A 143,026-nucleotide genomic window follows, 5' to 3' on the forward strand; every position below is an offset into this window, starting at 1 on the left:
AAAGCCTGTGTTGCTCCTACTTGGCCTTGTTAAGGAAGGTGAAGTCTGAATTAGTTTTAAGATTTGTTCATTCAGTGACTGATCCCGTGAGTGGGTTTATTTTGCTTAAAAAAAGAAAAGATTCTGTTTTGCAATATATTCAGTATGCTAATGTCATGGTAGGAAAACATTTACTGTGATCAGTGCAATGGCTTCCCTGACCCCTTTGTCTATATGAAAAGCACATGGTATGGCTACCTCATGTTTTACTGCTGTTTTATTAATTGAATCTCACCGAGCGAGTATTTTTTTAAACATTTCTGGCTGGGGATTGTAAAGATTTAGCACACTTTTTATTTTTTCTTTTTTTAATATTCCATGAACACCTGAGATGAGACCAGGCTGTATAATTTTCTTCTCACTCCCTGTGTGCAGCCACTGAATTCGTCTTAATTTCCTGCACCAGTGCCCTTGGACTGGGGGCCGGTTTCTGCCACCGGTGAAGTCGATGGCACCGTTCACAGGCTCAGGTGGTTAAAACGCTCAGACTCCAGCTATGCATAGAAAAGCTCGTTTTTCATGGATGCTCTCGCAGCGAAAGGCTGTGGGACTGTGGGTTGGTGCAGGGGGACAAATCCCAGCCAAAACCAGGTATGGGAAGAGCACGTTGTGTCCAAGCTGTGGTGCTGACCCGGGGAGTCTGTCTGATGCTCTTGCCAATATATGCTTCCGATTTCAGGCTCTGAAGTTTGCATGCTGGTCCTGAACCCAGCGCTTTTTCTCTCGTGAACGTCTAACAAGTTCTTGCTTCCTTAACAAGACTGTAATCCTGATCAAGTTCCCTTCTTTATCCTTGATTGGGGGGAAAAAAACCCCACTGTAACAGAGCCTCCCTTCCTCCCTTTGTGGGTGCCTGAATTCTTCATTTTACAAGCCCTTTTCCCCTGCTCTACCGCTGTATTTGTGGGATCTCCAGGGCGCTTTGCACGGGCAGTTGGCAGAAGGCTCATGCGTCTTGCACGCTGTTTGAATGGGTGTTTGCGTGGGAGGAAGAACATTCCCCTGTCCTGCTGAAGGATGAGCTCAACTTCCCTCCTCATCCTCAGACCCCTTGCTCCTCGGGGGCATTAGAATTTAATAGAAATAAGTAAATGACGAGTGTTTCATGGGCTACTGAAAGGTCAGCACAGATCACGCTGTATAATTTGCTGGTTCTTCAAACATCCTTTTCTGGCATCTTGTTAATCCCCAGACAGACAAGCCACAAGTGCATGAATCCTCTCTTTTCCCGCTCCAGCAGCACCCGCGGGCCCTGGATTGTCACCGCTGTAACCAGTTGCACGCTCTCCCCTGCCGCAGATATTAATTTTTTGTTTATAGAAAAATCCATAAGGTTTGAGTTATCAAAAGCTGTGTGCACTAGTGGGAAAGACACAAAATCAATGCTGAAATATTGCCTTATTTAATGGCTGCTGTAAATAGCTCTGTTATGATTGTTTAGTGGAGGTAAATGATGAAGCACAGAGAGGTGAGCTGTTTGCAGCCTGGCACCCTCCAGTGCGCTGGAGCTGGCACGACTCTGAGATCGCGCAGTTCATGGCTTTGCCATCTCTCACGCCAGAAAACAAAGGGCTGAGTGGGCTGAATCTGACGGCTCTCGGTGCTTTGCTCCGGTTCCTGGCACATCTGTGCTGCTCGGGGCGCTGAGCCCAGCCCCTCCTGCAGAGCGTTCTAGATGCCTTGCTTGAAAGTCATAAGGAATTAGGAAATCCTGCTTTGCACAGCTCTGTGAAGGTCAGACATGCTCACTCTGAGCAGCATTAGCCAGTCTGGTCATGTGCAAACTGGGGTCTGAAGGGCTCACGGAGCCTGACAAGGGATTTCCCTGAAGTGCTGCTGCAGCCAGTCAGGTAGCGCCGGCATCGCCTCCGTCAATATTTAACTCTGGGTCAATACAGCTTGATGTTCGGCTTAACAGAACTTAATATCTGCCTAATGTCAGCAGAGTTCTAGCAACTGCCTGGTATCTGCGGGGAGGGTTTCTCGGCGGTGGGGCCGAGGTGCTGGGAAGGAGCCGCGGTCTCGTTGCTCGCAGGTGAGGGCTGTGCGAGCGACTCTGGCTCCGGTTCACCCAGTGACTGGGATGCAAACCCAGAGAGCTTTACTGGGGCTGTGCTGGTCAGAGCCAGCTCCCAACTGGGAGATGTGCGGCGATGCGCCGGGCAGCGCTGCGCCATGCGTTAGCAGTGGCCTCTCCAGTCGGCCCCATCTGTCACCTGTCTGTGCAGCTCCAACAGGCCCTACACAGGGTCCTCTGCTTCCCATCAGCGTCTGCAGATGGGTGGTGCTGCTGGTTTTGGTTGTTTTGCTGTGTTCTCATGAGGGTTCCCTGTATCTCCAACCCACAGGGATGCACTGGGGCCGCTGCAGCGGCTCCATCCTGCCTCATGCTCCATGGCTTTCCTTCCTCCAGCAGACGTGTGTCTTTGGGCAGCAGTTACCCAGTTAAATTTTTTTCTTTTTATTATGGTTTTTAATATTCATGACACATGGAAGTTAGGAAAAAAGGTAATTGTCCCAATTAACACTAAATAGGTTTTTCTCACACATCTTGAGTAATTTGATGCTTCTGCTTATCTCATAAAAAGTTTCCTAGTGGAACTGCCTGAGACTCAGTGTTCATACAAGAGCCTGCTGAGCTTCTGTAATTAAGCTGTGATTAGCCAGCTATAAATACATGGTTTTGAATACAACATTGCACTCTTAGGGCAACTGGAGATAATCCAGTGGTGGGATCAGTGAACACCTCAGGTACGGCAGCGGTTTGTCCTTCCCACCCAGAACAGAGCACGTCTCCTGGGCCTGAAACCAAGGGCACGAGGTTGTGTTGGTCCAGCCAGAGACATGATGTATCCTGTGGCCTCTGGGCCCAACCGCCGCTGTTTGTAATGTCAGGGAACTGCTCTCAAATGAGTTACAGCTGATATTTCATCACATACATTATTCGGCTAAAGAATAAACTGGAGGGAGCCAGGACAATTCAATGAAGGAAGCAAGCTGACAGTTCTTGGGTAAATGATTCATTATTCACTCAGCTCTGGCTGTTTAGTGCACTTGTCCCGACTCCCGAGCAGGAGTCAGCTCGTTTCAAACCCTGCTGCATTTCCATTTCTCTGCTGTGACCCAGCGTGACAGATGAAATGTTCATGAACACACTTATCTTTCAAATTAGAAGTTCTGTCAAATCTGATTCCGTGAACTGCTTGCAGAAAATTCCTATCAGCTGCTAATTTTCATCCCCTCACATCTCAAATACCGTTTGTGAGCTCTCTAACTCAATGTTATTTCGGTTTTAAAAGCACTTCAGGAAAAACAAGGTAGGATTATTTGGCAAAAGAGGCAGTTGTCTAAAGCGCTGTCAGAACAAGCACTTTCTTTTCAGCAGCCTCTCCATACTGGAAAATGTTTGTGTCGTACTGGGAGAAGCGTCTGCCTGCCTTCCTATGACACACATGTTCCAAGCCAAGTCCCTGCTGTTGAGCTGAAGACAGTTTTCAAGGGGTTGAGAAGTGTCATGGATTTTGTAGAGTTTGGTGTGCCGTGGAAGTATTCCCGTGGATGTGGAAGCAAATGGGGAAATGTGAAACTTCGAAAGATTGTGCAAGAGCACAGAGTTGCATTAGAGAAAGCGCAGGACTGGAGAGGGGCTGGCAGAGCCTGCGCCTGGACAACAGAAGAGGAAGCGAAAGAAGAGCCTTGTGCAAGATCAGAGCTGAACAAAACACCCAAACAAAATCAGAGGAAGGAAAAGGAAGATCAACAAAGGAGTTCGCCCTGTGGACTCCGATGTGTAGGCAAATGTGGCATGTTCTGTGCCAGCCCTAAAGATCAGTGACGACACCTGTGAACGGTTGGATCCAAGCTGCCGGGAGGGCTGTGAGAGCATCCCCAGCACGCAGCACTGCTCGCTGGTCCAGCCTCGGGCAGAGCTACAACAGCCACAGAGCACAGGCGGGTGGTGGCTTCGCTTTGGGTGTTTTGCTGTGTACGTGTTTATTCAGACTGGGAGGAGAGATGCAGTGTAGATGGGCAACTTTCCTTTATTGCTAACTTGTCCGTCTGTTTTCCGTCTTTGCTTTGTTTGCTGGCAGTGCTGCGTGGGTGCTCCTCGGGAGAAGGGCGTTGCAGAGCCGTGGCACAGCTTTCCTTGGTAAACAGGATTTGATAGTCACTTCAAGTGAGGCTTTGCAGTAATTCTCGCGTTTCATTCCTTTATGCTCTGCCAGTCCAGCTGAGTCCCGCTGCTCCTCTTTGTCCCTCTGCTATTCCAGTCCAACCCTGCCCCCACATGAATGCACAGGGAAGTATTTTTTCCAATTTAAAGCTGAGCAATTTTATTTGTAGCTGTAAGTGGGTCCATTAGTGCTGGTCAGAGGAAAGCTGAAGAACATTTGGCAGATAATTGGGCCTGGGTCCATCAGAAGGTCTTGATGTGGAGCCTGTTGCAGCATGTGCTGGTGAAACATCTGTGTAAATGGCTCTGCAGCTGAGGTTTCATTAGAACTGCCCATCACGACAGTCCTCTGAAAGCTCTAAATACACCAGGGACTCCTCTGTGTCTGCCCAAAATAGCAAACTCTCCACTTAGCGGCCCTGCACTAAAACGGGGGTCGTCTCATTTAAATGTTCCCGGCTGTAGGCATGACCGGAGACTGTGTTGTAATGTGCTGAGCTATCAAAGCTTTGCTCTTCGTAGCATCTCATTAGTTGTGGAAGAGGTGAGGCTCGGGATGGCGTCCAGCTGTGTCCCTGAGCTGAGTATATAATTTTCCAGCCACATCTGGAAAGGGGGAGATATGTAATTGGATGGAAATGGTCATTTGTCACAGTGAAAAATGCCTTTTCCAATAGGATTTTCTTTGAAAACAAGAGTCTACCTCTGGCTAAGAGGAGATAATTCTAGTGTTTGTGGAATGGGATGACAGGCTTATATCATCTCGGACTCTTTCCCCAAGTGTGCTCTCATTCCGCTCACTTTCAGCCTAGGGCACCCATAGGGTTTCTCTAGGCACCTCCCCGCTCGTTCCCTCCGTTTCCCAGCCACGTGGTGCCCGCTCCGCTCCTCGCCCTGCTGCTCCAGCTGCCGCCTCGGGACACTTCTGCACCTTCATGTTTGTCCATGTCCTGTGTAGTCGCTCCAAAACGTTGAACACTGAACGAAGATGCAGAGCAGGACGCAGCTGCTGCCTCCCTGCATCTCTTGCGTGGCGCAGAGTGAGTTCTTCCTGGGTCCCCATGCCGGTGTTTGCCAGCCTGGGCACACCAGGCTGTCCTGTGACTGTCACCCAGCAGGTGGCTGGTTCTGCTGTTGTGTCCCTACCCTGTCCGCCCCATCAAGCCAGGCGAGCAGATGGGATCCCCCTTCCTTGTCCACCACCGGTGTGTGGCTGGGCTCTGCAGCAGGGCTGTGGGTTCCATCCCCACTGCTGAATCAGCGCGGGACACTATTTAAGACCATTGTTGCCCCACTGAGATGGGGTCGGAGGACTTGCTGTTAGCTGAGCCGCGGCTGGTGCTGTAGAGCAGCAATAGCAATGAGCAGGGAGTTTTCAGACATGCAGATTTGTTTTTCGGATCATCATCTGTTCCTTCCCTGTGCCACTTAAACTGCCTGTTGTTATGCAAATCCCGTAATGTATTTATGAGTGCTCTCCTGAGATTTCAAATGGCAACTAATCTGGTTAGGAGATCCATTCTGCAAGAGACCTGTGTAATGTATTCAACTGAAGATGAGCTATTGGTATTTTAGGCATTTGACTAGAGACAAAAGCTTTTTTGTCCCATTCACCAAGCATTACAACGCGCTTACAGACCTCAAACCCATGTAACCGCAAGGAGGGAAAATTAACTCAGAAGTCTCTTATTGAAATAAAAAATGTTAATTTAAAGTCTCTATGTTTTGACTCTAAAAATAACTTTTAAAAGGAAATGTCTCCAACAAAGGCAGCACAAGTGTTTGAATAATTTTGATATACATGAAGCACTTTATCAAATTAATCTTTCATTCGAAGACTATAAATATTGTAAAACTCTTCATTTTCAACCCCAGCCATTGTGTTTTCTAGCAAGGCAGAGTCTGGCGCGGTTCTGGTCTCGTGCTGCTGCACAGTGGGGCTGGGAGAAGGTGCAGATGGGGCAAAACCACCAGTGTCCCCATGTCCCCATTGCCTCCCTGTCCACATGTCCCTGGCCTTCTCTTCCCTTCCCCATGGTCTGATCTGGGTCCCTCCAGAACTGGCCACTTAATGTTCCTTGTCAGATGATAGATTTCAGGAGAGCATTAGTAATTAGGAACTCCACTCTCATCAAGGAAAATGATTAGCGAGAATGCATGCAGTTTACAAAAGCGGTTCAATTAAAGAGAATAACAAGCTTTTTACAGCAACAAAGGAAGGACTAAGTAGACCTCAGTGAGTAAATAAAGCTGTAATCAGTGTGATCAATTAAAAATCTCAGGAAGGCATGAATTAGATTGATATTCCAAAAGGCTAACGTGTCTCTTGGGACCACAAAAGAAATTGTTCCACGTTTTAGGGAGAACGTGGAGCTTCATTAATTGTAAACAACAAGAAAAAGTTAACAAACTGAGAAATGATATTTTGCTATAAATTTATTTGGAAACAGATTTTAACTGGTGTTTTCTTTGAGAGGCTGATAGAAACTCTATGGCTGGCTACAATGACATTGAAGAGAGGTTCGGAAATGGATTGGTGGCATTTCAACCCAGATCCTGAGCAGCTGAGGGCGGCTGGGAAGCAGCGGTGCTGGAAGGGATTTCTGTGGCAGGTTGGGCTGAGCAAACGGAGCTTTATAGCAGCAAGGAGCTGTACAAAGCACTCAGGGATTCTATTGCCACACGTGAGGACAGGCAGAAATTCACGGGCAGAGCGCAGACGGATGCAGAAGTGATGGTACATGACATTCATAGGATTATGAATGATTTCTCACACTTAAGCTTGCTGTTTATGTGAAGCTCATCTGTGCACTCTATAGCACCGTGTATCACGAGAACAGTAGCATGAAAATAACCTTTCCCCAAATAAATGCTGAATGCCGGGGAGCACCTGCAGCACGAATGACAAATCCGAGGTGATGGGGCTATTTTAGCAAGTTCAGATTCCAACCAGCCTCCTTGCAGCAGAGGCAAGTGCTGTATCGATACCTCCCCACACTATTCATTTGCACTGCAGAAGGATCGCTGTTCGCATTAAGTTTTCCAAAGTTTTGATAACCTTATTTCCCCGGAGGGAGTTTTCCGGCAGGGTAATGTATAGCCCGTTGTTGTATGTTCCGAATTCCATTTGCGAGAGATCAGTATTTTATTGCCAGACCAGCATTTAAAAAATTGCTCTTTATTTTCTGAGCTTCGTGGGAATTCACAGCCCCCAGAGTGGAAAGAAAATGATTTTTTGATAAGATTTGGGCTTGATTGTTATTTATGAGTTTGAATGGGAATCTTTCCCCCACAAATTAATGTTGCTGGTTCCAAAAAGCAGTTCCTCTTGGCTGCAGAGGTTGGCAGGGGGGGGGAATTGGTTCCCCAGGCACAAAGGGCTTTTCTGGAGTTGCAAGCACGTGTTTTCAGTGCCCGGCCACCGGCATCGCAAGGCAGCGCTTCCAGAGGCCAGTGCGCAGCTTTTCCTAAAATAGGACCTGTTTGAGGCGTTTCAAGTTTCCTCCTTTATTCCTCTCTCCGTGCCATCCTCCAGCAGTCGCTGGAGCAGCTGTGCGCCGTGCTCTCAAGCCTTTGATCGCCGATGCGGCGCCTTCAGATCCCCCGCAGCTTTCTGTTCAGCCGGGTGGTCCCGCAGAGCTGGGTGATGCGCCCCAGAACCTGGGGTTGTTCTCCTTCCTCCTCCTGCCGTCCCTGCCACACCGGCACCGTCCCTTCTCCTTGCCACGCTGTGCTCGGGGGACTCAACCACAGAATCACAGGATGTCAGGGGTTGAAGGGACCTGCAAAGCTCATCCAGTGCAATCCCCCCATGGAGCAGGAACACCCAGATGAGGTTACACAGGAAGGTGTCCAGGCGGGTTGGAATGTCTGCAGAGAAGGAGACTCCACAACCCCCCTGGGCAGCCTGGGCCAGGCTCTGCCACCCTCACTGAGAAGAAGTTTCTTCTCAAATGTAAGTGGAACCTCTTGTGTTCCAGTTTGAACCCACCGCGACCTGCTCTCTGTCCCCTGGGCTTTCAAAGGATGTGCAAGTCTCTAGGAATTTGCATCCATGCCTTGGGGAACCCGAATGTGTGAGAAAACACAGTCCCCCTGGGCTCTGCCTTCCAGCTGGAGATGGTGCATCACCTTGCTGCGATTTCCACTTGTTCTTGATGTACTGAAGCACGTCTCCTGTTCACTGGGCTCCTGAAGGATCGAGGCTTTGATGCGGAGCGCTGAAGTTATTCTTGGGCTGGCGGTTTGGGCTGCGTGCTGCTCCGGCACAGCTGCGCTCCCAGATCCTTCCAGCGCATGGGTTCCTTTCCTCAAGCTTTAACAGAGAAACACACTAATTGCTAATTGCTGCTAATTAATCCAGTGTATGGTTTATAAGCAGATGAAGTATAGCTTTCTTCCCCTCCTCAACAACTTGAGAACGTTTAAGCCTTTTGTGTGGCTTGTTATATCATCACAGTTTAGACTCCCCCCAGTTACTGAAATAGGTAGTAATTAGCTTATATCCCTGTGATCCTTGATAAATATGTGGGTTTTTTCCTAGTCCTGTGCTACTCCATGTATTTTCATGTCATATGGCAAATTAATTCCATTTTAGTTTGCAGATTTTTCTCTGAGCGCTTCCTGCAGCGTTGGTTACTGTGAATTGTGCATCTTTGCCTGGAGGTGTCTCTGCTCATCTTTGTAGCTCATTCCGAATCTCTTGTATGCTCTGCAAAGTCCGGATAACACGGAGCTAACCAGAGTTCTGTGCTTGCTCATGTGTGTTGGTGCTGTGGCTGCTGCAAATCTGAGAAGTAAAAGCCTCTTCTCAGTCTGGATATCAGGGGTACAGTTTGGTTTTGGGAGCTCCTGGAACAAAGCTGAGTTCTGAGGTTTTCTTCTTGCTGGTAAATAGAGGATATGGACATCATTTTAATTAGCATTTTTTGACCTTAACTTGCTGTCTGCAAGGGAAAAAAACCCTTTACCGAAGTGGTTTAGTCCTCTTGACAGCTCTGTGCTTCCAAACCAGCCATGGAACAGCAGCGCTGGCCCTGCAAATGGCATCCTACTTGTTGCTTCTCGATCGCAACACTAGATAAATGAATTTTCTCTTCCCTCCGGGGTAATGACAGTTTAAAAATGCCCTGTCCTGCCTCCGCTTCCTTCATTTGGCAGATTTTGGGTGGTTTATATAATTTGGCAGTGATCCTCTGTCTAAACCATGTCCAACATTTCATGCAATAAACTTAATGGACTTTTCCATCTTTGAACAGCTGAATTCTTTGTGAGCAGCTGCTCGGGGTTATTGATGGCCTCATTAGAGTGCTGCCCTAGGCTGCCACCAACCTCAGACACTTTTTGCCATATTCCAGCATAGAACTGGAACAAGGTGTTTCCCAATGACCCCGTAGAACTGCGTGGAGAGGCCGAGTTGTCACTGTGTGGGTCCCTGCAGCCCTGGCAGGGAAAGTGGCATTTCTCCCACCGCTCCATTTGAGAAAGGCTAAACAATTTTCGATTGTTTTTAAGTTTTCGTCGGAGGCTTTGTAATGAAAACGATTCCTTCCCTTGCTGCGAAAAACAATAACGTTGCCCTTTCCACCCGGCTTTGTTGTTTACTTCATCAATCATCCTTGCTTGGGAGCTCATTTCAAAGCACTGTGACAGAGCTCTTGGGTAGGAAAACTGGTATTTCGGTTCTTATTCTTGCATGCAGAAATCACCTGGCCTGTGTCCGTCGGTGACGTAGTCCGGACTATGTCATCAGACCTTGATTCTGAAGGGAGTAAAAATTTCAAATTTGCCTTCTGGAAGCATTCTGTAACATCCACCTAAATTGCACTATGCTAGAAAACATTTGGGATTGTGAATTTGCTTACCAGACCTTCCTAGCTCTCAGCATCCTCTGGAAAACAGGCTTGAAGGGAGTAAGACTGAATTCAAAAGGTTTTCAAGTCGCACATTTCACATGTAACCAGTTCCTTAGGTCTGAGCTGGAGTGCTCAGAGCTCCCCGGACAGACCCGCCTTGGCAGCCGAGGCTCCGAGAGATGAGCGGGACACAAAAGGGCTCAGTGGGGAAGGGTCAGGTCTTGAGGAGCCGTTGAGCGGGGTCTTTAAGGTATCACGGACCCGTGTTTGTGGCAGCGGGTGCCACAGGGCTGCACTTTTCAAGCCGCCTTGAAACCGAACGCGTGCCCATGGTGCGCACTGTAAATCCCGTTAGAAAGAAATAAATAAATCCACCAGCAAGCGACTCAGCCATCAGAATCTCAGACGCTTTTGTTTGTGTTATTTTCATGTGCCTGGGTAACCGAATTTGTTGGAATTAGGGGTTTGTCTGGATAATAACATTTTCTAACCCTCTGGAACAGAGGAGGGCTGTGGTGAATGCCGATGTGCGACGCGCTGTATTGATTGCAATAAACTGGCCCTAGATACCATCAATTACCCACTTGTGATGGATGCTCGCTGGCTGCCAGCGCTGGATCGCACAGCGCTGTGTCTGCTGGCTGGAAACGCTCCGGGCAGAACGGAACATGAAAACACGGACGTTCAGACTCGCGTGTGGATGATCAAGCTGGAGATGGGCGCAGGGCTTTGGGCTGTGGTTGTGTCGCAGGGCATCAAGAGGACCAGGATTCATTCTAAAAGACAAACCGGTCTAATTGCATTACCTAGTGTAGCTGCGTGATCGTCTGCAGGGCAGACTGGGATTAGCACTGTTGTAAGAACCTGTTGTGTCGCACCCGGCTCCTCCAGCCTCCGTAATGCTGCTGTGAGCTGGAGGAACCGCGCTCCGTTCCCGTCGGAGCGCACAGGAGTGGCAAAGCCATTAGCTGGGAGCATGTTCCTTAATGTGGCATAAGCAGCTAAAGAAGATGTATTTATGCTCCTTCATTTGCAATTGATAATCTCAAGAGGGAGAGGCTGGTAATAAATTTTCTCACTGGGGCTCCCATCCCTCTGCAGCCCACGCTGCAGAAGGGAACAGACAGCTCATTTACATAAGATAATGAAACTGCTGCGAAATAGTAATATTGCAAAGCAACTTAGTTTTAGTAATGACAGATGCTTCTTAAACACTTTAATTCTGGCTCTCAGAGCAGTTCTAGCTAGGCCACCAAAGGGGAGAGTGATACTGCTGAAGTACTTGGAATAAACCCCATTCCCTTCCCGCAACTTGGAATCGTGCAGGGTAAAAAAGCCCTAAAAGGATGGGGTGGTCTGAGCCTGAAACCTTTCTGCAGCACATTTCTGGGCTTTTTTGGTGATAATTCATCTAACTCTATACTCTGCCATGTTCCCATTTCTCCCTGTAATGATCCCGCTTTCCCTTCTGCCGGAGATCGTGTTCTGGTTCCACCTGCTTCCCTTTCATGCCCCCCAAAAAGAGCCTCTCCAAGCACCATCCTCCTCCCGGCCATTGCGCAGCATCTCTGGGGTCACGGAGCCTTCGCTGCTGATGTACAAAAACCATTTCCAGGCACATTATATCCAGAGCCCATATGTTACTTCAGTGCTGCCAAAAGAGTTCCTGTTTACTCAGCTCATGCTTTCAGTCGGTGTTCGGAGTGTACTAAATAGCACCATTGATACTACTTAAAATAAAAGGTGTCAGCGCCCTGTCTGCCCTAGCAAATTGCTCAGCACCATCAGCTCCGCGCCATCCCTGTGCCCAGCGCCTCCGCTGAGCTGCTCCCGAGCCGTCGGGGCCTTGCTGGCTTGGGTTTGGTGTCTTTTGTTACGCTTTTAAAGTCTGGAAATGCAGAGAAAAGACAAAAATCCAGTTCCTGTGACGTGTTGTGACCATCTCAGCCCGTTCCACCCGCCTCACGGTGCGTTAGAGGAGAAGCTGGATCTCCTGCCTTCATTTTCTCCGCTCCATCCCCTAAATTGCATTAAGGAAATCAGGTGTATTCTGCCTTTAAAAGCATTTAGGTCCAAATTTGCCTGAGTCCTTTCTGAGTGACACAGTTTTTGTTTGGTGTCGTTTGAGGAAGGAGTTGGTGTTGGTGTTGGTGTTGGTAGCTGCTGAGCAGGGATGCAAGGGAGGAGTCGTGGGGGTCCCTGTCGTCCGTCCTTCCCCACGCGCAGGCACAGGGACGTGTCACAGTGCTGGTGTTGGAGGCAGGAACACACCTGCTTGCAGATGTACAATTACTGCTGTAAAATGGGGTTTTGCTGCAAGAAACACAGATTAAAAACTGTTCTCTCTGCTGAGCTGAAGATCTACAATGTCTGAAAGCGCCTGTCTGGAACAGGACAGCGCGAGATGGGGCAGAGATGCCTCTCTCAACGTTTCTTGATTTCTTCCTCTTTTGCCCAGAGGGACTAATTGATGCTCAAAGGGAACCGATCTCCTTTTTTATGAGTGAAATCTGTTGTCCAATTAATTATTCATTTGTAGCATGATTGGCAGCTTTCAGGTGGCGGGTTCACAGTCGGCGAAGGTTGATCTGTTGACTGACAAGGTTAATTGCTGCCTGGCGTTATTGGTGATAACGATTAATGTTGACAATTCCTTTGTTTCTAGCGCCACTGGAGGTTTGCGGCGCAGGGTCAGCCCGCGCTGCCCGTCCTGCCCGTTCCTGTGCTGCATCCATGGGGTTTCGTTCCCAGAAGCGAGTCGCACGTGCTGAGCGATGCACAAGCAGCTGCGCAACGGCCTCAGTCGCTTTTACCTTTTCCCCCTTCTTCTTTTTGACATATTCTCGGCATATCGATCGGGGTTTAGAATATAAAAGCAAGACTCAGCTCTGCTCTCAAAGTCCTTCCTTGGCGGGAGTGTGAAAGCTGCGATTTTCCAGCGAGGTGGAGTGAGTAGGGATGAGAAAGATCGATGAGGGTGACCCTTAAAAATAAGTCAAATGGGAAAGAATTGTCTTTTAAACCTTGGTGTACAGGAAATGGCAATTTGCAGGGGTTATTTAATAAATGCACAAGCATAGTGCTGAAAATCACAGAATGGACTGGGTTGGAAAAGACCTCAGAGATCATCCAGTCCAACCCTTGGTCCACCTCCAGTCCATTTACTAGATCATGGCACTAAGTGCCATGGCCAATCTCAGTTTAAAACCCTCCAGGGCCGGTGACTCCAGCACCTCCCTGGGCAGCCATTCCAATACCTGACCACTCTCTGCAAAGAATTGCTTTCTAATATCCAGCCTCAATTTCCCCGGACAGAGTTGAAACCCATGGCCCCTTGTCCTATTGCTGATGCCTGGGAGAAGAGCCCAATCCCACCTGGCTAGAACTGCCCTTCAGGTAGTTCTAGAGAGTGCTGAGCTCAGCTCTGAGCCTCCTCTTCTCCAGACTGAACAAGCCCAGCTCCCTCAGCCTCTCCCCATAGGGCTTGTGTTCAAGTCCCTTCCCCAGTCTTGTTGCTCTTCTCTGGACCCTCCAGCACTTCAATCTCTTTCCTGAGCTGAGGGGCCCAGAACTGAACACAACACTCCAGGTGTGGCCTCCCCAATGCAGAGCACAGGGGAAGGGTCACTGCCCTTGTCCTGCTGACCACGCCAGTTTGGATACAGGATGCCACCGTTTGGCCCCAAGCGCATCTCTGTGCGGGAGCAGAGTCCCGGTCCCGGGCTGTTCTCATCCCTCCCCGCCTGCAAACCGCGGAGCTTTGCTCCCGCCTCAACGCAATAAAGCAGAGTCGTAAACATTTCAGCCTAATAAACATTGGCCCTGAGGGTGTTTTCAGCTTTTATCAGGCTAATAAGCTTTCTGGTTGCGTGCAGGGGCAGCAGGTGAGCAGAGCAGCGGTTGGGGGGGCTGGGGGATTCAACTTTCAACAAGAGTTCAGTATAAACAGGCATCAACTTTGTTATTTTCTAGAAATTCATTTTTATTTAAAATTTAAAACCATATTACTTCATACGGCAAACTGTGCACTTTTGATATATCACAGTGTCTTAAAAAGGAAAATAATCGGAATTTTTTTCTTTTGTTTTCTTTTTTTTCTGTAAATTTTATTTACATCGGCCTAGAATGATCAGCAAGTAACACAGTTACTATGAAACCAAAATTGTTACAAAATGTTTACAAAAAACTATATTCATAGAAATTCTGCATGTCCACAAAGGAAAAAATCCCCTGAATGTCATGGAGACCATTTTTTTCCTTTTTTTCCACTCTTTTCTGTTTTTTTTTTCCTTTTTCTTTTTTTTGTGTATGTGTCTTTTTTTGAGAAACGTGTCCCAATAAGGTACAGACGGGGGTTTGTGTTGCCCATGTCCCACCAGCCCTGGTGCCGTCGCTCCTGCGGTCACTGGGTGATGGGGTCCCCACGCGTTTGGTGGGTGCCCAGTGACACCCACCGGGATCTTGGGGGTCCTGTCACCATGACCGGGACCCCACCACGGGGGCGCAGGGGCTGCTCGGGGCTGGAGCTGCTTCCCCTTCGCCGTGGTCCCCGACTCGTGCCGCTGGTCAACTCCGAGCAGAAAAGCGACGCTGAGCAAAGCTGCTCCCTGTATAACGGGAGGGCTGGAAGGACAAAGCAAGCGATGGAGGGACAGTGAACTGAGGTGACAACAGTTTAGATACAGTTTAATAGCCCAAACCTGGGTTTTCTTCATTTCCTCCTCGCTTTTTCAGTCTCTCCAAGGTAAGGATGGAGCTGATTGAAACGAAGCTGGAAGCCAGATGGTTTCGAAGATGCGAGTTGCTGATAGTCACAGACAGGTCCCAAGTAACCAGCAGAGGCTTTGTCACCAGCTCTGTCCCAGCGCATTGCTGTGAAGTGTTGGGCGGCTCCTCTGTGTCACCTCAGGGGACACGGGGGACATGAGACCCAGGTCCTGCCGAGCTGAGCAGCCACCAGCCGGATTGCCCCTCCTGCGGTGGAGCTGTGCCGGGTCCCAGCAGCATGGCCGAGGGCTGGCACCAGTTCACCCAGTTCCCAGTGAGCAGGAGCTACTGGGAAGGGGAGGCGGGGGTCCCAGGGAGCCCCCAGCTCCCACACCGAATGTGTCCAACATCTCAGTGCTCAGGATTTAAACATAAAACCCTCGTGTGGCTGCACAACGTTGGCTGCTGTTTCGTGGCTGAGTAATGGTGGGTGCAGGGAAGGAAAAAGGTTCATCCGCAGGGTTTGGTCCTGCTGGTAGGTAGCACCAGTGATTCCACATTCTCATCCGGCACTCTGGGATGTTTGCGAGCAAAATCAAATCAAACTGGTGCAAAGGATGAATAAATGGTACTAGTAATATTTATTTATTTTAAAAAAATCGGCCAGGAAGCAAAATGAATGCTATTTTCTGTGGTATCTTACTCTCTCTGGATATTTAAAGCCGGTTTCAGGCTTTATTTTTCTCTCTGCCTTAACTGTAAAAATCTCGAAGAGTTTAGAAATCTGTAAAGGAAACATAAAACCTACTACTCTGCCAAGCCTAAGGATTTGCAAAGAAATACAGAAAGAATGTCATTAGCTTTGGGAAAGGGACCCACACTTCAATCCATCCTCTGCTGTAGGCGTCTGGTCAGCAAATTACTCAGAATATGGTGCCCGTCGAGTTGGCAGCTTTCACCCCTCATTTTTCATGGTTTCTGTGAAAAGGTGAAAATGTAACGTAAATTCTTTGCATGTCTTTACTTGAGTTAAAATATGGCAAATTACCTGCTTCTGTTTCGGGTCACTATGTTGCTTTTTTACATCATGGAAAAAAACAAAACAAGGACTAATTATGTTCTGCGGTAGCAGGGGAACAGCTATCTCCCCTGCAGCTCATTTATTAATTCTTATCAGCTCCAAAGACAACCTTCCTAACCGAGCCTCGGAAAGAGACAGGTGGGGAAAAACAACCAACCCTGAAATCAGCTACAAACAGGTTTGTTCCTTTGGGCAAGGATCGACTTTCCAGAAGGGCAGAGCAGGTGGGTTCAGGTGCCGGTTGCTGCGGTCACCGCGCTCACGACACGATGGAGTTTGGGGCTGCGGAGTTTGGGCACCATCCGTCACCGTCACCCTGACGCGTGCAAGGGCAGGACGTTGCTCTTCTCTTCAACACCAGTGTTTAAGTCAGAGCTTTTAAGCACCTTTGCAATACTCGCCATGAGATGCTCTGGGTAAGAACGGGCAGAGCTGTTTCTGTTTGTTTAATTAATCCGCAGAGTGTCCCCCTGGCCACACGTGCTGTTCCCTGTGGAGGGACAGAGCCGAGCGATGTTACTCGGGCGTTACTTTAGGTCAGCAGAGGGGTCTTTGGTAATTCTGACTAAATTCATCTGCAGGACCAGCCTTCTGGGTTAAGCAACCTAAAGAGAAGAACACAGTTCACGGAAGATTCCTTAAAAACATTTCGGTGTGTGTTTGCTGAAATGAGGTGGAGTTGCAGGCTGCAGTTCCTGGGGTGTCAGGCTGGGCTCGCACCGCGATGCTCGTCCCAGCCCAGCGCTGGCCGTGCGGGCTGAGCCTTGGCTGTTCAGGTCTCTGCTGCCACGGGGAGCGTTTAGTCCTGGTCCAGACAGATGGTCCTGTCCTGCTCCAGGTGCACATGCAGCGGTGCTGCCAAATTTCATGGGAATCGGTACTGTTCGCCTCTTGGAAACAGCTCCAGTCCTGTGCTGCAGGAGCCCGTGGGGTCGGCCACATTCTGCGGTTCTTTGCAGGAGAGACTGAGCTTTGTGGAAAGAGCGAAGGAGCAGAGGACCTGGAGATGTCACCCTGGGCCTGGGCTGGGGTTTGGCACAGGGTGTGGGTGGTGGCAGCAGCTCCGCGCACACCGCGCTGTCCCAGCCCTGCCCAGGTGCTGGGCTCCGCTCAGGCTCACTGGTGAGCTCTGTGGATTGGCCGTGCGCGGTGCCGTGTCCCCTGCACCCGGCACGGCCCCAGGCATGGTGTCACCGAGCTGCTCTCACAGCCGGCACGGCTGTGGCCACCGCGGCACTCACGGACCTTTCCGGGACAGCCGAAGCGTGCCGCGTGTGTCGATGTGGGACAAACGCTCGCACAGACGCCGTGCACGCCACACCTCACCAAGCGTCGCTTTTTATTGCCATGCTAAAGAGGGAGCTCGGGGGCTCCTCCTTACCCGCCGAGGGTCAGTTTGGCTCAACTCTGTTTGGCCTCCGTGTTTTCAGTATGTAAACATCAGACTCCTGGATGGTGGTGTGTTTGGACTCCATGAGGCCTGTGGGATCTAAGTGTTAAAAAAAAAGGAATGAAAAATAAGAAAAACAAAACAGAAAAGCCCCAAGCCCCACGTTACAGTCCGTGCTTTGAAGTTATTTCTCCTATGCCGGTGATCAATGCAGCTGTGTTGTAAAGGCCTTGTTCTTGAGATGAGCCAAACCAGGCTTTTTTTTTGTATTTTATTCCTCTTGTCTCTTAATCCGTTCTTCCCTAGTTAAGAGTGCATCCAGCCTCATCTGCCGCAGTTCTTCCCTCCCGCCCCCCCGTTCCCATTCCCTAGGGAAACACGGGGGTCAATCCGGTGTTGCAGGTCATGTTGTCCTTCCCGGGCAGCCGTCGGTCGTTGAACGTGTGCATGTTGATCACGGCGTCCGTCTTCACCATCACTGGGGCCTGGGGCTTGTGTTTGACCCGGCGCTGGCAGGTGAGCGACAGCCGGATCTCGTCGGCCATGGCACTGCAGAAGGAGCGCTGTGGACAAAAAGCATCGTTACTCCTCGTAAAATGTTCTGCTGACCTCTCTGCCAGCAGGAGGGCCCTGGAACCCAGCTCTGCAGAGGGCAAGCGTGAGGTTTAGGCTGCGTTTAAGGCATCAGCTGCGCTTAGTGGGACTTCAGTGATGTATGGGTGGCTGGCTGACCCCTCTCTCCTTTGGTGAGAATTGAACCTTTGAGGAATTAAACCCTGCGGAAGGCAGAGCTGCAGGCTCTGTCGGCGCACTGGTGCAGTGTGTGATCCCTGCTGGGGCTGCCGGCTCTTTGCGCTGGGGTCAGAGGGCTGGGGAACCCGCTGGGATTGCTGGGGGGCACTTTGCCTTCATCTGTCTAGTCCAGCACATGAGCAGCTTGCTTTGATTTCCAGTCATGTACGCAAATGTGCTTCCCATTTACTAAACCACAACATGCAAGGAAGAGGGAAAAGCATAACAACAATCCTCTGGTTTAATAAACGCTCACGTGTGGGATGAGCTGTTTGTGTAAGTGTTGTGAAAAGCTGGTAAGATAGTATGAGGCTTCCTGGTGGACCCTGACCAGTTCCTTACGGCTCTTTGAACAGGAGTGGGGAGAAGAGATGGAAACTTCATGCGTGTACATGTTACGCCTGGAATATGCAACGCGATTGCATGTGACAGTGGTGGGTGGATATAACAGTTCAGAAAGGTCCCTCCCAGGGTCCTCTGACTGTTTTGTTATGACTTACATGTCCTCTTGCTCAAAACTGTCCTACTAATGTTGACCAGTGTAGTTACTGCAGCAGCAGATGCCCCTGATCGAGGGGACAGGAGCTGGGGCTCGGGGAGCGGGACAGAGCAGCGAGCCCTGGGACAGCATTTTGGGCGTGCTGCATTTCAACACCCAGGCTGCGGCTGCTTGGGTTTCCAGGCAGCGCGGGCAGGGCTGGGTCCCTCTGCCCGTCTCCCTGCCTGGCTCTGGGGTACAAAACCCTCAATGACTGGGAAAATTGGTACCTGCTCACGCTCCGCCGTTTTGCGCAACTTGTAGATGAACTCCACCATGGCCACGAAGACGGACAGCACCAAGCCTGCTGCCAGCACGATGAAAATCCCACCGATGTTTTGGATACCCAGAGCGCTGGCCTCCTTGTTCTCATCCTCAGGGCAGCCATTCCCCCGCCACCACTTCTCCTTCATGACATGGAGCTTGTCCTCCTCCTGCAGCTGGAGGATGGCAATGGTGATCTTGTCCCTGTACGGTGACCCTGGGGAGAGGAAACACCGTTACACACAGCGGGAAGGTACTGCACAAAGTAGGGAACGGCTCTGCACCAAGCAAAGCTTTTCAGGCCTCTCTTCAACAGGCAGACAGCGTAAGCTTTGGGATTTGGAAACTCTCCGCTGGGAGTGGAATACCAGATCCCCATGGCTGGATTTGCGGTAACCAGTCCCCTCCTGCCCACAGAAGCCCTGCGGCTGTCACTTACCCATGGGCGTCCCGATGCCGTAGCCTTTGGAGTCGAGGAGCCCCCCGATCTGCGTGAGGTTGCAGTTGCGCTGGGTGATGTACTCGATGGTGGTTGACTCCATCAGCAGCGCGTAGTCGGCTGTCAGCGTTCGCTGGATTCCCTCCTCGTTGTTCTTAACCAGTGCTGTGGGTTTGCTGCTCATGAAAGCCCACATTTTTTCAAACGTGGATATTTTGGATTTCTGGAAAAACAATACCCCCCACCCCAATAAGAATTAGTCTTCTATTTGCTGAAACAGGGTTCTTTACCATATATTATAATACCAGTTTGAGAACAGATCACATAATGGACTCACTACCAATTTGACCGTGTCTTAAATATCTGCTTCCCTGCCCAGTGTTGTTTGGCATCACACTGGGTCTGTTTAAAGGTATTGGTCTCCTAACCAGAATTTGGTTTCTCCTGTAGTGTTTCCGCACAATGAGAAGACAGAGAACACTTCAGAGCGTTTGTTTTTCTCTTTTGCACACGCTCTGTTATATTTTTGTCTTTCCTCAAGCATCACAAGGAAACATGTCTCCTCTGAGATGTGTGCAACTGCCAAACAAATTTAACATAGCCACATAAACAGAGGATGGAAGTATTCAAGATTGTCTTACGGCTAAAAATAAGCATGTCTATTCTTTCACTATCAGCAGGCATTCTGTTAAAAAAGGAGGAATATGTTTTCTAGCTTGCTATTCATGTGAATGTTTTATTCTTCTAGAAAATGTGTTGGGTGGGAAGATAGATGGTTATTTTATGTCCTTCTATGACGTTTGAAATACAGCATTTAGCTATGGCCACCTCTTGGGCTGTCTCTGTGTAGGTTGTCAGGAAGATAACTGGCTTCAGTCTGGAAATCCTGCCTAGAAAGGCACTTGTGCTTTCTCTGAAGTGCCGCTTGCTGGTCACTGTGTCCGTCCCTCTGTCCGTCCCGGCTGGAAAAGCACTTTGACATTGAGGCTCATGTTCATTTCTTGTTTTCCCTGGTGTTTTTCCTGCATCTTTGTGCCTTTTTATTCTGGAAGAGGCAGCTCGGTCAGCCAAAACCTCCCCGTCCCCAATAGCACCGAGCAGGAGCTGGGTGGTAAACATGGGGCTCAGTCTTTGCGCTTTGCCTGGGGTCGGGTTAGGTGCTCACCTGCACCCCAAGCATAGATTCTTCTGATAAAAACACTAAATAAGGCTGAGTTAACTAAGAAAATCAGTCCCTTGCAGTGCTTTCTATTCCAAATGCTTTGCCTGCCCACCCCAGGCGTTTTTCAGCACGTTGAACAGAAGTTAAACGTTTTATGGCAGTCGCCACCACCAGCCCAGCGCTGGTTGGCGTAGTGCGGTGACAAAGGCTGTTCCTCTGGCCCTGCGGGCTCATTCTCCTGCCTGAAATATCCACAGACTCATTCAGTCTCAGTTAAAGCTCCTGTTTGTCATAATCCACCCGATGAACGTGCAGCCGTGGATGTGCCGGAGCAAATTCCATTCAAGAGGCAGTATAATCTCCCTCACTTGAAAATCTGGTCCAGTGCCTCTAAGGTAGATTTGTGGCATCTATCAAACCTCAAAGAGCAGCAAGAAATGTAGCCTCCAAAAGGATTATTAAATATCTGTGCATTACAATGGGTAATTGAAATGAATAGCATACTCGGCTTGCTGATAACGACTTGTTTAACATTTATACAGTTCACTTCAGAGGCCTCTGGGTTCACTGGCTCTCCCTTTCTCTCTTTCTCTTCCTTCATTTAATGCTCCTTGGGTGTTGACACAGAGCTCTTAAACAACATCAGTGTTCTCCCAGTTTAAAGCATAGAGCAAAATAAACTGGCAAAAAATCAATAGGCTGCATTTAGTGAAGCTAATAGGACTTGCATGAGGCATTGTTGCTCTTCGGGCAACTTAAATTACATGAGACAGGGCTCCCTGGAAGAGAAAAAACACTTTTCTCTTCTTAAATCACCGTTTCTGACCGGCTGAAAGGACTTAATTGTGGTTTGAAATGCAGGGAGGAGTCAAGGTTTGGCAGCTGTGCTGTGTCAAGCCCGCTCCGGGTGTCCCAGCTGGGGACGCTGTGGTAGAGGGGGACAGCGGTGACAGGGGGACACCAGTGACACGGGTACACAGGTGACAGGGGGACACCACGGTGGGGTGGGCACCCCCAGAGACGGCCTGTGTCCCCGCAGCAAAGCGCCACTGGTTGCGATGTCCTCGTGTCCCCGCAGATGAGGCCGTGGTGGCTCCTTCAGGCCGGTCAGGCCCTCGGTGCAATCTCGGGGTCTCCCCATGGTCTAAAACCTGCCATGTCCTCACTGGGAGCTTATTTCCTATTGGTTTAACTTAGCTGGCACGAGCCAAGAACATTCATTCCTTTTCCACGTGAAGATTGACCAGCTGTAGTTCTCGGCACAGCGCTGGCAGTCGGATGGACCTGGCTGGTTGTTACGAGTCCAATTTGGAAGCGATTGTGAGTCACAGTGAGAACAGTCATCAATCAGAAACCGCAGGGGCGGCTGCGGTGAGGCCCGCCCGTGCTCCAGCTCACACCTAATTCAACCACCAACCGTTTATCCTGTTGGGGAGAAGTTGTTCATTCCTCTGTCCTCTCAGAACACTTCAGCCCTACTGCAAACGCGGGTGCTTATTTATGGAATTTGGATGGCGTGACCTGAGAACATACCATTCAAATAAGCCAAACCACCATCTTCATTAGGCACAATACTATTAGTAGTCATTTAGTAGTCAGTAAAGGATTCACGTGAGGTTTTATTTTCCTGGGCTTTTTGTGGACATTTTATTTTGCTGGACTTCTGATTTTACAGCTTAAGGTAATTTACCTTCCAGAATCCTTACTGGGGTTAGTTACTGTGTGGTATAGGCTGTGGGGAGATGCAAATTTCTTCTCTGTGCAATGAGTATTTACTCCTATGTGTTGCACAGAAGAAATCTGAGGTAGTGGCAGGCAGAGACCCTCCTGTGGTCCCCACGGCCCCCTCAATGCCCACTTTGCTGAAAAAGGCAGATGAAGAGGAACTCGGAAGCATTAAGATAAATGGCCTGACACCGACTTCTTCCTGGCAGAGAAATTCCGGCATCGTAAGCTCCTGATTGTTGGGAATGATGGAGATTATTGCTGACACGGACAGGCTGGGGATCATGTCCCTCTCCACCTGCTCCTGTCCCACCGGTTCACGTGAGCGGATAAAACCATCGGGGTCTGCCCTCTGCATCTTAATAAAACCCCACGTTAGTGCTAAATGAGCTGCCTGTTGAAAAGCTGCGTCCCAGCCCCTCCGAATGCAGCAGTTGCAGCGACGCCGGGAACGCCTCCGAATCCATCCCTTGAGTCACAGCCCAGAATCTGCCTCTAATAACCAACGCGTCAGGACCAGTCACCCAAATAAATTAATGGGATAGTTTAGAGGAGCCACTACGAGGCATCTTGCCAAGACATACATGCCTTTTTATCAGTGAAATTGGCAGGAAAGTAACTTTCAGGCTTAAGGTTTTCAATTCTAGCCTGTATGAAAAAATAAATTGATTTTCACCAGCTGAAGATACTTACTTGTGAGGATTTAATATTTCTGTACAAGTGAGTATATATGTACACACGTACACACACTCACACTCGTACTCCACGCTGCACATTAAACCTGGCATTTGTTCAGAGGCAGCACGCTTTGCAAGATATGAAGGATTTCTGGCATGATTTATAACGAACCCTAGATGCTGTTCCTAAATTAATTGAGCTGTGTTTATTCCTGTAACTCGATCTGCATTGCCAGGGAATAAATAGCTTCTCAAAAGTTCTTTTCATGAAACCGAAATGCACCAGTGGAGTTGGGAAAAGTCTCCATTTGCTGCAGCTGGTTTGCTCGGGCGCACAGAACAAACCTGGGCTGGAGCAGCCGCCGGGTTTGGGCTCAATTCAGCAGGGACCTTCTGCAGGGAAGGTGCTTAGAGAACGTGCGATCCGCCTGTCCTGCTGTGCCTAATGTGCGCTTTGTGTTACGCTGTCTGAGCCAATCTCAGGTACAGTCTCAGAGGCTATAAAATGAATATATGTTGTAATTGTGACTTCAATTAGCAGCGAGGAGAGGGAGGTTTAATAATGATGTGAGTCTAGATGAGCTAAACTGGGTCTCTTTAGCTTGGAGAAGAGGAGACTGAGGGGTGACCTCATTAATGTTTACAGATATCTAAAGGGGGAGTGTCAGGAGGATGGAGCCAGGCTCTTCTCGGTGACAACCAGTGACAGGACAAGGGGCAATGGGTGCAAACTGGAACACAGGAGGTTCCACTTAAATTTAAGAAACTTGTTGGGGGTGAGGGTGTCAGAGCCTGGCCCAGGCTGCCCAGGGGGGTTGTGGAGTCTCCTTCTGTGCAGACATTCCAACCCGCCTGGACACCTTCCTGTGTAACCTCATCTGGGTGTTCCTGCTCCATGGGGGGATTGCACTGGATGAGCTTTCCAGGGCCCTTCAACCCCTGACATTCTGGGATTCTGTGAAGTCTTGGCAAGGGGCTGGAACAACCTGCTTAGAAGGAGAAGCTGCGGTGGCTTAGGTGCCTTTTTAGCTTTGGTTCTTTGTTCTCAGAAAGTTCCGGCCCTGCCTGTGCCTGGTCTCACCTTGAAGAAGGTCATGGTAGCTCCGTCCTTCACCGCTCCATACTCTATTTTCGTCTGCTTGGCCAAGTCGTCTGCTGAGTCGATGGGGGATTCCATCCTCTCCACCGTCAGGAAGGCGGCGAGGTTGGCCGTGTAGGACGAGATGATGATGAGGGTGAAGAACCACCATATGCCGCCAATGATCCGTGTGGACAGGGCTTTGGGCATCAGCTCGGACCCTGGGGTGGGACAGGAAACAGAGAGAAGAGACCTGTACATTTTATACGCTCTATACATCTATATAGAATCACAGAATGTTAGGGATTGGAAGGGACCTCGAAAGATCATCCAGTCCAATAGATACATAAAGGATTAGGTTCCACTGTCAAAACTGTAACAGCGACACAATTAAAACCAGCTGATTTTGGGGCAAATGACCCATGGGTCTTGCATGCAAGGAAATTAGTGAGGTTTTTGTAACGTTTGCAGAAAACCCCTCTCCCTTCCCTGCTGACCTTGGGTACAGTGCACAGCGTACAGGAAACGTTCCAATGGAAGTGATTAGCCGGGCTGCTTTTATCAGATTTAAATAGCAAACCATCGCAGAACTTTTATGAGGGTTTTGTTCTGCTGTTTAAAAAGTGCTTTGCTTTTATATGGATTATTTTTCAAAGGATTCACTCTAGGGAGTGTGTTCAAATACACAAGGTTTAAAAAAAATAATCAAACAGCAAGAGAAAGGAGCTATCAGGGTCCAGTGCTTTGAATACTGGTGAGAAGTGGGGAAGCAGGAGATGTTACAGCATAAAAGGGGTAACAGGTCTGGAATGACTCTTATTGAGCAGACATGAAGGACTAAATGGGTTGTGCTATTTTTGTAATTGCCCAAGATACCTCTTAAAGCCAGGAAAGAGCTTTGGGTTTGAAACAACTGCGTTCAGAGGATAAATCCAGCCTGGAATTTGCAACAAAGATTGGGCTTTGCAAAGCAGTTTTCAGCAGCACGGCACCAAAGCACATCTCGGAGTGTGGATTTCTCCTCTGAGCACAGCAAGGAGACCCCACGGGGGGCCGAGGAGCTGCTGTGGGTCACCCCAAATCCTGCTGTGGGTCACCCCAAATCCTGCTGTGGGTCACCCCACATCCTGCTGTGGGTCACCTCAGGATCCTGCTGCTTCCCTGCTTTCTCCCTTTGATGCATCGGCCGTCGTGACATCAGTCTGGCTTTGAAATACCATTCTCCTTAGATGCAGAACAGAGTTAAAAAGAGTCCAGCTCTTTTCATGTATCAGCACGTGCTCCGAGGATGATTCATCCTGCTCGAACACCTTGCTGGGAACTGTCCCGTCCGGCCGGGCAGCCGGGAAGCGCCCGTCACCGCGGGAGCAGGAGCGCTCTGCGTGTTCTGCTGCTCTCTGGGTGGAACTACTGATACACTGTAAATTAAAGCATGATAAATGCTTGACATTTTCTGCTTATTTTTATTCCTGGATTTTCTGCAATTAGATCACAGCTGAATTTTGTTCCTTTTTCAGAGATGCTCACAAGCTCCCCCTCTGCTGTCTTTTTAACAGATATGCTCTATTCATCTCTCTATATATATCCCTTTGCTTTATTCCAACCACATATAGGAACATAATCCCATCCATATCCCATTTCTAAGGTCCCTGTGACTGTGGTATCTTCCACCAGGAGCACTGGAAACGTTCAGTCTCGCGGTGGCTGCCGGGCAGAGCTGCCTGCAGATGCTGCTCACCATGCATCCGCTCAGCCCAGCAGCCTTGGCCGGTGCTAGAGGGAGTTCCAGGCCATTTCACAATGTGCAGAATGGCCAGATGAGGATAAAAATGGAGACAGACCAGAGGGGATGATGCTCTGTCTTCTGTGAAAGTTGATTTAAAACAGAGCGAGCCAGGACGGAGATACTGAGATTAAACCGATTGCTTGGGTGAACTGAAGCGGGGATTTGCAGGTCTGTGGAATGCTGTGAGTTTGGGGAGCCCAGGGGGTGCAGGCAGCATCCTGTGCTGGGACGGGGGTCTAGGGGGCTGTACCTTGCTGCATCAGCGCTCCCATCCCGAACCAGAAGCTGTTCAGCAGGGTGAAGTTGTTCTCCACAACGTCCGAGCCCGGGTTGCAGGGGTGAGCATCGTACCACTCGTACGGGCTGAACCTGCGGGCACGGGGGAGCGAGAGCTCGTTAGTCAGGATGTGGCTGAGAAGAACCTGAAGGAGCAGGAGAACAGGAGCCGGGATCCATCCAAAGCGCAGCGGGCGTGCGGCTTTTAGCCAGGATCCGGGGAGGATTTTCAATGGGAGAAATGCTAATATTTTTAGAGCTGTTCATTTACATTTTCTGAGAGTCCCAAATTTTGCAGAGATTAAATTAAAAACATAATTGGTGTAATTGCTTTTGAACCAGGCATTAATTATCATCTCCGCTCCCTTCTGAAATCCCTGTAGCTTCGCAACAGCCCTTTCCCAAAGCCCGGCCCACAGGCTGCGCTAGGAGATGGATCTCTCTGTAATTCTCTGCCAGCCGCCCTGCCACCCAAGGGGGTGTCTCGGTGCTGAATTTCAGGGGTGCCCCAGCCAGAGGGTGGGTGCATTTGGAGAAAAGAGCCCCAGCTCTGTCCCAGGGCCCCCAGCAAACCCTTGGCCGGGTCTCGTGTCCTGCCCACCTCCTCGGCTTTTAAACAAGAACAAATCAGAAGGGACAACAAAAATGAGGCTGAATTCAGACCTGGCTTTACATGCTGCCTACTCCTTTAAAAACTTGCTGTAAATTTATGCCAGGGGTGTATAAAGGATGGTGCCTAAGCCCTTTCTGTTGAATAAAACCAGCGTTGAGGAATTAATGAAAACCTTCTTGGGCTGCCAATGAGAGAATATGAAACGGAAAGGGAATCGGTAAGATCAAATGAGCCTGACAAGATGACACGCTGAAGAACTTCAAGGTTTCTGAGCGAAAACCTACTGGTGCCGCTCAAATTACAGAGAGATATTCAGGAAACTGCAAAGCGGTGACGGAGCCTTCGGTGCTTGAAAAGCGAGTGGGGCCATTAGCGGCAACAGAGGGTGACGAGGGAAGGAGCGAGCGGGGCTCGGTGACCCCACAACCAACGGGGGCTGCTCGGGGTCCCCGCCGGCTGGTTCCCCCTCCTCAGGTTCAGAACAGGAGCTGAGAAATACTCCATCAAAAACCTGCTTATTTTCTTGTCTCTTCTTGGCCTTTTTTAGTGGGGAAACAGGGGAGCATTTTAAATAAGGTTTAAAGATCTACCACGGAATACTTTTTGAGTCTAAATTGCATCTCTAGAGGAAATTCTTATGGATGACCCAGTCCTCATCGCAATTAAGATGGATATTAAAGCCGCCGCCCCGGTGTGCACCCAAAGGTGATCAGCTGTCGTTTAAAGGACATGTGGGTCTGGCGATGGGTGACAGTTCAAATCAGCAGCACGGCCCCCGTGGAACCCCGCGGAACCCCGTGGAACCCTGTGTTGGGTCCCCGCACAAATTGCTCCCACAAAGCCTTAGAAATTGCCGCTGTTGATGGCTCTGGGGGGGGCTGGGGTGGGAGCAGAGGCTCCATCAATAACTAAAGACTGAATAAAAGGAGAGATGGATCAAATCCATCCTTTCCCTGCCTCTGAATAGTCTCTAAGTTGGTTTTAAGTGGCATTGACCTATGATTATAGCATCAGCAGAGGACTCTGGTGCCTAGTTCAGGAGACTCATGTCTCTGAATTAAGGCTTTACTATTTCCATTGTGGTTTTCTCCCGAGAATTGAATTTTAGAGGCCTTGCTGGGGTCAAAAGCAGATATTGTTTCCATTACTTCTGAATGCAGTAAATACGTTTCCTATGCAACCTCTTGCTTTCCATCTCTATGTGTTGAAAGATCGTTGCTGCAGAACCTTAATTACGCTGAACACTTGATGTTCTCTGAAAGAATAGGAAGGCAGAAGAAATGTCAGGAACAAACCATGTGAAAAAGAAACAATTGCAGTCTTTCCTAAGTTCAATTTGAGCCCCAACCCAGCCTGGTAAGGAGGATCCCAGGGCAGGGGGTACCCAGGTGGGTTCCGGGGTGGACAGACCAGCTTGAGTCTCCTCTCACAAATGCGGCTTCTCAAGCGTTTTCACATCAGGGCTCGTCCCAGCGCTTCCTTCAGCCTCCCCTCCTGTTTATCGCCAGGAATTTCACGTGCAGATACAGTTTTCACATTTAACGCACTTTGAAAGGGGCAGCTGGACAATTTGGGCTGGATTTGGCCATTACGCGAGTCGGGAAAAATAAGCTCATAAACGTAAAATTGTGTTTGAATTGTCATTCCAAGCCGCACAAGCAGCCTGATACTTTCTGACATTAAAGTCAAAGGCGTTCCGGCAGCAGAGCCCATCTAGCCGCGTTCTGCATGGCTACCAGACACATAAGTGAAGGAGTTCTATCAGTCATCGCAATATTTTCCCTTTTCATAATTACCTTGGGTTCATTTTCTCAGATGAGTATCTTTTCCCGCTGAGAGCATCTGGTTCCCTCTCCGACACAGAGCAAAACCACAGAGGACCTCATCCTGCCCTTCCCCAGGGCTGAGCTGGGGCAGGACAAAGCCAGCAAGCCACGTTTTGCCCAATTTCCCTGCATTTTGTGTGTCTGCGGCAGGGCAGAGCTGGTGGAGGGTGCAAACACAGCTCTCGGCGTCGTACGGGATCGCACCAAGTGCCGCCGTTCTGTGCGTTAAGCACCAGCTCCAGAACCCCAGTGCTGGGTGGTTGCTGGTGCTGCTGCTCCCCACGGGCTCCGTGCAAAGCGCCTGCAGAGCCCTGGGTGCTCATGCGGGGCCGGGGAAGGGCCTGGAAAGCCGGTGTGTGTCTCCATTCACCAGAGATGTGTTGCAAATTCTAGAGAGAACGATTGCAGTTGAAATGGGGAACATGGAGAGCATCCCGTGTCCCCTGGGAGGGACGTACGGCCTCTCCAGCTCCGCGCCCCAGCAGAGGAGCGTTCAGACGATGCTGCTTCGCCAGCCCAGATGCTCTGCAGCATGAATGCTGCTAAGCCGAGTTTACTTTGACAACTGCTGTTATGTGTAATTAGGATGTTTCACAGTAAACTCAGGAAATCATCTCCGTGGACCTGAGGGAATGTTGAAAATTGCAGATTTGTTGTAACATGGGGGTTAATGGATTCTGGTTGCTGCAGTTTTCCTGTTTAAGCCTTGCTTTGAGTATCTGTCTGATTGATGGCAGCGGATGAGACAGGAGCGGGTCTCTGGGGATGGCACCGCAGCCCGTGGGGCTCTGCACAGACCCGGCCCGGCCGGGGGGGCTGCATGGAGCCTTCTGAAGGCACCACCAGCACAACTTCAACTGGAAGGAATGAGAACCGAGTCTCTCATGCAGTTTGTGCTCAGGAAACATTCCCAGCACGGTGTTTACGCGCCATATTTAAACCCAGCGAGGGCTGCGCGTGGTTGGGGGGGTGGCGGTTGCGAGCGGGGGGGGGCAAGTGCTTTGTTTTGGTTTGAAAAGATGGAATCATGTATTGAGAGCAGCCCCGGACTGTGCGTCTCATCAAAGACTCTGTGAAATTCATAACACATGCAAATATATGCAAATTCTACTGCTTTTAAATATAGGGGGTTTAAACATGCTAATTAGATGCATATTAATTTTGTAAACAGACACATTGTCTGACCCCTAGCAATGGCTTCTCCATTCCTCTTACACAGGGAGGGGTTTGTGGGAGCTTTGCTGGTGGAGGGTTCAGAAACAGGAGGTGAAGATAGTGCAGGACACGGGGGCGTCTCCCTGGAGCAGGTAACAGGAGCATGAACGGCGAGGAACGATACAGAGCAAGAAAATCACCCTTCGTTGTACCAGGGAGACGCTAATGAAGCGGAAAGGCAACAAAACTTCTAAAATCATAAAAGCAAGCGCATTTTAAAATTCTTTTGTACTGGAAGTCTACTAAATCTGTAGAACCCTCTGCCCTGAGACAGCGAAAGAGGCTTACGGGTTTATGTTAATAAAGCAAACAAACACAAGCGCGTTTAGGACGCTAAAGCAGTACAAAGGATAGAACACAGGCTGGAGCTGGCGAAGAGGGAAACAGATTCCCCAATGGATGGCTTGTCTGTAATTCTCCCCACAGGGGCTCTGTGAGCTCTGCAGCCCCGCTGAGGTTCGGGTCCGACACAGACAGGGAGCCTGGCAGGTGTGAGCAGCCACAAGCCTCCCAAAGGTGATTGAATCAGCGCCGGGTTTGGTGCTGAGTGGGCCGGGGTGGCCCCCATGTTCCTTACCTGGCAATGACAAACAGCACGCAGCTGACCCCCAGGTAGGCGAGGAGGATGTACATCCAGATGTCTGGAGAGAGCGGGTTGAGGAAGGAGAACACGCTGGGGTTGGTCCCGTTGGGCTTTCGGTACAGGATGCTGACCCCCAGCGTCATGAAGGGCTTGGAGAAGTCTATGGCTTTCTCCCGAACGTGGGTGATGGTGAGAGGAGCGACCGCCAGATCGGCTTTCTGTGCGTGACACAGGGGAGAGAGGAAGAGACGTTAGAAACCGAGGGGTCGCCATCCCCCGTGGAGCACCCACAGCGGTTAGAAACGCCCAAAGTGCAGCCCTGGGGTTCCCCATTCCCATGGCACAAGTTGGGCTCCATGTCCCTGGTCCCTCCAGCAAACACCGACCTGTCAGAGCTGCACAAACCGTGTTCGGGGGTTTCTGGCACCACTGACTCCAGAGGAAATACAGGCATATAAATCATGTTTCTCAAGACGAGCGGCACCCGCCCCATGCCAGGTGCTTAACATATTCATGCAAGATTTATTTAACATCTGGTTCTGAAAATTAAAATTCTAAATTAACCATGAGTGATAATTACGTAGGGATATAGTGATTTGTCATTACTTGCAAACTTCAAATCAATATTAGCTGTCTTGCTAGTCCAACAGGCACTATGGGTTCAGTGTAGAAATGGGTGAAGAAATGGGTCAGGATTGCAGAGGAAGACTGGAGTAATGATCTTGTTAGACATTGCAAAACTGTGATGGAAGTCAGTAGAATATTTTTAAATATATGGGAATCCGGGCCTTTTTCTATAGGAAAAGTTTCTTTTATCCATTACATATATACACGTGTGTTATGAAGGGTCTCCTCTCCAAAGAACATCTCTTTAAAGGTCCTGAACAGAAGAGCTTCAGCAGTTCTCTAACAAGGGTGAAAATCCGTAGCGGCTCTTTGGCCAAGCCCTGGTTGCTTCCCTTTCCCTGTTGCCGGCCAAATGGAAATACGTTTTGAAATCATCATGGTACAGAAAGTGTCCGTTTCGATCAGCAGCATTTGTCAAACCTCAGAGCAAACGGAAACAACATGTTGGCGGTGATCCCTGCGTGCCGGCGGTGCTGCTGATGGGAGTGGAGGGATGGGGGTTTTCACAGGGACGTTCTGCATCCCCGTGCCGTCCCGCTGGGAGGATGCTCAGCAAGAAATGCAGCATCTTAGCTCCTCCATCACCTCTGTGGGAGTGTCCTGACTCAACATGGAGGAGATCTCGAAGGATTTGGCTACAGATTTTTCCGGAGAACGGGACAAATGAGCCGTTCTGTGGTCAGCACTCACTCACAACCCCCTGCCTTTAAACACCTTCGGCCAGATTTGCCAAAACGTTACAGCAAGGAAGTTTATGCTCCACCACAGAAAATGGAGAGAGGGAAATCTGCATGGATGCCCGAGGATCAAAACACTTTTAGTGCAGAAATAAAGTTTTACTGTGTCATTTCAGCAGCTCCTGCGATTTGATCACAGCCGCGTGTCCTTGGCAGTAAATGTCACGCACAAGTGGAACGGAGCGTGGATTAGGGGGCCCGCGCTCCGCCGTGTCCTGCGCTATTAAAGGCAGCACCGGGCTGCACTTCCATATCCTTTTTATCAATGCAGATTTTTCTGAAGGTGGCCTCTAATTAAGGGTTTGCTGACTGAGAGGATCTAAATCAAAACCCACCAAGGGTGACGCTTTCATTTGTCGTGCTCTGACATTACAGGCCGGGAAGTCAATTATCAGGCCCTGGCTGCTTCCTTCCCTCAGCCCCAACTTTCGTGCTGTTGCACAGTAAGATGGGTTTTATTAAAAATGAGGAATGATACAAATTCCAGCGGCTTAAAGGCTGTTATCCAGCAAAACCACTTAAGCACACACTTGTTTCCCTAGAGCCTGCCGGCCTTCCAAGCCTTATGTGTGTTCCTGAGTGTTCTGCTGAATTGAGGCCAAAAAGGTGAATTTTGCAGCTACACACCAAGTGCAGACACTTCTCCGACACACCTTGAAGGGCTTGGATCCCCATATTCACCCAGTTACAGCATTTTCACTTGGCTGGAACTGTTGCGGGTTCAGCGGGCGCTCGGGGGGTGGATTGTGTTCCCTGCAGAGACTCTTGGCTCTGTTGAGAGGTGCTGAGTGTTATCTCGGGCTCTCGGTGATCACAGTGGCCTGGGGTCAGAACAGTGCTGGCACAGCCACTGGAATCCCACAGCCCCGAGCAAGGCGCCGTGTGCCCGGCCGAGCCCAGAGCAGCATAAGCACCGGGATAAACATTTATTCAAGAAAATAAGCTGCCTCAGTGCTTATTTTGCCAATCTCAGGTATTTACATAAACTAAAGATGTATGTGTTGCCTGAGAGACAGGTAAATAGTGCAGGTTTTACTTATTTGATTGGTATTCAGGTGTGACGTGGAGGACACTTCATACAGCAAAATCAGCTTTTCCCTGTTCCTGCCCCTGTGCCTCCAAATGCATCACTTGGATTGAACATCCACCAGCGCAGGAACGTTAACGGCAATGTGGTTCAGTTTGTATTTCTGCCAGATTTTACTGTCAATAAATGCCCATTTATTGTGAAAGTGTTAAATCAACTGTCATAAATCGTCCCTAAGGATAGAAATTACATCTTCTCTATAGTTACCATTGGCAGGGATTTCCATTAGAAACCCTATTATTTTTCATACCTTTTTTATTCCCACGTGAAGTTTCAGATGGAATGGAAATTTGATATCTACCGTCTCAGCAGAAGACAAGTTTTATTTGTGAACAAGTTTGTGCAAAATGTCCAGAACAACTCATTCTGCCGGTTTTATGTGATCCTGCCCGCAAACAAAGGGAAGATTTACAGGCGTCATTTTGCCAGACAACTCGAATTCATAAATCAGAATGGATGGGTCACAATGCACAGTGTGGTTTTGCTTGTATCAATAATGATTTCTATGAATAAACATCAGTGACAGGTCACCACTGATGAAAGGAGGGTCCCTGTTTATTATGAATAAAGGACACAGGAGCTTCCTTGTCCCCCGGGTGCCCCAGGGCTCCCCAGACAGCAGCGCAGGGACCGCGTTCAGCTTTCCCATGGGATGAAGGCTCCTTTGCAGGGGAGGATGAGGATGAAAAACCAGTGGTGAGGAAGGAGTTTGCTTCTCTGGGGAGTGCAGGGAACTCCCTCAAAACGGGGGTTTTTGGCGAGGACGGCTGAGCAGCAGATGAAAGGCAGCAGGGCCGGGCTTTGCGCATGTCATTGCGTGGGGCTGTCGTCTCCAGACCTGCTGCTGAGGACCCGGCAGACAGGGTCATGCTGGGAGCTGCTCCGACTGCTGTTGCTTTTCCTGTTTATGCTTAAGGCCAGACTAGAAACAAAGCAGTTTTACAAAGGATCACAGCCCGAGGCATCGCTGCCCGCGGCCAGGCGTGTCTGCATCAGAGAGGAGGATGCGAGACTCCCAAACAAGCCAGGAGACTGCGTCAACAGCCTGTCCTCCCACCCCAACCATCCCAATTCTTTTATGAGAAGGAGACGCTGAATATGAAGGAAAGCCAGCCCAGCTACCAAACTCGCAGTGTGGGCAGCCCTGTTTTCATCACTACAACTTTGTTTGAATGCTGTCTCCAACGCTTTTCCTACGAGGTGTGAAATAAGGCTGAACTCTCCCGTTGCAAAGTGCCGATCAGTTACTCCTTTCCCCCCACGAGCTGAAGATGCTTTGCTGCTGAGGAAGGGCCCCATCTGGTTGCAGTTTCACTTTTTAATGCTTTACATAAACACTGCTATAAAAAGCAATGACATGCAGATAAAGAAAATAATGGCTTCGTCTGGGGCTTGGGCACTGGTTGTAAATCTCTCCTGGGCACGCACCCGCCACACCTGCTAAGAAGAGAGTTCCAGCTTGGTGCTGCAGCAGAGCCTGCAAGAAGAGCGAGTTTGCTCCTTGCCTGTTTCTGGATGTTAATTTGCTTTTCAGTTAGCCAAGAAATACTTTAATGCAGGTTGACCATGAATTTCATGCTCCTTAATGAGGTTGTTCCTCATACCTTCTTCTCGGTTTGTCTCTTTTAGCTGACCACAGCTTTGGGGATGGCTGAAAGCCTCCGGAGAGCCCTCTAACGTCTCACAGGACATTGAAAGTGACACGGTTTGGACTAAATGACAGTCTGGCTTCTATTCCTTCTATCTTATTTCCTGCTTTGGGGCAATTTACTTCTCAGAGCCCTGCACTCCAGATGCTCCGTGGTGAGAGCCGCAAAACCGCAGCCGCTGTGTGCCCATGCTCTGCGCCTGCTCCCGTCTGCGTGTCAAAGCACCGGTCCCTTCTGCTGGGACACTGTCACTTGTCTAACCCAGCAAGGCTGTTGTGTAAGAGGCTATGAAACGTGTATTTTGAGCTGCCTGGAGTTTTCTGGAAGCAGACACAGAAAGGCAGGTTTGCGCAGCGTTCCCCTGTGGGACGCAGCGTCCTGCTGCCCCAAGGGCTGTCCTTGCGCGTCCTTGCCGCTTCTCCAGGGCGAGCCATCGGAGGACGGCAGCGCTCTCCGCTAACTGATTAAGCATCACTTTGTCCCTACAAGGGACATAATCATTATCATCTGCGTTTTACAGATGGAGCAAGTCTTGCACAGAAGCAACTTGTCCAATGTCATTTAGGGCAGACGAGCCAAATCTGGAAACACGACCCAGATCCCCGAGCCCCAGCTCCGCGGCCTCTCGGCCAGACAATGCTCTGTACCTGCCCAGCGCAGCTCATTTACTGGAGTGACTCACCCAGCAAACACATGAACCGTGAGCGCATCACAGCAGCTATGTACGGGGATTATTTTTGTCTCTTTTCTACTTAGGCAATGTTTTCAAAATGTGGCCAGGAACTTGAGAGGTGGCCCAGGGGCTGTGCCACTCGAACAGGACGTTGAGGACAGAGCTGTGCTGCAGGGTGGCTCATACTGCCGCCGTGATCAGAGATTAATTTGGTCCTGATCTTTTCTTCCAGAGACCTTTTTCTGGGAGTAAGAGATTCATAAAAGCGCCAGCTTTCCTCGCCTCCCTAACTGGGCCTCTGGGATCACAGAATGTGCTGGAGGCAAAATATCTAATTAGGAACCTGAGCAACCTCTGGCTGCGAGTGGAGGTTTCAGAGTAGGTGACTTCTGGCAGCTGCGGGAGTAAAGCTGCCGCAACAGTTTCACTGGTGTTTAATGGACTCTCAGAAGTGGCCACAGCTGCTGTGTTGCAGGGGGAGCTCCACGTCCCAGGAGATGTTGGAAAATAAGCTCAGTTTATATAAAAAAGAAGTGTATTAAAGTGTCCCCTGCACACCTGCTCATGCAGTCTGGATCCCAGAATCGCAGGATCTGTTATCTGGATTCAACTGGGCTGTGTCTGGGCCACGTCTGGGGTCCCTCAGCCACCCTGGTGTTGTGCCCTGGCCCCTGTTTGTGAGGGCAGAGCAGCAGTGTCCCTGGGGGGCACAGCAGCTGGCACGGGCACCCTGTCCCACGTCCATGTGCAGAACCCCCCAGTGAATATTTAGAAGAGTCAAAGAGCTGCCCTTCCAACAAGTTGTACAACACTTGTCCGGGCAGGGTGAGGCTGAGTCCCGAGCCAGCGGGTACCCGTCCCCCCCGCAGAAAGCCCTGGGGACACGCAGCGAGGGCTCACTCACGTGGTCGATGAGCTCCTTGATCATGCCGTTCCACTGCCCCTTCTCGTCCTGCGCCCCGTACTTGCCGTCCTCCACCAGCCGGATCTCGTAGCTGAAGCCCAGGATGATGGCCAGCTCCTTCAGCAGGTCGATGCAGTAACCCTCGAAGCGGTCGTTCCCAAACAGGGCCGTGTCAGACTTGCGGAACATGACAAAGGGCTCTTCCTGCACACGGGAAGGCAAAAAGTCCTCGTGAAGGGTCGGTGCGGTCGTGGCGTAGATTGGTTTGGGTTGGAAGGGACCTTGGGGACCATCTAGTTCCAAGGACAGGGCCACCCCGCGGGTCAGCCTGAGCCGCCAGGCGCTTGGAGCAGGGCTGGCGCCGTGACATGTTGGGAATAAATTAACTTTGCACAGCACATCAGCTAATTAGCAACCTTGTTTGCCCCACGAAATTTAATTTTGTCTCTTCTGAGCTGCCAACTGTTTTCCATTTGGTAGGATTTCAGGGAGAAAAATAACCATTTCGTGCTCTGAAAATGAAGAGCGTTGAGAAATAATAAAGGGGGGAGGAAAAACTGGAGCCCGAATCCGGCGCAGCAGCGACGCAGCCGCCCCGCAGCGCGGTGCCCGCGGGCCGGTGGGTCGAACACGGCGAGGGCTGGGCAGCCCCAAACCTCCGCCGTTTGGTTTTCTTGCCTGTTTTGGCAAAACCGGTAACACCCCGTCGCAGAGCTGAGCTTGGCACGCACAGCTCGGTTCGGTCCTGCCCTCCCTGCGCCTTCCCTGCAATTAGCGCTTTGTTTGTGAATCAGCCGGATCCCTGAATCTCGATATGAATACACGGGCTCCAGAGCAGCCATAAAGCACTATTAATTTGGAGAAGAGCTGTAGGGATTACATACATATTTAACAGCCGAAGCACTGAACATTAGGACGCCACTCGCTTCAGTAATGTATCTCCAGGTCTCAAACATTTCCTAGGGGGTAATTCTGAACTCTGTGAACCACTTATTCACGGACTATTTCACAATTTATTACTGAAAATGGCCAGACATCCAATTCACAAGCTCTCTCGGTTTGCTAATCGATTTCTCAGTGAAGGTGCCCTCAATTTCATAACTTCACAGTTCCCATATTGCTTGGGGAGAGCGGTGCTGGCTGCTGGGGTAATATTTCTCTTCCAACAAGTCATTGCAATATGAGCAAAAGGGGAAAAAATAACCTTTCATGCTTTTCCTTTTAAAGTTTCCTCCTCTGGCTTTTCTACAATCGTTTACACCAGTGCAAAAGCACAAAGGGGTGTTGCAAATGCAAATCAAATTTAAGGTTGTGTTTTATTTTTTAGAGTCCAGTATATGGAAATGTAATTATTGCAAAACTGGGATCTGAGCACATTTCCTCCTCCCACAGGCAAGGGGATCGCAGGGCAGCCGCGGATTTGAGGTAGATACCCCGTGGCACGTGTACATGCCCAAGGAATGGTACAATTAATAGGAACTGATATCACCCGTGTACATTATGTAATTTGTACATGCTTGTGGAGTGCGAGATGAAAACGCTGCCTGAGAAAAGCATGTCAAAGGCGGATGGCTGACAGGTCTCCTCCTGGCTCCATCATCTCGCATTATGCCATGGCCTTTGAGATCTGGTGATTATCGCACCCTAGACCCAGACATTTCCACAGCCCCGACCACGCGTCTTATCCCTCACAAGATGCACCTTTTCTAGTTTCCCTCGGTCCTCTCCATACACCTTTCACCGACACCCCGGTCCTGAATTACCTTTACCCTCTGTACCTTTGTGCCTCCTGAATATACGGAACACAAAGGGCCCAACGTTTCCATAGGCAAAGCCGCCGTTCAGGCTCAGTCGTGGGCAGGCTGTCCAGGGCTGACATGAGCCTGCGCTGTGTGATACAGCCGTCTGGAAACCAATGCCACTAGTCATAATTCATTAGATAGTAAATAAAAATTCATTCTGATCTGATGCCTGCCGTCAAATCCAATAGCGAATGTGAGAACAAAACGCGGCGTGACAGTTGGGAGCGGAGGAGACCTGTTAAGCAACCGCGGTTTGCGGGATAACGGCATTACTGTTAGCTAGTTTATCAAATACCGACTTGAGGGGGAAAGAAACGTGATTGTCACAGCTAAGCCAGTGTCTCTGGGATTTATGGGAGGAGGAGAGGGATGAGCGTGCAGTCACCTACCAGGACTGTGGTGACAATCAGAGATCTGTTGCTCAGCGAGTCAGTGACGTTCGGCCCCCGTCCTTTGGCAATTTCTGTGATGTTCAAACCCTCCGAAGGGCTCCACGCTCCAACCTGAAACAAAGCGAGCGAACCCGTGAACACCCAGTGACACCCTCCCGGCCTGGGTAGGGGAGGTGCTGCTTTCATCTCCAGTAACCAGAAGCAAACTGAAACAATCATCTTGTGTCACCTAAATAGGCGATTTGCATTAACCCTCCAGTTGCAGGTGACTCCAGCTGCACGTGTCTGACCAGCAACGCTCGCACTGCCCTCTGATGCAGCTCTATGGAATAGGACCACGGTGAGTGGAATTCAGGGGCTGCACGAGCAGTTTGCAAAGGTACCGTGTAGAGCGAATCATCGAACCGGGCTGGAGAGTCAGCTCTGGGCAAGGGTGAAGCAGAACAAAAGAAACCAAATACAAATATAAGGCCAGTTTCTTTATTTTCCCACCAATTTGCTTTGGGAGGGAAGATTAGAAAGGACTTGACCAGCTCTGCAGACGGCGGGGACCGTTCCCCACTCCGCGCTATGGCAAACCAGAGGGACGTTTGGAACGGGTCCCCCTGGCCCAGGTCACCCCTTGGGACGGGCATTCGCCACCACAGTCCGCACCAATGTGAGGTGCTCCGTTCTTCTCGGACTGTCAATTTTAATAAAAGACGAGGCTTTGAAGGAGGCTATTGACCCAGAAATAGCAAAACGTGTCTCTATTTAAGAGAAGTCATCTGGGCAGCTCTAAGCCTGTTAACCTGATCTCCGTGGCGCCGGGGAGGCTTTAGACCCAACTTTGAAGGCTGAAGTGGCTAAAGGACTGTGACGGGAGATGAAATGTCAGGGGAGCTGGAGGAACGTGGGGGTGCCGGCAGCAAAAGGAGCGGGGTGGCCGTCTGGCCAGGCTGGCGGTGAGAAAAACCAAACCGCATGTGGAAATGGGAACAGAACGATCCATCTGTAGGGTCAAACTGTGCGATGGGACTCAGAGGAAGCAAAGGCAGCCGACTCGGAGCCACCGGGAGCCAGGAACTTCCCATCTTTTATTTATTGCTATTTTTAAGCTGCTTCAACCTCTTCGGCAGTTCCAAGGGAAGAACTTGGTTTTACTGCATCCCCAAAAAGAGACTTTGTAATGAGCAGTGCTGCCTGGCAAAAAAACCGTCATGAATTCTAGAAGAGTTTCCATGAACTTTGTGAAAGGCTCTAAATATTTCAGGTAAAACCTGAGCAATCCCCCGCATCTCCCTTCGATCACACAACAGCCGCAATGTCAAAAGATGGTGATTCTGCATGGGAGAAGAGAAGCAAATGCGAGGCCCCGGCCAGCAGCACTGCAGGCTCGGGGAGCTCTGCCCTGCTGGCTTTTCTTTAAGAAATTAAATACATAGTACTTAAGCCTGAATTAATCAGTTTAAAATATTAAGATAAAAGAAAGAAAAAAAGTGCATTAAGAGAACTGTGCAAGTCAGATAGTCGAACCACATGTAATTAGGTATAGTTAATACTCCTGTAATCCCTGGAACATCCAGGAGCTGTGAGGATCAGGAGTTCAATCCTAAAGCTCAACAAACATAAGCTATTATACATAACGCACAATCCGTTCGGGATTTGTTTGTAGTTTGGCGTTTTGTTATTTCAGCTTAACTATTGACACAAAGCTCACTTGGGCAGAGATGTGACATCGATACTTCAAAACCCCTCTAGAGCTGACAAGGAGCTTTCAAAAAATAACAGCGGAGCCGCGAAATCCGCCAGTTGTCGGAGACAAAAGCTGCACGGGGTGTGCGCCAGGGTTTGGCGCTTCCTCTGGGCTTTGTGTGACACACAACAGCAATAAATGCGGCTGGTGCCAGCAATTCCCCGCCACACCTGAGCAACTTGACGTGACAATACCTGGTATTGCGGTTGGACCTAAACATCATGCGGTACCCAAATCTCCGCACATTTCTGTTATTCCACCGGCACAGCTCTCTGGCATGTCGGTGCGACTGTGCTCCAAAAAGACACGTTGGGTTTTTTTGGTTTAGACTCTATATACAAAATACTTTGTAAAGAACTGAAGTCAAGGTGCAGAGATCATGTCCTGCTCAGGTCTGGCGAGGAGGCGGCTCTTCCCACATCGGCTGGGCTGGCGGCATTGGGTTTATTTGAACTGTTTTCTGTATTCGACACCAAAAACCACTCGCTAGGAGAGCGCCGTGGCGACCTTGAGATTTTTTACGTGGAGCAAACAACTGCTGTGGTGAGAAAGCGTGGCAGCGATTTATTTCGAACCAAAGGCAAAACAAACTGTAAAAACAAGGGGGGATGGGGAGGCCAAGCTGTTTGGTGCCACGGAGCTTCACTGCACCCTGATCACACTGCTGCCTCCAGCCCTGTTTGATTAATTCCCTGTACGGGCATCTGTGCGTGTTGGGCCGCTCGCTGCACCGTTAATTGAAACGTCCCTCTCTGTGCCCCCGGCTGGCGCTTCCCGCAGCCCCGTCACCTGTCCCCGTGCCGGAGGGGACGGGACTCGGTGCACGTCCCGCTGCCTCACGGCCCCTTGTGCCTGTCGAAAAGCAGACTCTGCTTGGGAAGGGGATTTGCGCCTGCTGGCCGATCTCCGCCATCAATATGCGAGAGACCTTGAGCAGAATGAGGCTGGGGGGACCCCGGGAGCACAGCACGCTGCTCCTTTGGGCTTAAACCAACTGGCCTCACCTCGAAACGTTCCAGTAGCATTAATGCTTTGCATATGGCCTTTTTAAAAATTATTATTTAAATAAGTAATTGAAGAAAAGGAAATGAAATCCCCACGAACACCTGAGAATCAGATTTGCACATCAGCATCGTGTTTCTGCGCCCGGAGATTCGCACTAATGAGGATCTGAGGCTGCAGCCTTTGTGCTGTGTCTCCTCCGGTTCCCGGGCAAAGCGAATGAGACCCCTCCAGCCAACCAGGCAAAACCACACTTTGCTTTTTGCTTAGTGTCGCTTGGATAACACAGCCCAGAAATAAACAATAATACACACTGCGTCCTCCTCCAAAATCCAGGCGGTAATAAACTGGTGCCGTTTCCAAGCCTTAGGCAATTTTCTTTGTGGGGAATCACACCAAGGTGATGCTTTCAAGGGCTGTTGCCTCCTCAGAAAAATCAGCATTTCATAAGCAAGGCCAGCGAGATGAGGGGTGGGATGAGCTTTATTCCTCCCCGCTTGGCTCGGGCCAGGAGCTGTTACCGGCTGCTCGGATCCCACTGCATCCCACACACATCGCTCGGGGCCACCGAGTCCCGGCTGAGGCGTGGAAAAGGATCTGAGGAATCCCACACAGCAAATACCCTTTGTGTAAAAACCAGAAAACATGGAAGCGATGCAACCACCAACCGTTTCCTCTGCTGCCTGAGAGTCGGAGATAGACTAAGCCATAGCGGGTAAGACAAACCTCGCCTACCTTTTCGAGGCCGTCTTCTTTGAGGCTGATGATATCCAAGTCAAAATCTGTCCGTAAACCACTCGTTTTATTAAAGACAATTCGTCCTGTTAATCCTTCCCATTGGGCCTGTGGAAGGGAGAAAAAGTAGCAGGGCTGTTACTAGGAATCATAAATAATCTTTTACCCTACACTGTATGTTCTTTTAATTAGTCCTTATACTGGTTCTTACTCCCCAAAGAGCATGATTAATTAACAGCCATCTCTGTCACTGTTGAGACTGCAGACAGAGCTGGAGATTTTCTCAACTCTCTTGCCGTCCTCGCTACAATTTTCGTTTGCACCTTTTGTGTCCACCAGCTGTTGCAGGACGTGATGACTCAGTAGAAAAGCGCTTGCATTTATCATGGCATCCTTGTGCGCTGCATTTATCCTTGGAGCACTGATAAATATGGGGCTGCGGGGAGCCGGGCTTTGGGACAAATCCAGTCTGGCTCATAAATAATCCTTTTTTGCACGAACCTGCTGATGCTTCCAAGGTGTGTGGAGGCTGAGGTGTCCTGAACACTCTCCTCCCTCCTTCTGGATGGAAGGTGGAGCAGGAGAGGCCAGGAGCTTGTCCGCACTAGCAGGCTCTGTGCTGTGAAACAGGCATGGGGATCTGGTGGGAGTGCTGTGCCCATAGCGCTGCTCCGCTTTTTGGCAGGATGAGCCCATGGCTGGTGCCCCTTGGGGCTGCGGAAGCCCCGTTCCTGGAGAATTTCAGTGTTTGAAGGGGCAAGGTCCTGCACAGCCTGGTCTGACCCGGGAGCTGGTCCTGCTTGCAGCTCCAGATTCTTTTCAGCGAAATGCTGCGGGGATGCTGTCTCTTTTCCAGCGTACGCTTTGCAGCACCACCAGAATTGCTCTCTCTGATTTAAGAGGTGATCGAGCCCTAAATGTCAGGCAGTGGCTGCGTTGGCGGAGCAGGTGCTGGGGACAGCAGGTGCCGGGGACAGCGCTGCGCTGTGCTGTGCGCGCCCGTCCCAAGGAGGATGCTCCGGGCTGCTGACACCCTTTGCTGCTTTGCAAGCGCCTCTCGGGCTCTGTCCCCGAGCTGGGGAGGGGGTGACTGTAGGGACACGTCCCTCTGTGCACCCCTTGGTCTTTTGGGAGCTGAGAGAGAGCGATTGCTGCGTGTTCTGATTGCGGTGGGGAGGAAGCTTATCCCTGCAACGCGCTGACACGCTGCCAGGGAGGGAAACAACAGGCAGGCACTGGAGTGTGAGGCTCAGGGTAATTTGCAAAAGGAGCCAACCAAACAAATTATTTACACTCTGTTTTGGCAGCCAGCTGGAGCGGCTTTCTGCAGGAGGGAACAAAACACCAAAATGGAGAGAGAGAGAGGAGAGAATACCGTCTTTAGTGCCTATTAAGAAAAGAGTTCATTCCCTCTCTGCAATGGGAATCGTTCTTCTTCCCTCCTCCTGCTACTCTTCTGTTTGAAAACTTTAGGGGTTTTTGTACCCAGCCTTTTAAATGTGACCCAATTGTGCATCCCATCCTGCAGCCACTCTTATAACTTGCCGTGCAAACTGCCCCAGGCAGAGAAGTTTAAAAAGGCCTTGAGGTAAATAAGAGGGTTTTTTTATCACAAAGACATGTCTGGTAGGGTTTGCAGTATCTCCCTGCGGCTCCACCTTCATTTTTTTCTTCCATGAGGGCTCCTTTTTGCAGATGGAGCCAAACTGGGGTGTGAGTGCAGGGGTGCGTGCTCAGGCAGGGAGAAATCATAATGACTGGAAACACAGAGGGAACGAAGCTGCGTCCTCGCTCCCCTGGCTCCTCCGTGCTAAACCCCCCGCTCTGCCCAAGTGGGGTCCGTGCACGGGGACCCCACGCTGCCAGCTCTGCCACTGGGATTCGGCAGCACCGAACGCCCTTTGTGGGCCCCAAGCAAATGTTCCTGTCCACGGTGAATGGCTGGTGCTCGGCTAAGAAACGGCCTCAGAGAGTGAGCGGTGCAGCTGCTTGTGACACAGGCAGGGGCCAGCGCAGATCTCAGTGACAGCACGGGAGGGCTCAGCTGGTTCGGGATGCTTGGCACAGCTGGACAGATGTTATTTTGAAGGCAAAGAGGGGATTTTTCCATTCTGGGTGCACTCAGCAGCCTGGGCTGTGTCTGTGGTACCTGCCCAGGCAGCGGGAGCTTTTACAGCCGTGTCCCTGCCAGGTGATGCCCTGCACTCTGTGTGCCGAGCAGCTCGCTGCTCCCGCAGGGGGAGTTTTGTGTTAGCAGGAAGCAGTAATAGTTGCAAATCATGCTTTTACCTCTTTTATAAAGTTCATGAAGCGGCCACCGAACCTCCAGGCTTTGTGGCGGTGGCACTGCAGGGAGTTGACGGTCATCTGAGGGGCGCGCTGGTAGCAGACGGACACCACGTGCACCGCGTCGTACAACAGGGCAGCGTCTGTCTAAAGTCAAGGGGAAGAGCATTTGTGTCGATAGTGGTTCCAGAGCAAGGTTTGCTAAGTTATGGCATGGAGGGGAAGTGCAAGAGTATGTCCAAGCAGTTTCATGGTGGATTATGTACTGTAATGCCCAGCTGAGATCAGGACACTAGGCAAACACAAATAACAGGCAGGATCTCCTCTGGGGAAGCACAGAGCGAAAAGATCTGGGGGGGGAACCCAGCAGCGCTGCAGACAACACGATGCTGCAGTTGTGGGCAACGCAAGTAGGTGGCTAAAGAAGAATAGTGGGGCTCTCCTCTGGGGAAGAAAAGAACAGGAGGGACACAAGGAGCTGTTGCAAGGTGAAATTCAGAGAGGCTCTGCCACATGCGGGGGGAGTTCTGGCAGGTCTGAAGGGAGAAGGAAGGAGGGAGCCAGTCGGCAATTCCGGGGGTCGGAGACAGCCCGGCAGGGAAGACAGATGGGCGAGCAGGTGCCGAACCTTCCGAGCAGTAACTCAGCAGAGCGGAGCTGCCATCAGACCCTAAAAGGGAGTCATCAAAGCTGCAGCAAAGCCCATCTCCGGGCAGAGCTTTGGCTCTTTCTCCCTGCATCAATCCCAGCAAACTGCCCGGCACAGTCCAGCTGTGCCGGGCGTTGGGCTGGGGATCGTCCTGCCCTGAGCTGACACAGGACGTGTGGGGGGAAAGCAAAGAGAGGGGATGATGCCTCTCCCGGGTGCTGTGGGGTTTGGGGCGCACACTGTCCAGTTACCAGTACAACAACCAATAACTAGAACACTTAGCCCCTAACGAACGTTCCTGCCCTCCTTCCTGCTCTCATCTGCTCCCCAGATTCCCACGTTTAAACTTCTCGTACCATCATGACGCCATCGAGCAGCCCCAGCTCCGCCTTGGGCGCGGACTGCAGCCGCTCCATGGACCACTTCTCGATGATGGAGGACACGTGCGGGTTCTCCACATTGAGGATCCGAAAGCCGGTCAGGTTCACTCCGGAGTAGCGATATGGTTCTAGGTCTAATGCATAAAGATCCTTAAAAGAGAGAAACCAGTTTAAACATTTTGTTTAGCTTTGTTTTGTTGGTGTTTTCTGGCTGTGGCTGAGGTGGGCAGGTGGAGCCCACAGAGGGTGGAGGACGATGCGCTCGTGGGTTTGGTGGCTTGTCCTGCCTGTTGCCATCAGTCAGGACGGGGCTCGGCGGGGTCGGGGGAATTGGGGTGTCAAATGTGCACATTCACCCACACACAGCAGGGGAAGCTCCTACCGCACTCGCTGCATGAAAGAGACGAGTGAACTGTGGGGAGAAAACCAGAACCGCTGGATGTAACCATGAAAAAGGGGCTTGGGAGCAAGGGGAGGGGGACAACGCAGAGTTCCTGTGTCCGAAGCTCCCGGGGGCCTTTCCATGGGCAGTTCGCTGTGAGTGCTGAACCCACAGGGTGCTGCAGATGACGGAGGAGCTCTGCATGCAGCATGCCAATTTGCAGACGGCTATCAAAGAGGAACTAAGACGTGTTTCTTGACATTACGACCAGCCCACACAGTCTGCAAATGAATGAGAGTGCCCTTTATGCGATCTGCAAAGCCGGGAGGCGGGCAGCCCGCCAGCGGCGCCTGGCAGCAGCGAGACGGGCGAGCGGAGCCTCTGCAGAGGCGCTTCCTAATGCATCTCCTGGCTCTGCCACACGCTGAATATTAACTGCAGTTTGGGATTAACTTCAGTGCTCAGTACCTAGTCTGAGCGGTTTGGGCTCAGACAAGACGGCCGGAGCAGAGCACAGCGGGTCTGCTCAGCAAGAACCCCGGGCAGCGACCCGAGGGTGCAGAATGGTGGTCAGGATGTGGCTTCATTAAGGGGAATCATTTGTTGGATGGGACATATTAATCAGAGCTTATCCTGAGCAGTTTCTCCAAGTGTTCAATGGTAGTAAAAATATAGGGGGGCTGAAAGGCAACACTGCTGTCTTCTGTGGTAGAGTGGGGGATGAATATGGGAATGATGTTCATGGCTCTCATAAGGGATTACCCCAAAGAGTTTAAACCCAGCAGGAGGTCCGTGGCTGTTGCTGTGGTGCATGATGTGGCTCTACAGGACACAGGGTCCGGCAACAGCGAGCTGGGAAAGGCCCTAAAACACACCGCCCTGAGCAAAGCGCAACAAAATCAGCACTTGCCAGCAACCGAGACTTCATTCGCAGCGGGGGAGAGCGGAATTCTTACAGCTGTTTTGCTTTAATAAGCTTTGGGGGGTTGATCTTTTCCTGAAGCCTTTGCAGCCCCAGGCCCGCTCTGATGGATGCCGTGCTTTAATCTGCAGGTGCAGCCAGGGACCGAGTCATTAATCACACCCACAACAGAGTTCAGGGGCTTTGTGTTGTGTGTGGTTGGTTGGTTGTTTTCCCCCTGAAAAATCTCAAGTACAAACCTCCAGGTTTTGTTAAAGGGCACGGTGAAAACCAGCCCAGAATGTTGACTCTGAAGTGCCTACAAGCGGAGTGTCAGGACACGGAGAGGTGTGGGGCTCCATTGCCATATCAGTTTCTTCTGGATTTTCTGCTCCTGTGCAGCCACAGATTGAAACATCTGGTTCTATTTTCCAGCTCATCTACATTCCTTTTCACTCATTATTTTCTGCACTGCAGATTAATTCTCCCCTCCATCCTGCCACCCTGGACTGGTTTGGTTTAGCGCCTAACTGGGTTGGGTCTGTTATTTTTGTTTCCGTTGGCTCACAGGCTGGGAGGAGATGGGGCAGTTTGTACGAGCTGCTGAGGACTCAGAGGGGCTGGGGCTCAGGGGTGTCACCACCCAGGGCCTCGCGGGGTCCAGAAGCTGCTTGTGCGTTAGATGAAGGCTCAGAAGGCTCCTCCTCCTCCTCTTCATCCTCCCGCGGTGGCCGAGCCCCGCGAGCCGGCCCCGCTGAACCGTGCAGCCTCGCGAACGTCGAAGCATTTCATGCCAAGTGTTGATGCACTGTGCTCAGTATTGACTGGGGACCTTTTAGAAACATTCAGTATAACATAATAGACTAATTCATTAGCACCCCATGGGTCTAGTACTGGAGGAGCTGAAGCACATGCATTGCAAGCTAGGAAAACATTGCCTTGAGGAATGACAGATTAAAATATCTTTCCCATGATATAACTGTTATTTCAGGAAAGTGGCATTAATTGTGATTGCTTATCTATTAATTTATTATAATTCTTCTTTTCCCACCTCCAGGCTGTACCTACACATGAAATGTACTCTAGGCTCAGCTGGGGCTGATTAATAGGAGGTTATCTGGGAAATGCTCAAAGCTGCCTGGAATAGATAATAGCAGCAGGGGTAATTAAAATGTCTTTTGCATTCGAAAAATAAATTTTGCAGTTTTTAAGGGTTAGTTTAGTCTGTTTCTTTCCTAAAGGCAAAAAGATAAATTGGATTTTCAAAATCACACAAAATTCAACAGTACACTAGACAATAGCCTCCTAAATGGAAACTAAAGTGGCATGCCAAAAATCCCTAACCAAAGTGCCTCTGGAGTCAGAGAGGAACTGGCCCGTGTTTAATGAGTGTGGAATTAATTTCAAGATGAGTTGTTCTCATGCAAAATAAACCTGCAGGACTGAACTATTGCCCACAGCGGGGCTGCTGCCGGCTCCTCGGGAGCCCGAGCTCAGCACACAGACACGGACCCGGTTCCGATGAGAACTGGTCCCACCAAACACCGTTTGGGGGTCTGCAACCGCGCACATTCACACTGGTGCTCATCTTCAGTGTGTGGGTGGCTGCACTGAGATCAGACTGCCTGGAAGGGGAGATAAACCAGAGCCCACATCTGTGCCCAGCTGGAGCAGCTCCCAAGGAGTGAGCCAGGCCAGAAGCAGCTCAAGGAGAGGCTGACGTGTCTGGGGATGAGCCGCACTGGGGGGATTTACAACCACATCTCTGTGGTCTGTGTCCCACCTGAAGCTCCATCCACCCTCCCTGCCCTGGCAGGTACCAGCCCTCGCTCTGCCGTCCCACCGCACTGTGTCCCCGGGACAGGACACACAGGACACCCAGCCCGCTCTCCCGCCGCGCCGTCACTTCCCACTCCCAGCGAGGGTAAAAGGTGTTGGCACAGATCAGATACTTTACCAGCGTGGTGAAGATGAAGTGGTAGTATTCCGTCATCATTCCCATCGCCATGGCCTTGGGGAGAGGAGGGACAGGTTAGGAAGAGTGTGCACAAGAATATCACAACAGTTGTGCAACGTCAACCCCTGATCTGGTAAGTGCAGCAGAAGACAGACCCAGAAACACAGGATCTGGATTCCAGATCAGTCTGTGAAGCAGTTAAGTGTGTGTTTGGCCAGCAAAACGTGTATGCTGAAGAGCACCAGCCTGTCCCCGTCACCTGGACATGGAGCTGCCGGGCTGGTCCCTCCTCACCCGCACACCTGGGTGCAAAGGGCTGGAGCAAGGAATGATACGTCAGCGTGTGAAGCATCAGTTAGAGCATGTGAAACCAATTGAGAGTAAATAACGAGATTCCAGTTCAGGTTCTGCAGCTGGATCAGTGGTAGGTGGAAAGTTCCGACCTGCTGGAGGAAACAAGCCCCAGCTTCCCGGTCCTGGCAGCCTGTGTGCAGGAAACATCTGGGTTTGTGGGGAGATGAATAAATGATAAACCTGGTGGAGAAGCTGCAGGCAGTTCCGGGTGAGAATGGGAGCCCCGTGGCAGTGATGACAGGCACAGCAGTGCGCTGCAGAGCCAGCTGCCACGGGCAGAGGAGCTGGGCAGCCCTGAACAGCCATAAAGCACTAACAGTGACCCAAACCGCGCGAGGACAGAGGAGCTGGGTGGGATGGAACAGCCTCACGGGCAGACCCAGCTCTGGGATAGATTTTTACAATGATACTTTTGTCCAAGAGGGTGAAATAATGGCTGGTTTGTTGTCTCTGTTGGTCCGAGGAAGCTGACTGGTGTGGTTATCAGAAGTAAATAACAGCAATAATATACAAACATTACTGGTTTTGGGGGCAAACAGAAGGCTGGACTAACCTTCCCTGGCATTTTCTCAGCCCGGTGTGTTTTCTGTGTGGCATTGCTAAGCTGCGGTTCATGGCTTTGGGTCCTGAACAGAGCCGGCACGCACACAGCGCCAGGCGGGAGGACTCGGGAAGATTCCGTCTCCCTAGTCCCCCCTCTCCTCCATCTTCCTCACTCTGCGCTCACAGTGATGAGCAGAGCAGATGGCACAATAAACTATAATAAACTGCATAATAAGTGAACAGCACCAAACACAGCCAGCATGTTAAAATAATAGACGGGAGACAATGAGTCCCTTACATTACTTGCTTTAATAATCCCTCCCGGGCTTTCTGGTTTCTCTGAGCTCTTCCCTTCCTTCTGCATCAAGCAGGCTGCAAGAGAAGCCTCTTCCCATGTGCTTGCGCTCTCAGCGCTTCAGGGGGTTTATTTATTCTCTGTGGCTGTGTCTTGCTGGGCTGATATGAGCAACACTTCCACCGACTGGTTTTTAGCTTTCTTTGTGAGATCCTCGTATTGACCCTGAAACCTAAAGGCGCTGGGGGATGAGGAGGAGCTGGGCTGAGCAGCAAACCTGCGGAAAATGCCGCTGGAGGAACGCGGGGAGAAAGGAATGGAAAATCACTGACATCTGCCTTGAAGGCCAAGGATTGCACACGGTGCTGCCGGAGGGCTGGAGGACACCTGCCCAGACGCGGCTGTTTGCAGCGGGACACGCGAAGGACGTATGTTATAAACACCCTGCGCTTTCAGGGGCTCCTGTGGACCAACTGGGGGCAGACGGCAGCGCGGATGGCAAAGAAGGTATTGAAAATAGCAGGCATGAACTGGTCTCTGTGCTGCCTTCAACACACGCTTGGCCACAGCACTTTGTTCTCCCGTAACGTTTGTTTGTTCTTACTGACAGTGATATTCACTTTTTTTTTTTTGCGGTGAAAACTATAGTTCCTATAGAAATCCAATAGTATCCTTGAAAAATGGCCATGTTGCACCTCTTAGTGCAGCTGTGGCTCGTGGCCAGAGGGAGGGAGCAGGTCTGACCCTACCGTCTCTGCAGGACGGCCACCCCGCACACACACGCTCCCCGCTGTCCCCCCGCTCACCTGCTTGAGGATCTGAGCGGCCATCAGGTGGCTGCAGTCGAAGATGATGCGGAATTCCCTGCTCCGCTTCATCTCCTTGAGCAGCGGCCGCGCGTCGTCTGTGTCCAGCGGGAGCTGGCGGATCTTGAGGCGAATGTTGTAGCGCGACGGGGCCATGATGAGCTCCTGCAGCCGGATCAGCCCTGTGGGAGCGCGAGACCCGCCGCGTTACGCAGAGCCCGCCCTCGCCCCCTCCTGCCTAGCACAGACAGGTATTTCTTCCCCTGTTCCTTTACAGAACGCAATCAAGATTTTCCTCTCTCCCTCAAATGGCCGTTGCTAAAGGCAAATCAGAGCCAAGGTGCCATGTGTCAGTCATTACAAACCCAGCTGTTTCCAGCTGTTCTAAGGCAGAGGGGCTTTTCCCAGGCCGAGCTGGGGTCCCTGCACTGTGGGGAAGAGGAGAATAGCAAAGGTCCTAACCTTTGACATCTCTGCGGTCACGACGTATTTTCCGAAGCAAATACGCCCTTGAGAAGGGACAGGATGTGCTAATCAGCTACAGAACAAATTAAAATCTGCACTATTTATGATGCACGGCAGCAAAATAAAAAAAATGAGTAGATACTTAAATTTATGAGTAGTATCGTTCATAACAGTCACTTAATCACAACTCGTGACTTTCTTACTACCCTTAGAATGAATTTATCTTTATGCAGATGGTACCAAGCCACGCTGGATGCAGCAGGAGTTACTGGTGTCTAATGTTGCAAGAAGAAATTCAGCAGATGCCTATTGCAAGGAGGAAAATAGAAGCATGTCCTTCTGCATAGTGGAAGAAATACATTAGAATACGCCACGAAGGGAACATACTGTGACCCACATTTGCAAAACAGAAATGTCAAACTGTGTTCTCATCAGCCCTCCCCTAAAGAAACCATTTGGTTTAGTGGAATTAGGTTGGACAGGCTATCCGATGTGTCTTTTGTTTTGGGGTTTTTTTTAATCTATAGTCTTATGCAGCACTTTGCTTTGTTTAACCATCAATGCTTGCTCTATGTGCAAAACTTTGCCAGCTGTGTTTTACAGAATTAGCCAGAAAACAAGAAACTTTGCAGAACTGCTGGGAAAGTGCCCCCTCGGTGCCCCACCGACCAAGAGCTTTGCTGTGCCGGTGGCACCGCGGTGCCAAATGCCGCTGAGCTGAGCACCGTCGGGCCCCTTTGTTGCTGGGGGGTTCCCCACATCCTGGCGCTTTGTGAGCGAAACACATGGGAAAGGATCCCGGGGCAGCGCTGGGAACGGGCACGTCCACTGCAGCCAGCGCTGCTCGGGTGTCATTTTGCTCCTAAAAGCTTCATTAGACAAATCCCTAAATGGGACCCACAACAAAACATCTCCTGCGCCTTACCTGTGCTGTCATCGTAAACCACGGTGGCTGACCTCCATTTCAGGTACTGCACCAGGTCCAGGATGGCGTGGCTGAGGGAGGCGTAGTCGGGGTACAGGTTGACGTAGAAAGTGTCCTTGTTATCCAGAGGGTGATGCTTCCAGCGGAGCTGGATGTGCGGGACCTCCAGTGCGTTGCAGATGGACTGCACGGCGTTGGTGCAGGAGCCTTGGGAAGGGCCGAATATTGCGACCACCCCCAGCGCCAGCTGGTCACAGGCTGCCAAGGGAATGGGGGCTGTGGGCAGGTGTCCCCCTGGGGGCTCCCCCACAACCCAGCCCAGGCAGCGCTGTTCGGTTCCCCCGAAGCAGAAGCAAAACTGAGCCCTCAGGACATCACCCCACAGCCACATTTCCTCCCTCCTCCTCAGCAATTCAAGCGGGCTGCTGTTATCAGATCATAAAAACCGACTGGCTTTCAGGAAGAGAACAGACTTTCTGTGCTAGGGATGTGGAACCTGCTAGGGATACAGTAAACTAAACAAAGGCATGGCCTCCAGACCTGCGCTCAGGATTAGAAGCAAACACTGAAAGGAGTTTCGCGAGGTTTGCGGAGGGAGGAAAGCGTAGTCCTTCCCTGTCTATTAAAATGCCTCTGGAAGGTCAGCTCCTGGAGGACTCTCCTCCACATCACTGACTAGCGAGGACAAAACGAGCGGCTGCGGCTCTCACACCAAACCCTGCCTTTTAGTGCCGAATAAATGGCCACGAAGCCGCCAAGCGGCGTGCTGTGCTCTTACCTTTCTTAGTCGCTTCAAAGCTGTCGTGGAAGTGTATCCTCTGAATGTCGTAGGTCAGCGTTGTGTTAGGCAACAAAGTTCTGTTTCTGTTGATAATATTGGCAGAAAACCTGAAGGCTTGTTCCTCAGCGCTCATCACCTGCGTGTTGGGGCCATCTGCGTACTCAAAGATGCCTCCTGCAACACAAGGCAAAGCCAGCGTTAAGCCACCTGAAGTCTGATTTGGAACCTCCAAGGACGAGAAGGCTCTGTGACATTCGCAGGCTGAACAAGGCTGCTCCAGGATATTTCCTCGACTGAAAGAAAGACACTAAAACAGTTGCGTTTTTGCTACATGGCCTGTGTTCAGAGTGCCAGCTTTGTAAGGCAGATAAGGCTTTGTAAGACAGATAAGTGGGTTTCCATAAGACCAAACCTCGGGAGGTGGGTGTGTTGTTGCTCAGCTGCAGGGATGCTCTGGTGTTGTGCTCAGGGGAGTTTCTGACCCTCCCGCCTCGTCCCCCACGTCCTCGTGCAGCTGTTTTTAGTGCTGGTTTCAGTGCCCTTCTCATCTCCTATTGTTCCTCATCTTTAGTTATCCGAGTTCATCATTCAGACCAGTGGAGACTTCTGGATTTGCCTGCCCTACAGCTTATCTGCTCAATAATGCACATCTCGGATGCGGGCTTTGCCGTGTTCAAAAGTTGTTAATGCCATTACACCTCCCCAAGGGCAGCAAGCTCATGTCGCGGTACCGCTGGGTTTCTTGGCTCTGTATCCGAGGCTTGTCCCCAGTTCCCCGCTGACAGCAGCTCTAATTGAAGTGACTTAGTGCAGGCGTAAATTATGTAATTGCACGTCCTTGTCTCGGAGATGTCGGCACCGTCCTCTGTCCCTTACGGAACCACAGAAAGGCACATGAATCTCACTCTATCTTATTAAAAAGTAAACCTAAATAATTAATGGATGAACAAGATAAGCAAGTGCAATTGGTAACAGATGGTCTCTGGGTTCATTAGCAGAAGGAAAATCTTCCCCTTCAATTTAAGGTAGACCTAAAATGTTTTGTTGTAGACAACAGATGTCTGCGCAGCCCTTCTCATTCTCAAGAAATGGCACAAACGCTCCTCCAGGAGCCAGAGCACGTTATCTGTGGGTTTTGTGGCCGTTTGGTGTAAGCCAGGAGAGCCACTTTGGCGAGAGCCAAGCGGGCGTTGCGGTGACAGCTCCTCAGGACACCCCAAGCACTGCGCACACAGGACCGGTGCTGAGACCGTCCCCGTCCCTCCCCAGAGCCCGCGGGCTTGTGTGGAGCAGGTCTGGTTGGGACAGAACATAGAGGGGCTGGGTACGTGGATTATTAGTGTTTGATCCCAAATAAATTCACGTTCCCAACATCCAACTGGATGTAAGAGGCTTTTTGACAGAAAAGAATTTCCTATGCAGCCACCCGGTACCTTGAATTTAGTGGCAGGCGCCGAGGAGCAGCCGGGCAGAAGTGATGGATTTCTGGCTGTGCCGCTGGGACAATGTGGGACCTGCCGCCGTTGCTCAGGTGTCACAGAGCCGGGGACACTGGCGGCAGATCCGCAGCGGCCGCGGTGCTGGGCCAGCCCAGCCGGGGGTCGCGGCCGCTGTCCCTCCGGCTCCTGCGCCGCTCCTCCAGACACCTTCCTTCCCAGCATTATTTAAAGAGCCTAATAACCGGCTTGAGACAGCTGATTAATGCATAATCTTCATCATGATTACATAGCATAACTGGCATTAATTTGAAAAGCCAGCCAATGATGAAAATAATTGTTGCGGCTTTTCCATTTGAGCAAAATGGAGAATATCTGCTTGTGCTACTGAGAGAATGAGGGACGGGACATCCTGGGGAACCCCATGTGTGCCCACAAACCCCGCCGAGGGGGTGAAGCGATGCAGAGCTGGGCAATATGCTGATCACCGACAGCCGTGGTCGCCCTCCCTGTGCTCCCCAGGAGCCATCGCGCGCGGGTCTCACACCGGTACCCTTGCCGCAGCTTTGCTCTCCTGTACAGAGTCAATGGGCTATAAAAAGTCAACAACAAAACTGTTCCCACTTTTATATACTACCTATAAACAAGTTTCATCTGAGACACTAAAACTAAGGGCCCTTTAGTGCTACTGCCTGTCTCTAAACCATTTCTGCCTCTGCCCTATTTTTCGAGTTATTTCAGATGTCTCGGGGCCTGCTGGATGCTGCTGCCTCGACCTGGTGCTCAGGTCTCTTTCCCAGCATTGCCTGTGCCAGGTCCCAGCTGCCATGTCCTCGTCCCTTCCCGTGCCGCAGGTGACAGGTGACCGCGCGCTCCCTCGAGCGGCCCGTGCAGCCCTGGGCTCCCCACGGGTGTCGTACAATGCGCATTGAGGTTCAACAGTGTCTCTTGTTTGTTTCTTGCCGTGTTTGTGTGGCCTTTGGTGCGCTGGGCTCCAGGTTCCCAAACCAGCCTCGTCCGAGACCCTTGGCCAAAGCGCCACCAGCTCCTCGGGCAGGATGGCACCAAACGCGAGCAACCGCTATCATTTGCTTTTACAGATTTTTTTGATGGAGTAATCGATTATTACATGTGACTTCTTGGATTTTAAATATCAGTCACCAGTCAGGTTAAATAATTATTCAGTTGTCTTTTACCTTTAAAGCAGACTAATTGCTCTCCAGGGAATGTCAATCAGCATATGGGAAAACACACTAATTAGAATCAGCTTCACGTCTTATTATTTTATGTGGTTTGATTTGATGACCACTGATGTTGCTGCTGTGGGGGGGAGGTTTAAAAATTCAGAATGAGAATCCAAAGCAGACCTGCAACTCTCCTTGAGATCTAGAGCAGAAGAGCAGGAGGAAGAGCAGGCGGCCAGGCAGGCTGGTTCCTGCACGTGGAGGGAGGTTTGGCCGCAACGCACAGGGATCCAACTCTAACCGAGCAGTGGACAATGAGTCTCTCTATTCAGAGTATAATCTGGATCCCAGGAAACACCCCAAATCCCCCAGAGCGCGGAACGGCCCGGCAGGAGCAGCAGGGATGGGACGGGAATCCTTTCCCAGCCCATTCTGAGCTGCGGCTGCACGGAGCCCCAGTTATTTTTAGCTGCACTGAAAGCTAAGTCAAGAAATTCAAAGTATTTTAGTTTTACACTTCTTGCCCTCTTCCCCTTGTTAACAAAACAAACAGCTTCATTCTCGGCAAGAAAATTCCAACAGCCCTCAGTGTGCGGTGTGATCTCTTATCTCTTACTCCTTATAAAATCACAGAGTTACTTAGCTCTGAAGAACAACTACTTCTGATAACGCTTTTCTCTCCCCCGCTGACAGTGTTTTTAACACATTTAGACAGCTTTCTGACAGTCTCTTTCCATGTGACATCCTGGCAGAAATACACGTTTTGAAATAGCTCTTGCTGAGGATGGAGCCAGCCCGAGCTCCTGCCTGCGGCTCGCAGACCTCTCGTGCCCCAGGACCTGTACTGCATATGTTTTATCTCTGCAACATCTTGTTGCAGAGCAGGGCTGGGCTCTGTTTTGGGGCGGGATTAGTGACCAGGCTCAGCAGGACCCGTACCCATCGTTTGGTGGCTGTTTCTCCCGGGTGGTCCCCGGGCAGGATGGTACAGCCCATCCTCCCCAAATGAGCCTTCCCCGGGATGCCGTGGGAAAAGACCGTTCTGCCTATCTGACCAGTCCAGTGGAGAGAATGTCACTGTTGTGGTCCAGGTCCCTCCAGGGCCAGCGTTTATACCAATAAAGAGAAATGAGAAAACACCAGCGATAAGTAAAAAGATAATTCTCAGGAGCATGAGGTTGCGCGCCAGGGATGGAGCTAAAACTCCCAGAGACTGCCTGGCAGCGGGACTCCTACAGCCACCGATGCAATAATACTGACTGAAGGGAAAGCAGCAAAATCCAGAAGGCAATAAATATAGCTCCTTGTTCTTCTTGCCCTTTCCCCCGAGGAGCTGCTGCTGTCAAATGCTCCATCATTAAACGCAGCTGAACGCGCTGGTCGCTGTTGGGGCAGTGTTGAGCGGAGCCCAGGCTCCAGGCAGAGCCGGCAAACACAGCTCACAAACTTAGGAAACAAACCTCCTGGGAAGGAGCCGAAAACTATTTCTTAGCTGGGTTTGTGGTTGGACAGAACTGGCAGGCTCCGAGCTCCGGGCCCCCACGGTGCGCCAGCCCTGTCACTTCAGCGCGGCGCTGCCCGATGCGACGCGGCACGGCCGCGGATGTGCCGCAATTTCAGGCTCCACGGCCACGCATCAGGCGGAGCCGTGGCGCAGCTCTGCTGCCGGCCCTGCCGCGGGGATGGGGACCGCCAGGACCCAGAGGGGCATCTGAGCCCCAGCGCAGGACGAGGGTTAACCCCAGAGCCGGTGTGTGTGGGTCGCTCACGCTCACACGCTGCTGGTGTTCATTGCGCGTCTCTTTTATCAGAATTAGGAAGGAATTGGGCTTGTCCTCGAGCAAACGTTTCTCTCCAACAGTTTCTCCGGCTCTCAGGTCTGGCGTGTTTCCAGCTGTATTTTCCGAGCGCCCCAGGGCTTGCTCTGCCTCCCCACACTGACGAGGTTTCTAACCCAGCGGCAGCAGGGGACGGTCCTGCTCTCGACTGCCGCAGCGCCCCGGGTGCTGCTGCCTGGCCGGGGGTCCCGCAGACCCCCCAGCGCCTGACGGGAGGAGCTGGCGAGCCCAGCGACGCTCCAGCACCTCGGATTCCACCACATTTTGCAGCAGAATGAAAGGCCAGGTACTTGCTGAGTAATGCCAAGAAAAGGAATTCAAGCAGAAAATCAGATATGCAAAACGTGTGTGTGCCATAAGGAGGGATTCTCCCGCCTGCCGGGACAGAGAGCCCGTCACAGCAGGCTGAGCCATTCCCAAGAGACGGCATCTCCCTCTTCTCTCATTTTGATATTGAATATGCAAAGTCCTACTTCATTTGCACTGTATTAGGTACTTCATGTCACAGGGGGTGACATTCTTCTCCGTATGAGCTGTTTAACAGATGAGCAGCCAAGTGGCAAAGAAATACATTATTAATGCTTCTGGTTAAATTAACTGATTAAAAACACTGTAGCTAAAGTGTATGTATCAGCACTTTGCTTGCACTCAATGAGAAATTAATGGAAGATGGCGGTTTGGTTTTTAAAGGCCAGCAGCTTGGCATGGTCTGGTACCCATCACCCGTGGGGCGGGGGGGTCACATGCGTCATGTGTGGGGTCAGTGGGTCACACATGTCACCTGTGAGGTTGGTGGGTCGCACATGTCACGTATGGGGTCAGTGGGTCACACATCATGTGTGGGGTCAGTGGGTCACACACGTCACCCGTGGGGTCAGTGGGTCACACATGATGTGTGGGGTCAGTGGGTCACACACGTCACCCGTGGGGTTGGTGGGTCATGCATCACGTATGGGGACAGTGGGTCACACACGTCACCCGTGGGGTCGGTGGGTCACACATCATGTGTGGGGTCAGTGGGTCACACATGTCACGTACGGGGACAGTGGGTCACACATCACTTATGGGATCAGTGGGTCACACACGTCACCCGTGGGGTTGGCAGGTCACACATGTCACGTGTGGGGTCAGTGAGTCACACACATCACCCTTGGCATGGGTTGGTCACACATGTCACCCATGGGGTCAGGGGGTCACATACATCACGTGTGGGGTCAGTGGGTCACACACATCCCCTGTGGGGTCGGCGGGTCACACATCACTTATGGAGCCAAGGGGTCACACACGTCACATGTGGGGTCAGTGGGTCGCACACGTCCCCCGTGGGGTTGGCGGGTCACACGCATTGGGTGTGTTCAGCACCCGTGTCCGTGTCCATCTGGTCCCACGGGACATGGCACGGTCGGCACAGCCCGCACGGGTCGCAGCTCCTGGAAACAAACTTCTCCTCGTTTGCAGCTCCCATCGCTCGGCCTCATTGGCGCCGTCTCCTCCGCCGCCGCTTTGAACAAGCTGTTCTGGTGTTGCACGTTTTACATCAGAGAAAGAGCGTTCAGCGCGGCGGCAGCGCGTGACCCCGACCGAGGGAGCGGATCAAAGCGCTAATCTGCAATCAAAGGCCTTCAGCAGCGCGACAGCAGAAATAAATTAAGTTAGCAGCAGATTTCTTAATGATATTTACATATTTAATTTGCATAATACATGATTAAAATGAAATGGGCACTTTTATTTTTTTAAGCAGGCTCAATTAATTAAAAAAATGAAAAAGGCAGGACCGTGATCTCGTAGGAGTAGATTCCCATCAAGATAAGGGCAACAAGAACCTTTTAATGTAGCCGGCGTACAGCTCGCAGCATCGTGCAGGTCTCCGCAGTGACCAGGGAGTCCCAGCCCAAGGAGCCCCCGAGGGTGCCCAGTGACACCCAGTCCCACCAGTTTCGCTCGGCGGTGCTGGGACGGGCTCCCTGCTTTCATTTCAGTAGGTTTATTTCTCCAAAAGATGCAGATCTTGCGTGCTTTGGGCTACTCGCATTCAAATTGTTTTTACTCTTCGATACCTCACCAAACACTTGCGTTGGCTTTGACTAATGAGCAGTTTGGATTTTTGGTGCCACAAGCGCAGGGTTAAACCGCAGTATTTATTTGTGCTGGGTCTGTGCAGGACGGGGCTGCAGGACGGAGACCCCAGGGCCATCACCCCCCTTGGCAATGGGCACCCCCTCCCCAAAACCTTCCCGAGACTGGGCACTCAGCAAATGTGTCCTGGAAATCACCGGTGACCGAATAAATCAGGCGTGCTTGGTTGGCATTTTTATGGTCGTGCTTTGGGCTATAAGCACGCTTTAAACTGTAATATACGGCAGAAAAAGAAGTTTGAAAGCTTAACATTATTAAGGATCTATAACACCGGGTTTGGGCAGCACAGCTGTAAGTCTGTTTTCCCATTGTGTTTTATTGGCCTGCGGTGTAGTCTGGTGCTGGATGTGATGTCCATCTGGTGCAATGTGAAGCAGAGAAGCAAGGCCGGAGCTGCAATAAATCCGGACTCACGCCTGCGATCGCTGCGGCTCAGAACCCGCAGGATGGTCCGGATCCATCTGGTCTCTTTAGCTTGGAGAAGAGGAGAATGAGGGGTGACTCATTCATGTTTACAGATATCTAAAGGGGGAGTGTCAGGAGGATGGAGCCAGGCTCTTCTGGTGACAACCAGTGACAGGACAAGGGGTAATGGGTTCAAACTGGAACACAAAAGGTTCCACTTAAATTTGAGAAGAAACTTGTTGGGGGTGAGGGTGGCAGAGCCTGGCCCAGGCTGCCCAGGGGGGTTGTGGAGTCTCCTTCTGTGCAGACATTCCAACCCGCCTGGACACCTTCCTGTGTAACCTCATCTGGGTGTTCCTGCTCCATGGGGGGATTGCACTGGATGAGCTTTCCAGGGTCCCTCAACCCCTGACATTCTGGGGTTCTGTGTGATTCTGCGGGCACCAGGTCTCCCTGCAGATGCTCTTGCGTTTGGGCCCCCCAGCACCACCCCTGTTGAACCCCAGCAGGCGAAGGTTTGCTCGCTTGTCCCCCTGCAAACTGAGTCCCATGGGTTAATGTGTGAAAATCGTCCATGGGAATGAACCTGGCAGAGGAGGAGCAGGAACAGGGACCCGCTCAGGTCTGGCACAGCTGTTTCCTTCCCTACCCGTTATTAGCTCCTCTTTACCTGGAATTGAAATACACTTGATATAAGTATAGAATAGGAGCTGTCCTGCAATGCAATGAAGTCCCACATAAGAATTCAACCCAATAAAAATCTAAATTGTTGCATGTTAATTAAATTCTTCTTAAACATTCAGTGCGAAGCCCCAGCTAATGAACGTTAATACCTGCCTGGCATGTAGCATCTAATATTAGACTTTAAAAAATCTAAATTAAATCTTACACTTCATTTACAATGTAACCAAATAGCGGCAGGCAACTGATTGTTTCTCATTCTTGTGTTGATGCTTCCAAAAATCAGGGCTTTAAATAAGATGATGCATTGAATAGCAAATGCAACTCTGCAAATATTATGACATATTGTTTGCATTCTGCCCTAAATATTTAACAGTTCCATTTTACAAGATTTTTGTGCCACATGCTGAGAATTTGCTGCTGATAGATGCTGAATTTGATTGATGAAATGGGCTCCATTCAGGAGCTGACAACCCCAAACCCTTCGCAGGGTCGTTGCTGTTCGCATTTTCTGGGGTTTTTTCTACCTTTTTAAAAAAGTAATCAGAGAGAGGGGAAAAAAGGCACCGAGTTCTCTGCAAAAATTGTTTCTGCTTAATCCCATCTGCTCTCCACAGCAAAACCTTTACGAAGGAAAAGATCAAAGGTCTGTAATGGGTTTACCGGGTTTCCAAGAAGCTGCGGATGATTGAGCTGCCCTGTGCGGGGGAGCCGCAGATGGCATCGGGACATCCAGGCGCCCAGCGTGGCCTTCGCTTCTTCCTATTCTAATGTCCTAAGCAGAGGGAAAATCCACCCTGTGCTGGGATGCGGTGCTGGGTGTGTTGGGACCAGGGTTTGGGGACACCTGGGACAAGTGGCCTGACCCCATGTCAGGAGGCATCTGCACCATTCGCTGTTCGTGCGAACAAGCAAGCTCAGGATTTCTTAGATATTCCATCTCAATCTACCTTGACCAACGTCTTTCCTGGCAGGAAGGATCTGCCCAGGGTGGGCATTTTGTAACCATGCGATGTTCTTATGAATGGTTATTTGTCCTTTTTTTTTAATTTCTTAATTGCCAATTCTGAGCATCCAGGGTAATTACAGCTGAAAGCTTCACTGACTTAAAAGCAGCACTTTATTCCAGGGAATGAAAGACAAAGAGAGAGTGACAAAAGGGTCCGCTCTGACAAGTGCTTTCATGGTTTTCCCGTCTGTTCTCTCGGTTTACGAACACGCGGAGCAGGGGGCGCAGAGGGACGCGGGGAACTGCCCGGCAGCACCACGGCAAAGGAGCTCTGAATTCCCGGTAATGATCACAATCAGCTATTAAAACCTCTTCCGTCTCATCAAAGAATACAGCGCACATGAAAGAGCAGCTGGCGCGGAGCCGTGATCAGTGCTGGTGGCTGAACACGGAGCTGGCGCCGGGGTCCCTGTCACCGCCATGGGGACACAGCCGGGCTGCCCACGGTGTCCTGACAGTGATGTCCTCACTGTCCACAGTGTCCCCACCAGAGCTGGGTGTCCCCACCAGCACAGGGTGTCCCCACCAGAGCTGGGTGTCCCCATGTCTCCACCAGCACAGGGTGTCCCCGCAAGCATTGGGTGTCCCCACCAGAGCTGGGTGTCCCTACCAGCACAGGGTGTCCCCACCAGCACAGGGTGTCCCCACCAGCACAGGGTGTCCCCACCAGCATGGGGTGTCCCCATCAGCATTGGGTGTCCCCACCAGCATTGAGTGTCCCCACCAGCACAGGGTGTCCCCACCAGAGCTGGTTGTCCCCATCAGCACTGGGTGTCCCCACCAGCACAGGACGTCCCCACCAGCACAGGGTGTCCCCACCAGAGCTGGTTGTCCCCATCAGCACAGGGTGTCCCCACCAGAGCTGGTTGTCCCCATCAGCACTAGGTGTCCCCATCAGCACTGGGTGTCCTCACCAGCACAGGACGTCCCCACCAGCATTGGGTGTCCCCACCAGCACTGAGTGTCCCCACCAGCATTGGCTGTGCTAATGAAGCTGAACATTCATTATTTTGACTAAACAAAGTGAATTGCAAATTACGGTGGCTAAATTATCAGTTTGGTAGCTCAGAAATGGCGAAATTTGAGGACCGTTCCAATTATAGAGGAGGTGGAATAGGAAAACTCTATTAATAGGTTGAAATCCAATTAAAAATGCACGTTAGTCATTGTGTAGCTTCACACCTTTGTCACCAGTGGCAGCGGATGGAACTGCACCAGGTGTCTGCTCAGCGGTGACCTGAGCGCTTTGCTGTTCACACCAAACCCCAAAGCTTTGATGTTTTGTAGTAATTCCAAGATGTATCATAGTTATCACTGCTTATTTAGTGCTAAGGACACTGTTTCCGCCACTACAGCATAATGAATTACCAGGGATCGCGTGTTCGGTGGCTCTTATTGATTCATGCGGAGCTAATTAATAGATACATCACCCAATCATAAACATGAGCAATAACACACGCCTCGTTAGCACAAACGAGCAAACTGCTACAGAGAGGGCGGGGGCAGGTCTCTGGAAGGGTTAATGGGATAATATCTACTGATGGGACTAAAACTTGTGTTGTGAACTTGAGCAGCCCCTGCTGCAAAGTGCCAAAGGAGCTCTGAGTGCAGCTGAGCTGAACTGGACTTTAATTACAAGGCGTATTGAAGGGAAAGATTTCTGTCAGGAAAGCTGAGGAGTGAAGGTTCCCCGTTTCTAGGGCTTGTGTTCCTCCTTGCCTCCTACAGCAAACAGATTGTTTGGGGGGAAACCACAGGAATTTGGGCAAAACAGTCCTCCTGCTTCAGCGTGGGCCGAGCAGCTGCCTCGTGGTTGCTGCTGCCAAACTGGGGCCAGAGATCCAAACTGGGGACAGTGTCCCTCGCTCATCCTCCAGTTTACAGGTGACTGGTGCAGAACTCAAGGAATAGCTTCAGTCTCAAAGGGCTAAGCGAGAAAATATAAGATTAATAAGTGGAGCAGCCCACCTGAAAGCAAATTGGTAGAGGGTGCTGCAGGCATACACCCTGCTGTAGTGCCGAGCAGCGGGTTTATGCATCGCTTTCTTCTCGATGCATGTAATATATTTAGAAGCTGTTTGGAAAAGATGTTTCTAGCACCTTGTAGCCCAGCGGTAAGTGGGGCTCTGCTGAGTAGCAGCGTGTGAATCTGATGAACCGAAGTGTCGGGTCACTGCCCCGCGCGCGGCATCAATCCTGCACTACGCTGCTGCAAGTGCGTCGGTCCCAGTGATGTCCCGGGAGTGGCTGCGGGGCGCCCAGCCAGCGCTGGAAACTCAGTGCTGCGGCAAACGCGCCCTCTGCCCGGCGCTGCTCGACGTGGGGGGAGCGCCACGGGGGGACAGCGGCGGCACACAGGAGCTAGGGGGCTGGCGGTGACACTCTGGGGCTGGTGGTGACATGGTGGGGCTGGCAGTGACACTGTGGGGCTTGTAGTGACACCACGGGGCTGGTGGTGACACCATGGGGATGGCAGTGACACTGCGGGGCTGGCGGTGGCACCGTGGGGCTGGCGGTGACACTGTGGCGCTTGTAGTGATACTGTGGGGCTGGCGTTGACACCGTTGACTACAGTGACACCGCAGGGCTGTGTGTGCAGTCCATGTGCTTCACAGGACTCCCTTAATTAAAATCAACTAGTAACATCTTGGGGCTATAATAATGAAAATACGAGTTAGTGCTGGAAATCAATAGCATTATTTCCGGCCATGCTGTGGACCTTGCTACTCAAATATAGAAACAATGCAGAAAAGATCCGAAATGAAAACATGAAGTGAGATCCAAGGCTTCTCCACGCTGGTGTGTGCTCCTCCCGTTCTCCCCCATTCTGTGCTGTCCCTGCGTCCCCCGTGCCCCAGCAGAGCCTTGTTTTGGGAGCAGGAGGGGACATTCCCAGCGCCGAGGTGACCGTGCCCGCTCCTGCACTGGGAGCCGTGCGGATCTGTGAGCTTCGCTCAGGGCCCTCTTGGGCATCTACTTCCAAGAAATGCAGTGTGAATTATTTTACTTCTTAAATACTGTTTATGGAAATACTTCAAGGCCTGCCCTCAGTCACATCTCACCAGACGACGAGTTGGAATAACCCCACTGCTTAGTGTTTCACTCGGCTTTGTAGTATAAAGAGAATACTATAGCTTTATAGTGTAAAGAGAAAAACCAGACACCAGCTAGAAGGCAGAGGGGAAAAAGATGTGCTTTCTGAAACTTGCAGATGGTAGAATGAAGGCCTGGAAAGATGATGCTTTGCTCAAGATGAGCAGCGAGTTTGGCACCGAGTCCTGGGTCCCTGCACTGTCAGTGCTCCCGGTGGCCTTGCTGGCAGTTTTGGGGACACGGGCTGGATCAGGATCCGCCTGTCCCCTCCTGCTCGACAAGAGCTGTGTCGTGACGTGCCATGACATGCGCTGATCACAGGGAGCAAACCAGCCACTGTAACAGCACGGGGCAGCTGCCTCGAGCCCTGCAGCCCCCAGGACAGGACCGCGCTCGGCCAGACGGGAGATGTGGCAACTGTCTGCAAGTGTTGAGAAAGCATCAGCTCTCATTTGCACAGAGGGTAAGCGGGATAGAGATCTGATGGAAATTTTAGGCTGGACTTCAGCAACAGCTTCCTTATTGTAAAGCGGACAGACTGAAGCGCAGCCTCTCGGGGTGGAAATCCTCCCGATGCCGCAGATAAACTTCCCTTGATGTCCCCACGCTTCTGCTTTCTACTGGCCTGTGTCCTCAGGAATGTCCTGCCAGGGACTTTGCAGGATAAATCAGCTCCTGGGAACCGCTGCAGCCAGAAGAAGCTGTTTCCAGTTGACAGACAACCCCAGATAGCGGTGGCTGTGCTCCAATACTTGTGGCAGGGTCAGGAGCGAAGCTTTAATTCAGACACTGGCTCCGGCAGAGCTGCACAGGGAGGAGATGGAACAAGGAACCACTTGGCAGCCGAGTCCTGCTGCATCCCTGCACACCAGCAGCGTCCTGGCCTTCTGGAGAAGTCAGTTCACATGCACCGGGTGCTTCACAACTGTTCAATGAACCAGCTTGCCCGGTTGCATCTCTTTAAACCAACCATGAGAGAGGACTAACCTGAGAGCCAGGCCAGCCCCACTGACAGCTCCGGCCCCACTGACAGCTCCATCCCAAGGCAGCGGGGTGGTTGGGAGCTCTAGGAACTGCCTCCCTGTCCTCCTGCAGAGCTCCAGCTCCCATCTTTCCCCGTCTCCCCTTCAGAGGCTTTAATTGCCATAATCCTTTTCCATGTTGCAGTAACGAAGCGCTTGCTTCCCCAATAAGCAGGAGTTAATTTGGGTGCATTCAAGCTCTCTGTTCAGCTTTTTGGATTTGGGAGGCACTTGTGATGCATTCATGTTGAACTAACAAATTTTTATTAATGCTTTCAAATGGAGATGAACATGATGTGTTATCTCAGAGATGTCAGGCTTGATGAAACTAAAGATCCCACTGGTTCAGCCTCTGCTCCTTCTGTTTTGTGTAGCTGAGCCTCAGCGCAGTACTGATACTGCGTTACCCCCGAGATTAATACGGCAGCCCTAACGGGATTAGCGTGATATTGGTGCTGTGGTACCCCGGAGATGAACACAGCAGCCCGAACGGGATTAGCATGATACTGGTGCTGTGTATTGCATGAATATAAGAAAGAGCATATTGAGTGTATTGCATGAATATAAGAAACTTGTAGAGTTCTTCAAATAATCCTTGGTTGTTAAGTGCTGAAACAAAGATGCATAAAGGTCTATTTCTGCAAGCGGAAGGTCACAGGGGAGCAGATGAGGGTGCCTGTGGAGCTAAAGGGATAAACACAAATGCCTTTCTTAATTCTCTCATCCCCTTGACGCTCACCCACCACCAGTGGAAATAATGAACCTTTTCCTCAGGAGACGAGGGGGGAAAAGGCATCTTAGCTGCAAATTTTCATTTGTTAAAGTAGTATCAGATACTAATAACTAAGCTTTTTCCTGTTTTAATAACAAGGAATCTTCCCAATATCAAAGGCGATATTAGAAGAGATGGGGCCAATTAACTCCCAGAGTTTTCCTGTGACCTTTGAAGTGTGCACTGAGATACTTCGTATAAATAGACTAAAATAATACTGAAGGGTGATGGTTGTTTCTTCAGTTTAGTAGCAAAAAAGGCTTTCCTTAAGCAACCACGGCAAGAAAGGTCAGCAAACAGGGTCCCATGGTTAATGCAGAGAGGCTGGTATTTAAAACCCAACCTGTTTCAGTGCTAAACACCGTCATGATTTTAGGCATTTTAGGGCAGAGCACTAGGGAGCTGGTTTAATTACCAGGTTAGAAGGAATTTGTGCTTAAATTAACTGTGCCTCCACTTTCCTCCCATCACACAGACTTAGTTAAAACACCCCCGAATAGTACAGATTTCTAACAGGTTCTCCAGCAAGTGGTGGTGGCTTTATCTACCGATTAATAACCAGGAGCTGGATTGAAGGTCACCCTGTTGTGTTCTCCATGGGTGTATGAAAATAAACACAGAAAATGTCCTTTCTGTATTTCTGTGCAGGGGGCCCAGAGCATAAACACAGCCATAAAATCATCGTAACATCACACAGCTCAATGACAATATAGTGTCTAATTATGGAAGCTCAAAGACATCCTCAGGAAGATACAGAGTGGAGATGCAGGTCTGGGGATGGATCCAAAATGAATCCTGAGGAAACTGGGCAAAAGAAACATGCACCAATAAGTAGCACAGAAATAAGGACTCAAGGATATTCAACTATAAAAAGGTGGAAAAAGGGGTTGTCTGTATAACCAGGAAGCAGCTAAAACAAAAGCCCAAAAGGGAAACATAAAGCTGGAAATTGGGTAATAAATCTCTGCCCTCATCAAAGAAGAGACAGTTCTATTGGAAAATAAAACCAACATTCTAGAACACAACAAAGCGGAATTTATAGTCCAATTAAAAATGCACGACAGAAGAAGAAAACCTCAGATACTTTTCTTTGTGGTGTAGGTAGAATACAGTGAGAATGTGCTGTATCAGAGGGGGAAGGCTATTGGGGACTGGAAGAACGCAATAGGTCCTGTGTGCAATGGATGGGGATTCTCCGTCTTTGGGACGACGTGCAGTGGCTTTTGTGCCCCCAGGAACACTGTGTCCTGGCATTAATGTGGCTCCAAACCCACCGGAACATCCCCCAGCTCAGCGACAGCAGATTGCCTCGTTATACAGCCCACAAAGACATCTTTAAGTATCATAAACCGCAAGCGCAGAGCGGAGGATGAGTCTCTGACTCCCAAAGAACATGGAAAAGGGGGAGAACCACGGCCGTGCTGCCCAGGGAGGGCAGTTCCCAGGGGGAGAGAGGGGACAGACAACATCCTTGTGTCCAGAGAGGGAGGGAGAGGGAAAAGCAAACGCCATTATTGTCAGAAATGCTCCTGAAAACGCGGGGCAGCTTTTGCATGAGCAACAAGAGCTGCGCTGGCCACACAAACCATCTGGAGCTCCCCGTGGGGATTCAATACACTTCTTCAAATTGCTTTAGACGTTTCCCACTCTCTCTACTCATTTTATGTGCAGGGTTCAGCGAGACACTGTTTCCTATTTGAACACCACTTGTCACTTGTATTTGGGTTGTTTTTCTTCTCTCTGCCAATACTTTACTTTGTTCTTCTGGCTCTCGTGTCCTTCCCACAATGGCAGCTCTGGTGCAGGGGACCCATGCACCCTGACATTGGTGACACTGCGGGGAGCCTGTGCACCCTGGCACTGGTGACACCGCCAGGGTCCATGCACCCCGGCACCAGTGACAATGAGGGGGGCCTGTGCACCTTGGCACTGGTGACACCATGGAGAGCCCGTGCACCTTGGCACTGGTGACACCACGGGGGGCCAATGCACCCCAGCACTGGTGACACCGCGGGGGGCCCATGCACCTTGGCACTGATGACACCGTGCGGGACCTGTGCACCCTGGCACTGGTGACACCGCAGGGGACCCATGCACCTTGACACTGGTGACACTGCAGGGAGCCCGTGCACCCCAGCACTGGTGACACCGCGGCGAGCGGGGCACAGCCAGCCCCATGGTACCAGAGGGGATGGCACGTCCCTCAGGTGTCACTGCAGGCGTGACGCTGGTCCCTCTGTGCAGCAGGGCCAGGACCCCGTGTGTCCCCTCCGTGTCCCCGCGGTGCCGGCGCCAGCTGCTCCCCACGCTCTGCTCCGCGGCTGATCGAGAGTCAAACCACAGACGCTCACACTCCAGCAGTGAATTATGATATAAAAATAAGCATAGTGCTGATGATCGGCTTTGTCTGCTTTTTGCAAACAGATGCTCCATTGTTTATTGAGTCTGTTCTCTGAATCCGCTGGCACGTACGTGGGACTTGGTATTTTAGATTTGCAAGCACTCTTGTATCTTAATTTTTAAAGCGCACCCTTTAAAATGCCCGTCAGGTGCATTTTGCATCTTGTCTGTTAGCACGACCTTGTCCCACAGGGCAGGATAGAGCAGAGATGGGGCCAGAAGAGCCTCATTTCCCAGCGCTGTCAGAAGAGCAGATCCCAGCACAACCCGAATCTAAAGCGTGTATCTATATATCACAGCCTTCCCTCGCTGCTGCTCGGGGCTTCATCTCAAGGAACGAGAAACTTTGTTGTGCTAGAGCTGACCTGTTGCTCAGGATCTGGGAGTTTTCTTCTAGAAAGAGTATGAAATACACTGCAGCAATGGTCATTAATCACGGATCATTCTACCTCCCACCGAACTCTTAGGAAGTTGCCCAATGCGTGTTGGCTGCTCTAGTGGATGCACAAACAGGTGCGTGTATAGCCTTAATTTGCTCAAATATCCCATCTTCTGTGAACAGACAAGCTCTTACGATGCCAAAATTAGTTTGCATCAAACAGTTCTGTCTGCAAAATGCTGTCTCTTGTCTGTTTGCAGACGCGGTGTGTACCTGGCAAGCAGATTCATTTTAAAAATCAATTTTACATAGGGAATATTTGGAAATATTATGCCTGCCATGGTTGTTATGCGCATGTTGGGTAGAAAGGAACCCCTGCCTGTTTGTCCTGCTGCTTGTGACATTTTCAAATCTCAGCCCTGTCCCGTATACCAATATTGCAGGAGTGTGTCCTGAATAAGGGGATTTGGCGGAGCTCTGCGGCACTCAGCAATTTCAGCTCCCGGGGATACATATGAACAATTTTCCTCATGCTCCTTCTCATTTCGGTTTTCATTTCTGCAGAAACTTAAAGGAAAACTCAGCCCAAATTGCTCTGTGTTTGCCTCCCATCAGAGCAAAATTATACGATAGCTTTTACTTGATTTCTGCATGAAACCCCATGTCTTAGTGAAGTGCTTTGCGTGTGTATCCCGCTAAATGAGACAAGGGTGCAGGAGGTGGAAGGGTGAAGCCAGCCCTGCATCGGTGGGTCCTGATCCAGCTTTGCGGCCGGAGCGGAGGTGGAAAATACCCAGGACCTTTGGGAGCACCAGCATCCCATGGGCTCCAGTGCAAAAGCAGCAATAGTCCATCCAAAGGGAAAAAGGCCCTGCAAGGAACACTGACCTAGGCCATCTCTGCTGATGGTGCCAAATTTAGTCTTGTTCTTCTAAAATAAGAACAGAGCGAATGTTCCAAGCAACTTGGTGGCAGACACCTTTTCCCCGAGTTCTTCAAAGGAAAAAGCTCCTTTTTTTAAGTCCTCACCGAGGTCCCTTAGGCTACAGCACAGCAACTCTTGTTGGCTTTCAACAGCATTTTCAATTAACACCAAAATCTAATGAAAGTACATCATCACAGGTATTCGGCTGCCACGGGACTGATAGGAGATGCAGACTTCAAATGCAGTGTCTTCAGAAACCCAGCTAAAAAAAAGCTTTTCATGCATATTAGTCTGATATGTGCTTTTCCACTTGTGCATTTCACCAAGGGGATGATACTCGTTTAATTTTGACAGAAGGAGAAACCGCTTTGCTCCATAAGGACTAAGACTGGTCCCACCAAGCCCAAGTCAAATGGGAAGCGTGGGGAGCAGCTCAGTTCTGCCTGGCCATGGGCATATAACACGTTTGAATGAGGAACCGGCACAGCAGCCGTTCTGCCATCCACACCGGACCCACCGGCAGCCAGAGACGAGAATGTCCCCCGGTAGCCGAGACTTTGCTATTACTATTAATTTTTAATGTCTTGCTTTGTTCATGCATCACATACACACAGCCCGAATCCAGCTTTCAATCGATAACCTGCCCATCTTCCTCCCGTCTCCACTTTCCAGCCTGCAGGCTGTGTTGGTGCTGAGCAGGGCCGGGACCGCTCAGCTCAGTTGTGCATACTTGTGTTTATTTTCTTCTGCATTAGTGCATCCTTACGATTGCATTTCTATTCCTGGTTTTGAAGTGTGCTTCAGACACTCGGCGGGCACCTCGTTAGACAAGGTCGTGCCCTGAGATGCTCTGAATCCATTTTGCAAGGAGAGGGCAGGGCAGGCGAGGGGAGATGAACAACGGGTTGTGCAAATACAACCTGGAGGTGTCTCCGTGTGCCCGACAGCCCTGACAGCCACGGGCAGCACGAGCACCGACTAAGCTGAGCAGCTCTGGGAAAGCTGATCCCAGCACAGGAGCCACAGCGCCCTCGAGAAATGGATTCAGAGCATCTCCCACGGGCTGCGCTGGGATCCTGTTCCCAGCTCCTTTCCACTCCCGAGTTAGCTGGATGCACCCCTGAGATCCTGCTAAAGCATCTCTTGGGGTCCAGTTTCTCCTCTTTTCAGCCTCCCCCAGGATGCCAGCAGCCTTTCCTGCTGGCCGGTGGGAGCTGCAGAAAGCTTCTCAACCCATTGGGATTTAAAACCAGGGGTCACAGGGGTCCTGATGCGTCTGGCTAAGAGAAGGCTCCATTTTCTCTGCTCTCTGCCAGCCCGCTCCAGCAGCGCCGTTCTGAACAACACACCAGTTCCTAGAATCTCAGGCACAGGCTGAGATTGCAGTATTTTTAAGACATAATGAAAAAGGTAATTTTCCCAGCCTCCCTGCAATCTTCATCATTGGGGAGGTATTTTGTGCAATTTGCAGTACTAGCTATAATCATGCTCCCAGAGATGATAGCATGCTGCCGGAGCGCCGGGAGCTCTTTGAACCCTGCGATGCTTTGGGCCCCCGAAGTAAAAGACAAAAAACAAGAGAGTGGAGCCATGTCGGTGCCATCTCTGCTGGAGCCGCGCGGATGAAACCAGCGCTGAGCACAGCGTGTGCTCTGGGCACGGGCTGGTTTAATACCCACGTTTGAATCTCTGCTCGCGGGCTGAGAAGCTGAGAAGACCAGATCAAAGGTGAATGACTCCCTCGAATGTGTTAGCACACAGAACATATGTCCTGCGAAAGGGGCACTGCCACGTCCCTGGTGACACACTCCGCTCTGTCGCTCCTCTGCCATGCTGCTGCTTCAGGGGAGGAACCCACAGCGCTGACATTACCGCGATTGTCACAGTCATTTTGGCAGGATTAGTTGCTGCTTAGTGAAGAGGGTGCGAGGTTCATCTCATGTCCAGCGCATTAGCCTTTGAAATCCTGATGGGACTTGGAAGAGCTTCTAGATTGCAGGGGACTTTGTAGCCTTCGCTTTGGCTGTGATGGATTTGCTGAAACTGTGGATGGAGGGGAGCAGAAGAGGCTTTACAGAGGAGATGTGGAGCCAGAGGTGCAGCTCCCGCCCGGCCGCTCTCCCTTATGGATCTATGGGGCATTATGAACAGGGCAGCGCTCCCGACACGGCTCCGGCAGCCGAGCTGGTTGGACTGGGCTCCATCCGTCACGGCAGCACCGGCACAGCCGAGGGGCTGGGAGGAGGAGGCTGCTCTGCTCTGCTCTGCTCCGCTCCGCTCCCCAGCTGCTCTGCCAGATGTGTGGGACGCTGGGGGGTAACGCTACACAGCACAGGGTCTGGAACACAGCGGCTGATGGAAGGAAAGTGCAAAGTTGTGTTACGGGCAAAACGGAGCCCGGGAGTCTGGGCAGCAGCCTCCGCGGCGCTCATGAAATAAAAACATCCCTCTTGTGCCGCATGCCAGAAGCCATTATCCAAAAAGCAAATCATCTACAGAAAGGACCACGAGGAGAGCGTGGCTCAGAGATGGGGGGCTCTGCAGCCGCTAATCCGCAATCATTCGCTTAATCAGAGCGTCCCTGTCACAGCCTCACTGCCTTGTGTTCTTGGTGCTAGGGCTCATGATATATATTCGCAGGCAAGAGGACGCAAACAGGCTGTAATGCTCAATCAGATGATATTAGCGTTTTCAAGAAAACAGAAATGAAAATGTCAAACCTGTTAAGCTTTGGAGTGCTTTCACCAGAACGTGGGCAGGAGGGACTCCAGGAGGTTGTTTAAAAATAGGAGCCAGAGGGAAATTGCTCTCACAGGGGTGACATTCTGGTGCTGATGCCCTGCTGGAGCACTGCTCGCTCGGCTTTTTATAGAGCACAAAAGGGAAAAAAAAGAACCATGTGATGCTTAATTTATGAACCCACTCAAAAAGCAGGGGCTCAAAACTCAGCTCCGTCAGCTGAAGTTCAGCCTTGAGAGGGTGAGTGTCACAGCTCTGAGTGCCTGAACAAAGCAGCAGGAGAGGGAAGGAGAAGCACAGTCAGGTGTCCAAGGCCTGGAGCCTCTTATCGATGGTTTTACCCGTGCAAGGGCAGCACAGGACACTTACCCCTCGGAAGGGTGGTATCTGATAGCTCTTGTACACTCGTGAGTACAGATGTGTGCCCCTGTGCCAGGGCTGCTCTGCTGGAGCAGCACGAGCTGCAGCACAGAGCTGCCGAAAGCTGAACAGAGGAGTCACCAGCACCAAGAGGAGCCTCAGGAACTCTGAGTATTAAGGTGACGTAGTTGTTTCTCCTCTGTGCGGGCACTGTGCACTTAAGTGATTTGGAAGGGTTTACTGATCAGGATTTTAGTCTGTTTGTTGCATTAAAGACCGTTTCATGCTGTATGTAACTCAGGCTTTTCCCTCACTAAAACATGCATACGTGATAGGATAAGTCTCGTGTTTATTTACACGTCAGGCTATGGTTTATATTATGCTGAATAGGGGACAGCATTACTAGAAACCTTTCTGTTAGATTGAAACCAGTGCACTGGGAAAGGAAGCGTATAATGCAGAGATTGATTTTTTCCCCTGTGGTCCCATGGGCAGCTTCACAGCAGGGCCGGGAGCAAAGGATGGGCCCAGGCAGCTGGTCCTGTCTGTCCGTCCGCCCTCCCCGTCCCCGCTCGGCGATGTCTCCGCTCGTCACGCCAGCGCGAGGAGGAGCTTGGCAGGGCTGCATCTGGCGGCTCTGCCAAGAGCTGCTTGGCAAACGCGCTGTTGATAGACGGGAGAGCAGATCTCAGATCTGCAATATGGCCCGGCTCAGACGGTGAGCAAACAAACCCCATGCCCGCCCGTTCCATGCTCAGCTCCTCGAGTGTCCCCGTGCTCTCCTGGAGCAGAGGTGCTGGAGCCCGGCACCTCCATGGCCTTTCACTTGAGCCCGGAGGACACTTTCTTTTGGCAGCTCTTTAGGGCTCCCGGGATTCCCTAATGGTTACAGCTGCTCTGTTAGCATAAAAGTGATTTGTTCTAAGCCTACAAATATAGAAACATTTTGCCTACCCCATTTTTCTTCTTGTCTGAGAGGAGGCCAGGCTAATACATCACAGAGCCTGCAAAGCAGCGTCACAGCCATCAACCGATGTACAAAACCGCTCTGAATCCTCCTGCTGCGGGTGGGGACACCCGTTGTCACTGCCCTGTTCTCCATTACCCACCGCCCAAGGCTCGTGTCGCACAGGACAGAGCAGGGGCCCAAAGTGGCGCCTTTCGGTCCCTGTGTGTGATTTCAGTCCCCAGGAGCGATGTGCGCGGTTCCCTCTGGAACACTGCGCGTTGGGAAGGCGAGAGAAGGGCTGGGTTCCCACACCCGTTTTCCAGCCTAACTTTGTAACGTGCCATATGCTCCCGCCACACTTTCCTCTATCTGCACCGCAAGGCTCCTGCTCCCTTCCCTTCCCTTCCCTTCCCTTCCCTTCCCTTCCCTTCCCTTCCCTTCCCTTCCCTTCCCTTCCCTTCCCTTCCCTTCCCTTCCCTTCCCTTCCCTTCCCTTCCCTTCCCTTCCCTTCCCTTCCCTTCCCTTCCCTCTCTTTCTCATCTATTTCCATCAGAAGCTTTTCACAGCCCAGATCTTGGTCTGTTGGTGAACCCTCTTCCCACCAGGCCCGTTTGATGCGGGAGCCCCCTTGCTGTCCCCATCCCCGCACGTCAGAGCGTCCCTGTTGTACCCAGAGCTCTGCCCCAGGTGCTCTCTGCTCTTTCATCCCAGCAGCTCTCGGAGCTGCTCTCCCTCGGCTCCGGGCCCCAGCGCGGGCGGCACGAGCTGCACGCACGGTGGCATCAAAGCAGCAAAGAGACAGGGAGACTGCAAATACACCGAGCGGTACAAAGGGCAAGGCGAAAATAAAGAGTCTGATCCAGACGTGCAGGTATCAGATGACAGAAACATAAACAGCACGCTACCGCCTGGAAATGAATTGCGATTCAGCAGCCAGGCGAGCGGAGCTGACGGCGAGTGACAGCTCCTCTCATCAGCTTTTCAATTACCTGCTGAACACTGGACCTCACAGGCGGCGCAAAAGTCACCGGCCCCTCATAGCAAGCGGCTGAAGGACCAGCAGCCATCCCTTCCCTCGGAAGACGTGAAGAATAAAGACAAGCTTAGAAGGTTTCTAAACCCTCATTCAGTCCCCCCGGTGGTATCGATCGCTCTGTTGCACAAGGGAGAACACGTGTCCCTTGCTGCGCCCGCGGTCCCTGCCCCAGCGGGTGCTCCTGTGGGGCTGTGTGTCCCCAGGCACCTGCAGCCCCCATTTCCCCCTGTCCCGAGGCAGCCGCGGGACGTTGGGTCAGATAAAACCATCCCCGTTACGCAGAGATCCCGGAGCCGCAGGACAACTCGGGCTCCACGTGCTGGAGAAGGCAAAGCAGGGAGACAAAAACTCCGGTCACATAAAAACCCGGAGCGTTCACCTTATAAAACACACAAACTCAGTGATTTAAAGGGGGGAAAACTACTATTTGTTTCCAAATTTACAGGCAATAATACTTGATTTAGATCCCTGTCTACCTCCTGTATAGACTGCCATATAATTTAAAGGACAATAAAGTCTGGGACCATAATACCATCACCACAGTAAATCAGGCCAGCTACCACTACTCAGAACAGAAATTATTAATCTGTGTTCCAAATGATATGCCTACATATTGCTTATTTTAGCTGTTTATGCAGCGAGCTGAGATAGCACTTTCCCCTGTTATTATATTTTACTTTTGCAATGAAATACTGTCTCCTTCTACCAAAGGGGCATTTATTACCCAATATATATGAGGGCAGCAAAAAGCATCTAACACCAGGGTACAGCTTTACAAGGTGCCGCCGCACTTGTATGGGATGTTCTTGATGCTGAGGGCACTTGGGCATCCCCAGAGAGCACCGAAACGGGGTTTGTCTGCAGCCGGGAGCCGGTACCACCTTAATCTGAATGCAAAGTATTATGAGTTTCATGTTTAACATGAGCAGAGTTACCAAGTTGAGTGAAATCGCTGCCAAACCCCCCCCAGCTGTGCCCAAGATCCTGTCCATGTTACCGAGGGGCCGGCACCATCTGCACTTGCAGGAGTTTTCATCTGGAGTAAAACATGAAGATGTTAACATGGTTTTTAACATAGTCCTCAGGACTACTTAAAAACTTGTGTTTTTAGTAAAGTGCGATTTATTTTTTAAACAAATAGCGTGAAGAAAAATATCGCAGCCTCCCACATTGTCTGCACGCTGCATTCTGTCTGAAGCAAAGTTCCATTTGTACATAATGAAATATTCAGCGCTGAAATTTTCCCCCGGAATGTCCCCATCTGCTGCTAGTTTTCTCTTTCATGCTAATTATTAAATAAATCAGAACAGGAATAAATAATAGATTTCCTTTAAAGGAGCAGAAATAAAATGTAATGAGTGTTTGGTGTTGGGGTGTGTTTTTCCCTTTGAAGTTGCGGTAGCTGTAGCGCATCCTGAGCCATGGGCATCATCATCCTCTGCCCGGAGCAGCGACAGGTGCTCCCCGAGCGGCTTCTCCGGCTCCTCTGCTGTTGTCCCTCATTCCTCAGCTCATAAATCCAGTGTTTTATGAGGTTTTCTATTTCAGAACAGGGGTATTTAGGACTGTGGCAAAAGCAATGGGCTGATGAGGAGTCTCAAGCAAACGGCGAGTCCCGGAGCTGTGCTGGGACAGCCTGGCCCATGAGGACGCCCTGGTCCCCCGGAGCATCCGCAGACCCAGACGGGAGATGCTCCAGTTCCCTTCATAATTTCGCTTCCTCGGGAGCTCATTTCGTGCCTTCTTTTCAGGAATAACGGCAGTGGTTAGTCCACAAAACCTCTCCCAATATGACGTGCTTTCTCGGGGAGGACTATGCTCTTGAAATTCCACGTGTAGCATGAAGTGTATTTATTTACAGCGCAGCCTTATGCTGCGGAGGGCGCTGAGCAGCCCTGTGGTGTGGTTGCCAGTGCTGGAAATGTCCTATGCAAGAAAGACCGAGGGACTTGGTGTTTCCCAGCTGGAGGCCGTCACCCCATTGTTATCCCTGCTTTGTTATATTTTCTCTCTCCTTACTGGAAGCAAATGCGGCCCTAATAGTGCAAACTGCTGCGGAAGCGTTAATGAAACACATTGCAACCGTCAAGTAGGAAGAAACCTGCTACTATAAATCACGCTTCTGTTTCCCCGTTACCAATTAGCCTGAGGGAGTCAAACAGGTCAGGGTTGCGTGCAGCTCATTGGGAATGGGCTTTCACGGTTAAAATAAGAGGAGCAGGAGCTGTTGGGCTGTTTGCTGTGCCTCTGGAGGGACGTGGGAACGGTCTGGGTGGGGACAGCGATGGCCGCAGTGTCTGTCTGTCTGTCTGGGGCTTCCTCATCAGCCCATTGCTTTTGCCACAGTCCTAAATATCCCTGTTCTGAAATAGAAAACCTCTTCCACCACTTAACTATTCTTACCTCTAGGAAGATTTTCTTAATCCATAATTTATACCCCATGTGTTTCGTGTTATAGGGCGGTTTAAAAATCTACAGAAGGGAGTCTTGTTGATGACAAATTTTGAAGTGAAATACAAATCCTGTTTGCATCTACCCTCTTTATGCCATAAGAACTTTCCGAGAAGGAAAAGTGAGAGCCACAAATGTCAGGAAGATTAAAAGATCTCTGTAAATGAGGTTTGATTCATCTTTCCATCATTCCTGGAAGAAACGCATTGAACCATACTCCAGAGTTTGCTGCTCATGGGGCTTTCAGATGAGATCTTGAAACACTTAAAATCTGTACCTTGGGTAGAAACTGGAGGTCAAATGGTTGTGCTGAAAGGAAGTATTTTTACTTTGTCACCTGGGAAAAAGCTCCTTTGATTTGGTTTTTTTTTGAACATATTCCTAATGTGGAGATGAATGGTAACTGTGATAGAACAAACGGTAACTGTGGTAGAACAGTGAATGGTAACTGGTAGAACTATGAATGGTAACAGTGGTAGAACAGTGAATGGTAACAGTGGTAGAACAGTGAACGGTAACTGTGGTAGAACAGTGAACGGTAACTGTGATAGAACAATGAATGGTAACTGTGTTAGAACAATGAATGGTAACAGTGGTAGAACCATGAATGGTAACTGTGGTAGAACAATGAATGGTAACTGTGGTAGAACAATGAACGATGACAGTGGTAGAACAATGAATGGTAACTGTGGTAGAACAGTGAACGGTAACAGTGGTAGAACAGTCTGGGATCCCCCAGCAGGCAAAGCCATGTGTGTCTGATCAACCCTGTGGGGACAGTGGAGACCAAAGCTTTGTGTGCTGGAATAGTTCATTCCTCCTCACATCTGTTCGCCCCAACTTATTCCGAATGAGAATGGAGTTAATATCTATAACGGCAAGCAAAAATCTGACTTTTCCAAAACCGTCTGTCCAAAAGATTCAGCTCTGTCCCTTCCGATGAGCTTTTTGGTTGTCTCTAAGTTAATTGCGAAGTTGTCATCCTGACAGTCTGCTGCAAAACGATGGGAAGACAAGACTGAGGCAGAAACCGGGGGGTGTAAATAATTCAGAGCCGTGGTGCGTTTCTCACGGGGCCCCAGGTGATGTCTGTTAATGCCGAAGCACTCAGAGGACCCAGAGAAGAGTGGGAAGTGAATTCAAGCCTTGCCAGGACATCCCGATGGGAGGTGACGGTGTGTCCATCAGCGGATCCCTGTCCCCAGGAGCTCAGATGTGTCCCCACTAGCAACGTGTCCCCACCAGCAACGTGTCCCCATCAGTAATATGTCCCCATCAGCAACGTGTCCCCATCAGCAATGTGTCCCCATCAGTAATGTGTCCCCAGCAGCAACGTGTCCCCAGCAGCAGCAGGTCCGGGGTCTCCAGCCCATCTCCTGGGGGTCTGCTGGCGAAGCCCCCGCGGGGCCGCGCTCCCCGGTCCGGCACAAACGGGTGCGTTATGGCTTTGTTATGCTAATGTCCCAGCACCGCACAATTTAAATAGCACTTCTAGAAAAATTAAGTATGTTCATTGACACAGTGAAATGTTTTCACCCTCCATGTAACCTTCACAGTTTCTGTACAAAATCTATCAGTCAGTAAACTATTCATCTGCGAATGCTTACCAATTATTATGCTAATGCATTACAATACATTACAGTGAATTCTTTTTAAATGCCAGGAAATGCAGCTGTCTGGCAACCCACCTCGCCTGTATTATGGAGCTATCGATAAACAACATAGCATTTGCAACTGGATTTTGACTGCTTTGTCGGAACTATGCAAAAGAATTCTAATCATTTAATCCTGTGGAGGAATTTGGAAATTGAAGTGGTGTGATATATTCTCCATGCAGCGGCCTCCAGAGCGGCACATACACACAGAGGGATAGTACAACTTAGGCTGGTACCTATAGACTGCAATTGGAGCTACGAGGTTGTACATGGAGTACAGCACAGTAACAGTTCACACCGAGATGATCCCTTCCACAGATCACAGGAACTACGAATCGCAGAGGAATGATATGATAAAAATCCCAATTTATTATCCAGAATTAATATTCCTTGGTGAAAAGAAGGAGCTGCTTGGTATGTGAAATCTTGTTGTGCGTTTAACGCGCTGCGTGTGCGTGCAGAACCACGGCCGGTGCCGGCGTTCGCTGTCCTGGCAGCGCCCTGTGCAGACCCACGGCTGCAGGACGCCGCTCTGTGTGCTGACGGACATGTACGTACTCGGTATTTTTGAACGTTTGCCATTGCATAATGCTTTCCTGAACTCATTTATTCCTCTAGAGAGCATTGGTGAGGGACCGTGCGTACATTAGCAGTGCAAAACACGTATTGGCCGCGAGGCTGTCCCTTTGCTGGACCGGCCGCTGTGGCTCAGAAGATGCTTTGCCCCCTCGCTTTAGGGCGAGTTGTCTCGCTGTGGCAGATATTTGGGCATTTTTAATGGAAAAATGCAAAGAAAAAGCAATGCAGCCAGAGGCACCCGTCAAAACGTCTCTCGTTGCTGTATTTGTCTTTTCTCAGAAGCTAATATCCATGAATTTGGTTATTAGAGTCATAATGTTATAATTATTTCATTTAATACTCTAATTATCCCTTGTGATTAATCTTGGCCATAACAGAAATGTCTGTGGGTCTGGAAGGCATGTTCCAATAGATTTGGCATTAGGAATGTTAATTTGAGTTAACAGCTCTGATAGCTAGAGGAGGAGAAACCAAGAAGCCAAGAGGACCTGCAGCTTCCGAGCAAGCGCGGGGTCTTTCCTGCCTGGTTCTGTTTGTAACTGGGCCAGCGAGCCCGAGTGTTGCTGCCGTGGGGTCTGGGACCTGGAGGTAGCACTGGGTCCGTTTTAGGTGGATTTAGTGCAAAGCCGGCACTTTGGCCAGGCAGCGTTTCGATGTGTGTTCGAGAGCTGTCTTGCTACCCTGTTTCCCCTTATTTTCAGCTGCAAAGTCACATTCAAAGAAGGTATCTTAAATTATTAAGTGTCTTCCGTGCCCGTGCCAGCAGCCCCAGCGTGGCTAGGAGAGCAAAAGCTTCTTCTGAGGCTCCATTCTTCAGGTCCAAGGACCTTAGTGAAGGAGCTTTGTAACCATGAGATACACATTGGCTGCTACATGTGCAAAAATCTATCTATACACCTTCACACTGTGGTTTACTGAGCTGAAAAATTGCTGAAAAATCAGCACTAAAGCCAGCACTAAGTCTGGTTTTGCTACTTCTTGCTTCTTTCCCGGACAAGTGTGCACTCACATGCACACCCAGACTCACACGTGCCCTCGAAACTTTGCGTGGCTGCCTCCAGGGACCGGCCGTCTGCACCTTTATGTAAGGAGAAAGGAAACGTATGGACAAAGGGACCCTGTGCTCAGAGGGACCTGTGGACCACCTGGCTGTGATCTCTAGAGAAAGACTTTTCCTATAAGCCCTTTGAGAAGCATCGTGTCACAAAGAGCCGCCGGTATCTTGTGCAAAGCGAGGAGGGGCTGGCCGAGAGCTGCTTTGTTGTGATGCAAGTTACCGGTGACAAACAGATTACCCAAATTAACTAAACGGTGTAAACCACCTGCGTACACAAACTCACTTTTCCTTCAAACAAAGGAGCACCTGGCAGTGCCAGCCTTCCAGGGGTTTGCAAACGCTGCTCTGTAAATATTTCTTCAGGTGCTCTCAAACATTTGCAGGTTGGCTTCTGTAAAGCGAGGGGCTCAGGTGCTGCAGGGATGGAGCTGGCTGCCTCATTTTAGGTGCTGCCATGTGGAAGAATAAGCCAAACGTGGCAGAGGCTCCTGCCCGAGGGCTCCTGTGCACCCAAACGGCTGAGGGCAAACAGCATCGCACCGGGGCTGCCGTGGAGATTAATGTTACCTGGCTTCTCCCCTGCCAGTCCATCACCCACATGTTTGCTCCCAGCTTAGTTCCCCTTGTAGTAAGTCCCCAGAGACTGGGTTTGCCCCGTTAGCTGCACTGGGGCTGGGTGCCTGGTGGGGTTGGTGCCACGGCCGGTGCTGCTGACCTTCCCCTGCCCACCGCCTGCAGCATCTTAGCTCTTGGGGGGTTTCCAGGTCCACCCGCCTCTCGTAGGCAAGTGTTGCTGTACAGGGAGCGCTATGAGCCCAGCGGCCGTGCCCCTGGCTGCGGTGCCGTCTCCTCGTTAGCACAGCCAGAGCCCATTAGCGAGCCAGAAAGAGATCCAGATGTTGAGCAGCTGCAGAGCCGCAGGAGGCAGAGGGCAGGCTGGGTGGGAAGAGGCTCTTCAGTAAGAACAAACGGGCGGATTCTTGTCCCTTCCCATTTACATTTTGCACGCTCCCAAGGTGGCTGCCAAGGGCTGCAGCGGAGCCGCGGCCTGCAGCTGTCAGAGCGATGATCTCCATTCCGCTGAAAAGTTCACGTCCGACGGAATGGTCCCGCCGGGCCGTCGCGGGTGTGCGCGGCTCGTGGCGACGCCGCGGGAGCGCGGAGGGACAGGGACGCACGTGCTGCGAGACGCTTGTCAGATGGAGCCACGTTCCGTTTCCAGGAGGAGCGAACTCGTCCTCCGTCAGCAGAACCAGCCCCCAGCCCGCCCGTTAAAAGCTTTTGGGGCTTTTTTATGGAAAGGAACATGCTGCAAGGACTTGGCTCTGTACCAGGAAACCCCCGTCCAAACTCAGTGTCCTCCTGGAGACACCTCCTAGGAGAAGGTTGCTCAGCCTGGAGCTGCGGGACGGGCGGCGGGAGCTGGAGGTTCAGGGACTGGCCCCACGGCCACTCCTGCCCTAATTTGATTAACGAGCGCACTCGACTCCGCTCCAGCGCGAGCCCCGTTCACAGAGCAGCGACTGTCAGTGAAGCCAAGTCTCCTCTTCCCCTGGCTCCGGCAGCCAATTACTCATTTCCAGTGCGACAGTCTGTTCTTAATTTGGCGGTTAGGGGGTTGTTGAAGGAAATAATGCAGCAATGTCCTCTTAGTGGGAGTCTCAAAAACAATATTCTAAGAGACGGGAGGAAATTAATGCGAAAATGTGGTGTTTACAGGCCCCGTCACTGCCCATGCTTGAAGGACTGACTGTTAACACCTGGGCGATAACAAGATCTTTCTCTAAAGGTTTCTTATAAGGCATCAAGGATGATATTGAAGAGCATGAAAATAATCTGATTAATATGATGTCTCCTTGAAACATGTGAGGTGCTGCTTTTACTGCAGTGTACTTGTCGTCACAAAGTGCAGAACAACACAAAACGCAGAGATCCTCACTATATGGAATATCGAGGCCATAAAACCCAACGATAAAGTTAAATAATTTACCATAAATATCTAAAGCTCTCAAATTATTCTCTCCATTAACAGCCTATGTTTAAAATGATCTTTGCATTCACCATGTCACAGATGGCAACATCAGACAAGAGAGTCCTTGACAAAATCTCGCTGTAATTATTCTTTCCACAGCTGCAGTTATTTTAATGCCTTTTCAGTTAAGCTGAAAGAGACGCACACATTTTATAAATAAGGGCTTTTAACCAGTTTGACAATGAAGCATTTGAAACGTACGGTGCGAAAAAAACAACCCAAAAACTTTCACTGCGTCTTGAAACCTGGGGGAGCAACTGCGGAGACCCAGAGTAGGAAGGCGACTGTTCTTTCTACAGCAACATTTAGCAATTAAAGCTGAAATTACATTGATTGTGTCGCTGTTCCCAGCAACTTTTGGAGTCGCTCAGACACCGCCTGATGTTGGTTGTCGTGATTTTCGTCCGTGCGGAGGAGCGGCGGGTTTGGGATGTATCTGCCAACCAGACAGCTCGGAAACCGTGAGCCGAAGCACCAGGGTTGGGTTCGTGCAGGAGTTGGCGGCAGTTTGGCAGAGCTCGCCGTGACCTTCACTCCTGCTTCTCCATCTCTCGAAAGCCCTCGAAACACCTAAATCTATGTTTTAGCAGCCTGAATAAGCTGCCGTATTTTGTAAAGCTCCAAACACTCAACGGCTCTTGTGAAAAACAAAAGAAGCTGGATCCTCTTTAAGTGAAGTTCGAGTTGCAGCTGCTTTTCCCTCCCCCGCTTTAAGCTGCCTGGTAGTCTAAGAAAACGCGTGGAGCCCCAACTCGAATGAGGGTGGTTGTTCTGGGAGGGTATTTTCCCATTTAAACCAAATAAAGAAAAAGGAAAGACCGGCAGATCGGTAGGAGGTTTTCAAAGTGATGCACAAAGAAGACGTCGTGGTCCCCGGCGCTCGCAGCCTAGGGAAGCCTGATTAATGAAGGTTATTGCCGGGGAGGCCTGGCTTTTATGCTCAACGCTGAAAGGCACCAATCCTCAAAGCATTCAGCATTACACAATAACAGACTGTGTGCAGTTAGCCCTACAAAACAAACGTGCTCTCTTTTATGTAAGATTATAGAGCATCCATCAGTGGCTGGCGTGAAATACCACACAGCACCAGTGTATGTAATTAGCAATACGTGAAGTCTAAACATTATTTTAAAGGAGCTGGGACAACAACAACAAAAAGGGAGGGGATGTTCACATCTCCCTCTCCCTCGGAAGCGTCTGTTCTGTTCTGTTCTGTTCTGCCCTGACCCAGGTCCCCGGAGCACAGACCCCCCTGGGACGGGCAGTTCCCCAGATCTTGCTCCCGCATCACCCAGCCCCATTGCTGGGATGCGGCCGCCTTGGTCACCGCACCCGGGACAGGGACCATTCCCTGCCAGAACCTCCGCTGAGCCTCTCAGGAGTTTAGACTGCAAATGAAACACAACTGTAGAGCCAAAACGGGGAAAATGGGGTTTTTTATGACACGCGGTGTGCACTGTGTTAATGGGCTGCTCATAAACCGCGGCTTGCCTGGAAATCCTCTGCAAAACCCAGAGAGCTGCCACATCCCACATCTCTCTGTACTTATTTTATCTGCCTCCAAAAGGAAGCGAGGGCATCAATTCTCGCTTGGGGAAATGACACCGTGGCTGTAAATCCATTTGCTTTGCTCTGCGGTGACACTGTGGGGACCCGGCCGGTGGCCTGGGGAGCAGAGGTGCCGCGCTGCCCGCGGAGCAGTCACTCTCATTTGCTCTCATTTTGCTCTCATTTGCTCTCATTTTGCTCTCATTTGCTCTCATTTGCTGTTTCTTGCATCCCCTCCACCAGATCCAAATGGGAACAGTATTTTCCCCAAGTATTTTGCCCAGGGTCTCTGTCAGAGCTGCGGCCTGACCTGAGGCTCCTGGATGCCAATCTCTTCTCCTGCCTTTTATTTTTGTGCAATTAAGAGCTATATTTAAGCACCTGAATAAAACAAACAAACTTCATGCCTCGTGAGGTCCCCGTATTCCTCAGTTTTGAATCTCACGTTGATAATTAAAAGCAAAAAAAAATCACTTATACAAATTACCATCACATCATGCTGTGGAGCCAGCACAAAGCTATTGTCACTTCCTATTTCAAACATGCTCGAATTAAAGGGAGCTTGGATTATTATTGTCTTTCAAGAGATGCAGGGAGAAGGTCTCGGCTGGATGGCGAGCAGCTGTCATCAGACGGGTGTCCCGAGGGCTCCTGCAGCCTGGCACGGGCTGGATAATGACACAGCCATGTCACTGTTTGCCAGTGTCACTGTTTGCCAGTGTCACGACTCCCGACGGCAGAAGAGAGCAGGGCAGAGCCGCTCGGAGCCGCCCGCGTTCCCAAAACCCCTCACCATATCTACAGGAAAGCAAGATGTGCGGTTCCAGCCACCTGGATGATAAAGGAAGGTCAATACTAACATGGCCATCTGGGCGATCAAAGACATAATATTAATGTAATTAGATCATAGCAAAATATAAAGGGCCTTGGACAGATTGTGTTTAAGTATGTTTCTCATAGTTGTATAGAGTGATAGCCTGGACTTGTAAGAATGGTATCTCGGGCCGAATAACCACCCCCGAGTGCATGGGATGTGTGAATGTCCTTGGGCCTGGGCTGTGAATGAGTGAGAACATAACTGAAACAAACATAATGTGAGTGTGGTGTGTTTTTAATAACAATTATTGGAAAAACATCTTATGTAACATCTTAGTCCAGGATTTGCATCTGTAAATCCTATAAATGGTCAATGGAGAATGACGAAGCCAGCCCAGCTCAGCTCTCTGCTCTGCCAGGCTCTGCGCTTCTCTCCAGAACAAATCTCTGTGTGTGCATCGTGTCTGCGTCCCGCCGCGTGTCGTTCCCCATCGCTGCAGATATCGTGGCCTCAGGGCAGCTTGGAGGCTGCTCCTTCGCACCAGGACTCGTGGCCCAGAGGGGCCGTGAAGCTGGTGGTGTGTCCTGCAGAGGAACGGCCGCGGCGTTCCCGTGGCTGCGATAAACCCGGAGCTACTGGTACCCGCTGCTGCTCCTGCCCAGGACCCTCGGCTGGAGCAGCCCTGGGAGCTCCAGCGTCCAGCAGCACAACGTGTCCGTGTCCTTTGTCCTTCCCCGCAGCCCCTGAGCTCCCCTGACCCCGGCAATGAAGTGTCTGGACGGGGAGGGACCTTCCAGCACATTCCAGCACCTTCATCCCTCCTCCGGTCCCTCCTCCTCCTCCCAGCCCCGCCGCACCCTCCGCGACCGGCGGCTGCTCCGCTGCCTTTGGCACCGACTCGCGCAGAATCCTTCGTCGTATGGATCTGGCTGGGGAGCCAAATGATCAGGAGCTTATTATAGCCTCCTTTTTAATTAAGTGTCTCAAATAGGGGTTTAATTGGGATGTAATAGCACACGCTATTGTACATTAGTTAAATACCACGGGGTTATTAAGAGTATGTTTTTAAGGCTTTACAGTCCTATATTGAGTAAACAGTTGTTAAATTTCAATAAATAACTTTTAAAATCTACATTAAGTAAGCAGTTAAGCATATTTAGGATACTCGTGTATTTCAGAACGACTCCAGTCAGAGAGCCCTGGGTTGTAATCTCTCTATTTCACCAGTTAAGCGGGTTTGTGGCTGTTCATACCTATTTGCTCAGCCTCGGTGCAGCAGCGTGGGCTGTTTCCATCCACACGCCGCAGTCCTGCAGCCCTCACATTGCAGCGGCCCCGAGGAGCGGGGACAGCGCTCAGCCTCATTTTACAAGCACAGCATTAAGGCACAGAAGAGCAAAGTCATTTGTTCAAAGCCACACGGGGAGTCTGTGGCAGAGAACAGGAGCTAACGAAAGATCAAAAAATACTTCTCTAAAAATAAGGCTTTGAAAATCTCTAAAGGAATTGTGGCTCTAACAAATGGCTTTATTACGATCAAAAGTGCGGTTAGTTGTGTGATGCTTTTTTGTCACGGACGTTGGTAATGAACATACAGATGTCCCACAATCTACCGAACGTTTCTGTCCCTTTGCTGCTTGTGCGCAGGGAATCCCAGATGGGGGTGACGGGCTCCGGGAGGGACAATAGGTGGCCTGTCCCCACGCTGTGACCGGGCTTGTGCCAGGAGGGTCTTTCTAAGACGGCACATCAGGAGCGAGGTGTAATCACCCCGGTAACCATGGCAGTGAATAATTTAGGACTCACTTAACCTTCATATTAAGGCTGATCTTGCACTTCCCGCTGCTCTCCGCAGCCGTCGTTCTTACAATGAATTATCAGCGTCTCCGAGGGGTAATTGAGTAAGCGGCCGCTGTTCGGGAACCGGCGCCCACGGCACCGAGCGACGCTCGGAGGAGAGAACGTGGAGAGGAGGCTCCTGGGGAGGGTGCAAGCAGGGACCGGGATGGGGACAGAGACTGGGATGGGGACAGGGACCGGGATGGGGACAGGGGACAGGGATGGAGACAGGGACAGGGACAGGGATGGGGACAGGGACAGGAGCTGGACAGGGACAGGGACAGAAACAAGGACAGGGACAGGAATGGGGACAGGGACTGGACAGGGACAGGAACAGCGACAGGGACAGGGGCGGGAACCAGACAGGAATGAGGACAGGGTTGGGGACAGGGACAAGGACAGGAATGGGAACAGGAATGGAAACAGGGACAAGGGCAGCAATGGAATCTGAATCCAAACGCTCCTTTCTGGAGTCACTCCCATTACTCTGCACTACTGAACAGGTGACACTAATGAAGAAGCCAAAAAGTGAGGAATCTTCAAGCAGGTGCACTGTCAAATGAACGAGGAGCTGCTGAGGAACACTAATAATCCGCGCTCCCCATTCGAGCTGGTCAGCGGTGCCGAGGAAAACCTGCCCAGGCTCCACCAGCCGCCCTCCCTTTGAAATCCATCACGGGCAGGGAGTTTCTGTCAGCGGGAATCCAGGGCTGGTTAACCCTCTAACACCCAGGCTGTTTAGAAATAATTATTGTTGTTATAAATCAAAACCAATGGCTTAACTGGTCACAAAAACGTGTATATAAAAAAACCAAAGTGAAGCGGCATGGCCACAGAGGAAAAATCATTAGCTCCCTAGTGGGTTTACAAGTAATTTGCTAGCAATAAAAATGCAAAAACACATTTTGGTGTGTGATGATCATATATAATCCTTGGACAAGAATTCTTTCCAGGACTCACAAGTTCACTCCCTTAATGGCAAGTTTTATTACCCTGGTTTCTCTGTGTTTCCTTTCAAAATGCTGCTGTCATAACAATTTACGAATTACAGTCCCGTTGGCATAAACTTTCATAATTCATAGAGAAATAGGTTTCCTCACAAACACTCACAAAGCACAAGGAGTCACGTAACCACGAAGAATGACCTTAATAATGCAGTCAAAAGATATAGATCAGACTCCTGGGCCAGGACTAAATATAGACGGTCACCAGGTTGGGGGAGAATCTCCTGCGTGAGCTCAAGCGAGCGGGGTCAGGGTGGTTGCTGGGTTGTCAGCCGCTGTCCCCAGCGCTGTCACCCGGGCTGGTGGCACCTTGCAGCTTCTTTGGGAAGCCAGGAACACAGCTTGCTCAAGATTTGAACTGTGCTGCTTTCTTCCCTGCACTTGTGAGGCCAGCGGATGAGGAGCGGGGTTCAGCATCCCCAGAAAGGGGCTGGGATGGGGGTGATGGCTTGGACACAACGATGGGGCAGGTGGCATCTACTGGGGTGACCTGACCACAATGGGGACCCTGGCGTGGCTCGTGGTCACATCTGCCATGTTAACCTGACCACGATGGGGACCCTGGGGTGGCTCGTGGTCATATCTGCCATGTTAACCTGACCTCGGTGGGACCCTGGGGTGGCTCATGGTGACATATGCCAGGTTAACCTGACTACGATGGGACCCTGGGGTGGCTCATGGTGACATATGCCAGGTTAACCTGACCACGATGGGACCCTGGGGTGGCTCATGGTGACATATTCCAGGTTAACCTGACCGCGATGGGACCCTGGGGTGGCTCGTGGCTGGTCCGTGTGGTTGCGTTGTTGTGTGGGGGATCCTTGGAGTAAGCGAGAAGGAAAGAGAGTGAAAGTTAAGTCCAAAGTACTAAAACTAAATGCGGATTGATAATGTAAAGATAAGGATACGCAAGTGAGGTTTCGTTCGTTAGTGTGCCGTTGCTCTCCCTCTAATTAGAGGAAAGGGATCCAGTGCCTGAAATTGCCACACTTAATGCATAAAGTGACACTGCAGACAAAATATTTCATGTTTTTCCTCAAAAAAACACCACGCATTAATGTGTGAGAACATTAAGTAAATATGGATATAGCTGTCTTTCTGCTGATCGGTGTATAAATAGATGGGCACGTGTACAAAGTCGGTCTTGTCTATTGAAGCCCCGGGACTGGCGGTAGCTGCTGGAAAAGCCCGGGATTGTTGATATTCAACACTTTTATTTATAACTTTAATCTTAAGTCAAGCTGATAATCTGTGCAAAGACAAATCTACGTTTTAAAAAGTGTTCCTGGCTTATCTAAGATCGTGTCCCAGGCTTTCTGGGCAACCCTTCCCCATGATGTACACGAACAGGGAAAGAAACTAAAGATCTTGTTTCCATTCAAATATTACGAGCCGAGCCTGGATATCACCCTGGAGCGAAACGTCCAAGGACTCATTCTGAATTTCCTCTAAGTAAAGATGACAAAACCCGATCTTGCAGAAATAAAAATCCGTAAGGAGAAAAGTGCATAAAATGAGGAAGAAAATGGTTTTCTTTCCCTATAAAGGAAGAACAGATCTTTAAGATTTTATAGAGCAGAAATTTAAACCAAGAACCTCCTTTTTACAGGTCCCTGTTTCAGCTTCAAATGGTAATAGCATGACTGCAAAAGAAATTGCCTAGTGATGGCATCCGGAGCTGCGGGAGCTCCGCCGCAGAACTGGGGTGCAGGGGACAGGGACAAGGGCTTGGGGGGTTCCCTGTGGCTTCTTCTCTCCCAAAGGGTGGGTTTAGGAGCTCCTTGTGGCGTGGGTGACATCGCCATGAGGGGACATGAGCTGCTGCTGCCCTGGCTCTGCCCCATCTCCAGACTTCCCGTCTCCAGTTAAGTTTTCAGCTCCTGATGAGCCGTTCAAGTCAGGAGAGCCCTGTCTCGCTGCCAGACACTTAGAACTGAAAGTAATTAAGGGAGAAATCTTTTCCTGCAACAGAAAGTACTGGGCATGTGGAGATAGCATAATAATCAGCGTTTCCGCCATCCGAAAGCCCACAAAACAAATTGGATTTTGAATGAAGCACATGGAGCGGTGACCTATGTATAAAACTTATCTTGACCTCAAAAAGTAATGACGTTTTGTCTCCAGTTCTGCTGCTAATTACAGATGCTAGATTCTGAATATTCACGCTTGAGGACTCACTGCTCGGGTGTCAGAGATGTCCGACAGACGCGTGGTGCGCCGGAGGTTGTGTCTTTGAGGGACAGTCACTTGCTGCAGGTCCAGCCCTGTTCTCGGGCAGTTTCTGCCCAGCTCAGACTTTGGACTCAGCTCTTCTTCCTCACCTGAACTACCTATAAGCTCCATATTTGGTACTTTGGACTCCTGTTAGTTCTTCCCACGGTTAATTCTCTACATCAGCCCTTGGGGCCCGTGTCCCAAAGGCCATTTAGAACCATTTAAACAGCCTGTAACACAAAGCAGAGCCAGGGAGCAGGGCAAGAGTGACCTGAAGCATGATTTGCAGTGAATGTCGACTTCTCTCATAAACAGCAGAGACACGGTGGGATGATTATCCACCCAGATTTATCTCTGCAGCTCCGTGCGGATCCTTCTGCGCTTAAAAATGTCTCACTGCCCTTTGCATTATTGCATTGCCCTTTACATTCATACCGCATAAACCTCTCAAGTACCGTAAAACTTACAAGGTGTAATATAATGTCGTAGTTTTCTTTTATACACCATAAACAAAAGTCACTGAGAAAGCAGCACGGAAAGGGAGACGTTATTTGGCCTGACAATGATACAGGATGAAAATATATATACAAGTACACACACATACACTCTTACACACTTAAAATCCCAAGCTGGATTGATTATCTGACGTTGATGGATCACCTCAATGTATTACATAGATAAGGAAATTGATTATTCAATAAATTACTGTCTGCGCTAAGAATCCAGTGTTAAAGAAGAGGAAATATTATAAATCTGTCTCACATAGGCAAAGAAGCAGCTCCTACTTTCGAGGTTAATGGTGCTGTGAAGGAACAACAGCCCGTGTTCTGTGTGCGGGGGGACTGAGGGGCAGGGACCGTCCTGCACGGCTGCTCCAGGACTGCGGACGAAGGTGAATCCAGCCCGCCCAGGGATGGGGACAGGGACAGGGATGGGAACAGGGACAGGGACAAGGATGGGGACGGAGACAGGGACAGGGATGGGGACAGGGACAAGGATGGGGACAGGGACAGGGACAAGAATGAGGATGGGGACAGGGACAAAGATGGGGACAAGGACAAGGACATGAATGGGGACAGGGATGGGGACAGGGACAGAGATAGGGACAGGACTAGGGACAGGGATGGGGACAGGGATAAAGATAAGGATAAGGACAGGGACAGGGATGAGGACAGGGACAGGGACAGGGACAGGGACAGGGACAGGGACAGGGATGAGGATGGGGATGGGGATGGGGATGGGGACAGGGAGCAGCGGCATCGGGGGCGCACTGAGGGAGGGCCCTGCCCGGCAGCACCAGGCTCACAGACACCCAAGCGACGGGGTGTGCGGGGGAGTGAGAACATCCCGGGGATCGGAGCAAGAAAGGAGAACAAAGGAAAATGGAAATGACAAATGGAATATCGAGGACTGCGAGAAACCATCCACCTCTGTGTCCCTCGGCAGGTCGGGCCAGTGGGTTTTCTGGGCCTGGCTTTGTCTCCTGTTTCTTTCTGGGTAGCGAGCTGAACTTCTGCTTCCCAAGGAGAGGAGCAGAACTAGATAAGTCAGAGGCTTTTAAAGAACTTGGGCAAAGCGTGTCATTGAAATGCCTTATAGCAGTATTAATAAATAACAGCGAAAACGGAGCTAACAGACATGCTTTAGAATGGAAATATCGAATGGCTGGATGCTTTCTCTGGGGAAGAGCATTTGAAACGGCCTGTGATAAACTTCTGCAGTAGGAATCCAGAGGAAAGAATACAAATATTCCTGCAAGTTACGACTATGATATTGCCGAGCTGAGTTAGTTCTGAAAGTCTCCAGGTCACATCCTGGTGCCATAATGTTGCTATGACTCTCAACACGAACACAGCGACTGCTCCAAACCAGGTGTTGGCAGCGACTGAAGCTGCTGCCATATGTTATTTACTGCGTGTCCCGCGGGTCTGACGCTGCCCCAGGAGGCTGGTACGGGAATGCTCTGCAAACCGCCTTCTTGCTCAAGGAACTGCGCTGTGCAGGAGGCAGAGACGGCGAGGAGAGCGTAGTGGGTGCTGAGCTCATCATGGTTGCTTTGTCTGTCATTGTCCAGCACAGAGCATGCAGACCCTGCTGATGGGGTCTGGATGTGTCCGCTGATGTGCAGCCCTGGCACACTGGCAGAACTTCGTGTATAGAATAATGCAAATGGCTATAGAAACCATTAGGGAACGGTCTTGATCTGCTCTGATTTTTACTCGAAAATATCTACCAGCCACCCTTGTGCAGGATATGACAGATTAATAATTCCCCTCCAGCGAGGCATGAATCAGAGCGATTCAGACCGAGCAGCACCTCTTCGCTTGCAGAAAACCTTTTATTTAGCCAGTGGTGCAACAGCCATCTTTGTTTCAGGCTCCAGACGCCGCGGTGGTTCAGACACATGCCTTGTTCTTCTCTGGTGACTTAGAGGCCAGTGCTGCGTGTGCAGCTCCAGGTTAAACCCCGCTCTGCCCTTCCTGCCAAAACCCGTTCTCAGGTTCTCTATTAACCGTTTGCTGCATTGGTAACAAAACCAGCCACATTTCTAACACAGAAGTGCTGCAGAATGGAACCCCTGGCCAGTGCCTGGGCAGGAATTGAAAATCACTGCTGGGACTTCCTCTGAGCGCTTGGAATCACTGCAAAACTAACCAGCGAGTCTAACGCTTCAGTCCCGATAGACAGGCGTAACTCAGCTAAATTTGTGGGTTATACCAGATTTTATTTACTGCTTCATCCTGGGAGATAAGTAAGAGATGACAGCCATCTATTCATTAAAGCGGGGGAAAGTCGCCCACAGCCAGCGCTGGTTCCACCACACTCGTCCACATCTTTAATTGAATTCGGGTTTTCCAGCACCAGCTGTTATTTTAAGAACAGTTTATGTTCCTGTTCACCTGGGCGCTGGTGAGTTCAAAGAGCTGCTCTGGTCACCTCCCAGTCCCCAGGTTGAACAAAGGACGTGCTGCAGCAATCAAATGTCATTATGCGCTAATGAGTATCCAGTGGCCTCTTCCAGGTCCTTATTGGACACGTGAGCAGCCGTCACAACCCGACCTGCTGCAGTGGCACTAGCAAACGCTTCCGAAGCGGCGGCTTGCAGGTGTCAAGGATAGAAGGCTAATTGAAATCAATCTGTCTCAAAAGCCTTTGTAATGTGCTTAGTGCTGTAGTACCTGTGAGTGCGGGTGCCCCTTAGGGGGGATCTCTGGGTGCCCGGTTTCCGGAGGGATGAGCAAAGTGCAAAGTCCAAATTGAAGAATTTGTCTTTGTTTTGTTCTTTTGATATTAGCTGCTTTATTTGTCTGCTTAAAAACTTCCCTGGACAGGGATGTTTCTCTGACTCAGTAACTACACAGACTAAACTCCTAATCTGAGGTGCAAATACACAGTATTTTGGTGTACTCTTCAGGCTTAGTGGGGCTGGAGCAAAAGGGCAGGCTGTACTTTGGGAGAAACCACACAGCCTGCAGGCTTTTCTTCCAGGTGGATGTGTCATTGCTGCATCAGTTTCTGTTGGGGTAAATCCAAAGGGCACAGGTGGGAGGAGCAGATGCCAGCTGCAAACCACAGCTGCAGACCCCAGCTGCATACCACAGCTGGAAACCACAGCTGCATACCACAGCTGGAAACCACAGCTGCAAATCACAGCTGCAGACCCCAGCTGCAAAACACAGCTGGAAACCACAGCCCTACTCCCTAAGCCACTGCAGACTGGGGGTTGCTGTGTGGCACTGGGGGTTGCCTCTGGCACCCGGGTACCCCACAGCTCTCCCCAGCGGTGTTTGCAACCCAACCGACATTTTCCCGATTGTCTTCCCTCCCAGCAATTCCGGAGCAGTCACATCCCTGTTTGTGCGTTCAGGCACAAGCTGGACTCTCTAAGGGGCACCGGAGCCCCTGGAATTCACGGGTGGAGCGTCGGGATCCCCCGAGGTCACTGCAAACATCTGCAGCCCCAGAAGCTCAGGTCTCACAGCTTTAAGACGAGCGGCTCCTCTCACTTCACGTCAGTTCCCTTTGGCAACGTCGCCACAGCGCAGGTTTTATCCTCCCGTTCAGCCCTCAGCTCCTCTCCATCATTTCCCTCTTCCCTCCCTTGCCTGTTGAGTTGTGGTGCTTTCAACTCGTTATCTGCCTTACCCAGAGACTTCCACCAGCCTGTCTTCTAAGTATGCAAAGAAAAAAAGGAGTCTAGACACCATCACATTAAACCTCTAGCCAAAATGAGGGAATGGAGATTGCACAGAAACGCAATACATTGGATTACAAGGCTTAACGCTTGCTACAAACAGACTGTGCAGTGTCGGGTTTTCTTTGATATTGTGTCGCCATGAGAGACTCCAGCGTCGCGGCTGTTCTGGCAGAGCTGGAGGCTGCGGGGAGCGGCGCCGCGCGGCCGTGGAGCGGAGCAGTGCCCTCTGCCGAGCTGCTGCTCCGGCCGGCGTCCCACGGCACGCACGGGAACGCTGCAGTTCGCGTGAGAGCGCTGATGGACTAACACTGCCCGTCTGCGCCAGGGCAGCGCTTCGTGGAGCGGGACGGGAGAGACCCGGCTTTGCTGGAGGCTGAGTTACTTACAGCGCTGCTCTGTGCGTGGCTGCGGTGTGGAGGCTTTATGAAACCTTTCCATAATATCCACCTCTGTTTAGTTGCTTCGACAAAACCATCCGGAGGTGAATGAAGCGATGGCAGTGGGTTTGCAGCTTCTGGTGGCAAAGCCCGAGGTGGCGGCGCAGCAAGAGCAGGCAGCTCATCACCGTGTCGTAGCGCAGGCAGAGCTGTCTGTCTGTCCCTGCACACAGAGCGACTCATCACCGTGTCCCCAGTGCAGGCAGGGCTGTCTGTCTGTCCCTGCACACAGAGCAGTTTGTCACTGTGTCCCCAGTGCAGGTAGAGCCATCTGTCTGTCCCTGCACACAGAGCGGCTCGTCACCGTGTCCTAGCACAGGCAGAGCTGTCTGTCTGTCCCTGCACACAGAGCAGCTCGTCACCGTGTCCTAGCGCAGGCAGAGCCGTCTGTCTGTCCCTGCACACATAGTCCACACCAGCTCCTTCCCCACTGGCAGAATCCGCTGCCTTTAACCCCGGGGGTGGGTGTGCTGCTGCCCATCAGGGGACGTCCCCTCTCTGAGGCCACCAGCACCAAGCAGGTCTGTCTGTTTTGGCGGCGCTCGTGCCCCCGAGATGAATGAGGGTCTGCTTTTCTTCTGCTCTGTGGTTTGATCTTGATTTCCTGTATGAAGTTCTCAAGAGGATGCCAAGATCAAATAATTAGACTATTCTGCGATAAAGAGGTAACATTGTTATTCAAATGTATTCAGAATTAATTTACCACCAAACAATTTACACTGCCACCCTTATATCCTGCTGAAATTACTAGAACACGTTATCTGACACACAAAGCATCTCATGACCTGAAATAACTTTATCAGCTGTTAAATGCTTGAGCAATGGGTGCCTGCCCACAGAAATACCCACAGAAAGGCAGGAGAAGCCACAAAGGCAACAGAGGGGGTTAGGAACAGGGAAAACACAACAAACCCAAACGTACCGCTGTGTTGCACCAGTGGAAATGCAGAGAGGGGGATCCTGCTGGCCCCGGGAGTGCGGGGCATTCTCGTCTTGCACCCCTAGATGAGGTGGCATTGGAGCCAATGCAGGTTCACCCGGGCGGCCCAGCTCTGCTGCTGGTACCGCACACTGGGGGTGCTGGGGGCACCAGGAGCACCGGGGGCACTGGGAGCACCCGGAGCGCTGAGGGCACTGGGGGCACTGGGGGCACTGGGGGCACCGGGAGCACTGGGAGCACTGGGGGCACTGGGGGCACCGGGAGCACCAGGGGCACCAGGAGTACTGGGGGCACTGGGGGCTGCCGGGGGGTCACTCCCCCAGTGGCCCCTCTCCCCCCACTGCCGTCCAGCGCCAAACCCGTCACCAGGCTGGCGGTGCCAGGAGCCCCCGGCGCTGCCGTTGTGAGGTTCCCTCCCCGCATGCAGCCCTGTCCCCCCAGCCTGCGAAACCTGCTCGTGCCTTTGTTTTTAAAAATAACACTTGCTTTGCAGAGTGTGGGAAGGTGATTTCAAAACAAAATCCCAGACAGGCATAATAAGCCTCAGAAAAGGCAATCACACACAGGAGGAGAATTACCCACAGAATTTGTTTTCTGCTTATTTATATAAAATAATCAATGATTTTTTTTCCAAACAGACTCCAATCCAATTTGATTGTCTTTTCTGTGTTACTTGCAAATCATACGAACGATCGATGCCCTGACCCCTTCTCTAGGCAAACACGGCTTAGAAAGAGACTAGAAGAAATACAATCCCATGGATTCCTCCATGCAGGGCTATTTGTTTAAAGGCTTAGCTGGGGCCCGATCCTGCTCACACCACCTCAGTGATACAAGACTGCGACTGTCAGACGTGCTTGAAGTATAATTATTGCCACAAATATCAGCGGGAATATAACCTTATTAAAAAAAAAACGACCAAAACAAAACCAAACCACAAACCAGAATAAAAGCAAGAATGTAGAGGTGAAGATGATTCCTATGAAAGGTAGAACATGAGCTGAAAGTACCCCTGGCACAAGGGAGGGACGAGGTGAGCGTGCAGCCCAGTTTGGGGGAACCTGGGTGCGTGGGACCCTCCTGTCACCCCCAGCACTGGGGACAGACACCCCCCTGCTGCTCTGCCCCCCAAGCAGCGCTGCCCAAGGGGGCGACGGCAGCGGGGCCGCGGTTTTGGCGTCATCTCCTCAGCAGCACCTGAATACAAACAAACCCACTAATGAACGAACGCAAGGGCTGGGAGTAGATTGACGGCGCCCGTGGTCTATTTTTTACAATTCCTTATTAATCTCAAACCGTTGGCATCCATCTGATCGGCACGTACATCTCGCTAACACATCATCCATCAAAGTAATCACTCCGAGTCGTGTCTGATGGTGCTTCAGCAAAGCGCGGCGATGGAGACCGGTGTGCTGCGGAGCAGCACGCGCTGGTCCCGGTCAGCCCTGGCTTTGGCAGCGCCGGCGCCACCGGGCTCCACAAAATGGCATCAGGCTCTCGCCTGTTGCTGGAAAACGTGCTGCTACTGCTCATTAATCTAGGAGAAAGGTTAGAGAAATAGGCTTTCAATGGGAGCTTAATCATCTTGCTGCTTTTTCTGTATGAGGGGCATGGTTCTGGGAATACCAAGCTGCTCGGTGCAGCGCTTACTAACAGGTGTAACCTCAGCGATCCCATGGCGGCATCACACGGGGTGTAAACACGGAGTAACTCCATTGCACCGCTACCTTTATCTGTCTTTGTAGCAGCAAAGCTCGCGGCCGAATCGAGCACCTTGAGCCTGCAGCAGATCTTTCTGATAGAGCATTTTCAAATATTTAACAGATTGCATAATAATCCAACAGCTGTTGAAAAAGCTTCAGATGCAAACTCCTACTTAATAAAGAAAAATGCAGCAATAAGGCAGAGATATTCTTTGTACCTGTATATGTGTGGATTATGTTTAGATGTGTAGATTAAATATTTATATTTTACTCAGGGGAGAAAGAGCGCTTTTGGCTTTTCCTTCCCTTTCTTAGATATCTCCCCCTGTATTTATTTTAGTAGTCAGCTTCATAGGAAAAGAAGAGAGCTTTGAGAAGTTGCCTGTTTTCTCTCTGGCTTGATTTTCATTTCTAAAACAATACTTATTTAAGTGTTCTGCACTTCTTGGCATAACCTAATAATTAAAAGAATCACTTGAAAGCCAGGGCAGCTTTGCACAAATTAATGCAGGGGGTAAAAGCTGCAATTTTCCAGCGGGTTGAAAAAAAAGAGGACAAAATGACGCCAGCTTTAGCAGAGAGCGAAGGGAAACACCCGTCTCCCTGCAGCCCCATTTAAAGCCTTTTTCTGATCTTGAGGTTTCTTATTTTACTGACAAAGAAAAAGGCTGAACCAGGTGCTGAACGTCGGGGTGTTTCTCAGCAATTAAAGCAAGGCCGTTCTGCGGAAGGCGCAGCAGCGCTCCCACCTTCTGCGTCTAGAAAACCCGGGTGCAGCACCAGGGAGGCGCTGGGCGTGGGGCTCGACATCCACGCACCCGCGGGGATGCTCCTGGCTGGGATGGCGCCCCCAAGCTGGGCTGTGTCTGGGGACCCGGACCCCACCAGTGCCCACCACAGCAGCCCACACAGGATCGGGCCCGCTGCTGCTACACCAAAGCAGGTGGAGCTGCCAGGGTAGGTCCCCCCTGGGGACACCCCATCTGCAGCAGGACCCCCCCGGGGACACTCCAACTGCCGCAGAACCCCCCCAGCACACCGCCAGTCTTCCCAATGGAGATCTGTGCCCTGGGACCCGTTGGGAGGAGAAGCGCTGCCGCGGCACTGCGGAGCTCTCGCCAGGGACAGGCTGTGACGGACGGGGGGGGACAGCGGGGACACCTCCTCCCTGCTGGCAGCAGCACCCGGAGCTTTCCTGGGAGGGGGTTTCTGTGGCGCAAAACATTTCCAGCTGCTCGGGGCTGTGGCTGAGCATACCAAGCAGCTTGGCTCTAGCAAAAGTTCAGCAGCCGCCAGGGCCCAGGCCCCAGCGGTGGGTCCATTAACCTTTTCCACCAGCATTTCTGGCACTGCAACACGCACAGAACCACGGCTGCCTGGAGAGCCCGGCCACAGGAGTCAGGCGGAGAGCAGATGTTCACCCTGCAGGAATCGGCCGTGAGACGCTCTGGGCCGCACAGTCGCTCAAAACTGTTCTGGAGGTGCCGGTGTTTCTCTTTGAGAACGCAGCGGCCCCTCCGGAGCAGCGTTTTCCCCGTACTGCCTTTCCCATTGCTGCTGCGCAATTGCACTGGGATAAATAAAACCCTTTTTTTCCCATTTCAAAATATTCACAAATCTATTCTGTTTTCAGTACTTTCTCTGGGTTAGAATCCAGTTCTTGAAAACACAAGTAAACCTCTCCTTAGAATTTTTACTGGGCAGACAGCAAATCCCTGGGAATGTGTACCGGTGGCAAAGTACATGGGATGTAACAGGAAACCAGCACCATTCTCTCACTGACACACTTAAAACAAGTATCTTGTTTAATTAGAAAAAGAAGGATTGTAGACTCTTTCTCAAGCTGTTATCTGTGCAATTACTTTATGTAACATTATTAAAAATTAATTTTCCCCACAACCTCCGCAATTTAACGAACACGCCTGGCCCTTAGCAGCGGCTGCAGCATAACCAGCCCGCGGGCATCCTCCGGGCTGCAGGGCTCGGTGCCACGGCCCCCGGCTGCCTCTCCCTGCTGCTGGGCATGGCTGGCCTGGGCACTGAGCCCCCTGCACAGCACCCTATTGCAGCAGGCTCAGCACCTCTCCTTGCACCGCTATGCACCGGGCACCGCAGCCCCCACTCCGGGGGCAGATCATCCCCTTCTCCAGGGGCAGAGCAGCCCGACTCGCACCGGGCACCGCAGTCCTTCCAGCTTGGGGCTTGGCACCCCCCTCTCCAGGGGCGCAGCATCCCCTCTCCAGGGGTACAGCATCCCCCTAAACAGGGGTACAGCATCTCCCCTCTCCGCGGGCACAGCATCTCCCTCTCCAGGGGCAGAGCATCCCCCTGTCCAGGGGTACAGCATCTCCTCTCTCCGGAGGCACAACATCTCCTGTCTCCGGGGGTACAGCATCCCCCTCTCCAGGGGCAGAGCACCCTCCATCTTCAAGAGCACGGCATCCCCCCTCTCCGGAGGCTCAGCACCCCCTCTTCGCTTTGCACTGTGCCCGGCACCCTCATTGCACCGTGCCCAGGGCGGCTGCTCGCACCGGGCGCGCTACCCCCGTGGCAGCGGCACGGCACCGCTCCGTGCCGGGACACAGCTCCGCACCGGGACGCGGCACCGCTCCGCCGCGGGACACAGCTCCGCACCGCGCCCGGCCCCGCTCCGCGCCCGCGGGCACCGTCCTTCCCGTCTCCGGGCAGCGCATCCCCCGCCCCGGCACCGCGCCCCGACCTTGCCCCGCGGGGCCGGGCGGCCTTACCTATCCGGATGACATGCGGCATCCCGTGCGAGCACTGGCCCCAGAAGCCGCCGACCAGGAGCGCTGCCCAGTATTCCCAGAGCACGCCGCGGAGAGCCGGCCAGAGATGGGGCATCGTTGGGGAGGGCGCGGGCCCTACGGCCCCAGGGGCAGCGGGGGAGCGGGCGGCTGCTGCCCGGGGCTCAGGCGGAGCGGCCGGTCGGCGCCGAGGCCGGACCGCTCATGGCACATCTTAGTGCGGCCGCGCCGGCCCGTCCCGCGTGCCGAGCCGAGCCGATCCGTGCCACGCCGAGCCGAGCCGCGCCGGGCCGTGCGGTGCCGGTGCCGGTCGGGCGGCACCTGCGGAGCGGTGCCGGTGCGCCCGCAGGAGCGGCTCTGTCCCCTCCTACCGCTGATGCGCGCGGCTCGCGCAAAGCCCGGAGTGGAGCCCGCACACCCTCACACACCCTCACACACTGACACACACCGACACACGCTGACACACCGACACACACCCCCGACACACACCGGCACCGACGCGCTGTGCCCGCCCGCTCCCCCGGGGCGCGGGGCAGGAGGCGGCCGGGAAGCGGCGGCGCGGGGGCTCCGGCAGCCGCGGGGGTCCCTCTGCCCCGACAGCCCCCCCCCCGTCCCGCGGATCCCGGGGTACCCGGTGTCCTCTATGTCCCCTGTGTTCCCGACAGCCCCTCCATCGGGCTCCGGGCGAGGCGGGGCGGCATCGCTCGGGCCGGGGTACCGGGGGTGGGGCCGGTACCGGGGGTCGGGGCCGCTGGAGTTGGCGGTACCGAGCGCGCGCCAAGCCTGGGCTGCACAGCCGGGAGTTTAATGACCGCGGTGACAGAGACAAAGGGCTGCACATGCAGCAGATAAGTAGCTGCTTTGTCAACTTGCTGGGCTAGGCTGGGGTGAATTTATTTTTTCTCATTTAAATAATTTGATCTATTCCATCATTTCCAATCGCTCCCATTTGCCAGCTGTCTGCTAACTACATCGCCTGGAACATCTGAAGAGCAAATCTTTAATTTTCTTACAAACATACTATTATTCCATATCTGTCCATCCCTTTAATTTTCCTTGTCCGCCGCTTTCCCCAGCAGCGAGCTCGGCGTGCTCAGCGCTGGGAGAAAAGCCGATCGCTGTCCTGCGCTCGAGCGACTCGGAGCAGCCTCCGTTCGCCTGACTCTGTGAACTGGCAGAGGGAACATACGCGAATCGTTATCGCTCTAAAACCCGAAGGAAAGTTCCTGGGTGTTGCGTGTGACAGCAGAGAGCGGGCGCAGCGGCTGCCGCAGTGAGGCAGACCCGCGGGGCCGGGGGTTCCCTGCGTGCCCGTGGCAGCGGGGGGATTGGCCAGGGTGTCTGCCAGCTGTCAGCATCACGGAATGGTGAGGAGAAGCTGGGGGAGCCTCTGGGGATCTGCACGCCCACGGCAGCACCAGCCCCTACTGCAGATGCTGGTGTAACTATTCCCGAAGCCCCCCGGGTGATAGGGGCCGCGGTTTAGCTCGTGTGGAGTGATGGGAAGGTGCCCCTGAGCACAGCCTGGGCTCTCAGCATCATGCCGTGGTGGAGGAGGCTTCTTCTCCCTCCTTCCTAAGAGTCAGGCCAGGAGACGCAGGCACGCAGCATCTTCAGAGCGCCGTTTAGAAATGCGCTCCCCGGGGTCTGTTCTGTTCGATGTGGGCAGACGGCCCCGCGTCCAGCGGGAAATCTTACCCGTGTCAAGGACACTTACGGAAAAGGGTCTCTCATGTTAAGGATATTTTTATCCCTCCTGACACCGAAAAGCATGAGATTTAGCAAAAGGGCACGGAAGAATTTTTCTTTACTTATTGCTTAAATGAAGGACGGCTGTTTCTGTGAACTTGTTATAAGATTAAATGTCACAACCTGGTGAGTCTTTGCACCTGGAGATAAAAAAGCCCCACAAACCTATTGGGAGGGAAAGGCTAGAAAGGGCTCTTTCTTGTGTGTCTGTTCTTTACTCTTTGCAGACTCCAGCATGTAGAGAAGTGGGTTTGATTTTCAGTAACTTGGGATAAGAGGTTGAGATTTTGTGGACTATTTAAATTAAAATGTAGCCAGGATGATATATTCTGTTGGTTCATTAGTGTCAGGATGTTGCTTCTTGCCTTTTTGCTGGCACCAGGTTTCAGCCTCTGGATCCTACCAACACAAATAGATTATTTCTTATTTGGTTGGGATCTGATGGGTTCTTGGAGGTCATGAATAGCGCACAGCGGGTTTGTAGGTCAGAGGAAGAAGCCTGTGCTGCTCAGGAGGGCAGGACGATGGTTTACCTGAAGCTGGATGGCAAAGCAAGCGCGGTGTGCCCGGGCAGGGGTGCGCGCTGTGCCCGGGGGTTGCTCGGGGCTGCCGTGGCCTTTCCTGCCGCAGCAATCGAGCTGTGCAGCAAAACTCGCGGCTCTGCGTCCCTTCCTGTGCGCTGTCCCCAGCCCAGTCCCTTGGCTCTGCTCTCTAAGGGCACCCCAGGCCTGCCCCATGTCCTCATGAAAAAGAGGGATCATTTGGAAGCTGCTCTTCAATGTTGCTCCATGGTTGCCTTAGGTTGTTTTTCCCCACCGCTGCGGGTGCCCTGCCCGGGCTCCACACCTGTGAGCAGTGACCTGCAGGTTGGGCCCAAGTGTCCCCAGCTGCGGCCGATTACAGCAAAGACAAAATGGATGGAAGAAAAGAAAATGCATCTGCAGGATGAACAGAGCACTTTGTGGGACCAAGGTAAGTGCTGCCCAGCTCCACGTGCCGTCTGTCTGTCTGTCCGTGCCAGTGTCCGGGCAGGCAGCCTTTCCCTGAGACACGGATGAGTCTGTATTGGGTGAGATAGGACCGTCTTTGGGCACCGGTGGCTGTTGGGTGCTGAAGGACAGGCGAAGGCAGCACGAGGGCTCGGCGTTCTGCGACTTGTCACAGCCGTGTTCAAAATGGGAGGTGTTTGCCCAGTTCACAACCGCTGTGAAAATGGCTTTAATGTGGTAATTCGTCACGCCGTAGCGTATCAATTAGTGCATGTGCTCTGCTGTATTTGTAACTCAGGAATGTGGCGTGCCCTTTGGAATAAGTCATTTGGCTATTCCTCGTTTGTTACGAGGGTGTTTGGATATGTTGGGTTTTCATGCTGCCTTTTTTACAGTGGGTACATGTGGTATTTAGAGTTCATTTATTACCCAGATAAGACCCTGATACTCAGTACATTTTATGTTTTTTATATACATAAAAATCTCAGTTTCCTCACCTACAAATACAGCTATATTTGTATATTTATTGATGTTCTAGACTATAAGACTTTATTTTTGAGTATGAAAAGGAGCCGCTTGCAAAAGTGGAAATAGTATTTAAAATATTAATATCTAGGGAAAAATGCCAATTGACAAAGGACCTTTTCAAATAAGATTCATGCTTCAGAGCAGCAGCAGAAGCATGAACCTGCAGAAGGAGATGTAAGCATTTCTATAGCTGTGGCGTTTTTCTATGCTAATGAAGAAAAAGAGGCTTCTCTCATTTTTTTTAATGGTATCTAAACCAGTTCATTTGAATTAGCTACATCCACATGCATTTTGTTTAGATTTATATGCATCAGGTGTAATATAACCACAATCAATGTGAGTTATGAGGCCCAGTGCTCACATTACCAAGATTCATGTGCTGAAGTCGGCTCCGAAAATACCAGAGAGTAAATACAGGGGGGCTGGAGAATGCAGATTTCTGGGGCTTGAGTGCCCTCTGCTGAGAGCGTCCCCAGCAGCCCTGAGCTCTGACACCGCCGGTGTGATTGATGGGCCGCTAAATCGAATCTCAACCGCCTGTTCGCAGGTTCACCGTTATGAAGAATATTTCCTTTCGTTCTGGTCGTGCGCTCGTTTCTCCTCCTTCCGCTTCCCTTTAACACTGTGGGTTTAATTCTGGTTCCCCTGCAGCTTTTCGTGTGCTGCGGTAAGTTTGATTTTTTTACATAGCAAGTTTAGCTACAGTAAGGATTCCTCCTGCAATAATGATGTGGGAGCTCCGTCCGGCGCTTTGTTGCTGCGGAAGGCGTTGAGCCCTCGCGAGCAGCCGGGACGAGGCGACGGTGCCGCCTGGAGCTCTTGCCAAAGCCAACAGCGAGAAGCCACGTTTGCCCCCACAAACTCACTATGGTTTTGTGCTGTGTTTAGCTGGTTGGGAAGAGGAGGATTCCCATCTCCGCTCGGTGTTCCGTGTTCCCCGTGGGTTCCTCTGGCCACGGCGCCACCGGCAGCTCTGCCATCCCCACCGCGGGGCTGCGGAACGTGCCAGAAACCACCCGCGTGTTGTGCAACGTGTTGCTGGGCAGATGATGGGAATGTCTGGAGACTTCCTGCTGCTTAGATTTTTGGTGGGTTCATTCTCCCCCTAATTCCGTGCAAGCTCCCGGGGAGCACAGTTCGTGGTAGCGTCTGCTCCGTGGGTTCTCGCCCAGCGGGGCCGGGGGACAGGCAGGGAAATGCTGCTTTTTTCCTGTAATCTGCGTTAGAGAGTAATAACTCCTAGAAGAATTGTTGCTGCACTACGCTGCATATATTTGTGTTGGAACATACTGTGGTGTAATAGCTGGTTTGAAATGTATCCAGTTCTGCTGAATATATTATCACGAAAGTCAGGCGAGCGCACTGGGAGAACGCGAGCTCCTGTCAAACCGGAGAGCAGGAGCGCGCTGCGGAAACCGAGAATGAGCAGCGTTGGTACCGACTCCGTTACTGTGCAGGGTGTTGCAGGGACTGGTGCTCTGGGGAAAGCTCGCACCATGGCCCCTGTGGTGGAACCAATTCAAAGGCGGCTTCGCTCCCACCTGGGGGACCCTCGGGTGGTGTTGAGAGGCGGTTGAGCCACCACGAGCATCCCTGCCAGCAGGACCCTTGCTGGGCGCCTCCTTTGATCAGCCACGTCTTTTGATCTGATGTTGGACATGAGCTGGTGCTCTGAGAGACCTGGCTGTGCGTGGCGAGCAGAGCTCGAGCATCACAGTGAGCAGGGCTCGAGCATCGTGGTGCTGGGGCTCAAGCATCCCGCTCATATCGAAGCTCCACGAGCCCCCGGCTGCTCATCAGCCGCACGCAGCAGCGGGCGAGTTTGTACAATTGTAGCGTGTCTCACAGGTTGAAAAGGGCAACAGGGAACAAATGAATAAGAAAGATCGGTTTAAATTATTATCTTTATCGCACCACATGTTCGTCCCCTAACAGGAGAAGCTGTTTGGGCCAGTTGGCTTTGTCGAGTGCTCCCTTTTCTGTGCTGCAATGTAGTCGTTTGAACTAGGCTGAGTGGAAATACGTATTTGTGTCAGCCAGCCTTTGCATGTATTTTTCATCCTCCTTCTGCAGAGGTAGGAAATACTTTTTATCATTGGAAGAATAAAAAGCCCTCTGTCTTTAGGATTGGTGGGAGAAGCCATTGAGCCATTTGCAACTGATGGGCGTAAATTATGCCTGCTTAGTCAGACAAGAAAATGAGACACTGCAGAATTAAACTCTGCTCGCAATTATCTTTACATGGAACCAGGTTACAGCAAAACTTGGTGTGCTCTGTGGCTTCCTGATGAATTCGCATGTGATTGATTTTTAACCCGTCAGCCTCAGAGCGTGTGGACAAGCAGGTTGGTCACGGGCCAGCCCGCGAGGGCACGGGGCGCTTCACTACCCACGTGTCTAATTACCCGTGCAAAGGTTTGGAATGAGTTGTTAATACCTTTTGGTTTTTTTCCTCCACGCATGCAAAGGCCAAGAAAAGAACACGTTGTTTTGAATGCCTGTTAAATCAGACTCCAGTGGGATTGTGCTGGGAGTGAATTTGGTTCCCGCTCCCCTTGCACTCCCGGCCCTGCTTCCAATCCGCTGCAAACGTCTCAGTTGTTCCAGCACATTCAGAGAAGGTCTAAATGCTGGTGGGGGAGCTGTGGCTGGGTCTGGCCGTTCCTGCTCAGAGCAAAATAAGGCAGGACTGGGCATTGCATCCTGATGTGTGGGGATGAGGAGGCTCCTGCCTGGGATGCCCATAAAGCAGCTTTTCTGTAGCACTGGTTGTGGGCGAGATGCTGCGGACGACCCAGGTGTGTGAAATGTGTGGAAGCAAAGAGCCCGTGACTGCGGGAATGATGTCCTGGCTCTGGGACAAAGCGCCAGGTCGTGCTCGGAAGAGACTTGGGCTGGGATTAGCGCTTATCCCGCACTCCTGAACTGGAGCGCAGATTTCCAGTGGCCTTGTTTTAAGCTGGTGTGAGACGCCGTTTAAAACCAGTACTAAACCAGAGCGTTGTGCAGGTTAAATACTTGTTATTCATGGCTGTCGGTGCTTGGGCAGGAGGTTAATGTTGGTGCTTTTCGGCTTAGCAAGCAATGAAGAGTTTCGCGTTTCATCCCGGTGGAAGGGGATTGTGCAGTGCAGTATTTATGGGTTGGAAGGGGGGGAGTGTGGGAGGCTGCCCGTGTACATCACAGTCCTCACAGGAAGAGAGAATCGCTGCTTTTTATTAGCTTTTGAAAATCCGCTGTTTATTTGGTATTTAAAGGTGTTAGGAAAACAGAGAAAATGAATTTAAAAAGATAGCAAACCACTTGCTTTTTGAAACGTAGCCGGTAAGATGCTCTCTGGTTTCCCTCGTTCTCCCAGGCTGCCCCAGCGCTGCGGTGACAGTGCCGGTGGCACCGGTGTCCGACCGGTGCCGCTGCCACCGCCTGTGCCGGGCTGTGCGGCTGCCGGCGGTGAACAGTCGCACAAAATCAATCAGCACCTGCCTGCGCGTTGTGTCTTTGGGAAGTTGGGTGCCCTTGTGTTTTGGCTGGAAGTGGATCTATATCCTTCCCAGAAAGCAATCGCAGTGCCCATCTCACACGGGTTCAGTGAGATCCAGCCCTGAAGCAGTGAGCTCAGCCTTCCCGGCGCTCGCCGTGGGAGGACACAATTACATCTCCTTTTGCTAACAGTGTAAAGATCAAGTAAGGAGTAGTTTGACTAGAGATTAAATATAAAGATACCCATTGATGAATTAGGAAAATCCCCTCCAAGTAGATTAATGTCTTGTAGAACCGCCAAATCAAGGGCTGGAGAAGCGTGGCCGCCTTGTCTGCCACTCTGAAGTGGCTAAGGACAAGTTTAATAATGCTTTACAACTTGGAGGCTAAATGAAGAGCAAGCAGAGATGGAGCAGCCACAGCAGGAGCAGGTACCACAGCAGTGCAGCTCGGGGGTGCTCCCTACAATGGGCTGGAGCTTTCCTCTGCTCCTTCCTGGGCAATAAAATACATAGACATAGACATAGACATAGACATAGACATAGACATAGACATAGACATAGACATAGACATAGACATAGACATAGACATAGACATAGACATAGACATAGACATATATGTATGTATCTATCAGGGAGTCCTTGTAAATGCACAGCGCAAGTGGTTCTGTGATTGCTCGAACGTCAGATCCTTGGGATTTTTACTGGTGTGTTGCATCACTTTGCCCTACGCTGGTGGGAAAATGGGCCTTAGAGAACCGGGCGCGGTTGGCACTCGCCCAGAGGTGTCATTGCTTTTTTTGGGTGTACAGTTTTAGCAGCCGAGTCCTAGGGGTGGGGAGACAGTGGGATTAATTGCCGGCTCAGGGAGTAAACAGCTCTAGGTGAAGTCAAGGGTGATCAGCCTCAGCTCTACAGTCATTTCCCTGGAGATGCTGGATGCCAAGGGTGCCTCTTGCTATAAATTGCTTTGGATGTTTGAATATAGACCTCTTATAGACTCCAGTGCTGCACAGGACTCTTCTGTCCTTGTGCTGCTGTTATGCTCTCAATCCCTGGGACTTGTTCAAGGTCGATACGAGGAGCCTGTACTAATCCAGAATCAAGTTTAGGTTCAACTACTGTAATTTTGTCTCATCTTTGCACCTGGACTTCCAGATGCGTTTTCTGTTCCGTGGGCGCTCCCGGGTCTGACACAGCTCTGATGCGCCAGAAGCACCTCGAGCGATACACAAATGGGTTATTTCTGCCGTGTGCTCTCAGAACCTGCTGAAGACGGAGCGCGGCACCGAGAGCCCCCGGCACGCAACGCGCGCAGCCCCCGTTCAAAACAGCGGAACAAGTTTAATCTCCGGGCGGTGGGGAGGTTTACGTTGTCAGCACTGTTTGATCCAACTTTTACAGGCAAAATTGAAGTCATTCCTCACCAGGCTCAACACATTGATCTCCAGGAAAGAGCGCTTGTAAATAACCTCCTTGAGAACGCGTCACCCTCTTCCTCCTCCAAACCGAACTCCGTGAGAAGGGCAAATCCCCAAGGATGCTCCGAAAGCAGGGTGGAGAAGAAGCAGGGATGGCTTCAGGGTATTGCTCTCTCATTCCTCCATCTCCAGCCCGCTGGATGCACATATCGCATGCTCCAGATCACAAGCTGTTAATCTGACACTCATTTCCCCAAAAGCTGACTCGCTCTTTTCCATGTTGCTCAGGAGGGTTCTGGGCAGGGTGGGTTTTGCCGTCCCCCAGTGCGGGTTTTGCCATCCCCCCCGTACTAAGCCAACGTCAGACCCTCTCACACAAGGTCACTTCAGCGCAGCTATCGGGGCAGACAAATGATCCCCCTCTCTCGTGATCAATAGGTCATTTTGGGGAATACCTTCAATTGAAAGGAGAAGCAGCTCACGTTAGACTTGCTCTAAGCATAACATTTCCCTGGAAGGCTTAGATATATTTAGGCATCAAACTGCCAGAGAATTAGAAAGTGGTTTGTATTTTTTTCCCTTCCTCACCAAATGAGACATAACGATCGCTCTCTGTGCTTGCAAATTGCACTGAAAGTGGGGAAGTTTGTAATTTGGAGATGGTAAAGCCCGGGACGGTGGATATGGGACGTGCACCCCATCTGCGCCTCTCGCTGTCACCAACACCCGTGGGGTCTGACCTTGCAACACACTCAGCACTTCACATTGACGGTCAAGTACCTTTTGACTTCACTAAGTTGCCTCATTAGCTTCAAGTTCAGAACGTGTTTAAACGATTTGCAGAACTGAGCCCAGCCAGCGTGATTTTAAAATCGGATGTAGTTCCGTGGGTTTCTTAGCAGGTTTGGAGGGATCCCGTGGCAGTTCACAGTGGGTACGGGGTGGGCGAGCAGCGGCTCTGCACTCGCTAGCGGTGCCTTTATAAACACGTGTTGTTCCTCTTGAAAGTCACTTTTCTGGAAGGAAAAATTGACCTCGGTGCTTGGCCGGTGCTGCTGGACGTTCCCAGCACCAACAGGTTCTTGCTGCTGGGGAAACTTCTGGAGCACAGCGGAGGAACAAACAGCCCATGTCCCTGTGACCCTGGGGGCCGGTGGGGAGCGATGGACCCGGGGGCGCCCGGGCAGGAGGTGGAACAACGCGTGATGGGGAAAGAAAATGAACTCATCTTTAATGAAGCGCTTCCGAAGAAGCTTTGTCACTTTTACCCACAAAGGAAGTTATTGTGGTGAAATTACATGATCATCTTGTGCTGGTTTTAAAAACCAAGCTGTGCCTCCTGGGGAAAAGCGGCTGTACAAACCTTTGGGTTTTTAGCTTGAAAAACAATGCGGTGGGGATGTGTGTTTTCAATCAATGGGGACTCATAACTAATGGATCAGAAAAGTTTAGAAGGCAGCAACAAACTGAAGGCATTAATAACTCTTGCTTTCAAGTCAATGGAATTGATTAGCAAATTCAGTTTATTTCTGAATGATCATTGTAGAAAAGTGGAAAGCAAACCAATATTTAAAGATGTACCTGCAAGCAATAATACATGATTGCAGGCTTTGGCAAGCTGGGGAGTAGAGAAAGGGCTGAATGACATAACCGATCATTCATAATTGTCATCCAAATTGTGTAGCTGGTATTGAGCTTTAAAAAATGAACCATAAGAAGCATTTCTTATTGATTTTTGTTTCATTAGAAATAACACGAGGCTACCTTAAAGAAACTGGGAACAGGCTGCGATTGATTCTCTTCCCTTTTGTGCAAATTCTGGTTGAATTTGCCATTTGATTTTAATTTAAGATTTATTAACGCTGTTTCTTTGCCTTCCGCTCCTGTTGCTGCAGGAGAGGTCGGACCCATGGGAGCTGAACTAAAACCTGGGCTGTGTTCTGCGTGTTCCCCTATAGACAGACCATGGAGAAGGAAAGGAAAGGGAGATCTCTAGGTTTCCAAGCACATCAGGGATGTGTTTGGCTCTGGGAAGAATAGATGTGAACTTGGGTGGGTTTGGGCTCTGTGCTCAGGATCCGGTCCCAGTTCCGCTCGCCGGCTTCTGATAAAGGCACCGGCATTCCTGCAGTTATCGCGGCATCTAGACGGATCTGGAGATAGGCGTGTAGCATCAGCACAGCAATCTATTAGCATAAATTACTGATGAATTCACTGAAAACGCCAAGCCTCAGCTCTCTGATTAAAAATAGTGACAGAACTTCAAAGGGGCAACGGGCATGATTTATTTTTAAGATAATGTGGATAATTTCAAGTACCAAAGGATCTTGCTTATGCTGCTTTCCTTGGTATTCTGCATAATTTGCTGTGTCCAGCTAAGATTAGATGATAAAAGCAAAAGCGGGATCATTTTTCCTTTCCAGCGTTAACTGTTTTGTGTCTCTGTGCCCAGAGCTCAGGTCTGGAGCTCCATGAGCACAACATCCCTCCAGTCTCAAGCACATAAATGCAGCTCCAGGAGCACAACGTCCCTACAACCTCTAGCACACAAATGCAGCTCCAGGAGCACAAGAGGTGCCCATTAGTTTGGGGTTCCCCTAAAAAGAAGCGTTTGGTCCCTTCAGAGTTCAAACCAACGTCCAGGGATGATGGAGCTGCTCTTGCCCATCCCCGTTCCTCCTCCCGGCTCGTTTGCTGTGTCGTTGGTGGCCGTGGAGGGACGATCGATGCTCTGGGTGTCACGGCCAGACAATGGCTGCGCGTTATTGCCGTGATATCGACAGCCCGGCTGCTTTTCTCGTTATTGTCTATACTTCATTTGGGAAAAGTACCGTAATTATCCCCTCACAGTCATTTCAGGGCTGGCGCACAACTTGAAAAGAAATCAAAATGGGGACACCTGATTGCAAAGAAAACGCTTTAAATATTGAACAATTTGTCTGAAAGTCTGGATTTTCGATTCCCCTCAGCACTTAGCGTTTGTGCGGCCGTTCCATAGAGCTTGAACAGTGGATGTTTTACATTGAGGGTATTTACAGTCATAAAGATGAAGAAAGGTTCATCTCCCGTACCCCTTCTTGCTATTTGTACCTCTCCTTCCAGGTACTCCCAGGCAATTAATAAACCTTTAAACCTGCAGACTTTCCCAACCCCTTTGTCAATCTGTCTTTTCATTAAGCCAACTGCAGACTTTTGATCTGTTTCTCTGGATGAGCTTTTGTGCTCAGCATTCGAACGAGCCAGCGCCCCTGTTTACAAGATTTACATCAAAATAAGGTTTCTGGAAAAGAAAATGCAGCTTAGCAAAATAAAAAATTGTGCAAAGCCCCCAGAGAACTAATTCATATGCATTTCAGCAATAATGATAAAAAATAGCATGAGCTGGCTGGCTGGGAGCGGAGATGCGGCAGGAATTGGTGTTCCCCACATCTTGGTGCTTGTTTGCCAGGCTGGGAACAGCCCCAAATGTGCAGGGTCAGCGTTCTGAGCGTCTTTCTCAACGTAACCTGGTATGAAATCTTTTGGAAAATGGGTCAACCTGAAAGCAGCTCCTTTGGTTTATATTGGAATAACCCATAAGGGTTTATATTGGAAAAACCCATAAGGGTTTGGACAGGAATAACCCATAAGGGTTTGTGCTCCATGCCGGGCAGGATGAGCCATGGGCAGGTGGATCCTGACGCTGGTTTGTGATGGACACAAGACCATGGGGACGCTTTCGGCAGCGAGGAATTGCTCCCCAGCTCTTGTGTTACACACACCCTATTGCTTAGAAAATAAACAACTTGGGAGCTGATAAAAGCTGAAGGAAACTGCAGCAGTTAATTAATAGCCCCATGTCTTGTGCAGTTGGCTCCAACAGCAGGCTCGGTGTTGCAGCTAATTGGGAAGCCAGTCCAGATCGCATCCTACACGGCGCGCTCATGTTAATAAGTGATTTCTGCATTCAAGGGGAGTTTTTATTCAATTTCCAGTGTTTTATTTTGACTGGCGAGTCAAATATTCTTGAAGTATCAAAACAATCTTTGTAGCTGTGTAACAGAAGCGTGCGGGTGTCATTAAACATGAGCCCGGCTTGATCTGGATGCTGGCAAAACAACTTCAAAAGTATCTTGGGCGCTGTGGGGGAAAGGAGCTGAGTTCCCCCAGGATGAAAGGCTCTGTTTGAGGATGGTTTGAAGGCAGGGCTGGTCCTGGGGATCCTCTTGAGAGGGAGCGGGGGGTGTGAATGTGGATTTTGGGGGGGACGCGGAGCAGCATCATCCACCCGATGCTCTGGAGCTGGTTTGACTTGGGGCTCCCCCTGCCAAGAGGCACCTGCTGATGTTGTTGGGCGATGGTATAAAGCAAGGGGAAACAATCATTTTGGGGGGTATGGAGGGTGTCAGTGCTGGATGAGGAAGATCTGGGTGTACAGAGGGTGGAACAAGCGGGCAGAGCAATGGATGAGCTCTAGTTTTTTGTGTTATGTTGTTGGGAATTTGTTTCTCCGCATTCCTTTGATGCTTTGGGGTGTATTTGTTTTTCCTCCTGGAGTGCCCCTTGCATTTAAGCGAGAGCAGGGCTCTTATTTAATGTATTTTCTTGCCCCAGCGGTACCTCAGTAAAAGAGAAGAGGGATGTCAGGCAGGTTAATTTAAGAGTCTTGTGGGATGAGACGCTTTTCACTGGAAAACCATGAAGAAATTTGGGCTTAAGTCTCCTTGTGCTGAAATCCTTGTCTGGCAACATCCTTATAGCAGGTACCTTGGGGACCCCTCTGCCCCACCAACCGCGGACAAACGTCTTTAATTTTAGGGTTAAGGCAGTAAAAGCGAGTCAGGGTGAAGTGCTCTATAGGTTAACGCTGCCTTCATTTATGGCACAGTGAAGCAAAACCCCAGAGGTCTGAGAAGCCGACGAAGAATACCCATTTCCCTCAATGTTCTTCTTGCTGCTGTAAAACCTACTTTGCATCAATCCCACACAGTCGTGCAGTTTTCCCAGAACGTCACCGTGCAGCGAACATGCAACTGCACAAACTATTCCTGCGTATTTAAAAAAAACAGAAAGAAAATGAAAGATTTTTCTCTTTGCGTGCAGTTTTTAAGAAGCGGAGAGCAAAGAGCCATAAAGTTTCCTTTTATAGATGTAGAGGCAGCAGCAGAGCGTGCTAAAGTGAGCGAGGAAAACCCAAGGTGACATTTAATTTTAGCGATAATAAGCTATGGCAAAACTCCTCTTATTAAAGACCTAAGGCAGAAACGTTGGGCTGGTGCGTTGAGGAGCGAAGGGAGAGGGGTTAAGCACCTTGAGCAGGATTCAAAGACCCAGGTGATAATTTTAGGGATGAAGAATTTGAGCACCTCTGCTAAGCAATAGATGAACAACCCCAATTACAATAGCCAGAGCTCTGGTTCCCCCAAATAAACACTGTGCTGGGGGGTGAGGTTGCCCAGCCCACCCCAGGACTCTGCATTTCAAATATTAAGCTGCTTTATAGCCGGTTTATGAAAATAATGTCTATAGGACCAGCCTTTCCCGCCAGCGGGATATAAATAGATGCCCAGCGCCGAGGCGATGAGCGGGTTATACAAGAGCCAAAAATACCTCCAGAAATGACGGGCAGTTGGAATGACATTTGCAGAATGCTGCTAATGGCAAAAAACTGCTGCGGCGCTTGACAAAGTCCCTGTCACGGAGCGGATCGTCCCGCCCCGCCGGCACGGGGACGGTGGCCCAGGTTCGGCTAATGGTGGCCCCTCCGTCGTGCGGTGCATTTGCTGCTCTCCGGGGGCTTTTCTGCCCCGGGGGGGACGGGGAGCAGCAGACAAAAGGGTTCCAGCGTTTCATGGCATCCTCAGCCTCACAGCTCAGATCTCAGGTCAATGTTATTTTCCTCTTCCATTCTGCAGAATGACAGGAGAACTGATCGCGCTCACCTCGGCGAGGAAGCGAATCCCTCCATTGTTGCGGTATAATAAGGGACAATAATTCTTGGAGAGCGAGCGAGAGATGGAGTTTTTGTGAAATGCTCCCGTTTTGTATATAAACCTATCTCTATTTTTCAATCCTAAATGGCCCTTGTATTCAAAGCCTGGTGTATGAGCCTTCTCCATTCAGCGTGAAGGAATAGAAACCGTCCAGAATTGCTCAACCTCTGGCAGAGGGGACATTTTTCTCTCAGGATGTTTTTAACTACATCTTGCTGCAAAGCTGTGATGGTTTTTATGGTTATGAGATGGGGATTAAGGGCATTGAGCCCCTCGTCTGGCTGGATCGCGCACCCTGGGTGGCTTTGGGCAGTTTATCTTGTGGCGAGGGCAGGATCGGAACCCGTGGGGACATCCCCTGCTCCCCCGCCACGTCCTGGCCGAACTCCCCGTGCTCCGGGGACACCTCTCTGCATTAAAGGTGCTGCTGGAAACTCATCACCAGGGTTTGAATAACGCATTTCTTTAAAGAAACCAACCCAAACCCTCTCGGCAGCCCCATTGCCGGCCCCGTTGCGCCTGGCGCGCCGGGACGGCCGCTGCGGTGTCTCACACAGGGTTTGCCTCCAGCCGTTTTTGCTGACAATAAGTGACAAATGCTTCTGTGTCTCCTGTATCCCGAGGCCCTTAACTGTTACAAATAAACTGCGTTATTAAAATTGTCAGGGCAGAGTGATAAACAAACCCCTATAGTGTGTTTAGATGCTCTGGTTGTGTGCTTGCGGGGGCTGCGGTGGCCGGACCTGCCGAGAGCTCGGTGATGCTGCGCTGTTATTGTTTGGCCAACTGGCGGCTCCTTTGGCCAACCGGTGGCTCCTGGGGCCAACCGGCCGCTGGGACAGGGTGAGATGTGCTATGGGTCTGTGTTGAATCTGACCACAGCTCCTGGAGGTGCGCGCTGTGTCTGCTCGCGGTGAGGGGGACAAATGACATTGTCCTTGTCCCCCTGGGGTGACACGCGTGCGCTGGCAGGGATGCGCGGGCAGCCCGAGGAGAAGGATGAGCAAGGTTATGTGTGTCAGCGCTGGGAGCTGCGGAACCCCCAGACACACACTGGCTCTGGGAATGTTCTTCAAAGGTCCTGAAATAAAAGCGAGGATGGAAATTTCCACCCAGCTCGCAAGGAGTGCCCGGTGAGAGCTGTCTCCTCGAAACGCAGCCCTGTCCAACCCCAGATCCTGTTTATTTTCCTCTGGTCGGGGTGCTGAAGTGCTGGTGATTGTGCCCATACCTTTGCCTGAGCTCCTTTAGAGAGCAAAACCAGCCACGTGTCCCTGCCTGCTTCCAACCCCAGGCTCCGCTAGACATATATTAGTACTTGCATGACTCAATTGTATTAATTGTTGCATTAAATTATATGGTATTACTCAAAAAGAATGTTAATTTAGTTTTCCTACAACTGTGTTCAACTTAATTTTTAATCAGATCTGACAGCAAAAATTTAAATGAAGTGCTGCATCTTGGCTCTAAGAGGACTGAGTACATAATGAATGTACTAAAGCGATCAGGACAGTTTGCAGCGCTAATACACATTAAATATAGGCAGGCTGTGAGCTGCAGACGGTAATTATTCCTTCTCTCCCACCAAGCTGAGCTTCATGGAGGAAGAGCTGAAGCGATCTCTGGGTCAGGGTCTGTCCTGGGGCTGTTTAGTGCTGGTACTCCATGAGCCAGACCTGGATGGACGCAGACGGGTTTAACTGGGGCTGAGAATGGAGCCCCAGCAAACTCCTGCTCCCAGGAGCAAACATGAAGCAAAAGCAGATTAGAAAGCGGGCTTCAGTCTTTGTAATTTAGCCAGTAATGCAGGAGGGGCAGGGAGGGAACCCAAAGCAATTTGCAGTGGCAGAGTGAGCATGTAACTGCATCTTAAGTTGGGAGCGCCAGTCAAAGTGTTTTCCAGGCGATTGCAGTGTTACTGAACTTCCCCAAAGCAAAGAGCATCTGCCAAACTAGGGCAGGGAGCAGCATGGTTTCTGTCGAGTGTTCTCGAGAACTGATCTGCGTTCGGGGGATTGGGTCCTGGAGGTGAGGAGCGACTCGTTAGGAGAGCTTGGCTAATTAAAGAAGAAATAAACCACTAAAGCATTGGTGTGTTAATCACAGTAATGTACTGGGGGGGGGGTCAGGGAGCCATGCAATGCTTAAAAATCCTCATAGAAGCACTTGGCTTCCCCTCCTCTCTCGCTGTACGGAGGGAACGGCATTGGGAGCACATTGATGTGCTGGAAACCCGATGGCCACTCCTTCCACCACCCCACAAGGGCCACGTGTGGGTTTACACGCGCAGGTTTCTCTCCTCGGTTCTCGTTCCATCCATGGGCATGAAGGGCTTTTCCTCTTTTGAAAGCAGCCTGCGTGTCTTTGCCCAGAAAAAGCAAGATCTATAAATTCATAATGGTCTCAGTAATCTTCCTTTTCCATGAGAAGCTGGTATTAATAAGGAGTGTCACAAACTATGAATTTTATTGTGGTGATATTCATTATACGTGATGTACGGAGACAAAACGTGATGCAGCAACTGCAATGAATTGTATTTGTTGCAAAGACTAGAGCTAAGTGGAAATAAATTAAGCGTGATGTGTTTTAGGAGATTCTATATTCTGTAGCAGGTACAAAAGCCTGTCTAAAAATGCTCATATAGAAAAGATTTCTAAGGTGCAAATGGAGATACAAACACAGAAAAAGGAAATAAATGAATTTTGATGCAGAGACACATCCTTTGCTGTGCATTTAGAAGGGGGCTGCAGAAAGCAAATATTCCGTCTGTTCTGGAAATTTGCAGAACCAGGATAATTGCTACCTGTGGTTGCTGTGGGAACCAGAACTTTGCGATTCCAGATTTTAAGAGCACGAAGTCTCAGCCAAATGTGCCATATTAATGTGACTGCTGTCATATTACAGGAAATCAGCCAATTTGTGGTTCGTATAAACACATTAGGAGAGGAGAATTTTGTGGCAGTAGAGTCGGCTGGTGCGTTGTTCCTGGCGGAAAGGCTGCGGTTCGGCGGCCGGGGCTGAGCCAAAGGCGGAGCTGTTGGAACCCAGCGCTGCCTTTTGATGGCCCAGGAGCGGTGGTGTCAGCTCTGGCTGCCGGTCCCTTCCTGACATGACGTGTCCCCATCACCCCAGGAACTGGGACAGTCACACTGGGCGCTGCTCTCCCATATAGAGCAAATACACACTCGCTTATGTGATTTTCCTCTCGTTTAACGGCAGGAAAGCGGCAGAGCGGGGCTGAGGGCTTGGCTGGCGGCAGCTGTACAAAAGCAGCGGTGGCTGGTGATGGTGGGAACGCGGGGGGGCGTTGGGAGCCAGAGGGGCCGGTGGCCAAGCAGCGGAGCAGCAGATGGGTTTGGAGAGCGGGGGCACCGCGCCAGCGTGTCGATGGGGACGGCCGGGGCAGCCGTGACTGCGGGTCCACAGCACGAGTGGTGCTCGCAGCTTCTCCAGTGCCCCCGGGACCGTGGAACATTGTGTTTATTATTTGAGAAGAAAGCAATGAGGATAAAGGGGCTCCCTAGCTAATGGTTTGGTCTTGGCATACGGTGTGTTTTCATGTGTACCGATTGTTCGCACTCGTTGGGGCTCATCAGCCAGTTCGCACCTGCAGCACCCGGGGATGCTCCGCGGTGCAGCCGGGCAGCACGATGTGCAGTGACACGTGTGCCAGAGCCCCCGGGACACAACCCAGAGCCACCACAGGTACGTCTACACCTCTGGCATCGCTGTTGCGCTAGCGGTTTATTTTTAAGTGATGCTTAAAAGAGCCTGTGTAGGCTCATGGAAAAAAGAACAACAGCAAGGCAGAGCAAGCGCAGGGAGGAGCGCGGCAGCGTGATGCCAAAAACCAGCCAGAAATCAGCAGCAGCAGAGCCCTGGGTACAGCACTCATCAGGAAATATTACCTGCAATGCAAAGCAAAGGCAAAAAAGGCTCCATTTTAGATACATCTGCAGTGATATTTTATTGATTGTGTAGGACCCTTAAGGCAATTTCATTAGAGCCAGCAAAGAAGATTTTGTGTTTGTTCCCTGGATGCCTTTGTTTCTGCCCCCCATGCCGCCTGGAAAAGTCCTCCTGATGTCTTTGGTGCAGCGCTACCAGCTGCTGGAGTAACTGCTTTCAAACTTGGGGTGGGGAGGAGCAAGAAGGAACAGAGCAATTTAGCTAAAAGAGTGTTCCTTGCATCAGCCTCGCGTTTATGGCTTTTAGAAGCAACACTTAGGATTTGCCGCGTTGGCACATTCAGGCTGTGCTTTAGCAGCGCTCCCTAACTGGCACATCGGAAGATTAAAAGCAGACCCAAATATTCCCATACAAAAATTTACTATGGGAAGTGTATATATATATATATAATATATACACTGTGGTTTATGCATCCTGGTTATCGGAGTATCGCAAAGTGCAGAGGGAATGGGGATTGCTGTGCGTAGATGGGATGAATTAGAGGGAACACTTGGCTGCGCCTGAAACTCTGCAATGGGAGATGAGGAGAATAAGTTATATTTAAAACAGAAGTAATGAGGGTCCCACAGGACATTTCCAAGTGACCCTGATGCTGCTGGATCCTCAGCCTGTTGTCTGTGTCCCCATTGGTGGCACTGAGGCCAGGGTCGTTTTGTTGGAAGCTGGTTGAGCTGTGGAGTGACGAGCGCTGCCTAACGAAGGCTCTCATTAGTTCTCTGAGCTGCTGTTTTAGTAACTGGTTAAGGATCCCGTCCACACTTGCATGGCAATACTACTTACTAGATTGAATGGGAAAGATTTTAGGTTTGTAAGCTCGTAAACAGACAATGAAAACTCCCAGCACACTGGTAATACATCAGGGTTTGCATAAATAGCGGGAGTTATTCTAGTAAAAAGCAATATTCTTGGCATCACGCTATGCAAAGTGGGTGCTTTTACCTACTTTGAATAAATGTCCTCATTTTAAAAGGAAATAAGTCTGCGAATTCTTATGCTTGCTTATGAAAGAGCTTATAGTACAATTAAAACACTGGCTTTTACTTAATCTTGCTGAGAAACGATGCGCCGTTCATTGCGAGGACGAGATAACAACGGAGCTGGATCTCAGTGTTCAGGGCAGGTCTGGGCTGGGCTGGCAGGGCCACAAACCCAACTGGGGGGGAACCGGGGGGACCCTCAGCCCAAACGGCAGCAGAAAAGCTCCCGCAGGCTCTTTCCCGCATCCCTCGCGGGCTCTGTGCTCCATCCCCGCGGCTGCGGGACAAGGAGCCGCAAACTCGCCTGTGCGCAGAGAATGACAAGTCCAGCTTTATCCTGAGGTGGTTTAGGCTGGAAGTTAAACGCGTCGAGTCAAAACGGCTTTGTCGTTTTGAGCATCTTCACTGCAGAATTTTAAGAAAGTCAGACTTGCTGTTTCCTTTAACGCCTTCTCTAAACGCTTTTCTTAACAACAGGTTTTGGGCCAAAGCAAATCTAACCAGCTTGGGTTTGGAAATCTGGTTTGGATTTCAAACCTGTGACAGTACAACTCTTTCCAGATTCCAATTAACTAGAATTTTTTCTTAGCATTTTTTCTACATAAGCGTCTATTCTCTATAAATTTTTAATCAGCTTTATCCTGGGAAAACATGAGAGAGCCAACTGCAAGACAAAAGAATAAAGGCAGTTGCTGCGTAGCTCTGAATATCTGTTAAGTACTGGAAAGCTCATCGTGAAGAAGCAAAGCAACGAAGAAATCAGAGCTCCATTCTTGTTAGAAACTGTGAATGAAGATAAAACCTTTTCACAAGCGTCGCCTGGCTGGAAAAGATGCAGAGCAGCAGCAGCAGATAGGGCTGTGCCCGTGCTCGCGCGTGGCACCCACAGCGGAACGGGCAGCACCAGAGTCCGTGTCCTTGTTCTTCCCAAACTGCAGAGACGTGCTGGCTGGTCCCAGAGAGCAGGGACCCCAGGAGGGGACCAGGGACGTGCTGTTTGTCCCCAAAGAGCAGGGACCCCAGGAGGGGATTGGGGACGTGCTGGCTGTCCCCAAAGAGCAGGGACCCCAGGAGGGGACCGGGGATGTGCTGGCTGTCCCCAAAGAGCAGGGACCCCAGGAGGGGATTGGGGACGTACTGGCTGTCCCCAAAGAGCAGGGACTCCAGGAGGGGATTGGGGATGTGCTGGCTGTCCCCAAAGAGCAGGGACCCCAGGAGGGGATTGGGGACCTGCTGGCTGTCCCCAAAGAGCAGGGACCCCAGGAGGGGACTGGGGACGTGGTGGGGTCCGAGCCAGCTGGCTGAGCCTGCCCAGCCTCCCCCCCTGTTTTCCTTCCCACCTCTTCGTGTTTGGGAAATACTAAGCAATAATATTTAAGTGTTTAAATAAAACATCCTCCTGATTTGAGCCTATGCATTTGCAATAGGTGGCATGAGCCCCCCAGGCCAGTGCGCGGGGTGTTTGCTGGTTGCGTTTGTTGACCTGCAATTACACGATTCCAGATGTTTCTATCAAATTGCATCTGCTTTCAGCTGCTCCCCCCCAGTGCGGTGGGGCCGGGAGAGTCCCGCTCGTCTTTGGGTGTCCCCAGCACCAGCCTGGCTGGGCAGAGCTGCTGACCAGCCCTTTCCCCGTCAGAACTAATCAGCGTCAGACAAGCTAATGGGGAACACAAAACCTATTTAAAAGCTACATTTACCACTTGGCTGATTCCATTACATCCTGTAATATCCAGGTGTCACATTTCCTCTCCGAATGCTGGTTTTAATGCTTTCCCAGCCTGCGAGGCTTATCTGTGTGACGGGGGGTTCTCCCGCCACCCGCGCCCCGCGGGACCCGGAGCAGACAGAAGGGGACCCGTGGGGAGGGAAGCGGGTGCTGCAGAGATGGGGTGGAAAAGCATGAGCTGAGCTGGTCGCGGTGCTGCCGGAGCCGTGTCCCTGCGGTCCCGGGGACACGGAGCAGGTGAGGGCGATGCTGAGATCCCCGTGTTTCCCAGGTTTTCCCCGGTGCGCTGCCCAGTCCCGCGGCCACGGCTCTTCCAGCGATGGCTCCTGGGCGGGAAGCAGCCACTTGGTTATTTCTGAGGTTTAAGAGCTGAATGTGTTGGATTTTTAACTTCATGTAGTCTTCATTATCGCTGAATTATGCATGATCGCTTTCGTTACAGGGATGGGTTTAAAACTATGTGCATTTGTTTTGGGTTGGTTTTCTAACGGAGACGCCCATCCCTGCCTTCTCTATTGCTTTTGCCACTATGGATCAGGCACAGATACGTGGTGACCACAGCTACAGAAAGGGCCGCGCTGACTTATTCCCTCGACACGGGGGCCGCTCGGTGCGGGTAAAGCGAGCAACGCAACACTGAATTTCTATTCTGCAGTGATTCTTGGTTTAGAGCAGATATTTTTGCAAGGATTCAGGTGCTTAGTTAAAGTAAATGTCACCCATGCTGCTCCCGGCTTCCCGCACTGGGGCCGTCGCGAGTGGCTTCATGTGAGCACCGAGAGCCAGCGCGAGGTGTGTGTGACATACGAGTTCTGCTTGGGGACTGGAGGAGGCTTGATGGTGCTAAAATGGGAATTTTAAGTCGCCGTGCTGGATTGCACCCAAAGTGAAAAAGAAATATTTTCTCAGCAAAAGCAATGCTATGCGCATAGCTCCTCGAGTTTCATCTCTTCCCCATGCGTGCAGAGCTGAGATTCCTTTCTTAGCTTTTTCTTTGCTTCTGTTTTGCTTCCCCTTTGGGCCCTTGACTGCAGTTGTATCAGTAAATGTATCTAGAATGAGAAGGAAACCTTATCTTCAGGCCTTGCCGTTGTTTTTCTGTTCTTGGTACACAAGTGGCAGGAAAAAACCAGTCTGTGAGTTTGCAACCTGCACTCAAGCTGTCGTAGAGGCAGCTGAAGTTTTAGGGAGTTGTGAAGCTGTTTCTAGGTGTCGTTTCTTGTTTTGCGTCCATGCTGTAGCGTGTGTTACTCATGGTGGTTTTATCTGTAGCTACAGTTTCATAGAAAGACTAAGGATGTAATTGCTTGCTTTGATTCTTAACAAGATCAAACAGGACGACAGAAACGCCGGTCGCAGGTTTTGTGCAACGCTCCCTTATTTGAGCAGGTGTATCTACCCCGTGCAGTTGAAGGCGCGTTGGTGATGCGCTCTGAACCGAGGATGGATGGCAGCTCCGGACGCTGATGCTGAGGAGCAAATTTGGTCAGAGGGTGGCATTTTCCAAGTGCTTTTCCATGGTCAGAGGGTGTACACACACAGAAACGCTGGGACAGCCCCGATGCGGCACAGGGAGCCCATAGGGACGTTCCGCCCGTTTCCTTGGGTCGCGTTCCAGCCCCGCGTGTCTGTGTAACACAAACCAGGTCAAGTACACGAACAGGCGTCAGGCTGCTCGGAGTAAATGCAGAGATAACAGAGCAGTGATGTTTAAGCACGACACAACTCACCGGCAGCGTAACAGGGCTTGGCACCTGATGTCCCGCGGTACCATTACTCAAGGGCCGCGCGCGCGAGTACGAAACGATCGCGCTGCTGTGTAATTTAGCCTCGTGTTGTGTATGATTCCCTGGCTCTAACGCTGAGTACATGAATGATTAAATACATAGAGCTCTCCGTTAGTCTGCAAGGCAAGAGGAGTTTGCAGGGGAATCCAGCTCGTGCAGACAGAGAAGCTGGACCCGGGGGCGTTAATGCTGTAGTGGTGTCCAGAATGCGTGAGGACACAGATCCTGCTGGAGAGGGACGTTGTGCAGGAGCATTTAAAGGTGCTTAAGGACAAAGAATGAAGTTGAATATCTGTGTGTTTAGAGGAAAATGTGATAGGATGCTCTTAGGGTTGCTCTGTGCTCTATTCAATGTGGTATTTCTGCTGTCCCACCTTCCGGCCCTTTGGCTTCTGTTCTTCTGCGGAAAAGGAGGGAGTGGGGAGATTTGAAGTGTTCCTGAGATTTCCTGGGGGTAAAGTCTCTCTCTGGACCGGGTCAGTGCTGTGTTCTCCGCAGTGCAGGGTACAGAATGATGTTTTATTAAGAGTGGTGAAGTTCTCAGGTTCAACTAGAACAACGTCTGCAGGGCTGTACGCGGGGTCACTGAAACAGCAGTTGTCATGAACTTGACATAAAGGTACTGAAAACCAGTGTTAAAATGTTGGAGGAATACGGCAAAGGTGTCTCATCTGATGCACCTTAAACACAAATATTCAAGTAAGCAGAAGAGGAGCGTGACAAATGGATAGTGAAGAGCAGTTCTGGGTGCAGGTGCAGAAATGAACAGAAAGGAAGATGTGGCGTTTTGTTTCTTCTCTGAAATATCCTCCATTCCTCGGAGATGCGGGAGCGATAAGTCTCTGAGAAAGAAAAACCATTCCTCTTGGTGACCTTATGGATTTAAGATCTATTTCTAACCCAAATCTTCATAAAAAACCCCTGCCACACGCAATCTCCAGATTAAACCTCATCTTATTTTCAGACAGACGTGACCTTTCCGAGCTTTGGATATTAAATATCACAAAACCTGCTGCAATTTAAGCTGAGGATTTTACATTTAAATAAAAGTAACTTAAGAGAAAAAAAAAGCCCATATTGTCTGCGGAAAGCGGGGGAACGTGGGGCCGGGTGGGAGGACGCGGTCCCCGCTGCTCCCGCAACGTCCATGCCCAGTTCTGTCTAATTGGCAAGAAATCTAAACTTCACCAGAGTGTTTTCCATCCTTCCCTTTCAGCTGGAATTGCCTTTCGGTCAACAGATGCCTCACGACAACAAATCGATGCTGTTCCGTGTAACAGAATTACCGCATCTTGCACGGCCACAGATGTGCTCTTTGATTATTGTCAATAACTGATCTTTTCACGGGTGAAATGAAGGATCTCGGCTCATTAGCACTCGCTTTGCCGAATGTCATTTATCACTAGACGGAAGTTAAAAAGTGGTGAGGGCACTTTCGATAAAGTTGGGTCTTAAAAGTAGCGCTGGTCAAAGCTGGGACTAAGCAAATAATCCCGGTTTGAACCGGGAGGGTGGGTTTGGATGCTTTCCCAAGGTTCCCCACAAGTCCAGGCGAACCCCAATTTCCCACCACGTCTATTCAGGCCACATAAGCGAGTTGCCATGGAGATGTGCTGAGCAGGATGCTCGAGTGATGGAGCCTCGCAGCCAGAGGCATCTGTTAATCTTATTTTTATCAATTTTTAAAGAGGGTAGGATGGTGGTATCTCTCCACCTTCCCCCCATCCCTGCCATTTGCACTTTATTGAGAGCGTGGGCTGCGGCGACTTTGAAAATGAACCTTAACGAAGGTGAAGCGCCGGCCTGGGGAACGTGTGCTGGAAAGGATGGAGTTTAGTAGCAGGGAGCTGCCACCTTTGACATGTTGCTCCAGCTTTAACGAGGGGCAGAGTGACAACCCAGGACAGAGGAAAAGGACGATGAGCCTTTGCTGTCGCCTCAGGAGGTCACAGCAAAGCCGGGGCCGGAGCCAGGTCGGGAAGAGAAAATGGGGCTTTTAATTATGAAACTCGGACTCAGAGGCCGTCTGCAAAAGGGTCTTTTAATTGGCTTTTCCTTCTCCTTGTATATTGACTCCAGCTGCCCGCCCGTGCCCTGGGACGCGGTCCTGGAGGGGACGGCCGGTGGGTCCATGACGGGCTGGGACAGCTGCTGGGGTCACAAATACATTAATTGAAGCGTAAGGATGTCCACAAATACATTAATTGAAGCATCAGGGGTGTCCACAAATACATTAATTGAAGCATCAGGGGTGTCCAGCCAGAGGAACTTGTTCCATTTAACATGGGAACACCCCTCGGCAGAGCGGTATTGAACACACATCAGCATTTTGAAGCCCTTTCACAGCAGCTGCTGTAGGAGCCTGTGAGTGCAGAGAAGTAATAGTGTTCTGAGGAAGAAATAATTATTTAATACAAAGCAAATATCTGTGTTTTCCTCATTTTTTACCTGGTTTTATTTAGCTAAGTGCCATACAAGTCTCAACAATGGGAATGTTTCCGTGCCAGCTCCAGGCAGACAAAAGCCATCCTGGCTCTCAGAAGTAAATCACGGCTAACTCTGCTGAGGCTTTTATAAGTCACTATAAAAATGACACAAAGAACCACCGAGGGTGTGAGCTGAAAGTGGTACGGGAGGAAAAATAAAGCAAAGTTATGGCCCTTATCACTCACTTTGCACAGAGATTCCCAAGAAGAATAGCGAGGATTGCTGCGAATCGGACCGCGCGGAGCTGCTGATGTTGCTGCTCACTTGTTCTCATGGTTTTCAGCATCACGGTGCTGCTTGAGGACACGATTGGGCTCTGGTCTCATTAGAATGGGTGAACGTGTCATGGGAAGCTGGACAGTCCTGCCCACCCGGGTGTCCGGGGACACGAGTGTTTCTGTGTCTGAACTCGCAGCTCGAGGCAAAAGTGTTGCTGGGATCCAGCAGGATTCACTCTGGAAACATAATGCAGACTTATGAGAGTCGTTTGCCTGAGTATTATCTAATCGTGGAGCTAAACTGAGCCGTGTGATGATATAGGTACATTTTTTACATGAGTAATCTGCAAAGGAGATGCTCTACATAAATGTCACCTGGTTTCGTTCTGATTTAATCCCCTTTATTTATTGCACTGTTGTGCCTGTTCGTTATTTTCAATTTCTCTTCCTGGCGCTTTAACTCGCTGCATCTGCCCCTCCTGATCCTGCCCCAGCCCCTCCGGGTGAGGACAGCGCAGCACCTCCTGTCATCCTCTGCTTCGCTATGGAGGGAACACGGAGAAAGCGGGTGCCAAAAATCAGCACACACTAAAAATAGCGCTGCGGGTCCCTGCGGCGCCGGCTGCAACGCGGCCTGGCCACCGTGCCCGCGGCACCGCCCGCGTCGTCCAGCACCCGTGTCACAGTGCCAGGAGGGCGGGTGGCACGGCTGAGGGGTGCCCAGCTTGCCCATGGTGGCCACGGGGCCGGCCGGGGGGGTCTCACCCCCTAACGGTCTCGGGGCTGTGGGCACCACATCCTCCCAGGACAAGGACGCTCCCCAGGACGGCGGAGGCGGCTCCGCTCTGAGCGATGGTTGGTGTTGGCAATTCATCAGGCATAATTATGCCAATTAGCCCACGCGTGCAGCTCCAGCTCCAGGAAGGCTTTACAACCTGACAGCACATCTCTGCTGGGCAGAGAAGCACCAACCTTCTCCTCAGATTATTGCAAAATAATCAGCCTGGGCGATAAGTTTACAGGTTAGTGGTTGGGTTATAAATGCTTCGTTTTGTTGCTGGTTTAGTTGCCCTGCTTTGCAGGACTGATATCAATCCTCATTCAAATCAAAGTCCTTTTCACACATGCTCCAGTGAAGTGGAATTCTCTGCAAAATAAGGTGTTATTAACCCAGCTCCGCTCTTCCTGGCGAGGAACAAGCCCTGCTACTGAAACCATTCCTCACCGATGAACCCTGCTTAAACAGCGATTAGCAGACCTTCCGGCAGCAAGGGAAATGCAAAACCTGTGCCCTTTGAAGCTGGGAGCTGTGCTGACTTTTAAGATGTATTTTTCATTCCTTTTCCCGGAATTTCAGCAGGGATTTTTATCGCTCAGATCAGCGCGTCACTTTGGGACTTCTCCACCTCTGTTCCCTTCTCTCCCTCTGCTGTGATGCTGCTCCGGGTCCATCTGACACGGTCCAGCATCACTGGGCTGGCATCTTGAAACAGGGCAATAATATTTCTGCATCGAGCCCCAGTTGATGGGGTTTTGATAATTTTGAGCTGATCTGAGCTTGTGCTTTTTACATGGTGAAGTTCCCAGCAGATCCGGCTGAGGAAACCTGTGTCGGTGCAGGAACCTGAGCTGCTCTTGTGAAGAACAAAGAGCCAACAGCTCTAATTATTAGCTTTAAAAATTCTACAACTTGGAAATGAAAAGAAAGTTTCAGCATAAAGCAGAAATCCGCGTTGTAAGTATTGACTCAGCCCTCGTGCGTTGTCATAAACGAGGACGTGATAATTAGATATTTTTGAACGGACAAAATTATTTTATTTGCTTCCTTGCCAGTTTTCATGAGACCATCAGTCATCCCCTGCAGAGACAAGATTTCTTATGTTCGCTGACAGGATAAATTATATGGTTCTCATCCAGCAAATCAGCATCACTGTGCAACATTATCTCTCGCAAAGCGACGTCTGAGAAAATCATAAATTCTGTCCATGTTTATTAGATCTGTCTTTTATTCCCATATTAATTTTATCCCAAGCTGAGCTGCTTTTTTTCTCCCTAATTATTAATCATATTAATAAGGATAGGGGGACGTGGCTTTCTGTAAAGCAAAAGCACTGCGGCGATGCTCGGGTCCCGATGGACTGTTGGTTAGCGGGTGCGGTGAAGCCTGACGGTGGCGATGCTGCGGCTGTCGGTGCCGGTGACACGGTGACAGACCCGTGTGGATGCTCACGGTGGGGACCCGTCGTCCTCATCCAGGCGGGTGCTGAGCATCCCCAGCACCCTTGGCATCACGGTGCCTTTGGCACAGCCTCTAGGGACCTTCCAAAATCAGAGCTTGCTGGTGTAGAACATCTCAGTTATTGGGGTGACTTACTGATGACTGGCTTCCCCGTGTCCCCTGGCGATGTCCCCAACAGATTTCCAAGGATAAACTTTGCAGCGGGGATGGGGGAGAGGGAGTTTCTGCCCCCATCTGTGGGCCCTTTGGGTGAATCCTGGAGTGGGACCACCAAGACCAATGTGGGTGGAACAGGGACGCGATGCTGTGGAGAGCTGTAAGTGTCTCTGTGAGTCAAGAGTGAACAAGTGAACGTATGAAGATGAGATGGAGCAGGGAACCGGGAGCAATGCTGGCGTTCAGCAGCGATGAGCCTCATGGCCAGCCGTGCCGAGGCCGAGCTCTCCCCACCCCCGGAGCTGCTCCGGGCCACAAATCACCATCCTGCCACTGCCCATCCTGCCAGAACCTGCTCCAGCGCAGAAACAGCCTGGGCCGGGGCACATTGGGTGGAAAACACTGAATTTCGGGGCTGAGCAGGCGGCCGGGGCGGGGGGTGCGCGGCACTCCTGACACCGCTTGTGTGTGACACGGTGGGTGTAATTCAGCTCCTTTTCTTCTCCCAGACTCATCAAAAGCTCTGGGAAATGAGGCTGGATACGTGGGCTGGGGCGAGTGAGCCTGAATTATTGTCGGAGTTATTGATTGAAGAGTGGGAGAAATAGCATCAGAGTCTGGATCTCCTTTTACTCCAAGAGAGGAAACAACATCTTCTTAAACTATGAGTCGATAAATAATTGCTGTGACTTTTTTTACCTTTTCTGATGATGGCGTTACATAGCTCTGAGGCATTTTTGAAGGGAGTGCGGCTTTCTCAGCCTGTGGAGGGGTCAAAGCTTTCAGACCATCAGCTGGGTTAATATGAAAAGGAGGATATTGTTACAGAAAAGAAAATCCCTTGAACTGGACACATAGGACAGAAGCGATGGGAGCCCCTTGGCAAACACCGGCCGTTATTTACTCGTGTTAAACTGATGAGTAAGTAGCAGGAACAGACTCTCATTGGATTTGGTGCTCGCTGTTGTAGGTTTGGGTTCTGTTTCTTTTCCAGGGTTGGTCTCCTCCTGCTTCTTCTGGCACAAGCAAGTTTGATTTCGTAATGAAATGAAACTCTCACCTTATGCCAAAAAAGTTGCTTTTCAAAAACGTAACTCGGAAAGGAATTGAATTCCCTTGTTTCATCAACTCTCACAAAATGAACAGTGGAACCTTTTACTGTGATGAAATTAATCACTGAGCAGAAATTTGCGTGTAATAGCCTGTCACCAAAGCGGTCACTAATGGTTTTAAGCATTTTACTCTAGGGGTCAGCAATTTCTCACCCCTTCGTGCTGGAATGAAGGGGCTGTCAGGCTCCTTGCGGTGAAGTCTCTCCCATTAGACTAGAGAGGGGTGTTTTAAGGATGCCAGGGTTACAGCAGGGCAGGACATTTCAACAGCAGAAAGCCGGGGAGGCGCGGGAAGTCAGCGATGCTGCGGCTGGTGGGGACACAGGTGCTGGACCACATTGCTGTGTCCCCGTGTTGCTGTGTCCCCACGCCAGCGATGCGGCTGCTCTGGGGTTTGCTGGAGCAAAGATGCTGAAGGGAGTGGAGCATCTCCCGTGTGAGGAAAGGCTGAGGGAGCTGGGGCTCTGGAGCTGGACAAGAGGACACTGAGGGGGGACTCATTCATGTTCACAGATACATAAAGGGTGAGTGTCAGGAGGCTCTGCTGGTGACAACCAGTGACAGGACAAGGGGCAATGGGTGCAAACTGGAACACAAAAAGTTCCACTTAAATTTGAGAAGCAACTTGCTGGGGGTGAGGGTGGCAAAGCCTGGCCCAGGCTGCCCAGGGGGTTGTGGAGTCTCCTTCTGTGCAGACATTCCAACCCGCCTGGACACCTTCCTGTGTAACCTCATCTGGGTGTTCCTGCTCCATGGGGGGATTGCACTGGATGAGCTTTCCAGGGCCCTTCCAGCCCCTGTGATTCTGTGTAATGGGGCGAGATGGGGCCGGTCGGCTTCGTGCCGCAGGGCTGGGATCCCCCACCACCTCCTCGCAGCCTCTGGGCCATTAACACGAGCCACGAGAGACCCGTCACCTCCTTTCCGAGCAATAATGTTCTCCTGCTTCTTCTAACTGGCATAGCTGGAGATAAAATCGTTTCTCAGAAACAGGCACAAGATTTGAACTGACGTTCCCTGAGAAGATGAATTCTGCGGCTAATTTCCCCATGTACAGGTTGAGCTGAATAGCAGATGAGCGATGCTGAGAGGAGCGCCTGGGTTTCATTAAGCTCCAGCTCCCGTTGCTGTGTTCTCCCAGCCCTGGTGCCCGGGGGACATGGGGGACGGAACATGGTGTCCCTGACCATGGGACGCTGCTCCGGGCACCCCAGATGTGCGAGAGCATCATGTCCCAGCGACGAGGGGAACAAGACGCACGATACAGCGCGTTTACTCGGAGAATGCAATAAGTCATTCTCTAATTCAGGAGAAGAGTCACGAAGGTCATTGCGTTAAGTATAGAAATAAATTCTCACGTATTTTATTGTTTCCCATACCTTGTTTATATTATTACCTGCGCGGTGTGTTTTTATTAGTACCAAGTGCCTAATCTCTTGATGCTTCATTATTTTGCTAGATTTATATGACTGACAATAAAAATAATTATTTTAAAGTAAGTAGCCAATCATGAAGTCTCTGGATGCTAATAGTGAAGAATTAACTCTGCATTAATGTGAATGCAATATGCTGTTAGTGCGGGCAGAGGAGCACCCCGTCAGTCACTGTAGAAAGAATGGGGGATCAGTGTAGGGTGTACCCAGAGGAAACAGCTGTGAATTAGCACATCTGAGCAATGGAAATGCTTCAGAAGCAGCTGAGTGACATTTGGTGTGAAGCAGAGCAGGTGGCTCCCAGAGCCCCAAACCCAGCGTCTTGCAATTTCTGGCACATTCCTGTGTAGATTCTCTTGGTCGTGGCCGAATCCAGGAGCTGGTGTGAGAGGGAGCTCTTCTGCACCTTGGATAACGTGGATATTTGCACCTTGGAAACTGCCCGCGGAGCGGGAGCAGCTCTGTGCTTTGTGCAGGCTAAAAGTGCTGTATTTTCATCATAATGAAATACTCACCTCTTGATTCTGTCCCTAATGTCATCCCCCGTCATCATGCACTGCTCTTTGTACTGGAGCATAATCAAAATTTCAAGGGCTTGGATGAAGCCGATCGAAGACGGATGGGGAATGTTTTTCTCCCTGACAATAGGCGTTGTTAAGGCTTTTGTGTGCAGCTCCTGAGAAACGAGCGGGTAATCTCCATCCGTACATGCAAAGGAAATGGAAAATCCATACGGGCCATTTCAAACCCTATAGATTTGTTCTCCTCGGGGTGCCGAGCAAAATGCCTGTCCGGGCTGAAAGGCGCGTTGGGGGTGCAGGAGGGGTCCCGCAGCGGGGGACGCTCGGCCATGGACCGAGAGGGAGCAACCAGGGCACCCCAGAGCCGCTATGGAGAACCCAATGGAGTCTCCTGCCCTTCAGCATTTTGGGCTGTTGGGGAGTAATCCAAAATCCTTTGAAATGCCCCTGCGGTGTCTTGGGGCACAAGGTGACGCTCTGAGCTGTCCCTCTGACCTCTGGAGTCTGGCAGAATCCCCAGCGGGCCTGTTATTGGGGAGTTTTATGCTTTAAAGCAAACTAATAAGTGGCACCATCTCACCGGCCTGTTCAGGTAACAGGTAGATTGTTCTGGACAAGAATGTAGGTCACTATGTAAATAAAATACAGCAAAATAGAAAAACTGAGGAAGATAAATTTGTCATCAATGTGGTCATTACTATAGAATTATTTAATTAAAAAAATAGAAAATAAACTACAAGGATCAATTCCTAAGACTTTGGAATGCTTTAGGTAAGTAGCGCAGAGTTTTCTTTCCTTTCTGTTTATATTTAGATCGACCTCGTGCAACCAAGGGAAAATCATTTGGGTTAATTTTAGAAGCCCCTTAATTTCTTCATTACTTTAGTAGCGTTTCTCACCAGCCCCACGGCCTTCAAGCCCAAGACAGTTGACTAAAGACAAATTAGAGCCCGCGCTTCCTTTGTCTGCTGTAATGAGTGGCTGCCATTGCCCCGGAGATGCTTCCAGGACTCTGAGCTCTTAAATGCCTGTTTTCAGTAAGAAAGATATAATTTTAGGTTTTCATGTTTAAAGATTAATTACATAGTAGCCCCTCTGCAGATCCTCAGCTTCATTCCGCTTGTTTGCCGTTGGATGCTTTAGAACAGTTAAGGCGTGGGGGATGATGCTCGTCCCCCAGAATGTCCCCGGGATCTCCCGGCAGCCGCGGTCCAGCCCGGGTGACGGGGACGGCACGAGATCACCTGCAATCGGGTTTCTCGTGGTGCAGGAGCTCCCAACGCGATGGCTCTTGAGTCTTTATTCTACCTTGTGATTTTCAAGCCGTCCGGGTGCACGGTGTCTTCCCTCCCCACCTCTCCTCTCATCCGAACCGCAGGACAAACCCCCAGCGGTTTGAGCTCCGGGCTCCTGTGGGTTTCACAAGGCAAAGAATCCACGTTAAACCACGTCAACAAGATGTGTGTTAATAGAAGCAATTTTAATGCTGAAGATGGTGCATTTTTTAACAGTTATTTTAAAAATAATAACGCTTTGCTTTTGGCAACCTTCAGATCACTCCTGGCTGCGCACATTTGCCACTGGTTGGTTGATTTTTGGCAATTTTGCTATTATAGCAAATGCAGGACATTCACATCATATTCCTTGCATGCACGTAGCATGAAAAAAGCAACTCTGATGTAAAAAATAATGTTAAGCCTTCTTTCATGACCAACCAGCTGCAAAGAATTATTTTAAATCAAAATAATGAGGTTTCTACAAATGGATTCTGTTTGCCTTCAGTGAGATAAAAATGAGACGTTATTTCAACTGGCTATGCTGCTCCCCCTGGCAACACGCAGGGTCCCTCGCTGGACCCAGCTGGACACAACCATAAAGCCCAGTGCCCCCCGGGCTGCTGGAGGCTGTTTTGTACCCACAGGGGTAGGAGATGGGGGCGGGATGTGGTACCACGCGCTGGCAAAGGGATGGGCAGGGCTGCGGGGATGCGATGGGTGCGAGGGATGCGATGGGTACGAGGGATGCAGTGAGAGTGAGGGATGCGATGGGTGTCAGGGATGCAAGGGATGCAATGGATGTGATGGGTACCAGGGATGTGATGGATGCGATGGGTACGAGGGATGCAGTGAGAGTGAGGGATGCGATGGATGTGATGGGTACCAGGGATGCAACGGGTACAAGGGATGCGATGGATGCCATGGATACAAGGGATGCGATGGGTACGAGGGATGCAGTGAGAGTGAGGGATGCGATGGATACCAGGGATGCAATGGGTACGAGGGATGCGATGGATGCCATGGATACAAGGGATGCGATGGGTACGAGGGATGCAGTGAGAGTGAGGGATGCGATGGATACCAGGGATGCAATGGGTACGAGGGATGCGATGGATGCCATGGATACAAGGGATGCGATGGGTACAAGGGATGCGATGGGTACGAGGCATGCGATGGATACAAGGGATGCAGGCGCAGTCCCAGTCAGGGAGCGATGGGCTCTTGGGAGCTGCAGCCCCAGGCTGAGCTCAGGCTTGATGAAAACAGTGTTCTCTTGATTTTGTTAGTGTTCCTTCTGGGAAAAAACAGGCAACTGGAAGGAAAAGACTAGTCAGTCTGCAGAGGTTTCACATGTTGCCTTCTGCCTTTTCTTTCCCTGCAGAAATAGCTCTTACCCAGCGAGTGGGAAAGGCATCACAAAACACAAGCTGCCTGCAGCCGGCACAAACTGGGCTCTTTGCTGGCAGATGAATTTATCGTGGCAGCTGAACGTCCCCGGCAGAGCTGTCCCAGCAGGCGCTCTGCGTGCTGCTCAATGTCCCTGGTGTCACCGCAGCTGTGGCTGCCCAGCCTGGCACAGGGAGCGGGAGGTGTTGTGACAGCCTCATCCAAGGGAAAACACTACAGTGTGAGGGGCTAAAAATAGGTAACATTTCTCCATCTGTTCTGCTTGCGTTAAGAGCACAGAAAGCAAAGGAGGTGTAAAGGCTCTGGCTGCAGCTGCGGGTGACGGGCACAGGAGCCGCTGTCACCTCCTGCCTGCGCTGGATCGGGGCCGAGGTGCTCAGCAGGACGGAAAACCATGGAAACCATCGCAGGGGCGTCATTCCAACACGCTGGCCCCTGGCTGGGGGGTGAAAGGGGCCAGTGGCCAAGCCCCTGGGCCAGTGGGGCTGAGGTCCCATTGGTGGCTGTGTCCCCGTTTGGTGGCTGCGCCCTCCAGGCTTTTACAGTCACTTCTGTAAGGGGCGGACAGGGTTAGAGGTACCAATACCTGGAGCCGTGGGAGGAGCAGGGTAATAGATGCGATTATTTTTATGAATGATAGGCAGGAGCCTTGATTTCCATGGGTGAAACTTTATAATATGCCAATTCCTCGCAAACCCGCCAAATAAATCCACATTCTGTATACAGCTTAATTTTGACTTCGTAGCCCAAATGTATGTGTTTATTCCTGGGAGTAAGCACTATTTGTAGTTTCCAGTACAATGCAGCTCATAATTTTTTCACACCTCTCGGAGCAGGTGACAGCTTGCTCGCAGAGTCTCATTCACTCACACTGTGCACAAAGCTGTGTGTTTAATGCGTGCACAAGGGACACGTCAAAATAAGGTCCCTGACAGGAGGATGTGTCCCCAGCCCCAGAACACCCTCTTTCCTGTGCTGTGATGAAGGGCCGCGGTGCAGGGAGCCCTTCAGCCAGCCCAGCGCTCGCAGGCGACAGCGAGAAGATCTCACTCTATAATTTCCTCCAGCACAGAGCCCCTTTTTACTTAATTGCAGGAAGGATTGTTATGCTAATTGCTATTTTGCACCGAGTTAATTCTGCAGCATTAGAGGTCTAAATTAAGCGGAGGGGCTGGGCCCTGTGCTGGATGGTTCTTTGGCTTGTGGTGGCCCTGTCACCCCCCTGGTCCCACACAGACATTGTCACTGAGCATCACTGACCACCTACCAGCCGGTCCCATGGTGCCAAAGTGGCTTCTCCCTCCATCCGGGTGCAGGGAGCCCTGGGATTCCAGATCCTCCCCGCGCCGTCCTTAAAACCCCTTAAGCTGTAATACTCTTTGATGTGCCATAATTGCATTTAGTCAAGTTTTAGGTGTGTTTTAATAGTATTGATTTTTAATAACAAAGCTGCGGCTGCTTAATGCCGAAAGATGATTCATTGTCAGTGGGAGCAGAAAGTCCGGGGGCAAAGAATTATTTTTGACATACAGTAATTTCTTCTAGCAGGATTTACTTTATTTTATTGAATGTTTCCAGCTCTGGGTTTTGAGGCCAATGAGCCTCGTGGGGTGTGGGGAGATGGTTGGGGTGTGGGGGAATGGAGATGATTGGGGTATGGGGAGATGGTTGGGGTGCTGAGCAGCGTGCAGCTCCGGCATGAACCTGCGACCACTGGGTGTCTGTACGTCTGTCTGCAGGGGGTGATGGGTGAGGCCTCCTGGGGACTTGGCGCAAAACCAGCGGCAACAAAAAGCCGGTAATTCCTTCATTCCACATTTCCCCATAAATGTGCCCTTTATTGGTTAATCCTCATAGTTAACAAAGTAGATATTTCCGATGGGGCTTTAGCTTGCGGGTTACTTATGGGTAATGCAAAGTGTATTAAAATGTGGTATACTTTTAAAAATTAGATATTTTTTTTATAAGGCATTCAGCTGTAAATGCGTTTCAGTCACACTGAGAAGATGAAAGAGCCTGAGCCACTGTATTACTTTAAGTAATCAGGCTTGAGACTAAAGGTAGCTTTCTTTATAGCTGACAAATAGAAGGAATAAATAACCTGGACATTAAAACTTGCATTAGGCAAATAAACATTTCCACAAGAATTATGTGTGACATTCAAGGGAAGGCAAATAAACCTTGACTTATGGAAAGCTATCAAACCTCTTGGAGAATTAAATAACAGGAGATCATTATGTAGCATTTGGAGCAGCTATTAAAGACTGTCCGGCCTTCCAGGCACTGCTGTAAATAAGGTGTTTGTAACCCAGCACGTGCCTGTTCCGCCGGTGGCTGATTCTCAGTGTCATGTGCGGTTTGGTTTCATCTGAAATGCCTTTTACATGTGAGAAAGGAGGTTTCTTGTGCCTCTGTGTCCCCGGGTCCCCATGGGACCTGTCACCCAAGCCACTGCCCAACCCAGGTCACATCCAGGCCCTCGCGCCGTGTCCAGCACCCTCCACCGCGGCTCTGCCGCCGCTTTCACCTTTCCTGGAGCTTCACATTTCAGTGAAACGACTCATTTCTTAATTCCGATTATAAGAAGTTAATCAAATAACTTAAACAGCCTGGTGAGCACCCCCGGGGTCGCGACTGCGGCGGAACGCCACGTTAATGTTCAGTTCTAGCAGCAAACATCACGGTTTTCAATTTAGCAGATGATACTTGTGATTAGTTATGTATCGTATGTGCTATATCGCGCTCTCTGGGTGGTTTCTTTCATCAGTAGCAATAGCATTTTGCCAGTTCTAAAAAAGGACCATTTTTCTCTGAGAGCACTTTCTATTTACTGATCCAGTGAAGCGGCATTGGGATCAAAATCATGTTTTGAAAAGTAATTGATATAATCAGCTACACAGAGCTCTGCGTTCACAGTAAGTTTTCTCCCCAAGCGGGAAGCGCAGCAAGATGGCATTGGATGAACGGGTGTTTCTCCCGAGCAGCGCGGCGTTGGGAGGAATCCCCTCTGCTCTGGCTTCTCCCATGGGTGATATTTCCTGTGGCAGCTCAGGTAACGTCAGTGCCTTCCCGGCAGAGCGGTGCCAGAAGTCCGGAGTCATCCTCTCCGGGGCCGTTGTGTCAGCTCTGTGCCGGCTGCCAGTGCTGGGGAGAGCCGGGATCTGCAGGCAGAGGCATCCCAAGAGATGCATGGAGCTCTCCTGGGACACAGGGGCACTCAGCCCGCTCTGCCGGCATCCCCAGGGGTGGGACCCCCCGGAAAACTGGCTGCTTGCTGCGCTTCGCTCATCACACCGTTGGTAAATGCTGGGATCGAGGCAGCGCTGAGTTCACTGATGCGAAACCCAGGCAGAAAATGAGAGCAAGCACTGACCACGCAGCAGAAATCCCTGCAGCAGGCGTGCTGCATCCCTGCGGTGCCCAGCATCCCTGCGGTACCCTGCATCCCTGCAGCAGGCGTGCTGGTACCCTGCATCTCTGTGGTATCCAACATCCCTGCGGTGCCCAGCATCCCTGCAGTGCCCTGCATCCCTGCAGCAGGCGTGCTGGTACCCTGCATCCCTGTGGTATCCAGCATCCCTGCAGTACCCTTCATCCCTGCAGCGGGTGTCCATCATCCCTGCGGTACCCAGCGTCCCTGCAGCAGGTGTGCAGCATCCCTGTGGTACCCAACATCCCTGCGGTACCCAGCGTCCCTGCAGCAGGTGTGCAGCATCCCTGCGGTACCCATCTCCGAGATGCAGGTCTTGCAGGCAGCCGCAGGCTGTCGACTGTGTCAGTGCCTTCAGTGACTTGGCAGTGCAGAAAGGGACAAGACGCTCATTGAAAACATTCTGAAGGGAGACACAAAGGAGCAAATGTTGCAGGAAGGTGCTGCAGAGAGTCAAACAGGCTGGAGCTGCCACCTCCGCCTCCTCCTCGCACAGCCCCAGCTCAGTGCCTGGCTGCTTGTGTCTGCGAGCAAAGAGCTTTTGCTCTCCAAAACACACTTTGAAAGGGCAAAGGTTGGCAGCGAGGGTATGTTGAGTGCTCTCTGTGCTTTGAGACGCTGCAGGAGATGGAACAGAGCTACAGAATGGGAGGAGGTGGCAGCTGCTCCAAATGGTCCCGGGCAGCCTTTTCCCAGCTGCACGCACGCTGTGCCGCTGCTCCGCTCTGCCAGGACACGAGGAACCCGGGCTAGTTGTGCTCTGATAGCTATTTATTCTCCCTGTGTGTGGGGTGAAAAGGTTCTGTGCCGCAAAACTGCTCAAGAGATCGCTTTAAATTAATCAATTAGGAAAAACGAGCTGTGTGATGTAAAACGTCCTTGCTCCGCACAAATCTTTTGAACTATTAGTTCTCTCGAGGAGATTAATTATGAGCGTACAGAGCTAATGCCCTTTTAATGGAATCAGTTATTCAGTTTTAAGGAGTCCCGGGTACGGAGTGTGCTGGCATTAGCTATTCATTGAGTAAGTTCCAGATCAAACACGGAGGATGGAGCTGACCGAGAAGGGCTCTTCATGCCCGCGGAGCCGCGCGACGCGTGCGGAGCCGCCGCAGGACGCAGCCCGGGAGCTGCTTTAATTGTCTTCTCTGAATGTGATTCCAGAAACTGGCTTTTAACCCGCAGTAAAGAGGCTTGTTTACCAAGTGCATACATTTGCATCTCAACCAGCTCTCCGTGGCTTAATGAAAGTGGGAGATGAGCGCTGGGCTGCTCGGTGCTGCTGGGCTGCACGCGGCTCCTGCCGCCTCCTGCACCGTTTCTCCTTCTCCACCTTCTCATTCTGACTCAGTGTTTAGTGTCTGTGGTTTTAGGTGCCTGTTTTAAGGTAGCAAAGGCCTGAGATCATGCAGGTCCCACCAGCCTCATTAGCAATTGGGACAATTACGGATGTGATGTGTAGAGGCTCCAAAATAGAAGCACCAAGAGCAAACGCCCTTATTCAGCAGCAAAATGCAAATGGAAAGGTGAAGGAAACAATCTCTGAAATAATTCTGGTAGAGAAGAAGAGGATCTTTCCAGGACATCTGAGGCCCCTATAGGACACTTTCAGGAAGGCATCCTTTGGGCAATAAACCATTACTGCTGGGGTGGTGATTTGAGAGGGAAAGAAGGGCCATTAGCTTGAGAACGTGGTTAAAGCAGCACCTTTCTTGAACAACTTCAACCCAGAAAGCGAGTTTGCAGTCTGCCCCAGAACTCAGGCATCCTAGCGACTCAATACAGACTTCTTTGCAGACCAGTCTATTCGGATTTATCAATTATGGATCTAACTGGTAGCACAGCTTCCTCCATATGGCAGCCAGATCCATCTCCAATGTTATTCTTTTTCCATGGTAGAAACAAAACATTTGCTAAACTGAAGAACATTCATTAGCACACGATGGAAATGACCCAGTATTTTGGTTTCCCACTTGCCTAATTAGTTTTTGCAGATTAGCAAGTAGAACAGCTGAACAATCAATTGGACATATTAATCAGGCCTATTTTGGAAGCTTTAAATAGAGAATATGTTTCGTCTCTTCTTTCATTTAGGATATAATGGCTCGTAAATGGACACACACAACATAAATTACATCCTTTAACAAGATGAGCGGAGAAAATGGTGAAGTCTAAATAAGGAAAACTGGAGCGTTTATTGGCAATTCTCTGGGCTCTGGCCTTTCGAGCTCATGAGCGAAGGACACGGAGCCCAGTGTGGGCTGAGACAGACCCGCCTGGGGCGGCTGTACAGACGGACCCACCTGGGGGGGCTGTACAGACAGACCAAGAGCTGCGTCTCCCTCTCAAGGAATGCAATGAGTAGCAGGAAAAGAGCAGGAGGACAAGAGACCCCCAGTGGGATGGGGTGGCAGGTTTGGGTACCCACACCATGAACAGATTGAATTCCTTTTGGGGGGATCCCAGCTAGACCTGCTCCCACGTCCTTTCCTGGATGCTGGGGAATAGGCAGCTGTGGTTTATATTTCTCGGATGTGTTTTTTAGACCCTTGCCGGGTTCTCTTGTAGCTCCGCGTGGGGAGGAGGTTTGGGATCCTTTGTTGTGCGTGGCCGTGGCCCCTGCAGAGCGTTCTCGACGTGGCAGGATGGCCGAGCGGGGTGGCCCTGTGGCCACTGTGCCGCTCAAAGGACAACTGCAGAGTGACGTCCCCGGCTTGGGCGGGAGAGAGGAGACCAGAGCACAGCCGTGTGCCGGGAGAGCGCCGGCAATGAAAGCAGCAAGGTCAGAGAAGACAGAGATCTTTTGTAGCTGAAAACCTCTTATATCTGGTCCTGAACACTGCGGCTTGTGAATATCTGAGCGCTGATGCTGTATGTAGGTGTGAGGCAGATGCATTAGGTACCTTTGATACATTATTCCCGTTTGCAAGGGTTCGATTAAAAATGTGTAGGCTGTTGAAGATTATTTCTACCATCCTTCTTGCAATGAAGTTAACAGCTGACTGCGTTCAAATGCATCAGTTGTATAAATTCATAGGGCATTTTCATGTTTCAATCTAGTTATGTATTTCTAGTTGACCAAACATGTTCAAATTACCATTAACTGCAATCCTATCACTTGGTTCGCTGGGCAGAAAGGCAATATCTGAGGTTTAACCATTGCAGAGCTGCAGCCCCGGGCTCTCCCGGCGCGGCGAACGTGCCGTCGCATCCCGACCCCCGGCGGGTGGTGGTGACGGGTCCGGCAGCTCTGCCGTGGTGGTGACGGGTCCGGCAGCTCTGCCATGGTGGTGGTGGGTCCAGCAGCTCTGCCGCGGCCTCACCACCCGTTTGCCAGGACACGCCGCGTTTCCCCGGCTACTGAGATGCTCTGAATACACCTTGCTTTGCCAAACACTGCTTGGGTGTAAATGGGCTAGAAAACAGCTTTTCCTGAAGAGATTAACATAAGCAGGAATAAGCCCCAAAAGCCAATTAAGAAGAGAACAAGGGTCTGTAAGCCAAGGTCTATTAATTAGCGTGTAGTGCAAAAAGGATCTCAGCAGCCTCCCGCGTGACAGGGTCCCGGCGGTGACAGGGACAGCGGTGGGCTCTGCCCCGGCCTGGACTGACCCTCAGCAGGTCCCAGGCCGTGTCCAGCCCCAGGTGACACGGGGACGAGTGTCCCTGTGTCCCTGTCCTGCTGCAGCTCCTGCTGGAAAGGGCTGCAAATGCATTTATGAAGTGCCTGTTCCCAGCGTCCTTCCGAGGGTCCCCCCGCGCTGCCGGGCACTTGCTGAATCATTTAACGTGCCACTTAGGTTTTTAAAGATGCCGCATCCTGCACCAGCCGAGCTTAAACGAGCCTCTCCTGTGGATAAATGCCTCTGCAAAGCCACGTCTGACCGCCAGGTCCGCCTGTGCTTTCCAGAACGTCATTTCTTTTCTCTACACTGGTGGGAGCTGGTTTAACCCTCACCCTCGCCATCCTGCCGCGCTCTTCATCAGGCCCATGAATCCCTTACTAACGATCAGTGTTTTAACTACTGGATGGACATCCATCTCTTTTCTGCCTAATGTGAATCTTCTCCCTAATCTCCTTCCATCTGTCTCCTTGTTTTGCAGCCGCAGGTGAGTGCGGAGCCCATGGAGCCGATGGGCTCCCAAGTCTCACCTTTCAGGAAGGGGAAAAAGGACCGAGGGGCTCTCTTTTAATGTGTGTCTAGTCTCTGTTGCAACTTGACATCTTCATTTAATTTTGTTTGCAATGTACACGTGGAGGAGAATGATAACGTACTATAGTAATGATCATTTCTGAGACAGTCACTTATTCAAAATATTACTCCTGTTTAATCAGTGCAGTCGGGTGATTTATTGACTTGCATAACCAATCTTGCCTGGCATTTCACTGTAATTAAAACAACTACATTCCCAGCGTCCATCTGTATATAATAAATTGTAAAAGTCTGTGTCAGGGCAACATTAATACTGGTGGTTCGTACGGGTGACAGCTGAGTCCCTTTGCGTGGGACTCGTCCTCCTGCTGGTGGGCGGACAAACACAGACTCTTTGCTCATATCCAGCTGAACCAGAGAAGGAATAGGATGGGTAGATGTGGTTCTGCTGGCTGATGTGACAGTGCAGGTCGTGCTGTCCCCCCTTCCCCATCTCCTGGTGGCTCCAGCAATCCGCCGCATCCCATTGCCCTGGGCCTACTGAGAATTTCCCTTGTATTATCAAAGGGTTTGTGAAAATCAGTTTCTTGAGTCAAATTCCAACAAGCAAAACTCAGAAGTATTCTAAAAAAAAAATAAATGTAGTGGAAGATGTCAGCTTGTCGTTGAGAAAAGAACAACTGTCAAAACCCAAAGATTTTCTGCCAAAACCCACTGAAAAACGTTGGCTGAAAACTGCGGAGAGAGAGAAGCCGGTCCAAAAGAGTCAGTTTGGGTGTTGTCAGCCTTTTTTTTCGATAAAAATTCTAAATATTTTGAAGAAAGGGGACAGCTTCCAGGAATTTCTGTTTTCGGCAGCTCCGTTTTCTGTGGGTTCTGACCCAGAATTCCGGGTGGGAAGGATGCTCGGAGCTGCCGCAGCCGGCACCACGGGCCCACCGGGCAGGAAGGTGAACCGGATGACACTTGAGGCTTTTATCCATGTGCTGAAGGGCTGGGATGCTATTAAATCATACCAGGAAAGGGCTTAATGCCTCCCCTGCCGCGGCTGCTTCTCGCTGGGCGTGCGGAGCTGGAGCAGCGCGAGCAGCAGGAACCATCCCGGCGGTGACTGTCACTGACCACCTTCCCATTCTTTGCTGCTCACTGGTCAATTATTATTAAAACCTGCCCTGGGACACAGGGTTTTATTGCCCAAACGCCTCTAACTGGACCAGTCCCACTTGCTTTGGCTCCAGTCCCTGCAGTTCTATCTCACATCTCGCACGGACCTCGGTGCTGCTGTCACTCGGGAGGTTTTCCCTTGGCGCTTTTTCAACCCAATATGTTCCTTAGCAGCTTCCTCCAGCTCAGAGATACAGCGGCTTGGGCGTTCGCTTTGCCCTTTAGGTTCCATGTCAGTTGTTCTTTAAGAGAAGAAAAGAGGGATGGAGAATTCAGGGTCCAAACAATTTCAGAGGAAACAATCAGCCTGCACAAGGGCACCGGTGCTGTTTGTCGGCAGCCTGGGCTGGGAGCGGCTCCCGTCCGGGACGCAGCCTGCAGCTGGAAAACTGCCTTTTCAGGGACTCAGCATCCAGGAGGGAAATCATTCCTGTCTATAAATTATTCAGTCTCTTTGTTAGAGCACAGCAAGCTTATAGAAGTGGGCACAGGGAGCTGCTGCCCTGGGGCCATGCGGGCGGTGGGCTGGGGGGCTTCCCTGGCGTGGAACCCCTTCCCATGTCGCTGCCCTGGGCTGCAGCACCCGCCTCCCTCCCGCTCGCAAGATGCGATTGCCACCTACAGTCCCCGCGTCGCTGCCGGCAGCTCCCGCGGACGCCGCGCGCTTCAGCTTGTGCCTTCCCTTCGTTGTTGTTGATTATTCGCGTTGACTTTGCTTGTAACGTGTTGCTCCTGGTGATCACGGTGGAAAGGACACCGTGTGAGCTGAGCACGTTTGCTCCGGGTGCTGCAGATCCACAAACGCTGAGCCCCTCAGCATCATATGTGGACACAGTGGTACCGGCTGGGGGGAGACCCCCGGCTGGGACCCTGTGCGGCCCCCACGGCTGCAATGGGATAAACCACCCCCACCCTGGGACTGCTGCTGCCTGGAGAGG

General features: G+C 50.9%; 1 protein-coding gene across 1 annotated transcript; it reads right to left on the reverse strand.

Annotated features, from left to right (window-relative positions):
• Nucleotides 1-17,614: 17,614 nt before the first annotated feature.
• GRIK3 (glutamate ionotropic receptor kainate type subunit 3) lies at nucleotides 17,615-99,987 on the reverse strand (the record flags this gene model as incomplete). Its single annotated transcript, XM_080357478.1, has 16 exons — nucleotides 17,615-17,809; nucleotides 18,807-19,057; nucleotides 19,280-19,502; nucleotides 23,925-24,142; nucleotides 25,958-26,076; nucleotides 30,215-30,438; nucleotides 35,898-36,101; nucleotides 38,089-38,202; nucleotides 41,564-41,671; nucleotides 43,853-43,996; nucleotides 44,855-45,028; nucleotides 48,119-48,172; nucleotides 50,117-50,298; nucleotides 51,507-51,764; nucleotides 52,285-52,461; nucleotides 99,873-99,987. 16 exons carry the CDS (start codon nucleotides 99,985-99,987, stop codon nucleotides 17,615-17,617), a joined length of 2,760 nt encoding a protein of 919 aa, XP_080213604.1.
• Nucleotides 99,988-143,026: the final 43,039 nt, after the last annotated feature.

This window comes from Nesoenas mayeri (assembly GCF_963082525.1).
Source record: "Nesoenas mayeri genome assembly, chromosome: 21".
Classification (NCBI taxonomy): domain Eukaryota; kingdom Metazoa; phylum Chordata; class Aves; order Columbiformes; family Columbidae; genus Nesoenas; species Nesoenas mayeri.